General features: G+C 42.6%; 1 protein-coding gene and 1 non-coding gene across 2 annotated transcripts; one reads left to right on the top strand and one right to left on the bottom strand.

Moving 5' to 3' along the window:
* Positions 1-21,331: 21,331 nt before the first annotated feature.
* Positions 21,332-85,232, bottom strand: LOC124774197 (protein yellow-like). Its single transcript, XM_047249461.1, has 5 exons — positions 84,927-85,232; positions 76,468-76,710; positions 68,449-68,707; positions 27,507-27,715; positions 21,332-22,839 (listed from the first exon to the last, which is right to left on the bottom strand). The coding sequence occupies exons 1-5, from the start codon at positions 85,230-85,232 to the stop codon at positions 22,516-22,518; spliced, it is 1,341 nt and encodes a 446-aa protein (XP_047105417.1). The 3' UTR covers positions 21,332-22,515.
* Positions 45,016-45,090, top strand: Trnas-cga. Its single transcript has one exon. It is a non-coding gene; the product is annotated as a tRNA-Ser (tRNA).
* Positions 85,233-144,179: the final 58,947 nt, after the last annotated feature.

Genomic DNA, 144,179 nt, shown 5'->3' on the forward strand with positions numbered 1-144,179 from the left:
AACTGTCCGATACATGCCAATCCTGCACACACATAATCGTCACGCGGTAGACACAGTTCCACTTTCACACACTCATCTTTAAAATAATGCGTGTTCGAGACGGTGGAAATACCAGTGTCTCTAGAATTTACCCTGAAATTATTGAGGCACTACGTATCCCTCCTCTTAGCTCGAACAAGCGATATTTTATACATGTTTATTATGTACATCAGTATCGTATTCATATAACATTAATTTACTATGAATGCTCTCCCTCCTCCCGTTTTGGTAAGTACGCCCCTTTAAACAAATTCCTAATATATTGTGGTACAGGTCAATCCCCTTCTTGGTGCCCCTGCCTGCACAGTATAGGTCAGCCCTTCTTAGGTCTGCCTACCTGCCCTTTTCCATCCAATCAATGCTGGGTGCACCCTCATTTTCCTTCCTGAGTAGGCTTCATAGTCCATTGGCCTAGTATACATCTTTATGTACACTATAATTCAAAACTACATCCTTGAAAAACTAAAACTCTACTCTACCCCTCCCACTCGCTCCTCAATACTTCCTTTAACCCCATAGAGTCCTCCCTTACTCTTACAGTCCTAAGTTTCCAATAGACACCACACACACGTATATATACACTCTTACTTGTACTCTACTTGTCCCAATATCCTACAATTTGTCAGAATAGTTGTTAGACTGACATCAAATCCAAATATATTTCTGTACACTTAGGTATATGATGTAGCATAATGAACCACAATGTGTACCATCATAACAACCATGAATACTCTTAGTTCTTACATATATGAATATATCCCAGTACATACCTGTATGTGATGTGGAACCATCACCTCACATAACCTGTTGTGCATACCAATCATTATGTGCACAATTTTCCCCCTCCAACACATGACTGTTCTCGCATTGTCTTTTCTGTTTGTGTCTTTGTGTTTCATTGTGTGTATGCATATGGGTACGTATGTAGCCTGATTCTTCAGCCTGCTTATGTAAAATAAGTTGAAGGTTATAGAAAACCACGGAAATTGAGGAGGACTTCAGCGATAGAAGTGTATGCACATGGAAAGAAGGAAAGATAGACTGGTTCTCAGATGAGAAGTAAGAAAGGAAAGGATAGAAATGGTTGCTAAGATCGAAGAAGTGAAAGAAGATAGCCCCAAAGACAGGAAACCCTTCCCACCCCCCTTCCCCAAGATCCCTACTTCGCCGGTACTTGAGTGAGAAGCCTGAGGAGATATGATGTTAAACATCACCTGCAGAACGGACATTCTCACCATCACCTTTGAGGTCCCCAAAGAAAAATCTTAGCAACTCCTATGGAATGGCAAATGATGAAGAATCGTCACACTTGTCTGCGAGAGTTGTATAAGAGGTGTGGTGTGTGTAGTGTTAAGTTATGTTTGTACCTACACTACCCACCCCTTTCAAAATTTATATAAACCCTCCCCATTCACACCACATCTCCAAAAAGGTAGAAATTATTCAGTAGTAAGTAGAAAACTGTGTATCATATTATCACAAATATGTAATTATTCATATTACATCGTATCCTCCAATAGTTTAGGCCCAAATCAGACCTAACTATACGTGGGTTGGCTAGGCAAAAATGTGACCTAACTATATGCAGATGGTGGGAGAGACTAGCTGGTTAGGCAAAAATATGACCGAACAATCCGTGGAGACTGTGTCGGCTGTTGTCGACAGTACAATCGAGTCCCCAGGACAAGTTACGAAGACCAGCAATGGCGCTTCTGGAATAACCGAGGAGGACATCATAAAATGTTCCAGTGGGTATAATTTTTTTTTTTCCATTTCCATCCATGAATACCTCTGCACACAGGTTCATATGGAAAACTGGTGAAGAGGTTACGTTCAAAGACTACTTTTGGCAAAAATAAAACCTAACTATGATCGGATTTGAGGTCCTTGATTATTAGAGCGGAGCATGCTTTCAATTCACTTTTACATCAAGATTAGAGCAGAGCACGCGTTTGACTTACATAATACGTGTCATTACCAAATGCTTCAGTCTTGGCTCGATATAACAACAAAGCCATCAAGGTGATTATACAACTGGGGATCCTAGCCCCCGTAAAACAAGTAAGACTGCGTATAATGACAAGATCACGTACTGCTACCTCCACAAGAATCAGTATGACCTTGATATCAGTGATTTGCTGCAACTCTTGCTTGTCCGCCACATCAAGACGAGTATGCTGAAGTACTAAACTACATGACAGTATAAGAGGATGAGAACAGAATACAGGGTAGTATAAGACTTGAAGAGAATTTGTTGTGGGAAAATGAATATGGAAGTAACACCGAACCCAACTTGGGATCCGACAGTCATCACTCCACTTGTTAACTCAGAATGTTAACGTCCCTGGGGAACAGATGTGACTCCGCCCGGATCCCATGGGTCTGTCATTAACCTCACTCGATTACTTGCGGACGAATATTTCTCGTTAAATTTTATGTGAAAGTCTCCCCACAACAAAACAATTATCATTTTACTATGTAACCCAACAGCTTGTCATGGACAAGTTTGAATTCTTTCCACGAGTTGTCTGTAACCTTGTTAGTATCATTAGGTTTGGAGAAAGCAACAGTTGCATCATTTCTAGATATTATACTCTCGGAAATTGGAAATTTCTCGTTCTATAATTAGCTCCAAAGATTCCGCCAGCCTAGTTACATTTATAATGTCAGAGTTGACTCTTTTCTCTTTGGCGTTTTGTTCTACATTGTTTACTCGACACTGACAGTTCGTACAGTAGCAACTCGTGGCTTAACCTCTGGCATTTGCAATTGAGTAATTGACCATGTACCAACACCTGGAATTTTCGATTGAATAATAGGGATCAGTTATCCTGTCTTTCGATGCTATCTTTTAAGGTGTGTAGTCTTTGTTTCACTGCATCGAACATATCGTTACATATATTTTGAAATGATCATAATTTTTCATTAAATTCAGAATCTATATTGGCACACTTGTCTTCAATATCAAAGTCTAATTTCTGGTTCAACTGCTGAAATTGATCTTCCTTCTTTTGGTGAAAGTCCATAAACATTTGATTTATTTGTACAGTTAAAGAATTACGTAATTCATTCTTTAAATCTGCTTGTAAATTTTCCACATTATCATTTAACACCTCAAATTAGAATTTAAAGCTTCACCCTGTGCTTCTAGTTTTTCACTTAAAGTTTCACTTATTTCATTTCTCAAGGAGTCAATTTGAGCAGTTGCAGCAGCACTTTGTCCCTCTATTTTTGTTCCCCCCTTAATGAAGTCTTTTGAGCATTTAGTTCTTGTCTTAAAGAAGCTGAAGAACTTAAAGATGAAATTTGAGCAGTTATTAAATTTAATAATAATTAAATAATAATGACCACACTACTTCACATTCCAATAGTTATTGTCTTTAGCTCACACGGCATAGAGTTCTAAGCTGCGTCAGTGAAGTGTAGGATGGGCGCCGGTGAATAGCATGGGCGCTGGTAGCGTCAAACGTTGATCGTGGCATCAGTGGGCGCCAAGTCAGCAACTCAACAACTCAAACGGCAATCAGCAACATCAACTGGTTACTGTGTTGGCTGCGGCTGGTTATTGCATGTGTGAGGAGTGCTTCCTTCCCACACCCAAATCTTCTTAATCGAATCCTACGAACCAATTTCTCCGTCTTGTTATTAAGGGCTGCTATGGCAACTCTCAACTTCTTCTTGTCTCAATTTACTCCAAAAAAGTTCCTTCTTTTCTAATCTTGATCACTTTGCTTGCCACGTTCTGGTGGGGTTCCGTCAACTGCAGGGAGCAGTGTGGTGCTGGTGTGCCAGACTCCCACTCCCACTTTATTACTGAGCTTACGTGGAGTTGTTTCGCCGATCTTCTTTTCAGGATAGCCAGATTTGATTGTCTGCCCAACTTCTTCTCCGAAGATAAGATGCTGTTTTGGAGGAACTTTTTATACTCTTAAAATAACTCCGTATACTCAGGATACTTTAAAACCAATCTCACTATATTTTCACTTACACAAACAAGACACCATATAAATGATTCATTTTTTTGTAAGCCCAGCAATTACTGGTCCGGCAGATACTCTTACATACTTTATAACAAATACGTCCGCCCCGGTAGCTGAGTGGTCAGCGTGACAAGACTGTCAATCCTAAGGGCCCGGGTTCGATTCCCGGCTGGGTCGGAGATTTTCTCCGCTCAGGGACTGGGTGTTGTGTTGTCCTAATCATCATCATTTCATCCCCATTGACGCGCAGGTCGCCGAAGTGGCGTCAAATCGAAAGACCTGCACCAGGCGAACGGTCTACCCGACGGGAGGCCCTAGCCACACGACATTTCCATTTCCATAACAAATACGATCTAGAAAGCTCTAGCAAGTCCACCAACTTGACCTCACGAAGGTAGGTGAATAAGTAAGTGTCTTTTCTTTCCTTTAACAATATTTAATTGTTCTCAATAGTGACTGATGTAGCACCGTCCCAGAGTATGGCTTGTTTACTCCTTGTGCTGGGCATGTAACTTCTGAGGCGAGTGCTGCGACTACCTGCCCGCACCAATCAACCGTCCTATACACGCCAGTCCTGCACACACATAATCGCTGAGCAGTAGACACAGTTCCACTTTCACACACACTCATCTTTAAAATAACGCATGTTCGTGACGGCGGAAATACGAGTGTCTTTAGAATTTATCCTGAAATTCTCGAGGCACTACAATCTCTAATACTTATAGGAAAAGGAAATTCCGTTATAGATTTCACCTTTTCTGGGTCTGGCCGCTTACCTTCATTTGACACAAGGTGTCCAAGTATTTGGATTTCTTTTGCTCCAAAGGGACACTGTCTTGGAGTAATTTTCAGTCCGCCTTGTTGGAAACACTTAAGAACAGCCCTCAATCTTTTTACATGTTCATCAAATGTATCTGAAAACACTATAATGTCATCTAAATAACAAAGACACATCGTCCACTTCACGTGAGGTAGAAGATTATCCATCATCCGTTCAAAAGTTGCTGGTGCATTACACAAACCAAACGGCATTACCTTAAACTCATACAAGCCCTCAGGGGTGATAAATGCAGTTTTCTCATGATCAGCTCATCTTCTTCGATGTGCCGGTATCCCGAGTACATGTCCATGGTTGAGAAAAACATACCATCCTTTTTAGTTATCTTACTAAGCTTCCTATAATCAACACAGAAGCGCCAACTGCCATCCTTCTTACTGACGAGAACCCCTGGTGTCGGCCATGGGTTGTGCAAAGGCTGAATGATGTCATTCTTCATCATTTTCTCTACCTCATCACGAATTATTCGATGTTCCATTGCTGACACACAGTATGCTCTCTGGCTTATTGGTTGATGGTGTCCAGTGCTAATCTGGTGCTTCACCGTCAATCTGTCTAATTTGTTCTTCACCTGTGGATTGAAGCTCTTGAAGGATGGCAAGTAACTTCTTCTGTTGTTCCTTAGTGAGATCTGGTGATAGTTGAGCTAGATCATTTTGTCTCGTAGTGCTAGCGCCAATTTTGCCCACAGACTCGGCATGGGAGGTTTCTATGATGCTCAGCTATTCAGTAATTGAAGGCTCAGCATTTTCTATGCACATGCGTCTTGGAAGGATCTGCGATTCTCGGCGACAGTTAACTATCCACAATTCACCGAATCTGTTCTTAAACGAGACGACTGAGGCTGGGATGACCAAGTTATTCTTCAGTGGTATGCTTCTCTTACATTCCACTACAAGATCCATGTGTTGATGCATGGCATGACACATGGCAGTTGCCTTTCTAGTGCTGACTGCTGGAATGATCACTTCATCCAATACACACAGTCTCCACACACTCGGATGTGCATCTTCCTGTCCACAGTATCTCATCTCGTCTAGCATAATCTTCATATGACCACAATCTAGAATTGCCTGAGAAGCTTTCAAAAAGTCCCATCTGAGAATGACGTCATGACTACACTTTTGTAAGACGATGAATTCTAAGGGCTGTGTATGGCCACTTATACCCACAGGAATGACACATCTTCCTGTCGGTTTTACTTATTTTCCATTAGCCGCCTTCAGCAGAGATGTTTTGTTGTTGACGTATATGGTTTTTTGCAACTGGCAATGGTACTTCTCCAAAATGACTGAATATGTTGCTCCAGAGTCCACAATAGCTTGGACTGGTCAGCCATCCATGAGGATATCGACGTAGTTTCCTATCATTTTTGTAGTGATCGACAGCAAAGGATTTTTCTCTTCGGCAGCCTCACCTCCAAGGAAGGTCGCGCCCTTTAGTTTTCCAGGTTGCAGCGGCTAGGTGGTCGGCTGGAGCTTCTAAGTGGCGATGGAAACCTTGATGGATGTGTTGGGGAGTGTCCTCTCCAGCGGCTACCTTGCAGCGATGGTGACCTACATCGTCCTGCACCCACATGTTATTGTTCATCTTCGCCGTCCCGGAGCTGGCATGGGCCAAGATTGGTCTGCTGTCTTCTGGCGTGGGTGTCATCAAATATCTGCCGCCTTTCTCAACAACAGCGCACTCACGTCCCGGTCTTCTGCAGTTGAAACATACTGGTCGGTTACCCTGGGTCCTCCAGACGTCAGTCTTTCTTGGTGTCCAAACAGGTTCCTCATGCCGCATTGTAGGAATGTAACTTCACGTGGGTCTCGACTTTTTAACCATTTTAAAGAGAGATGAAGGATGAGAGATTGGGTTCAATGTCTGTTCCACTTCATCCCTTATGACGTCTTGAAGCGTCTCTGTTCTTTGCTCGCCGTGCAATCCAAGTGCCTTCTGAACTTCCTCTCTCACTATCTGACGAGGTACACTTGTGAAATCAGTTCCTTCCTCCATCACAGACATCAATAAGACGTTTGGAAGCCGTTCAAACTTCTTGCATATAATTCTTTTTTGATGCATTGTCTTGATATACTGGCACCATTTTATGAAGTCGTCTGCTGTCAAAACCTCCATCAGGAGTAGGGCTTGATACATGTCCTCAGCAACACCCTTCATGAGATGTGCAACCTGATCTTCGTCCTTCACTCTAGGATCCAATATTTTACACAGCTCTGAGACGTCTTGAATGTAGGATGTTGTGCCCTGCACTTTAATTTATCTTCAGCCTTGCACTTCTGTCGTTGTGTGTCGCCGAAATGCTTGCACAGTTCTGCCTGGAATACTTCCCAGCTTGTGAACTTCACCTCATTGTTCTCATACCATTGCTTGGCAGTGCCCTCCAAGTAGAAAAATATGTTAGCCAAACACACTGTGTCATCCCATTTGTTAAATTTGGCTATATGCTCATATACCTTCAGCCACTTATTTGGATCTTGGCCATCGTCACCAGAGAACCCGAAAGGATGTCTCATGTGGTGGCACAGAGGTGCTGTCATTGTAACGTCTTCTTCTTCTGTCTCCAATATATTGTGATCTGTTTAATATGGCTCAAACTCGGGTTTCTCACCACATAAACGGCTGCTGTGTTGTGGCCTGATGGGAGCCACTGTGTCGTCGATAATGTGCACTATCACAAGTTCCAATACCCAGTGTTTCCACCAGAATAATGTCATGTAGAAGAAGGTGTAATTAGATGAAAGATGAACACTAACTTCACTTAATGAAGGTTTATTCAGCACTTGCACATACAAGAGTGTGGAGCGAACTGCCTCCGGCCAGAACACATGCGGTATATATATAGTTACAGAACATTCCAGTACAATGATTCTTGACATTTGTGGATACTTCCAGAATGTACTTGAACCGAATATAGAAATTGAAATTTTACGGTTCAGCTGAGTTTTGAACTCGTGACCCTCCACGCAACAGTGTAGCATCATAACCACTACACCATGGTGGCTGTGCTACTCAGCTTCTTCTGCGACATTATATTGAGTAGCATTGTATTGTTAGCTGTAAACTGAGCTGTGCTTTATCAGAAACTTTGGTCACAGTATCCTCGTTCATGGTTCAAAAATTTTTTATGTGAAAAAAAAATGTATTTTTGAGAAGTTTTGGTTACTTGCAAAGATTTTTGTAAGTTATCAGTGTTTTGCGTAACCTGTTTTGTAATAAATCAGTGTTTGTGTAGTTACTGTAAATAAGTTACACATGTCACATTATGTTAAGAAGTGTATTTTGTTTGTATTTATCATAAATTAATGATAATATCGAATTTCCTTTGTGGCCATAACCTGAAATATGCTCCAGAGAAACAGTAAAACTTATACCAAGTTTTCTGTTATCATAATAGTTTGCTCGTTTTTGGTTGTAAGTCACTTTAGTTTCAAAAGGCTGCCGCAGATAGGCACAACAAAAAGATTGTCACAAAATAAGCTTTCAACCAACAAGGGCTTTGTCAAAAATGATCACACACACACACACACACACACACACACACACACACATGCAGTCTTGGCAGCTGAAGCCAGACTATGATCAGCAGCAGCAGTCCATAGTGGGAGAGGCAACTGATTTGGGTAAGGAGGCGGTTGGGGTGGGGAGCGGGAGGGATAGGAGGGTAGGGGTGAGGGACCATGAAGTGCTGCAGGGGAGCATGCAGGGATGAGGTGGAGGAAGGTGCAGTCGGGAGGTTAGACGGAGTGTGGAGAAGGGGGTGTAGTGGTAAAGGAGAGAAGTAAAAAGACTGGGTGCATTTGTGGAATGGGAACAGGGAAGGGGCTAGATGAGCGAGGAAAATTACTAATGGAGGTTGAGGCCAGGAGGGCTATGGAAACTTAGGCTATACTGCATGGAGAGTTCGCACCTGCACAATTCAGAAAAGCTGGTGTTGGTGGGAAGGGTCCATATGGCACAGGCTGTGAAGCAGCCATTGCAATGAAGAATGTCTTATTGGCCAGTGTACTCAGCAACAGAGCTCTCCAGTTGTTTCTTGGCCATAGTTCATCAGGGGCATATTCATGATGACAGACAGCTTGTTGGTTGTCATGCCCACATAGAATGCAGCGTAGTGGTTGCAACTTAACTTTTAAAACACATGACTGATTTTACATGTAGCCATGCCTTTGATGGCATATGTGATGTTTGTGACTGGACTGGAGTAGATGGTGTTGGGAGGATGTATGAGACAGGTCATGCATCTAGGTCTATTACAAGGATATGAGTCATGAGGTAAGAGTTTGGATCACAGGTTGTGTAGGGATGGACGAGTATATTGTGTAGGTGCAGTGGATGATGTAATACCACTGAGAGAGGAGTGGGAAGGATAGCGGGCAGGACATTTCTCATTTCAGGACATGACCAGAAGTTGAATCCCTGGTGAAGTATGTAATTCAGTTGCTCCAGTCCTGGGAGGTATTGAGTTGTTATGAGGGGAATGCTCTTCTGTGGCTGTATGGTGACACTTTATGAGGTGGTGGGTGACTGGAAAGATAAGGCACAGAAGATTTGGTTATTTATGAGATTGGGAGGATAATTACAGTCTGTGCAAGCCTCAGAGAGACCCTCAGTATATTTCCAGAGGGACCACTCACTGTAGATGTGATGACCACAGGTGGCTAGGCTGTATGGAAGGGACTTCAGGGTATGGAACGAGTGGCAGCTGTCAAAGTGGAGGTATTGTTGGTGGTTAGTAGGTTTGATGTGGACAGAGGTACTGATGTAGCCATCTTTGAGATGGTGGTTAACATGTAGGAAGGTGGCTTGTTGGGTTGAGTTGGAGCAAGGGAAGCAAATGGGTGAGAAGGCGTTGAGATTCTGGAGGAATGTAGATAGGGTATCCTCACCCTCGATCCAGATTGCAAAGATGCCATCAGTGAATCTGAACCAGGTGAGGGGTTTAGAATTCTGGGTGTTTAGGAAAGATTCTTCCAGATGACCCATGAATAAGTCGGTGTAGGATGGCACTGTAGAGGAGCCCACAGCCATACCCCTGATTTATTTGTAGGTAATGCCTTCAAAGGAGAAGTAATTGTGAGTGAGGATATAGTGGGTTATGGCGACTAGGAAGGTGGTTGTTGGTTTGGAATCCGTTGTGCCTTGGGAAAGATAGTGTTAAATAGCAGTAAGGCCATGGGCATTAGGGATGTTAATGTAAAGGGAGGTGGCATCAGTAGTGACGAGCAGGGCAAGAGGGTTAAGGAACAGGAATTGTGGTGAGTTGGCAGAGGAAATCATTGGTATCTTTTATGTAGGAGGTTAGGTTCAGGGTAATAGGCTGAAGGTATTGCTATAAGAGACAGAGATTTTCTCAGTGGGGGCACAGTAACGGTCCACAATGGGTTGTCCTGGGTGGTTGGGTTTATGGACTTTAGGAAGCTTGTAAAAGGTAGGAGTTTGGGGAGTGTTTAGGCCCTCTTTTAACTATAATCAATCACAGATTCCTTGAACAAAAAGCAGTGCCCATTAACTAGAAGAAACTGCCGTCCACACTTGTCTACAAGATGGGGTTGCGGAAGTGTTTGCAAAACTGATGTCCAATAACTGTGACAACCATTTCATGTAGAATCTTAGAACATATTCTGAGCTCACACAATGAGGTATCTCAAACAGAGTGACATCTGCCTTGACAAGCAACATGTATTTTGAAAACATAGATTATGTGAAACCCAACTTGTACTTTTCTCACATGACATCCTGAAAGCCACAGATCAAGGCAGTGAGATAGATGCAGTATTTCTCATTTCTAAAAAGCATTTGACTCATTATTACACCTACACCTATTATCAAAAGTATGATTGTATGGGATATCAGATGAGATTTATGCCTGGATTGATAATTTCTTGATAGAGGTATGCAGCATGTTATCGTGGATGGAGAGTCATCTAAAGAGGTAGAAAAAAATTTGGGATTACCCCAATGGAGTGTGTTGGGTCCCTTACTATTTATTATGTGTGTTAATGATCTTGCAGAAAATGTTATTAGTAACCTCAGCCCTTTCGCAGATGATGCAGTTATCTACAATGAAGGACAGTCTGAACAAAGCTGTACAAATATTTAGCCAGACCTTAGTATAAGATTTCAATGTGGTGCAAGGATTGGGAACTAGCTTTAACTGTTCATGAAGGTAAAATTTTGCACTTCTTAAAAGAAAAAAAAAAAAAAAAAACATTGTATCCTGTGAATATAATATCAGTGAATCACAGTCCGTATTGGTAAGCTCCTACGAATACCTGGGCATAACAATAGGGACATGAAATGTGATGATCACCTAGGGTCAGTCATGGGTAAGGCAGGTAGCAGATTTTGGTTGATTGTTGGAATACAACAGACCACAAATTGTCAGGTTTGTTTGACCCATGGGAGAGTGTCACAGAGATGATAAAAGAACTAAACTGGCAGACCGTTGAAGATAGACCGAATCTATCCGGAGAAAAGCTACTTGCAAAGTTTAAAGAATTGGTTTTAAATGTTGACCCAAGGAATATACTATGACCCTCTACGTATCACTCCTGTAGGAATTGTGAGGACAAGATTATATTAACTACATCATGGACAGGAATATTTAAACACTTAATCCTTTCCATGAAATGGATTAGGAAAAAGACCTAATAACTGGTACTGTGGGACACACACCCTGCCATGCCATGTCCTTCATAGTGGTTCAAAGAATATAGATGTAGATAGTCTTGAGTACATAGTCTATCAAAAGGCGTAAAATTTAACCTAGCAGTTTTTCAACTGGTTATGTGAAAGTAAGCATTCAAAAGCTAATGTCTTTGTAAGAGTCCTGAGTGCACTAGCGATAATGCATCATGTATGTGTAACCCATCTGTGAAAATTCGTACCTAGCCATGGTATTTGCTAATACCTCTTTATAATGAATGTGTGTGAAAGTTGCTTATCAGTTGAGTCACAGTATGTTTTAAGCTTTTATAATAGTTTTTGCTGGTGGCAATCATTTACATGAATGACGCCATGTTTCAAGTCAGTTAAGAAGGGACTGTGGCTGCCTATCAAAGGTATAACATCTCACGTCAAAATTTTAGACAGAGACAGACAGTTGCTTTTTACAACCTGAATCGATACTGTGAAGCACTTATTTAGTGTTGTTCCAGTAACCTGAGATATGAACAGTTTTCCCAAGTGCGCTGCTGTTTGTGTTTTCGTGCTGTTGCTCACTACTAGGACTTAGATTAAGTATTATTCTTTCCGTCAACAAAACTGAACTGTTCGAAGAATGAAGTGGGGAGAAATTGGAATTTTTGCTACCTGTGTAATCAATGTTGTACAACTGAACTAGTCATTGCAACATTTAAAGTGATAATAAAAGTGGAAGAGATCACTTAAAAGCATAGACTCTGTAGTGTCCATCAATTGAACAACATTTGAGAATTGTTTGCAGCTGTATTATCTACTCTGAAGAACTTCGCAGGAGTCAGCTGGACACACCAGGTAGGCAAATGTTCAAAACTGATTCTCTGTTTGTGTTGGTCTGTATTTTCCTAATGTCATCTGAGACCAAAACAGATTACGTTTTTTATAACAAAGCTGTTGCAGTGCGCTGGATTGATCATCAGTGACACCCAGTCAGCTAATAGAGCTTGACAGGTTACTCCTGCATCAAAAGAAATATGTAAATGGTAGTAGGATACATCTGCACCAAAATCTATTCATGTCCTTAAAAGGGATGAGGGAACTTTCAGAAGGTATGGAGAAAGTGTTAGAATTTATCATTGCAAATTTGAAATGTGTGGAACATGATCAGAATGCAATGTGTTTTGCATCTTAGCCAAATTTGCAGAAGATTTACTGAAATGTCAAGAATTGCATTAACATTCAGTTGTTGAATGATACAACACACTTAACATTGATAAAGGGGTTGTTAGATATGGAAGAATGAACACTGACCCACAGAAATGAATGACCTGAAGGGGCTACAGAATGAAATTCAACTTCAAGTGAGTAATTGAAGAGCCCAGTGAGAAATGCCAGTTTTTTTAGAGAAAAGATACTGGACTACATTCAGGAGGATGACAGTTTAAATCCTGTCTGCCCACTCAGATTTAGGATTTCTGTTTTTACTCTGATCTATAAAGTGTGACCATGTGCTCCCTGTACAACCCCTAAAAGAGCTCTAGACAACAATACCTTCAACACCTTCATTGTACATCTCACCTTTTGTTGTTGTTGTTGTTGTTGTTGTTGGCAGTGGTGGTGGCCTTCAGTCTGAAAACTGGTTTAATGCAGCTCGTCATGGAAGTAAGCTTTGTAAGGTTCTTCAACTATGGCATCCTGCATCCATTTGAATCTGCTTATTTTAGTGAGCCCTAGGTCTCCTGCTACAGGTTTTACCCCTCACACTCCTTACATTACCAAATTGACAATCCCTTGAAGCCTCAGGATGTGTCCTATCAACCAATCCCTTCATTTAGTCCAATTTAGTCACAAATTCCTTTTCACCCAAATTTGATTCAGTATTTCCTCATTAATTATCAGACCTACACGTTGAAGCACAACACCTACATTCGCTCAGAGACGCAGAAAGTAGGAAGTAGATTAAAGTAGAGCCAGCTACAGGCAAGCACATTTGTTATGCGTTACAATACACAACACAGCCATCACACTTTGTGAAACGAGCTGTCCAGGTTAATTGTGAAAATAACTGATCGTGCAACACCTAAGCAGAAGGCGGTAGCTTTTCCACACCAGCAACTGCAGAAGTGTTTAGTATACATGCTGCAATGCATAGCAAAGCCCAAGCAAGTACAGCCAGCAAGTGTACAAATACCTAGCCACTTTTAACTTATATAATGTTCTGTTAGTATCAAGGCACTATCACCACAGGACTGTGACTCTTAGGACGCCATCCAGAATGCTATATGGTGCTATAAGGGGTCTGCAGTTCAACCCCGCGTCAGGTCAGCCTGCCCTGTGACATGAGATACGGAGCCACCCAGAGCCAACTGAACTTTGGGACATAATGCACCGACAACTGTGCTTATGCAGTGAGTCATGGTTGCTGCATCACCGATTACTGCCAGCTGGGCAGCAATGGAGACATAAATTGAGCTTCATCCGCTGCCACCTTAGTTGACAAGTACAGGACATCGCTGACAAGCAGTGCCATTATGTCACCCCTTGACCATGCTGCACTCTGTCAGCATTGCTGGACATCACATGCACACACGCAGGAGGCAGTTGGATGCCTCAACTGGTCTGCCCCAGCTTGTAATGAATCATGGTGGGTAGCCATAATACAGGAATTTGAAAAGCACAAAATAATGTCTCTGGGTCAATGCTTCTTCACTATATAATTTTCAACATTTGTCTGTAGTCTACATTTCCTGTCTGAACTGCTTAATGTCCACGTTTGACTTCTTTACAATGCTATGATCCTCAGAGAAGATTTCCTAACATTTAGATTTATGTTTGATGTTAACAAATTTTTCTACTTTGGAAAACACTTTCCTCACTATAACAAATATCTCCTATACTTCTGCACTGCGATTTATTTTGCTTCTCGGATAGTAATACCTCTTTACTACTTTTAAAGTCTCATTTCTTAATTTAATTCCATCGTCACCTGATATAATTTGACTACATTCCATTACTGTTGTACTTTTGATGAAATTCATGTTTCCAGAATGAGAATTTCACTCTCCAGCGGAGTGTGCGCTGATAAGAAACTTCCTGGCAGATTAAAACTGTGTGCCCGAGTTCGAGTCTCGGTCGGGCACACAGTTTTAATCTGCCAGGAAGTTTCGAAATTCATGTTGTTTTCAAGACACTTGTCTGGTCCATACAGCTGCTCTCTGCCTCCTTTGCCATCTCTGGCAGAATCAAATCATCAGCAAACATTGCACTTGACAATTTTTCATTTGTGGTGATTTTAACACAAATGACGAACAAGAGATAGAGTCAAGGGGCTATTGCAATCATCAGTCCTTCAATATTCTTCCAAACTCTCACTGACAGTTCTCTGTGGGAAGTCAGTTGGACAATAAATGACAAGAATGTGCCAAAATTGCGTTACAGATATGATCCATCAAGCTGGCCATGCATTGGTCCAGAGTCATCAACCCATCTTAAACAATCATGTGCTCCCAGGTAGAGTGAGGAATGCCACCTGTAACTGGGCATATGGCTCTCTGACATTTAAAAGTCTGACCAACTTCAGAAAACTCAGAGCCCTTGAGACAATGAGGGCTAAATGCTGCAAAATTATAAAGGATAGGAGAAAGGACTTATGTTGGGAATTCTTGAAATCGTTAAATAATCACAAAAAATCATCGGAGTGTGGAATGTTAGATCCTTAATCGGGCAGGTGGGTTAGAAAATTTAAAACTGGATATGAGATAGGTTGGAGTTATAGTGGGAATTAGTGAAGTTCGGTGTCAGGAGGAATTGGACTTCTGGTCTGGCCAGTACAGGACTACAAATACAAAATCAAATAGGGATTACTCAGGATTGGGTTTAATAATGAATAAGAAGTTACTGTGAACTGCATAGTGAAAGCATTATCATAGCCAAGACAGACATGAATCCCACAAGCCTATATGCCAACCAGCTCCACAGATGATGATGAGACTGAAGTAATGTACGATGAGATAAAAGAAGTTATTCAGACAGTTAAGGGAGATGAAAATTTAATTATGATGGGGAACTAGAATTTTGCACAGAGCACACTTTAATTACCACTAACACTTGGTTTAAGGCTCGTGAACTGAAAATCACAGCAACAACAATATTGGGAGACCATCAGGAGGGTTTCTGGTTATGTGTACCCGGGAGTGAGGGTGTCACTTCCTAGAGAAATGAGGGATAGTGGTCTCTGGACAAAACCTGATATGGGTACATAATACAGAGATGCAGTAGTGATTGCCATCAGCTGGGGTCACTAGAGTGTCATCACTGAGAGTGGTATTTGGAACTTTGGTTTTATTACTGAAGTATATACAATTACACCTTTTCCATGGGGGAACTGTATTGTTTATAACTGATCATGACAAAATTCATCAAGTTGCCTTACAGTAAGCTAAAGAAATCCTCACTGAACACTCCATCTGCTTGGTGAACCCACATGAGTGGTATTTGTTCCACATAACTAGCTTTGCATGTGTGTAGAAGCATGCTGTCAATAGTTGCCTCACTTGTCATAAAGCGAGTGAGATCCCACCAAGTGTGGGCCAACTGGCAAGTGACTCTGACATCTCTGTAGGGAAAGAAAACATAGAGGCTGTACGGCTTTGTCACAACGCACTGGCACTGATGGGCCTGTCAGACTCTGGAAAGCATTTAAAATGAGAATTTCTTTTAAGCTGTTGATTTTTCATTATTTAAATAATGAAAACTGCACCAGTTACTTATTTTTTGCTGCTTAGCACAACGAGTTCTGAGAATTTATTCTCATTTTCAAGTGCGTTTGTTTACATGAATATATTTGGTGATGTCTGCATGTGTGCTCTTCTGCCTCTCTTGTGTCTTTTCGAAGTTGAATTGCAATTGGAAAATCAGACAAATGTTAGAAACAGTATTTTTGTTTGTCTACTTACAGATATTTTGCCGCCTTCATTATGCAGAATATCACACACATGCAAATCACAACTTACCCTGTTTGTTTACAGAATATGCTACAAAGATATTCTGACACTATACCTTCACAAAGGGTTTGTGCACAGTCAAGAGTTGTTGCAGTGTTTTGCATTGCATTATGTGTGTGTATACATAAGTTGTAAAAAATAAATTTAAGCAGCAAAAAATAAGTAACTGATGCAGTTTTCATTATTTAAATTATGAGTGACACAGTTGCAGGCTTTCCCAAAACATATAATACAATGAAAGAATTTATGTTGCTTTTCCGTTTTCTAGGAAGAAAGTGTATGCTGTACATCTGAGATTCATGAAGTATTACCACAGTGACAGATTATGATTACGTATAATGAAAATCAAAAACGATAATCGAATATTGAATGTTAATGAAGATCATTGATTTAGCTGCGGAACTGTAAATTTGAGTGAATGAATAGCTGATCAAATAATATTTGCACCCAGTGTGCAGCTGCAGTGGACTGACAATGAGACATATTTTGAGTAGAACAAATGAATGAGATTTATATTGATGAATGTTACTACTAATTATTAATTGTCAGCTTTGTTTATAATTACAAAAGAATTTGACTCCAGCTACTCAGTAGGTCCTTGTGTCTAAGTCAAGCAAATGAACTAAAAGGACTCATTATAGTCTATAAAGCTAACTTCACGAACCAGAAAGAGGAAGTAAGTGCAAGGTGTAGTGGTAAAGGAAGTGCACTGCACATGGAGATGCTTCAATTCCACAGTCTCTTTCCAAGTGAGTGCTAGCACATGACATCTACGTGGTCATGGACAGTGCTCACTCGCCTGAGTCATAAAGAAAGGCAGTATTATTCACCTTCAGCATCTACTGTGAACCTGTGCAAAATTTATTCATGCTCTCACACACACTGCAGCAGTGTGCAGACCTCTCGGATGGGCCATACACTTGTGTACCTGTACTACACACCCTGTCGAATGTCATTGGGCAGAGGACATTTTCCTGACACACGGATGGATGCTGTCCTAACACCACTACAGACACCAGCAAAGGATTATACTCAAGTAGATATCATATTATTGCCCTGCCAGTATTATATAGAGTATAGTATTGTAGCACTGCCAGACAAACCTTGGAACAAATGGTGAACTGTCATATTGTATCTAGACAGTTCCTTAGTTACTACCAGTGTGAGAGCCTATAATGTCTCCAGATTGTTTGTTGGTCCCTCCTGTCACATGACTACTTCAGACATCAAATCAGGGAAGTCCAATCAGGCAGGGATGGGTAGGGGACTGCGGTTTCTTGGAAGGGGAGGAGGGGGAGATCCTGAACATTACTGCTCTTTTTATCAACAGTAACAGCACTTGTATGTACAGGCATACCTATTTGTGGATGCTAAGATACTATTTTGCTCCTCTCCTAACACTGCAACATCAAGTCATAATTATATTTTTTGAATAAAATCATTGCCACTATTTGGCAGTAAATTTTATTATTAATTTATTTCACTATCATGATTTCAGCTGTAGAGCCATTTTAAAGTGTGATGTTGAAGAAAGTCGGGTAAATGATGTATTATCATCAAAAAAGATCATAAAATGTAAGTGAACATATATACCAGTCATCTCATGATAAAGATGTGAGTGCGAATTAAAAATGGGGATTACAGCTAACATTACCCATGGCAGACATAGTTTAATGTTCTGTACTGTACAATGTCCAAATACATGGATGTACAATTTCTGGGATCTGAAATGGTACCAACAGCATGCTCAATTGTAGCTACAGCAGGAGGTAGACTTTGGTTAATTGGTAGTCATAGATGTTCGTGCAATTGGGGAGGATGAAGGTGCACAGTGCATCATAGTGGTCCCTCCTGAGATCTAGAGTATCAACTTTCTAATTGTTATAAGATTCAGACTTATGTATATCAATGATTATTTGGATTAATTGTTATTCTAGTAAACTGCATACTCCGGATTGCCAACTGTGATGAGAAATATTGAGGCAGTAGAAATTTCTACGTAACTGAATTTCTTTGCTTGTAAAGTTGATCATGAGAAATTATACTGTTTCCTTTGTGGGGAAGCAGTTTCATCACTGTCCTGTGACCAAGCAGATGCTAACATTTTTGGAAAATTGATGAAATGGAACAACCAGTCTTTTCTCTAACACTTAATTGTGCAGCTGTTAATTAGCTGCAGAAAGTGTTCATTCCATCACTACAAGAAAAGGACACCAGTACCAGTTTTGCCTAAAATAAACATGGCTAAGCATCCAACCCTAATCCAGGATGTCCCCTCTCCTACTGCACAACTACAGCATGGCAAAGAGTAAAAAGTATCAAGGTCAAAAAGTTGTTTTCTCCAGGTCTTGAGGCCTTCTCAAACCCAATGGGATGGACTACAGCACACATTGCAGTTTCAGAGTTATGAATTTTGCAGTCTAGTTGCAATGACTGCACAAAAAGTCTCAAACTGGTGAAGCAGTTTCATCACTGTCCTGTGACCAAGCAGATGCTAACATTTTTGGAAAATTGATGAAATGGAACAACCAGTCTTTTCTCTAACACTTAATTGTGCAGCTGTTAATTAGCTGCAGAAAGTGTTCATTCCATCACTACAAGAAAAGGACACCAGTACCAGTTTTGTCTAAAATAAACATGGCTAAGCATCCAACCCTAATCCAGGATGTCCCCTCTCCTACTGCACAACTAAAGCATGGCAAAGAGTAAAAAGTTTCAAGGTCAAAAAGTTGTTTTCTCCAGGTCTTGAGGCCTTCTCAAACCCAATGGGATGGACTACAGCACACATTGCAGTTTCAGAGTTATGAATTTTGCAGTCTAGTTGCAATGACTGCACAAAAAGTCTCAAACTGGTGAGACAATGACAATGACACTTGACCCAAAAGTGTAGCTTTCAAAACAGACATTGTTTACCTTGAATGACGCTAGTCCACATTAAAAAAAAAGTGTGTTTAAGTAATTCCATTAACATTGTCAGACATGCAGTTTAGTTAACAAGTAGTGTAATAGGTGGCATCAGATTTGAACAAATGTGTTTTAAAGTTAGCTTTGTTTTATTCTACTTTCAGGAGTATTGATAATGGCTTTTTTTGTTTGTTTATTTTGTTTTGAATAAGTCTCATTCCTTTTCTTTTGTAGAATTTTGTGTTCAGTGTCAATATAACATTATTGGTATGTGAATAAAAGTATTTGCGGCAAATATTTTTAGACCTCCACTTCCCAAGTCTTTGGATAAAATGGATTTAATCATATGAAGAAATCACTTCAGAGTGTTAAGTCAGATAGGTAGCATCTGTATTTACATTTAAAAATCTGCTTTGTATAATGTACTAATGAAATGTGCTTATCTTTTTGTCAGAGGAATCCACCTTAAAAAAGTTACTGGATAACTTCCAGTCCTTTGAGATAAAGTTGCATTATTTGTGTATATCCTCAAAAATTTACATAAAGCGGTAGTGAATTCAGAAGAATGTCCCTGTCCTCCCATCCTTCCACCTTGGATACATTTAAGTGGATATAGCAACAGGTGCAATTTGAACCAATGATTGCGAACATGTCCCATAAATGAGATTGTATCTCAGATACCAACTACTCATTGCAAGGGAGTCAAATATAATTTTGAATACAAGTGTGTGTGTGTGTGTGTGTGTGTGTGTGTGTGTGTGTGTGTGTGTGTGTGTGAGTGTGAGTAGGGATCTCAAAAATTCTAAACATTGCCAGACTGTGAATTTGAGAAGAAGTTTGAGAATTTCCAAGTTTTCTTAAAATGCAGCCGTATAAAAGGCCAAAGTACATCCAGAATCACAAAAATTGTGCACAGATATAAAGACCACAAAATTTCCAAGAGTACATTATTGCAAATGCCAGTTTAGGTCCAAAGTTAAGGTGTAGCACAGGTATTAATTTAGACAACACAGGCACACTCAGACGAATCAGGCAGAGAGAGAGAGAGAGAGAGAGAGAGAGAGAGAGAGAGAGAGAGAGAGAGAGATTTCAGATAACTCGGGAATGTGTATGGGAGGTCTGTCAAATATCAACCATTTAAAATGTTTGCATACATCCAATTATACTAAGTACAATGAGTATGAACTCTTGATATTTATAAATGCTGGTGAGTCCATGCAAAATGGTGTCTGAAATGCCTTCTGTATTGTAGGGTGAATGCTTGGAAGCAAAAGGGAGTATGTGGAGTGTCAGTGACAATCACCAATGACTTTTCTTTTCAGATATGCACAAATATGTGTTCTTTAAAATTTCTGACAGTTATTTTGACAAAATTTCTTTATTATTTACACAATTTTAAATAGTACTAAAACTGTACAAGTTGATATTTTACAAAGAAGAAATGACATGAAGTATGAGGCACAATCCCATGCACATATTTGCTATCAACTGTTTGGTTTTGATGCATTTTAATTCCTTAGTTCTACATAGATAATTTACAACAATGTATTTAAGTGACCAGTGAATTGAGAGGGTTTCTGACTGCTGCCGATGTTCAGAAGTATATAAATTCAAAATGAAACAGGCACTTAGTTAATAATGTATACATGAAACAGTCATTGTATTTTTGAATTGTTACAGTTACAAGCTCAGTACACTAAACAACTACAGTGTTCATGCTAGTAAAGACGATGTTAAATTGTTGAAATGGTTCCTGTACTATGATGGATCATTGTTTACTCTATTTTAAATTAATTCTGAAAGTCACTGCTTGCTTTTAATGTACCTTGAGGATTATAATATAGAGTAAATTATTCATATGCTCTAACCACTTATTTCTTAACTTCAGTTTCATGATAGAATTGTAGTATCATTTACCAGGCTCCAGAGTTACTTTAAATGTAATGTAGGACTGTCATTCTTCATATTAGATATGTAATATACTAAGCACTTATAGTACAAACACATCAAACTATCATTGTGTCTTAACAATCTGCATCTTCCTTGTTGAGAGTCTAAATGCAAAGTTATCACCCTATTTATAACAAAAGTGTATGAATATTCTTAACTTTGATGAGAGGCAATTACACTGATGAGTTACCTTATGATATACACAGAGTTGAGTGTATATTGTAGTACTACAGATAATTAGGAAGCAATATTTGTCTACACAAGATAGAAAAAACAAATGTCATGTAGAAAGAGAGCCTATGGGTGCTTACAAGATACTACTGGCCGTAGAGTTTGCAGATATGTAAGAAATGACATAGCATTAATATTGAACATCTTAATTTCTGTAATGGTGATACTCATCTGAAGGTACTGTTTCATTCTTCATGTACAAATGGAAATGATAAGTCGATTCTAAAACAGCATATGAGGCAATTAAAATACTTCAAGGAAAAGAAATGAGAAAAGGAAATGCCCACTGCCACTGGCTTTCATTTAATGGTTGTGAGAACTCGATAAAACAATAAGTGTGAGGACATGAAGGATAGATTAATTTGTGTTCAGTCTTGAGGGAATTCACATTAATATTGGATTTTGGACTACAAATAATGTTTCAGCCAAGGATGAAAATACAAGTATAATAAGGTTCAAGGAAGATGATAAATCCAGGAACAGTATCATCAGTTTGTTTAAGATATGCCCTCATTGTCACTGTCAAATATCCATGGTTTGTTATTTACAATATAAGAAGGAAAGTTCTGTTAAACAAAATTAGTATAATGAGTCATTCTTTTGCCTTCTGTAACAATTGTTTAATCTTTGCCTTCACAGACAAGGAAACACTCAAAAATTTGTGGGGTATTGAAAGAAGTAACTTTATGATTTTGCCTTTCCAGAGAGAGCACAGTTCTCCTTTCTATGGCAGTATTACATTTCAGTGATGTTAATTCCACCCAGTTTCTTGAAGAGATGAACAATGAGTGATTACCAGCAATTGATGAGAAGTGTGTTTTACACTAGTGACTTATGACAAACTTTAAGCTCCAGACTCATATACAAGAGGCATCTTGAACAAAAGAGCAGCTTGACGTGGGTGTCCAGGCTTGGCAGCAGTTGATCATCGCACCTCATTGGCAGGGCAGAACTGGTTCCTGGGGGAGAGTGCCCCTTGTCCAGGAATGAGTGTGATGTCGGGGTCGCACACGGTTCCACGCACCAGCTCGTCTGTAGACCCCGTCATGATGCGGAAATTAATGTCGTTGGGGTCCAACTCACGGTAGAGGAAGAGTGGCAGACGGTTACTGAGGACCCACAGGTTCTGGCGCAGCTCATGATCCACCTTGAGGTCATTAGGGAAAATGAGCGTCACATTATCTTGTGCCACAATGCCCTGCAGCGACATACGGTAACCATGTGGCTGTGCAGAGTTCCAGCATCCCACCTATGACATCAGAAATTTTATGATTAAAAAAAGTTAATAACACAAAAATGTGGAATGATCATCTAGAATATTTTTTGTTTATGCAGGACCCTTGGTAAGTTGTATTAATTAATGAGGTAGAGAAGGTTCAAACAAGGAGTACACAATTCATCACTGTTTTGTTAATGTAGCATGAGAGTGCCAAAGACACGATATGTAGACTTCAGTGGGAGACTATAAAAGGTGTTGACATTATGAAAAGCCCTACTCTAAAAATTCTAGGATATGAGTTGAAAAACATGTCTGATGTTCACAGCTGTAAAGTTGGGGAGAGTTTGCACACATGGATGGGTACCGACAATCTTTCTTTCTGCTTACCACCTACGAGTGGAACACAAAGGGGGGGAATTTGATTATGGTGCACAGCGCATTTAGCTTGCGCAGGACAAATGTAAACCAAGTGTGCATTGGGAGGGGGGCAGAGGCAGAACATTGGGAATATTATTCGTGCTGAAATCTGACATTTAGTTAGGGGAACCTGTGGCAGAATGGGGTGCCTAATTTTCAACGGTGATTCTGAAGTACAGGAAAATTATAATAAGACTTTAATTTGGTTAAAACCTCTTTGTTATAATATTAACTTCATAAAAATTACACCATGTCAGTATTTAATTACCAGACTTCTTTTTTTATTGCAAAATTTCAGAAATGGCAATTTGCCTCATGAGAGGGGCAAAATGGGGAATAATAGTTCACACACTAGAATTATTTGTAAATGAAAAAAAGTTTTCACATGCAAAAATTAGTTGTAAATCACATAGAAACTATAATATTTTGTGTCTTGTCTAAAGTACATACATGGATAATGTCATTCTCATCCTCATAAGAATTGAGAGTCCATTTGAGGCACACACTGCGACTCATCTTCAAAGCAGTTGAAGCATTTGTCAGCTTCTTCTAATCTACCATTATCATTGGATAAAGTTGGCTGCTTAGGTTTTAAGGAATTTTGGAGCTTGGACTACTCATCTTAGTTATTTGAGACCTGGTTGTAGCTTTATATTTTCCACTTATTACAGACTTCCTGTAGTAGCTCAAGATGCCATTTTGTAGACTTAGACTCTAAGGCTTGTTTTTTGCTTTGCTTTTTCTTCATCAGCATTAATTAGCTCTGTCTTATGAGGAGAGTGGTTAAAATAACTGTTTTGCCTCTATATTTTGACTCCCTCTTGTTGATGTGTGATACTGTGGGTAACAGTATCTGGACTGGAAACCTGGAAGTTGCATCCTGGGGAGAATGCTACTCCACAAAGAGGCATACCCAATGAGTGTGGGGTAAGAGTTGCAGCTTTTATGAAGTTCCAGTCGTGCTGTGATAGACAAGTGTGTCAGCCCTGCAGAAGTTTTCGTCAGAGTTTGCACCTGAATCCCAGAAGTTCCTGATGTTAGGAATTCTAGATTTTCAAAAGCCTTTAACAGCATGTAACATAATTGAGGACTACAAAGGTGCACTTCCAAACAAGGTAGTGGCCACTGATCAAAGGAGGCAAGGATGACTGGGCCTCCTCAGTTTTTCTGCAGTAGTAGTAGTAGTAGTAGTAGTAGTAGTAGCAGCAGCAGCAGCAGCAGCAGCAGCAGTGAGTGCAAAAGATGTTAGCTTACGTTTGTCTAAACTGCCAGCACAAGAGAGCAAGTCAAATTGCGAAAGCTTAACCATAACCTAAGGCAGAGAGGTACAAAGCTTATGGTGAAGAGGCCAGTGATATGCCAGGCCTCCTGCAAATGTTCAGTTGCTGTGGAACCATAATGCCACTACTAGGAATTGGAGAAGTGATTACAGGTTGTTGAAGCCATACTTCCGTGACAAGGGAGGCCAGTGGCTGTGTGCCACCTCTCTAGGTTTCTCTTACAATAGCTGTCCCATGTGCAGTGAATATGGTTGAACACAGCCTTGTACCAGTGGATGTAACACTTTTTATTGGTAACATCATTATTTCTGTGCAGGAACTTCCTCATTTCTGAAGAGGTGTGAAACCAAACAACATTAAATTTTGAAGAAAGGATTTCCAACATTGGAGCTACACCTTCTTCAGAAATATAAGCGCATAACACGTGTATTCCAAAGTTTGTGGTATGAGCAGCATAAGTGGTTATGTGCTAGCTCTACAAAAGGGGACTCATTCTGCTCGCTGTGTTTGTTTTTAAGCACAAGAAAAACAACATAGCTGCTGAGGGTTCCCACGATATGAAGAATCTGTTTACGGGTTTAGCATGGTATACTTCTTCTAAAGATCATATAAGTTGCTTTATTTCATATAAAGAACTATCCAAACAAGGGTATACTATTTCAGAACTGCGTAATGAACATCACTGTTGAAAATTAGACACGGCAGAGAAGTGAAAGCTAACAGAGACATCGTGAAAATTCTGTCACCATAAATCTTTTGTGTAAGTAGGAGGTAGCTTTCACAGGTCATGATGAGAGAGAAGATTCCCTGAATCCTGCAAATTTCAGAGCCACTTTTAAACTTGTGCTAAACAGAAAAGAAGATTTGAAAGCAGACTGGAAGAAAATGGGCTACTTCTGGGGATTTGAAAAGCTATACAGGACACACTAATTGAATGCATAAATGAGGAGATTTCTGAATACATACATTCAGATTTAGGTAGACCCTCATTTGATGCCTTTTTGTGATGTTTGCCAATCTAGAACTAGTGCTGCATTATTCACTGTGCTGAGGGCCACGCTTCAAAGTTATGGTATGAAGAACAAACTCTTGCCCCAAACCCGTGTTGGTGCTTTTTTCTGGCAGCTTTTTTTACACACTGTTTTGCACATTGTTTGAATTTAGTTTTGCAGCAGAGCTGTTCTTGTATAAAACGATTAAGGATTTGTTTCTCCACACTTCAGGATATTCCTGCTTTCTTCCACTGGTCTTTCAAATGCACGGCAGTTCTGGACAGTATTGTTGGTAAACACATTCCTTTGAGCAGTGAAAAGAGATGAAACTGTAATGCGAGAATAATATCTGACATTCATGAAAACTGTCTAGGGCTAACTGAGGTCTGTAATTATCGTATGGTAGGGAAACTTGGTAAATATGGTAATGCAGTAATGTAGAACTAATTTACATTGGAAAGAAATTAGTTCCAATTTCGACCATCAGGTGCAAATCTGGCGGTGAACACCGTCTGTATGGCAGCATGACATCCGTGCTGTCATTTGATAAGACATAACGTGAGTGAACAGTATGGCTGTCGAGCAGTCAGACTGTGCACTGTTACTGAAAACAGTTTATGTAAACGTCAGCAGTGTATCGAGAGAGTATCGCTGACAGAAAGCCTGAGAAGCCCGATGTCATTCAATGGTTTAAAGAAGGTAGTAATTAACTTCGAAAACAGGGGCGACCTTGGCGTAGCACCTGGAAGAGAAAGTTTCTGTGCTGTAATTAACAATGCAGCATGGGCCTTGGGTTGTCACAGTGCCCGTGCAGCATCATGAGAGTTCTCCATCCCATGGTCAATGGTGTGGAAAGTTCTGAAGGTTATTTTACACTGGCACCCATATAAGATCCAAACGGTGCAATAACTGAAACCTCGTAATCTGAAGCAACATCCTGAACTTGCTGTCCCATTCCTGGCAAAGTTGATCGCATGTGGTCAGGCAATATTCTTTGGAGCGATGAGACACATTATACTCCACAGGGCACAGTGAATACATAGAACAGCCAAATTTGGTGTACCGTTAAATCGCAGGTCGTGCACGAACAGCCAATGCTCTCGCTGTATGTGACTGTGTGATGTGGATTCACAAGCACCTTTATTCTCGGACTGTTCTTCCGTGAAGAGAATACACCCAGAGCGCCTGTCAGTTGTACAACGATGTCTGTTCGTTATCGAGACCTCCTTGTACACCATGTGATTCCCTCTTTGGAAGAGCTCAGTTGTGTGGAAGCCAATGTTTTCAGCCACAGTGGGCAACACCTCACATCGCTCGCCCATTGAAATACCTGCTTAACGCAGCCTTCCACGAACGTGTTACCTCTAGAGGTTTTCCAGATGTATGGCCTGCTAGATCATGACTTTGGGATCAGGGGATATCCAAAGGAAGGCGTTTACTAGGGACACGTTTAGTCTCAACCTGATCTGAAGACCAGTATACAGGAACTCTTTGCTCAGATTCCACGAGCAACTGTTGAACACGCCATGTTATGGATCCAGCGTCTTGTGGATGTCTCTGATGCTGGTACTGGGCAAATTGTGTAAGAGGTGCTTAGTAATAAAATCGGCATTATGCCCTTCTCACTTGTTTGATCTCTTATGCCCTCGCCCCATTCCTAATCCATTGCATTTGGAAACATTCCCGTATGTCTTTCTGGTTGTCACAACGCCAGATCTGCACATGGTGTCCAAAATTGGAACTAATTTTTTCCAGAATAAACTGGTTCCACTTTAACGTATTAGAATATCTACGAAATTTCGCTGCCGTATGATACCTGCATCCCACAACGGACCTCTGTGAGTAGCTGCACTTGAATTGTAACCACCATGTATGTAGAGAAGGCAAACACCATCAGCAAGTTTCATGGTCGGAGCTTGATTTTTTCCATGTGGTAATTAAAGCCTGATGACTGCTCCACGTAACTTCCAGTGTAACACTAGAGGTGTTAGGTGTGCTGGTGACTTACGGCGTCCCTGGTGACCAGGTTGTAGAACATGACACCGCGGCGGTCCATGGCCGAGGCGGAGGCGTGCGCGTCTTTGAGTCCGCGCGGCTCCTCCAGCAGGTGGAACTCGTCGTCGCTGGTCTTGGCCGCCGTCTCGTTGCGCAGGATGGACGACAGCACCGCGAACTCGCGGAAGCTCGACATCGGGTGGAAGAACAGTGTGCGGTCTCCTGCGCACGGACAAGGTGGACGACGTGACACAGCGGTTCACACGTGACCTAGTTTTGCTTGCATATGGATATGATGAAGTAACACCTCACAAGTATAAAAATATACATAGAGAGAAATCCTTGTTCTACTGGTGTTGTGCATGTTGCCATGATAAATTGTGTGAAGTTGGAATGGTATTTTTGATTTGCATTTGAAATTTAATGAGAGGCTCGTCCACAAAATAAGTTCCGTTTGGTTCTATAAAACAAACGTGTACAGACACAGATAAAAAAAAAATTATTGTACAAAAATCTACAACTGAAACTTCCTGGCAGATTAAAACTGTGTGCCGGACTGAGACTCGAACTCGGGACCTTTGCCTTTCGCGGGCAAGTGCTCTACCAACTGAGCTACCCAAGCACGACTCAAGCCCTGTCCTCACAGCTGTACTTCCGCCAGGCTGTGAGGACGTGGCGTGAGTCGTGCTTGGGTAGCTCAGTTGCCGGCGTGGTAGCTCGGCGTGTTCGGTCAGAGGGTTAGCTGCCTTCTGTAATAACTAAAAAAAAAAAAACTGAGTTAATCGATCAACAACGAACTTACACGGATGTCTTGCGACGTCCGCCCCAAGCAGATACAACGAACCAAAGCGAACAATATGAGATTTTTTTGTTAGAAAAAAAAAAAGGTTGGTAGTGCACTTGCCCGCGAAAGGCCAAGGGTCTGAGTTCGAGTCTCGGTCCAGCACACAGTTTTAATCTGCCAGGAAGTTTCATATCAGCGCACAGTCCGCTGCAGAGTGAAAATCGCATTCTGGAATCTTCAACTGTTAAACTACTTTTCTACATAGCTTCCGAAATTTTGTAGGCACTTGTCATGACGTGACACAAGTTTTTGTATGCCTTCTTCATAGAAGTTTGCCGCCTGTGTATTCAACCATGTGGTTTTTCAGTAACAATTTCATGAATTAGTGATCGTGGGATTTGCGGAACTTCCATAGCAAGGGCACTAAGTGTAAACTCACCGTTGCTCTTCAATTGTGTTCCAGGGGACTGATGACTTCAGAATTTAGTCCCATAGTGCTCAGAGCCATTTTTCAATTGTGTGAACCATTTCATCAGTAACCAAAGACGGGCGTCCACTTCGTTCTTCATCATGCACTTGATCACATCCTTCATTGAACAGTCTGACCCATGTTCTAACCACTGAATCACTCATAGCATTTTGTCCGTAAACCTCGCAGATTTGCTGATGAATTTCCTTTGGTTTAACTTTCTTTGCATTTATAAAACGAATCACAGATCTGATTTCACACGCGGCTGCATTTACAACTACGACTGACATTATAAAGAAGCACTACAAATGTCGGCAGCAGTGATCTGGAAATGGCGTACATGTCTTCTCCTTGAGTCAGAATAACTGCCGCGTATGCTCGGAACTGCTATCGTAGCTCTGCCGCGGATAGAAATACGAGGGCTATCCACAAAGTACATTACGTTTACGTTTGTGTCCGTTAGGGGTGGGGCTAGCGCGGCCATCTTGGTTCATGGCATTGCGCCGCTCAGTTGGCATCCTGCCATGCTAGTGAGAGGTTCGTGCTGCACTCAGTTGAGTTACTGTCACAGTTTGAAATGTCAGCGTTAATTGAAAATGCCACGAAGTGTGAAGTGCAAGCTGTAATAAGGTTTCTGACTGCAAAAAACTGTACACCGATAGAAATCTATCGGCAGCTTTGTGAAGTGTATGGGGACAACATAATCAGCGAAGGTGGAGTGCGTCAATGGGTCATAAAATTTAAAAATGGCCGAACTAACGTTCACGACGAAGAGCGAAGTGTAAGACCTAGCATAGTGACTGCCGAATTTGTCGAAAAAGTCAATGCCGCGGTCCATGAAAACCGTAATTTCACAATAACGGAACTCTCTATGAGTTTTCTACAAATTTCACGAAGTTTGTTGCACGAAATCACTACCGAAAAGCTTGGTTACCACAAGTTTTGTGTGAGATGGATACCAAAACTCGTGACAAAGATTCACAAAAATCAGCGAATGGCTGCAGCGTTAACGTTTTTGGACGCTTATGAGAAAGATGGCGACTCATTACTCGATCGCATCGTTACTGGTGGCGAAACATGGGTTAAGCATGTGAACTGCGAGACAAAATTGCAGTCAATGCAGTGGGGGCACACAAATTCACCCCGAAAACCCAAGAAATGCATGCAGACAATGTCGGCAAGGAAGGTGATGGCGACTGTCTTTTGGGACAGAAAAGGTGTGATTTTTGTGGATTTCCTGGAAAGAGGCACTACAATAAACTCTCGAAGGTATTGCCAAACTATGCACAACCTCAGAAGAGCAATACAAAACAAGCGCAGGGGAAAGTTGGGCTCAAAGATCTTGCTGATTCACGACAACGCCCGGGCCCACACGACAAATGCCACTCGTGAAGTTCTCGAATCTTTTAAGTGGGAGTTGTTTCCTCATCCGCCGTACAGTCCCGACCTGGCACCGAGCGGCTTCCACTTATTCCCAGCAATGAAGAAGTGGTTGGCTACGCAGCGTTTTGATGACGACGCACAGCTTCAAGAAGAGGTAACCACGTGGTTGAAGGTGCAGGCGGCCGAATTTTACGACGAGGGAATTTCCAAGCTCCTCCATCGCTATGATAAGCGCCTTAATTTAAATGGCAACTATGTAGAAAAGTAGTATTTAAGTGTGGCTTTCATCTATATATAATTAAAAAAATTCCAATACTTTATTGATTTTTAATTTCAAAACGTAATGTACTTTGTGGATAGCCCTCATAGAAACGGAACTTACTTTGTGGATGACACTCGTATTATGCCCAGACAGCCATACGAGCTACCAAATGATTAGCTATGCGTATTTCTTTTCAAGGATTAACATCATAAAATAAGGTAAGGATAATGCAGGATTAGATTTAAAATGAAGAAGAAAATAAGAATACAGGTAAGCTACTATGACAATACAGTGAATGCCTTATCGTAGCCATCATAGACGCAAAGTCAACACCCATTACCTGAGTTAGTATGCTTCCACACATGATAAAGTGTTTGAAAGAATTTGTGGTAAGATGAAAGAAATTATTCAGATCGTTCAGGTCGATGAAAATTTAATTATGATGAGGGACTGGTTTTCGGTCGTAGAAAGGGAAAGTGAATGATAAACGGGAGATCAACGACTGGAGGAAAATTTTAAACTGCGAAACATTTCCAGGAGCAGACTTGTCTCTGACCGTAATTTATTGATTGCTAATTTGCTCGGAATAGTTCCGTTCTTCGAAACGAATATTAAAGAAGGGCTTTTGCATACCATCACTTTTTAGGGTTCCACTTCTCAGTCGGAAAAAGTGAACCCTTGTATTTTAAACGTACAAGCCCATTTGCATAAGATTTCGAATCTAATTTGGATCACTCATTTTTCATAACAATTCGGGGCCAATTTGCATCACTTAATTAATTGTTCTCTCCCCACAAACCATGGACCTTGCCGTTGGTGGGGAGGCTTCCGTGCCTCAATGATACAGATAGCCGTACCGTAGGTGCAACCACAACGGAGGGGTATCTGTTGAGAGGCCAGACAAATGTGTGGTTCCTGAAGAGGGGCAGCAGCCTTTTCAGTAGTCGCAGGGGCAACAGTCTGGATGATTGACTGATCTGGCATTGTAACACTAACCAAAATGGCCTTGCTGTTCTGGTACTGCGAACGGCTGAAAGCAAGGGGAAACTACAGCCGTAATGTGTCCCGAGGGCATGCAGCTTTACTGTATGATTAAATAATGATGGCGTCCTCTTGGGTAAAATATTCCGGAGGTAAAATAGTCCCCCATTCGGATCTCCGGGTGGGGACTACTCAAGAGGACGTCGTTATCAGGAGAAAGAAAACTGGCGTTCTACGGATCGGAGCACGGAATGTCAGATCCCTTAATCGGGCAGGTAGGTTAGAAAATTGAAAAAGGGAAATGGGTAGGTTAAAGTTAGATATAGTTGGAATTAGTGAAGTTCGGTGGCAGGACGAACAAGACTTCTGGTCAGGTGAATACAGGGTTATAAATACAAAAACAAATAGGGGTAATGCAGGAGTAGGTTTAATAATGAATAAAAAAGTAGATGTACGGGTAAGCAGCTACAAACAGTATAGTGAACCCATTATTGTGGCCAAGATAGACACGAAGCCCACGCCTACTACAGTAGTACAAGTTTATATGCCAACTAGCTCTGTAGATGACGAAGAAATTGATGAAATGTATGATGAGATAAAAGAAATTATTCAGGTAGTGAAGGGAGACGAAAATTTAATAGTCATGGGTGACTGGAATTCGTCAGTAGGAAAAGGAAGAGAAGAAAACGTAGTAGGTGAATATGGACTGGGGCTAAGAAATGAAAGAGGAAGCCGCCTGATAGAATTTTGCGTAGAGCATAACTTAATCAAAGCTAATACTTGGTTTAAGAATCATGAAAGAAGGTTGTATACATGGAAGAACCCTGGAGATTCTAAAAGGTATCAAATAGATTATATAATGGTAAGACAGAGATTTAGGAACCAGGTTTTAAATTGTAAGACATTTCCAGGGGCAGATGTGGACTCTGACCACAATCTATTGGTTATGAACTGTAGATTAAAACTGAAGAAACTGCAAAAAGGTGGGAATTTAATCAGATGGGACCTGGATTAACTGAAAGAACCAGAGATTGTACACAGTTTCAGGGAGAACATAAGGGAACAATTGACAGGAATGGGGGAAAGAAATGCAGTAGAAGAAGAATGGGTAGCTTTGAGGGATGAAATAGTGAAGGCAGCAGAGGATCAAATAGGTAAAAAGACGAGGGCTAGTAGAAACCCTTGGGTAACGGAAGAAATATTGAATTTAATGGATGAAAGGAGAAAATATAAAAACGCAGTAAATGAAGCAGGCAAAAGGGAATACAAACGTCTCAAAAATGATATAGACAGGAAGTGCAAAATGGCTAAGCAGGGATGGCTAGAGGGCAAATGTAAGGATGTAGAGGCCTATCTCACTAGGGGTAAGATTGATACTGCCTACAGGAAAATTAAAGAGACCTTTGGAGAAAGGAGAACCACTTTCATGAATATCAAGAGCTCCGATGGAAACCCAGTCCTAAGCAAAGAGGGGAAAGCAGAAAGGTGGAAGGAGTATATAGAGGACCTATACAAGGGCGATGTACTTGAGGACAGTGTTATGGAAATGGAAGAGGATGTAGATGAAGATGAAATGGGAGATATGATATTGCATGAAGAGTTTGACAGAGCACTGAAAGACCTGAGTCGAAACAAGGCCCCCGGAGTGGACAACATTTCTTTAGAACTAGTGACAACCTTGGGAGAGCCAGTTCTGACAAAACTCTACCATCTGGTGAGCAAGATGTATGAGACAGGCGAAATACCCTCAGACTTCAAGAAGAATATAATAATCCCAATCCCAAAGAAAGCAGGTGTTGACAGATGTGAAAATTACCGAACTATCAGTTTAATAAGTCACAGCTGCAAAATACTAACGCGAATTCTTCACAGACGAATGGAAAAACTGATAGAAGCCGACCTCGGGGAAGGTCAGTTTGGGTTCCGTAGAAATGTTGGAACACGTGAGGCAATACTGACCCTACGACTTATCTTAGAAGAAAGGTTAAGGAAGGGCAAACCTACGTTTCTAGCATTTGTAGACTTAGAGAAAGCTTTTGACAATGTTGATTGGAATACGCTCTTTCAAATTCTGAAGGTGGCAGGGGTAAAATACAGAGATCGAAAGGCTATTTTCAATTTGTACAGAAAGCAGATGGCAGTTGTAAGAGTAGAGGGACATGAAAGGGAAGCAGTGGGTGGGAAGGGAGTGAGACAGGGTTGTAGCCTATCCCCGATGTTATTTAATCTGTATATTGAGCAAGCAATAAAGGAACCAAAGAAAAGTTCGGTGTAGGTATTAAAACCCATGGAGAAGAAATAAAAACTTTGAGGTTCGCCGATGACATTGTGATTCTGTCAGAGACAGCAAAGGACTTGGAAGAGCAGTTGAATGGAATGGACAGTGTCTTGAAAGGAGGGTATAAGATGAACATCAACAAAAGCAAAACGAGGATAATGGAATGTAGTCGAATTAAGTCGGGTGACGCTGAGGGAATTAGACTAGGAAATGAGACACTTAAAGTAGTAAAGGAGTTTTGCTATTTGGGGAGCAAAATAACTGATGATGGTCGAAGTAGAGAGGATATAATATGTAGACTGGCAATGGCAAGGAAAGCGTTTCTGAAGAAGAGAAATTTGTTAACATCGAGTATAGATTTAAGCGTCAGGAAGTCGTTTTTCAAAATATTTGTATGGAGTGTAGCCATGTATGGAAGTGAAACGTGGACGATAAATAACTTAGACAAGAAGAGAACAGAAGCTTTCGAAATGTGGTGCTACAGAAGAATGCTGAAGATTAGATAGGTAGGTCACGTAACTAATGAGGAGGTATTGAATAGAATTGAGGAGAGGAGGAGCTTGTGGCACAACTTGACTAGAAGAAGGGATCGGTTGGTAGGACATGTTCTGAGGGATCAAGGGATCACCAACTTAGTATTGGAGGGCAGCGTGGCGGGTAAAAATCGTAGAGGGAGACCAAGAGATGAATACACTAAGCAGATTCAGAAGGATGTAGGCAGCAGTAGGTACTGGGAGATGAAGAAGCTTTGCACAGGATAGAGTAGCATGGAGAGCTGCATCAAACCAGTCTCAGGACTGAAGACCACAACAACAACAATTAATTGTTAAGCCATTAGGTGGAACCCACATATGTAATGTCGTCTTTGAGCTCTCCAGCGTGATTTTCAACAACTTCGCGGAAAAATGTTAGCTAAATTATGTCCATCCACTGGTAGGAACATGTATCGTCGATTCCTTTAATTGCATTTAGAACTTTTCCTTTAAAAACAATTGAATAACAAAAGATGCACATAAAATATACAGTATTTTATACTGCTAGAAACCTGTAAAACTCTGTAATACTGTCAACTTGCTGTACTATTGTTTACCGTAACGGCATGTAATTATTTCGTACCGTAATTATTGTAATACGCAATATAAAATTAACTGTCAATATAAACAAAGTGTTTAGCTACTAGATTATAGCTGTTTGAGACTTTTACTCTGATCTGTTTTTATTTGACAACTATTATCCCCAGCAAGGCGGATACACCACACAGTGTAATTTTGTCACTAAATTCGTTTTCCCCAGCCAAGAAGTCAAATACATATAAAACCTGTCGAAAGAAGCGGACCAATTCAGTTAACTTTTTAATACACAAAGCGAAATCAGTAAATTCGTATAGCCTAGCCAAGCAAATTCAATGTTTGTATTTTTAAAGTTAAGATTGTGGAGCTTAATTCTGTCACTGACGTAATGTTGCGAAAAAACTTCTGTCACTGAGGTTTTTTTTTTTAAAAAAAAAGAAAACGAACACTTCTGTCTGTTCGATCTTTGGTGTACTACGAAACTAACAGCGTCATCTATTGCTTCTTTGGTGTACTATGCCGTGTGGTCAAATTTCTTAGATAAACATCCGAACTACTGAGGTGAGCAGACTCCTAAAATTTAAAATTACGTTATCCTTTTTTTTCGTGGCCTATTTTGCTAAAACAATGCCTATATGTTGCCTCAAGTTACGCTCAAGATACCTATGAAAGCCCCTTGAAATTAGTGTAGTAGTTTTGGAGATGAGCATATTTATAGACAGACAGACAGGACGGTCTTACTGTGTTATTGTTAGTAGAGACCAACTCCAGAGATGCTTAGAAGAAATTTCAGAAGTGTAGGACGTTTCGTAGATCCCATCTGGATGCGTTAACAGATCCAGAGGGCGTCGGGAATTTCAAAAAAAGAATTGAGCAACCATTGATTGAAACAGGGGAAAAAATATGATAGAAGACGGATGGGCAACTTTCAGAGAAAAAATAGTGAAGGGTGCAAAGGATCAAATAGGCAAAAAGACAAGACCCAGTCGAAGTCCTAAGGTAAAACACGAGATGTATAATTTAACTGACGAAAGGAGGAGATATAAAAATGCAGGAACTGAATCGACCAAAACGAAATAAAAACTCCTGAAAATTGTGACTGACTTTTGCATTGTAAAACGGCGAAGTGGAAAGGGCTGGAGGAGAAATGTAACGCTGTAGGGGCATCTGTGACTATGGGAAAGATATATAAGACCTACGCGGGAACTGAATTGGCCTTTTGAGGAAACGGAAGAGTTGGTTGAATATCAAGATCTCTGATGGTAAGCCAGTAGTAAGTAAACAAAGTAAGGCTCAAAGCTGAAAGGAATAAAAAGAAAAGCTGTACATGGAAAACAAACTTGAAAGCATATTATATTATTTTATAAAGAAGGAGTTAGACAAGATGGAAGATATGCTAATACGAGAAGAGTTTGACATATGTCGAACCAAGGTCTCTGAAGTAGACGATTTTCCCTCAGAATTATTAGGATCCTTGGAAAACTTAACGTGATAGACAGGTAAAATAGCCTCAGACTTCAAGAGGAATGTAGTCTAATAATTCCAGTCCCAAAGAAGTCGTGTGATGATAGGTTTATCGTCCATGTTTCACTTACGTATGCTGCTACACTCCAGCCCTCCTAACGCTTCAATTTATATTTGACGATAATAATTTTTTCAGAAATTATTTTCTTGCTATTGCCAGTTTGCATACCCAATCCACCCAACCTCGTCCAGTGACAATTACTCGTAATTTGCTTCCCAAACGGCGAAAAGGATCTATTAATTTTAGGGTCTCAGTTCATAATCTAGTACCCTCGGCAGCGCCTAAGTTATCTTCCATGTTCTTTTACCCTCTCTGTCAGAAGTCATCGGCAAATCTCAAAGATTTCATTTCCTCTTCGTGAACTTTAATTCACTTTCCATATTTCTCCTTGGTTTCCTTCACATTTTTAATATTTCCACACGTGTTTTTACATTTATCCAGACCGACCTTCCCGAGGTTGGCTTCTACCAGTTTTTCTATTCTTATGTAAATAATTCGTTTCAGTATTTTGAAACTATGACGTATCAAACTAAGAGCACGGTGATATTTGCACTTCTCCGAACCTGTTTTCTGTTATATTGGGATTATTACACTCTTTGTAAGTCTGAGGGTCTCAGACGTCTTGTTCAGTAGGTGGAAACGTTTTGTCATGGTTTACTCTTCTAAGAGTCTCAATGATTCTGAGGCAATGTTGGTGCTCCAGCTGAACGAATTAGTAGTTTTCGTGAAAGGTCATTTATTTTTTTCTAGTGTTGAAGTATCTTCTTCTTCGTGTCACATATTAGGCATATTAGGTGCTACATCTCTTGTATGGTGTGGATAGATTTGTTCTTCCAGTGCATTTATAATTGAGATCCTTTACCGGGAATCTTCCAGCACCCATGCAGTCTACACTTTCCTTTAATTTTCTCCTGTTCTCCTTTATTTTTTGGTTTAGGTTACGTGTCCTAAAACTTTTTTATGTCCTTTTCTCTTTTCCGATCTTCCCTTGAACATCCTTCCACTCTTCTTAGAAATCTCGTTTTTTAAGCCTGTATTGTACTTTCTTGACGTCTTGTTGCTCATACTTCTTTTCCAGAAGTACTGCTTTTGTGTTATAAAACTTCAGGTGTGTTTTTTCCTGGCTTTATTCTGCAAACTTCTAACGATAATATCAAACTGCTGAAGTACTTCAGGGAAAAAATAACTTTTCGGGTTCTAAAATGTGATGAGAAATCATTTATGCAACAGGATCAAAAGGGGATCCAGTAGTTATATATATGGCACTCGCCGATCGAATTGGCGCGTTACTTAGTTTTTTGTGGTCTTTAGAATAATTTAAGGATAGTAACTAGATGGTCTCTTTAAAACAGACACGGCTGTTTATCCTAGAACATGCTCTGTCTCTAGTATCCACGTTGTCCACAGGAGGTTCAATTCATAACTTTCCTTGTATTTTTATGATGCACCAGAAATGAATCATTCTCTAATACTTTGTCGACAATAGAGTCCCACAGCATCACTAGAGAGCCTCTGTAAAGCTTGGAAGTGATACAGAGGAGTCAGTTACGGCGTGAAGCCCTAACTTTGTGCGACAATTGGAAGATCACTGCCTGAGAAGGACAAGAGTCCCACTTCGTGTTCTCGTGCTGTACAGTGTTTTAAATTGTTACAGCTGACTACATCAAGTCACATCGATAATTTTTAGTAAAGCTTGGTAACTGTACTGGGTATGACAATGTCGTAGTACAGGCTGTCCATAATCAAAGTACCAGTTCCTAAACGGCGTAGAAAGAGAACCACTGATTAGAATGACATCAAATTTGATCAGCATCTTATTGACACAGCGGGAAACATCACGGAATAAAAAAAAATTAGGGAAAATTTGATCAATAACTGGCGCTGTAAGCGTCAGAAGCACAACAAGAGATGGGCAGTCCACAACTTACAACGCCGGAAATGCATATCCTCATATTTCCATCTATTGTACTATGAATTTTTTCCTTATTTTGTTACCTGAAGATATGACATTTCTGTGTCTTTATATATTGTAATTGTTTTACTATTTATATATATATATATATATATATATATATATATATATATATATATATATATGCATTTATGTCGATGTATAATTGGTTTGTTTGGTAAATATTATTTGTATTTTATGCTGGGTCTGGCCTAGGGAAAACTATGCTATCGAACGATTACATCGATAGATCGTGTGGTGAACCAAGTGTTTAGGATCTTTGGTAGTGTGAACTCTGCCGCCTGGAGCGCGGGCAGAGCAGAGTCTGGCTGGAGTATGGCGGTGGAGCAGGTGTGTTGTGTGAAGTTCCCGCGAGTTGCCGCACTTTCGGGGTTTGGCAGCATGGAATTGCGCTCGACTTGCTATGATATTTTCTGACACGGTGTCGCGCACGGGAAGCATTAGCTGGCGCACATCAAGAGCCCGTTTCGCCTCGTGACAGTGTCGAGAAGAAGGCGCGCCAACATCCAGCTTCTGCAACAGCGACGCCCGACAATGAGTGACTGTCGCCACCTCCTCGATCGACGACTGCAAACCTTCAATCAGCCAACAAGGAAGACTGGAAGCACGTAATGTCTTAAAACTGTATGGCAGACCTCAGCTTTTCAAACTGATCAATTTGTGTCACCAAATTACAGCAACTTAGCATGAACCGTTGTTGCTCATTGCCCCAATTGCATTACCGAGCAGGGTCCCTTCCTTTTCCGGAATGAACCCGAGTGTCGTTGAAATTCAAACGCCAGCATTAAAGTAATATCATTCCATTTCACTGCTTTAATTTCATAGTTCAGTTAAAGTATTCATAGCTGGCTACAATATTTAGATTACACAAGCACAAATTAAGGGTGTTAGTTTTGTTACAATTTTTTAGCTAACCTGTGACTACAGCTCAGCTTGGTACGTACTAATTTTTACTATTGTTAATTGTTCAGAATCATTTATTTCAGGTTCAAAGTTAAATCTCTTATTTCTAAATTGCGTAGATTCAAGTAGCTTTTTAAATGATTGTTGAGGTAGCCGAAGACTAACCTTATTTTATTGAATTTCGTAGTGCTTCAGAAACGAAGTTCACTATTAATTTCAGTCACTAAATTAACTTTCAATTTTCCGGTTTTATTAATTCTTTTGCTAAATTAAGTGAGAGTGTAGCGAAATTTATTACTTCTGACAAACATTCAGTTTTCACACAACACGTGTCAACCTTCAGTTGCCACGCTTTTAGTGATAATTATATGTGCATTAATCTTTCATTTTCAGTTATTATAATAGTTGTCCATAGGACTGGCGACCGTAATTTTCGCCAAATCTCAAATATCCAATTAACGGCAATTAATTGTTAACGTAACGACCGCACATTTACTTTCTTTATTAATTTTACCCTTTTCTCAAAATTAATTTCCACCGATTTCATTTGCATTTTTCCTTTCATTTAGGACAAATTAGCTTCGGTGACGATTGCTTTTCCCAAATTTCCATTAGGTGCACGCGGTTTAATTTTTCACTGTCATTAAGGTCGATAAGTGAAGGGGAGGTTACACGTTGCCACCTGGTGACAGGACAATCTTCGGATTTGAGGGTGTCTGGACACGAATTTTGCATTGTGAAAATCTCGTAACAAAGTACTGGTTACGAACAGGTCGTTACGTCAGCAAGAATAAGTAGTGGGAGGAATCCTAATTAGATTTGAAATTTGTCATTTATATTGAAAATTTGTAAAATGAGTGAAGGCAACAATTACTAGAATTTGGTAGACTTGGGTACGGAACAATCGGTCGAACAGTGGGAAACGCGCACCGCGGAACCCATTGTTCAGGGGCAGGCGGCTAGCATGAAAGACGTGACCGCCGAAACGCAACAAAGAGCAGAAATGGAATTCCAAACTTTAGAAAATGTTTCGGAATCGGAAGTGAAAATCAAATCTGAACCCCTTGATGACGAATAAGGGGGGACAATTAAAGAGGAAGCCGCTACGGAAGTAAAACCGGTAGTTTCCGGGAATTTAGCTGATTTATTGAATGTTTTGATTAACGAAATCAAGAGTCAATTGGCAGAAATTAAAGCTCAGTCTACCAAGCAAGAAGCTCAGTCTGAAAAAATTGACAGGAAGCTAGACAATCAGAACAAAGCTATTAATGTTGTTAACAACAATGTTGGAGTTGTTAACACAAAAGTTGATAAAATCAAAGAAGATATTGTTGCAATTAATACCGAAATCGGTAATCTTAAACATGAAATGAAAGGCGTTCGGGCGGAAATTGCGAGCATAAATACTCGTTTTGGTTCCGAAATTAGCAGAATCGAGAAAAGTGTAGGAGAAGCTGTTGCTCCGATCATCGAGAATAAGGTGACGGATCAAATTCAATTAGTGAAAAAAGAGGATGAACAGAAGGTGGAAACTTTAAAGGCTTTAGTGTCTGAAGTAGATACTAAAGTGAGGAAGCAGGCTAATACCTACGAAGAGAAAAAGAGGAAAGTGGAAACGCTTGCGACAACCACTTGCCAAGTAATAACGAAAGTGTCGGAATTAGAAAAGAAACTTGATGAAAAACAGAGCTATGTGCCAATCTGTTCGGAATTGTTGACGAAAGAGGAGCGGTTCGACCCCTTGAAAAAAGGCGGTATACACGCGACGGATTTCATTAAAAATTGTGAAAGAGCTTTACCCAGATCATGGACTAATGAGACAAAAATTAATGCGGTTATTGACGTGTTGGCTGGTGATACCAAGCGTTGGGGCTTAAACCTCAACATTACGAACCTGACTTTCGACGAGTTTAAAAATTTGTTTCTGGCTGAATACTGGTCAGAGCAAAAACAACAAAGTGTCTGGCGCGAATTTGTCGTATCGAAGCCTTTCGATGCGAATTCGCTTGGCTCGATGAAGGAGTTTTGTGAGGGCTGGATCCGCAAGTTGGAATGTTTGCGTGATCGCCGCACCGAATCCGAAATAGTCTGGGAACTCTACAAGAAGCTTCCAGATGATACAAAACGCTACGTAGGAAGCAATTACAAGACAATCAATGATTTCCTGGAAAGAGTTGAGGACGAGGACAATTGGCGCAATAATCGCGACAGTGGTAGAGGCCGTGGTAACAACAATGGGTACTACAACAACCACAACAACGATAACCATGGGAATAATGCATACCGCAACCATGGCAGCAATAACAATTATGGTTTGGACCGTAATAACAATCGGTACAATGCAAATAATAACAGTAATGACGGAAACCAGTATCATACAAACGTGATACGGGCTTCACAGATTAGTATTAACGCCAGAGGGTGTGATAAGCCGCCTCAGCAATCTGGGGAGCAGATCTGCTGGGACGAGACAGAGAAACCATTACTGAGCCGGTGAGGGGCCGACAGGGCGTGGAGAAATTTTGGCGGCCCAATAACAGGAGAAAACCCAAGTGTCGTCGTTATGAAAATTCCGTATGGAATAATCAATGGCGGGAGAGTGTGCCAGTGTTAAGAGAAAGGAGTGCGCCCACAAGTAGTAGATCAGCTGTAGACACGGCAATAGAAAATGCATCACTGTCAATGAGAACAATTTAGGTAGTGTTCTGGAAATCGATTATATAGTGGCAGCTGTAACACCCACAGCGGAACTGGAGATTGAGTTTAAGAATGATTCGCAAGTGTTGAGAGAAGATCAGATGTCGGATAACACGTCCGTCATCGGGCGAGGGGATGCAGAGAGGGATGAGGTCTGGTTAAGGCAGTTCGGTCGCTTATACGACGAACTAAGAGATTATAGGGGCCTGTACGGGGGAAGTGTTTACGGGGAGCGCGGGCAGGATTTTCCGAGTCTTGTCCCGCAGGAAGATAGTTTTTGTGAAGTGACAGAAAGTTCTGGCCCTAACCGGCAGACTTTACCAGAAACAGTTGATGTTAATGGGGAGCACGAGCAAGATTCGTCGTGTTTCGTCCCGCAGGAGTTGGATGTTGAAGTAGTAACGGAAAGTTCTGGCCCTAACCGGCAGACCTTACCGAAAGTTATAGTGGTACAAGTAGCCGACCCATCCAAAGCAAAACTCCAGTTTAAACATTGAGAGAGCATTAAGGAGAAAGATTATGAGAATTTTAGTGATAGCCAGACACGATTGGTAGAAAAGCATGTAGATTACGGCGTGTATGAGGTTAGAGCTGACGTTATACGGTAGGACGATAGCAGTGTGAGTTCTGCAGGTCCAGAGGAAGTAATTGCAGACACTACTGGGCACATTCCTCCAGGTAGAATAGCAGATGAGATCAATCTGACCAAAGAGGAATCAACGAAGGTGACAATTAGTGAATTGATAGCAAAGCAACACTCACTAGTTGACGAGTTACAGGGAAAGGTTTCGGTATTGGAGGCGAAGCTACAGACTAAGCCTCAGGACAAACGTGTTGAAAAAAAAAAACTGTATGCGAACAGAGGCTGAAAACGCTGCCAGATAAGCCGGATTTAGGATCAAAGCCGGATGGTTTTTTCTGGGATGACCTGGATATAGAGGAGGATTTATTGCGGGAAAATAAAGAAACAGTCGAGGATAAGTGTAGACAGATAGTAGTGTCTGTTAATATGCACGGCCTACAACTAAACGTGTTGATTGACACCGGTGCAGAATTGAGTGCTGTATCTGGGAAAATATTTCAGTTACTGAAAGACAGACCTGGTATCGTAGTTATGCCAGTAACAGGAGTGAAAATTATCGGTGCTACTGGGAAGGCCAGTAAACCGGTCACAAAACAGATTTTTGTCAACTTCGAGATATGTGGGCACGATTTGAACAAGAGTTGTCGTCGTGCCAGACAGAACTACGGAAGTAATTATCGAGTTAGATTGGCTATTAAAGTACCGTGCAGTGATTAATTGCGAAAGCAAAACTTTGACATGTACGTCACAAGATAAAAGAATAGTATGAGATTTTCACTCTGCAGCGGAGTGTGCGCTGATATGAAACTTCCTGGCAGATTAAAACTGTGTGCCCGACCGAGACTCGAACTCGGGACCTTTGCCTTTCGCGGGCAAGTGCTCTACCAACTGAGCTACCGAAGCACGACTCACGCCCGGTACTCACAGCTTTACTTCTGGCAGTACCTCGTCTCCTACCTTCCAAACTTTACAGAAGCTCTCCTGCGAATCTTGCAGAACTAGCACTCCTGAAAGAAAGGATATTGCGGAGTCATGGCTTAGCCACAGCCTGGGGGATGTTTCCAGAATGAGATTTTCACTCTGCAGCGGTGTGTGCGCTGATATGAAACTTCCTGGCAGATTAAAACTGTGTGCCCGACCGAGACTCGAACTCGGGACCTTTGCCTTTCGCGGGCAAGTGCTCTACCAACTGAGCTACCGAAGCACGACTCACGCCCGGTACTCACAGCTTTACTTCTGCCAGTACCTCGTCTCCTACCTTCCAAACTTTACAGAAGCTCTCCTGCGAATCTTGCAGAACTAGCACTCCTGAAAGAAAGGATATTGCGGAGACATGGCTTAGCCACAGCCTGGGGGATGTTTCCAGAATGAGATTTTCACTCTGCAGCGGAGTGTGCGCTGATATGAAACTTCCTGGCAGATTAAATCTGTGTGCCCGACCGAGACTCGACCTCGGGACCTTTGCCTTTCGTGGGCAAGTGCTCTACCAACTGAGCTACCGAAGCACGACTCACGCCCGGTACTCACAGCTTTACTTCTGCCAGTACCTCGTCTCCTACCTTCCAAACTTTACAGAAGCTCTCCTGCGAATCTTGCAGAACTAGCACTCCTGAAAGAAAGGATATTGCGGAGACATGGCTTAGCCACAGCCTGGGGGATGTTTCCAGAATGAGATTTTCACTCTGCAGCGGAGTGTGCGCTGATATGAAACTTCCTGGCAGATTAAAACTGTGTGCCCGACCGAGACTTGAACTCGGGACCTTTGCCTTTCGCGAGCAAGTGCTCTACCAACTGAGCTACCGAAGCACGACTCACGCCCGGTAGTCACAGCTTTACTTCTGCCAGTACCTCGTCTCCTACCTTCCAAACTTTACAGAAGCTCTCCTGCGAATCTTGCAGAACTAGCACTCCTGAAAGAAAGGATATTGCGGAGACATGGCTTAGCCACAGCCTGGGGGATGTTTCCAGAATGAGATTTTCACTCTGCAGCGGAGTGTGCGCTGATATGAAACTTCCTGGCAGATTAAAACTGTGTGCCCAACCGAGACTCGAACTCGGGACCTTTGCCTTTCGCGGGCAAGTGTTCTTTCAACTGAGCTACCGAAGCACGACTCATATCAGCGCACACTCCGCTGCAGAGTGAAAATCTCATTCTGGAAACATCCCCCAGGCTGTGGCTAAGCCATGTCTCCGCAATATCCTTTCTTTCAGGAGTGCTAGTTCTGCAAGATTCGCAGGAGAGCTTCTGTAAAGTTTGGAAGGTAGGAGACGAGGTACTGGCAGAAGTAAAGCTGTGAGTACCGGGCGTGAGTCGTGCTTCGGTAGCTCAGTTGGTAGAGCACTTGCCTGTGAAAGGCAAAGGTCCCGAGTTCGAGTCTCGGTCGGGCACACAGTTTTAATCTGCCAGGAAGTTTCATATCAGCGCACACTCCGCTGCAGAGTGAAAATCTCATTCTGGAAACATCCCCCAGGCTGTGGCTAAGCCATGTCTCCGCAATATCCTTTCTTTCAGGAGTGCTAGTTCTGCAAGATTCGCAGGAGAGCTTCTGTAAAGTTTGGAAGGTAGGAGACGAGGTACTGGCAGAAGTTAAGCTGTGAGTACCGGGCGTGAGTCGTGCTTCGGTAGCTCAGTTGGTAGAGCACTTGCCCGCGAAAGGCAAAGGTCCCGAGTTCGAGTCTCGGTCGGGTATACAGTTTTAATCTGCCAGGAAGTTTCAAAAGAATAGTAGTTAGTTTTGACGAGGCAGGAGACGGTGTGCATAGGCAATACCAGCCTATACTCATTGTTAACTGGCCGGATGCCATTGATGAAGGTATGAATTTGAACTACTGTAACGTGAGGAATCTCAGCACTGACAATAGTGTAGAAAGTGAATTGTAAAGTATTGTAGACGGTAGGTCAAACGTAACACACGAACAAAGACGAGGCCTGTATGAAGTAATAATGAGGAATAGGAGTGTGTTTTCAGACAAACCGGGACTTGTGGAAGAGATAATCAAATTCCCTCCACGGATTGACATTAGTATTGGTGTGAAATAAGATCGTTTGCGAGAAATAATGAAGCTCAAAGCCGATGCTCGCATACGTCGTCATGACGCTAAAGTGCGTTTTGCTAAGTTTGCAATCGGAGACTTAGTACTTGTAAAAACTCATGAGAAATCGAGCGAGATACACAATGAAATCTCTAAATTTAAGTTTGTTTATAATAATAAGTCATTGGTATACCTCAGACAAATGCTTATTGCCTAGAGTATCCAAGCTCGGGGAAACTATTAGGTATACGGAACATTGTAGACTTGAAATTGTACCAACCTAGGATTGATTAATACCACAGGATGGGTAATTTGTACAGTATGTAAATATAGAGTGTACGATTTAAGGATTTGCTAGATTGCCATGCTTTTGCCTGACCAAGAAGTAATTAAAGAAGTTGCAATTAATAAGTAAATAATTTTGATTAAATGATTTAAGAGTAACTGATTATTAATCAATCGAGAAGTCCAAGCTGCTAGTTTAAGTTTTCAGCTGAGTCACAGTAGATTAAGGAATGTAAATATGATTTTGTAACTAGCTGTAAGATTTCATGAATTTGTGATTTACTAGTCATTGCCGATGTACTTAGACGCTGTTTTAAGTTTCAGGCTAGTACATGCGTGTGGTGATGGACAGTGTTGAGTTATCCACTGTGATAGTGTTTATGGACTCCTTGAGATTACTCAGGAGTGAGTTTTTCCGAAAGAATTCAGTGAAACGGACGTTCTGGAAATGCCGTTACACAGGCGAGTGAGATCAAGCGTGCCGCACAGGCGGGCGCAACAATACTGGCGAGGCGGAGCCGCTGTCGGCTCTTGTACCTGTCGGCACTCTTTGTACTTGCGGGTACGGAAGGCGGAGTTGTTTTTCTTCCCGGACAGCTGAGGTGAAAGAGTTCTGCTGTCAATATTTATGTTTTTTTTCGATCTGCTGTGTATTATTTTCTTGTTTAGCGTTAAGTGGACTCACCTGACAAGGTTATGTAAAAATGTATATTCTATGTAATTAATTATTAATTTGTGTATGTTGATCTACCCGTTTTTATAACCATGTACTCTGATTAATTTTGTAAATAGTATTCCATTTCTTGATACTGTTAGGAATTTTGCTGATTTTAGAATAGCTAAACCATTTTCTGTGTTTTCTATGAATTTCAATATGTTGTCAACCTGTTTTCTTTTGTGCAAGATGACAGAGTGGAATAAGATTAGGAGTGCCTCCACTCAATTATTATGGTCTAAAAATTGGTTTATGGTTAATTAGCCTGATGCTAAATTTACTTGATGTTTTGAGCATATGCATTTCCACAGCCTTTTTTTTCCTTTTTGGGACATTTCCTGAGTCTGTTTAGGTTACACGAACATTTTCAGACAATGTGGGGCACGTGTAACGCTGGAAATGCATATCCTCCTATTTCCATCTATTGTACTATAAATTTTTTCCTTATTTTGTTACCTGAAGATATGACATTTCGTAATTGTTTTACAATTTATGTATGTATATATTTATGCATTTATGTCAATGTGTAATTGGTTTATTTTGTAAATATTATTTGTATTTTTACGCTGAGTCTTGCCTAGGGAAAACTATGCTATTGAACGATTACATCGATAGGACGCGTGGAGAACTAAAGTGTTTAGGATCTTTGGTAGTGTTAACTCTGCCGCGTGGAGCGCAGGGAGGGCGGGGTCTGGCTGGAGTAGGGCGGTGGAGCAGGTGTGTTGTGTGACACTCCCGCGAGTTGCCGCGCTTTCGGGGTTCGGCAGCATGTAATTGCGCTCGACTTGCTATGATAGTTTCTGACCCTGTGTTGTGGACAGGAAGCGTTAGCTGGCGCACATCAAGAGACCGTTTCGCCTGGTGACCGTGTCAAGAAGAAGGCATGCCAACATCCAGTTTCTGCAACAGCGACGGCCGACAATGAGTGACTGTCGCCGCCTCCCCGATCGACGACTGCAAACCCTCAATCAACCAACAAGGAAGACTAAAAGCATGTAATGTTTTAGAACTGTATGGCAGACCTCAGCTTTTCAAACTGTTGCAGCACAAAAATACAGCAACTTAGCATGAACCTTTGTTGCTCATTGTCCCAATTGCATTACCAAGCAGGGTCCCTTCCTTTTCTGGAATGAACCCGAGTGTCGTTGAAATTCATACGCCAGCATTAAAGTAATATCATTTCATTTCACTGCTTTAATTTCAAAGTTCAGTTAAAGTATTCATAGCTGGCTACAATATTTACATTACACAAGCAGAAATTAAGAGTGCTAGTTTTGTTACCATATTTTAGCTTACCTGTGACTGCAGCTCAGCTTGGTACGTACTAAATTTTACTATTGTTAATTGTTCAGAATCATTTAATTCAAGTTCAAAGTTAAATCTCTTATTTCTAAATTGCGTAGATTCAAGTAGCTTTTGAAATGACTGTTGAGGTAGTTCAAGACTATCCTTATTTTACTGAATTTCGTAGTGCTTCAGAAACAAAGTTCACTATTAATTTCAGTCGCTAAATTAACTTTCAATTTTCCGCTTTTATTAATTCTTTTGCTAAATTAAGTGAGCGTGTAGCGAAATTTATTACTTCTGACAAACATTCAGTTTTAACACAACACGTGTCAACCTTCAGTTGCCACGCTTTTAGTGCTAATTATATGTGCATTAATCTTTCATTTTCAGTTATTATAGTAGTTGTCCATAATAGGACTGGCGACCGTAATTTTCCCCAAATCTCAAATATCTAATTAACGCCAATTAATTGTTAATGTAACGACCTCACATTTACTTTCTTTATTAATTTTACCCTTTTCTCAAAATTAATTTCCACCAATTTCATTTTCATTTTTCCTTTCATTTAGATGTAACCCTTTCCTCCCTCTTTACCGACAAATTAACTTCGGTGACGATTACTTTTCCCAAATTTCCATTAGGTGCACACGGTTTAATTTTTCACTGTCATTAACGTCGATAAGTGAGGGGAGAGGTTACAGGTGCCATTGGTTGGTTACATGTCTTGGTCACCTCTTGTTTGCATTGATGACACTTAGAACAGTGGACGTTACATTTCAGATGTGTTACGACCCATGGCTCTACCCTTTCTTTCGATCCCTGCGATACTCTACATTTCAGCAGGATAATGCACGACTGCATGTTGCAGGTCCTGTACTGGCCTTTCTGGATACAGAAAATGTTCGACTGCTGCCCTGGCCAGCACATTCTCCATACCTCTCACCAATTGAAAAGTCTGGTCAATGTTGGCCGAGCGACTGGCTCGTCACAATAGGCCAGTCATACTCTTGATGAACTGTGGTAACGTGTTGAAGCTGCATGGGCAGCTGTACCTGTACACGCCATCCAAGCTCTGACTCAGTGCCCAGGTGTACCAAGGCCGTTATTACGGCCAGAAGTGGTTGTTCTGGGTACTGATTTCTCAGGATGTATGCACCCAAACTGCGTGAAAATGTAGTCACATGTCAGTTGTAGTATAATATATTTGTCCAATGAATACCCGTTTGTCATCTGTATTTCTTCTTGGTGTAGCAGTTTTAATGGCCAATAGTGTAGATGGTGCTATTCTACAGTGTGCGGCATGTGGAGTTTAGCGTTTGGCAGGGGACATGCTCGGATAGTCGACGCGGTTAAAGCGGCCACTGTCGTAAAGTGGGAAATCTGGATTTCTTCTCCGTTCCGGTATGGATTTTCATCTGTCGCTGTTGAGTTGGTTCAACGCTCCACTGCAGCTAAATGTCGGATATTTCTTTCATCATTTACTGAATACAGCTGCTAGTAACGAAATAGAAAAGCTCATTGACTAATTTTAATGTCCTATTTCCTAAATTAACTGCCTCAGCATCGCCTGATTAAATGATTACGGTTTTCTTTTCTCTGGTGGCCCGTACTTCACTTCCACACATTTCTGTGTTTCAGTTATACATTATCAGTAACTTCTTCTCGGAATTTAATGTCAGTATTTGATGGCAACTGAGCTCTTTTCTTAACTGCATGTTGTCAAATGTACACCAACAGTAGTTCCCCGTCCTCTGTGTCTAAAGGTTTCTTAATTCATTACGAAAAAACGTAGTAGAGAATGACAGCAGTTTCGAGAATTTTCGCTTATGGCAGCGTCGTAAGAAAGAGTTATCCATTTATATTGTTTAGATATCAGGTGCCATATCGGTGGAAGTTGCTGCTTGTTTGATATCGTACCATATTACATTGACGGAAAAAAATTGCAACATCAAAAAATAATTAATGTAGAATGTTGTATCCACGGACCCAACCAACCAACACACGCACGCGCGCCCTGACCGTGACATCGCTGGCCACAGTTCCTGTCGTGGCCGTCGGCGTCTCCGGGCGACACCGCCGACGGAAGAGGTCGCGCCATGGCTGAGCTCGGGTCCACGGCGCCCTCTGCCTTTTGCGTATAAGGAGGAGCGCTGGCCCCGAGACGGACAGTCTATTGGCGATTGTCTATTGCTAGCCTTTCGTGGAGTTTATAGCGGAGCCATTGCAGTGTGATATTTGCTGTTGTATTCGACTAGGCTCAGTACACGGATTACTCTGGGATATTACTTGGACTTGTATTGCTGGTGCACGTTTCGTCAGAAATAAAAATAAGTTATCTCTTCATTCTAGCTGGCGCAATTCTTGTCATTAATTATTTTTCGGCCAACAGACATAGCTACATCCTGGTCACTACCCACGCATTATACAATTCATGGTGGCTGCCCCAAAAGTACCGCCGACGACCTTGGGTTTGGGAGGCGTCACAAAATAGAGTAATGAAATTTCGGGGATAGATTTATCTAGGTAACTTATGTAAGTGATTAACGTTGCAAGATCACAGGTTAATGTAAGCACGAGATAAGACATTGCAGGTGTGAAATTGTGGTACGTCAGTAACTGTTGTAACCGCCAGAATGTTGAAAGCAAGCGTGCAAACGTGCATCCATTGTGTTGCACAGATACGTAATGTCAATGCGTGGGATGGAGTTCCACGCCTTTTGCACTCGGTCGGTCAATACAGGGATGGTTTAATGGCGCTTGTGTAGGAGACTGGAGTTGTCGTCCAATTATGTCCCATATGTGCTCGATAGGAGGCAGATCTGGTGATCGATCAGGCCAAGACAATGTATTGACACCGTGTAGAGCATGTTGGGTTACAACAGCAGTATGTAGACGAGCGCTGTCCTCTTGGAAAACAACTCCTGGAATGCTGTTCGTGAATGGCAGCACAGCGGGTCGAACCACCAGACTGACGTACAGATTTGTTGTCAAGGTGCGCGGGATAACTATGAGAGTGTTCCTGCTGTCATACGAAATCGCAGCCCAGATCGTAACTTCAGATGTAGGGCCAGTGAGTCTAGCACGCAGATAGGACGGTTGCAGGCCATGGCCTAGCCTCCTCCTAACCAGCACAAGGCTATCACTGGCCCAGAGGCAGAACCAACTTTCATCAGAAAATACAACAACCTCTACCCTGTCCTCCGGTGAGGTCTCGCCTAACACCATTGTAGTCGTAAATGGCGGTTATTTGGCTCGGAGCTGGACTTGAAGTAACCAGTTCGCAACAGTTCGTTGTGTCACCGCGGTGCCAACTGCTGCTCAGATTGCTGCTGCACATGCAGTACGATGCGCCAGAGCCATACAAAAATGGCTCTGAGCACTATGGGACTTAACATCTATGGTCATCAGTCCCATAGACTTAGGACTACTTAAACCTAACTAACCTAAGCACAGCACACAACACCCAGTCACCACGAGGCAGAGAAAATCCCTGACCCCGCCGGGAATCGAACCCGGCAACCCGGGCGTGGCCAGAACTATACGCCGAACACAATCGTCTTCCCTCCCTCAGGCTCCCAGCTAGATGCCATTTTCCTCGACTTCCGGAAGGCGTTCGATACGGTTCCGCACTGTCGCCTGATAAACAAAATAAGAGCCTACCGTATATCAGACCAGCTGTGTGGCTGGATTGAAGAGTTTTTAGCAAACAGAACACAGCATGTTGTTCTCAATGGAGAGACGTCTACAGACGTTAAAGTAACCTCTGGTGTGCCACAGGGGAGTGTTATGGGACCATTGCTTTTCACAATATATATAAATGACCTAGTAGATAGTGTCGGAAGTTCCATGCGGCTTTTCGCGGATGATGCTGTAGTATACAGAGAAGTTGCAGCATTAGAAAACTGCAGCGAAATGCAGGAAGATCTGCAGCGGATAGGCACTTGGTGCAGGGAGTAGCAACTGACCCATAACATAGAAAAATGTAATGTATTGCGAATACATAGAAAGAAGGATCCTTTATTGTATGATTATATGATAGTGGAACTAACACTGGCAGCAGTTACTTCTGTAAAATATCTGGGAGTATGCGTACGGAACGATTTGAAGTGGAATTATCATATAAAATTAATTGTTGGTAAGGCTGGTGCCAGGTTGAAATTCATTGGGAGAGTCCTTAGAAACTGAAGTCCATCAACAAAGGAGGTGTCTTACAAAACACTCGTTCGACCTATACTTGAGTATTGCTCATCAGTGTGGGATTCGTACCAGTTCGGGTTGACGGAGGAGATAGAGAAGACCCAAAGAAGAGCGGCGCCTTTAGTCATAGGGTTATTTGGTAAGCGTGATAGCGTTATGGAGATGTTTAGCAAACTCATGTGGCAGACTCTGCAAGAGAGGCGCTCTGCATCGCGGTGTAGCTTGCTGTCCAGGTTTCGAGAGGGTGCGTTTCTGGATGAGGTATCGAATATACACTCCTGGAAATGGAAAAAAGAACACATTGACACCGGTGTGTCAGACCCACCATACTTGCTCCAGACACTGCGAGAGGGCTGTACAAGCAATGATCACACGCACGGCACAGCGGACACACCAGGAACCGCGTTGTTGGCCGTCGAATGGGGCTAGCTGCGCAGCATTTGTGCACCGCCGCCGTCAGTGTCCGCCAGTTTGCCGTGGCATACGGAGCTCCATCGCAGTCTTTAGCACTGGTAGCATGCCGCGACAGTGTGGACGTGAACCGTATGTGCAGTTGACGGACTTTCAGCGAGGGCGTATAGTGGGCATGCGGGAGGCCGGGTGGACGTACCGCCGAATTGCTCAACACGTGGGGCGTGAGGTCTCCACAGTACATCGATGTTGTCGCCAGTGGTCGGCGCAAGGTGCACGTGCCCGTCGACCTGGGACCGGACCGCAGCGACGCACGGATGCACGCCAAGACCGTAGGATCCTACGCAGTGCCGTAGGGGACCGCACCGCCACTTCCCAGCAAATTAGGGACACTGTTGCTCCTGGGGTATCGGCGAGGACCATTCGCAACCGTCTCCATGAAGCTGGGCTACGGTCTCGCACACCGTTAGGCCGTCTTCCGCTCACGCCCCAACATCGTGCAGCCCTCCTCCAGTGGTGTCGCGACAGGCGTGAATGGAGGGACGAATGGAGACGTGACGTCTTCAGCGATGAGAGTCGCTTCTGCCTTGGTGCCAATGTTGGTCGTATGCGTGTTTGGCGCCGTGCAGGTGAGCGCCACAATCAGGACTGCATACGACCGAGGCACACAGGGCCAACACCCGGCATCATGGTGTGGGGAGCGATTTCCTACACTGGCCGTACACCACTGGTGATCGTCGAGGGGACACTGAATAGTGCACGGTACATCCAAACCGTCATCGAACCCATCGTTCTACCATTCCTAGACCGGCAAGGGAACTTGCTGTTCCAACAGGACAATGCACGTCCGCATGTATCCCGTGCCACCCAACGTGCTCTAGAAGGTGTAAGTCAACTACCCTGGCCAGCAAGATCTCCGGATCTGTCCCCCATTGAGCATGTTTGGGACTGGATGAAGCGTCGTCTCACGCGGTCTGCACGTCCAGCACGAACGCTGGTCCAACTGAGGCGCCAGGTGGAAATGGCATGGCAAGCCGTTCCACAGGACTACATCCAGCATCTCTACGATCGTCTCCATGGGAGAATAGCAGCTTGCCTTGCTGCGAAAGGTGGATATACACTGTACTAGTGCCGACATTGTGCATGCTCTGTTGCCTGTGTCTACGTGCCTGTGGTTCTGTCAGTGTGATCATGTGATGTATCTGACCCCAGGAATGTGTCAATAAAGTTTCCCCTTCCTGGGACAATGAATTCACGGTGTTCTTATTTCAATTTCCAGGAGTGTATATTGCTTCCCCCTACTTATACCTCACGAGGAGATGATGAATATAAACTTAGAGAGATTCGAGCGCGCACGGAGGCTTTCCGGCAGTCGTTCTTCCCGCGAACCATACGCGACTGGAACAGGAAAGGGAGGTAATGACAGTGGCACGTAAAGTGCCCTCCGCCACACACCATTGGGTGGCTTGCGGAGTATAAATGTAGATGTAGATGTAGATGTAGTGCCACGTGGCCGTACGGAGCCAGGACTTCTTGCAACCGTACATTCTCGTGACAACTGCTGCCAGCAATCATATACAGTGGCTAAAGTTGTGCCAAATGTTTCTACAGTATCACAGAAGGAAGATTGAGCGTCTCGTAGCCCTATTACACGACCTCTTTCAAATTCAGTGAGGTGTTGATAATGCCGTCTTTGTCGCCTGAAAGGCATTCTCCACTAACATCAACTCACCACAGCCAATCTCAAAGATAACTAACGCTCACAACCGTTAGAATGTGCATTTAAAGCAAACCTGATTTGCGTCGTCATAGCGGGGGTTATAGCGCCTCTCTTCATGCCACTGTCGCGAAATTTAAATGGTTCAAATGGCTCTGAGCACTATGGGACCTAACATCTAAGGTCATCCGTCCCCTAACTTAGAACTAATTAAACCTAACTAACCTAAGGACATCACACATCCATGCCCGAGGCAGGATTAGAACCTGCGACCGTAGAGGCCGCGCGGTTACAGACTGTAGCGCCTAGAACCGCTCGGCCAACACGGCCGGCATTATTTCACTTGTGTTCGCCGCAGCGATGGGGGGCGTGGTCGCCGAGCGCTGTTGGCGCTGCTGCACGAAGCGACAGTTTTGGGAGGACGACTCGGTCGGTAGATGGCGACAGGACGGAAGCGGCGGGGAGTCAACTGGTGCCTGCCGATCAAGGAAGGACTGCGGTGAGTGTGGCTGTTTGCGAGCATGTGGGGAGGACGGAATGCTCGCTTGCTTAGCGTGGTTCTCCATGACCAGCTGTTGTTTTTTGGGCCTAGCACTCAAGAGTAAGAGGAAACTGCATTGGTGTGGTTCTCGTCACCTGGCTAAGGCCAAACTTTTCATATACTTTTATCATATTTCATGATCATTACTTTATTATGGGGTTGGTACTTGTAGCCAACTTTTTGTGAATTGAAATACTTCAGACAATATCATCATGTGCCAGGTGTCTACTGTGAATAATTCATAATTTGTTTCATAGTGTATGGGACGGTATCCATTATCATCGATCATTTTATGAAAGTTCTGTCCAAATTATTATTACATTAGACTTTATTAAAATTGGTGCGTTTAAATTGCAAATTTCCTAAGTCTACTAGTATTGCTTGGGATAAACCCATCTGTTTCTTGATATTGCCGTATTTGTGTGTTAAGTTGTGTTTCTTCTCGAGACTGACTGAATTGATTTTGGAAAACGCTGGGGGGACGGGGGGGGGGGAATATTTAAATGAAAATTTGCTAGATAACACAACCGTCGTGAAATTGAAAACTTGACAGAGTTTACTTATGTCACCAGTCGTCAATGTTATTTCTGTCTTGTAGCTTACGTAACTGATATAAAATAATTTAGAAATTTTGTGTATTTGTCACGAAAGGTGAACTGATGTCACATGACACTGACATTTGTGTAGAGTTCATGTAAGCTTAAGTGAAATCAGAAGGTAAAAAAAAAAAAGACTGATTATCATTGCCACTTTTTTTTTTTTTTTTTTTTTTTTTTTTTTTTGTGCCAATTTGGATTTTTTTAAGGTTTGATTTACAGGTAGTACAAATCACAAGTTCAATATTTTTCTGGTGTAATTGTTAACTTTTGTACATGTTGCACTATTGTATGATATAATATACCTTTTACTAACAGTATCTTTATGTAATGTTTCAGAGCTGCATGTTATTCTAGAGAAAGTTTTAAAAAACTTTTATTGCTAAAATTTCCTTTTAAACTGTTAATTCTATTAACTTGGATGTATAACCAATTATTGTTAAATAATAAATTCGTGTCAACAAGGCTTGGACCAAATAAATGTGCCTACACCTTCCCCATCCTGACTCTGCTACCGTCTGTACATCACAGACATCATCTTTCACATATAGAAACACTCCTACCAACTTTCGTTTACGTAGCCCAACTCCTTCGTGCCGTTACGATTTTTTCCCGGCTGTGTATTTGAGAGGACGTTCATACAGCGTAATTCTAGAAGATGAAGTTCGTTCTTAATGCATTGTCTCTGCCTGTGAGAGCGTTGATCATTTAGCATTTTCTTTAACGTGCCATGAAACATTCATCTCATATACAACGTTACGTGGTGATCATCTAAAGTACTTTCACTACTTTATGAATTTCGTCATACGTCTATCGTTATTAAAACACGGAGAAATTTTCGCGATGGAATTGCGAAGAGATGTACCTCGCTTGTGGGATTTTCTATTACTATGTCTGCGGTTCGGAAGATTTATACCCAACATTTCCTGAGAAGACGACTCTCTTATCTAAAGGTTTGCCGTATCTCTGACAAACGACTTGGGAAGACTCGTTCGTTGAAGGCCAGTTGTGGGAGGCTGCGCAACATCCAATAAAGTACTGGTTTGGTCTATTGGAGGAGGTAAGATGCAAATTTGAGCACAGATCTGTTAAACTAGAATGCTCGTATAGTTGGCACTTAGTGTACCTGAAAGTTCTGCAGATATTTTGCGGGCAAGCTGACTGCATGTAGCCGGCCGGAGTGGCCGAGCGCTTCTCGGCGCTACAGTCTGGAACCGCGCGACCGCTACGGTCGCAGGTTCGAATCCTGCCTCGGGCATGGATGTGTGTGATGTCTTTAGGTTGGTTAGGTTTAAGTAGTTCTAAGTTCTAGGGGACTGATGACCTCAGAAGTTAAGTCCCAGAGTGTTCAGAGCCATTTTTTTTTTTGACTGCACGTAACCTAGCATGATTATTATTTTTTTTCAGGTGACTGTCAACAGCATTGATACACTTGGAGGAATGCATCATAGACGCTGTGTTATCTTACAGTATATTTATTCACTACCGGTTTCGATCATGGACCGTCTTCACAGTATAAAAATATCTATTGTGACAACTTTAAACGTGATACGTACTATGGCCTTAAGTATCATTTGAACGTTTTCAAGTGAGCAATGGCGTATAATTTTCTGGTTAAATAGCATGTACGACAAGTGAAGTCGTTTACAACAGATATTTTTCCATTGTGAAGATGGTCCCTAATCGAAAACGGTAGTGAATAAATACAATGTAAGACAGCACAATTTGTATCATGCATTTCTCCACCTAGCATGATTACTTACTGTCCGTAAAAACAGAAACAAAAGTCAGAACAGGTATAGAGATCTGTGAGCGCTGCAGATGACACCATTTCGGTCGCCATTCGGTTACTCCCCTATCCTTCTCCTACGCACTAACATGTGATTGTCTCCTCTTGGAATACTGTTCGTACACACTTCAGATATGCCGCGGTGGCAGTTCTGAGGAGACCTCGCAGATGGCGTGTTGAATATCAGCATCGATTTGCATTTTTTAAAATGTATTGCAGGCCTGTTCGACATGATTCGTGTGTAGTAAGCAAACTGGCTTTCCCGAGAAGTTGACAGACACTCTAAGGAGGAAGTCATTAACAACTGGTGTGAACGGCCGCACACCCGTTACCTCCCATTAACCTGACTTCTTCTAGGAAATGCTAGCCTAGCGACATACTGCCAGTACAATAGGGGTATGTTGTTCCTTGCCGTTGAGGTGTGAATATTTTCTGTGTGACTCAGACGGGCGCTTTCTATCAGAATACTCAGCATTAGTTAAAAAGAGTTTCTCATTTGTCATCAGACAGCAGGAAATGCATGTTAAACAATGGCCCTAAAATTATTATTAATGTTTCCGATGTTAGTTTAGTTGCAGAATTTCGTGAGTCCATCTTCCCGCATGATTTATTTGATTGTAGTAGGTTATGTATGGTATAACGAATTCTACGAGATTTTATCATTGTTCATCTGCATAAAACGTAAATAAATAGGGAGATAAGGTAAGGAAATCGATTAGTATTTGTGTGGGATAGGATTCACATCATCACTGCCTAGGTGGTGGTCAAATCCGTTGCAGCCAGGACTTCCACATATTATTTCCGCGCATAGCCTCTCTCGTCCCTCAGTCTTTTCCCTCTGAGCAAGTGCTCAGTCACTAATCACCCTAATCTAACATAATCTAACCTTCTCTTCCTCTCAGGAAGGTGATGTTCACCCTCGAGAACTGGGGATTGGTGCTTGTATTTAATTGCCTGACCGTAATGGAAAATCTTACCTGTCATTTCCTTTTTTGTAAGTAACAGGAATATGAGTCTTCCTTTTTCTGGAAACGATGCTGTGTAACAACGAATGAAAATCGCACTGAGCCTGTTCCATAAACTGTAAATACTCATACATGATTTTTAATAATGTATTCGAACTGGGCCATGAAGAAACACAGAGAACTCAGGAGAACGACGTTAGATCTAAATTAAATCTGCATCTGAACAAAAGTATGCCAGCTGAAATAAATTTAGCAGTGTGCAGTGCGTTTCCGTATTCAGTCGTTCACAATCAGATGTTGGCGAAGAGGCAACCAAATTAAGGTTCAAGTGCTGTCCGATTAACGGGAATGTGAGTAACTTCTAAGACTACTCCTGTCTTTGCTCTTAGGTTTTCAATCGTGCCACGATGGAGCTTGCTTTCTGAGATCTCCCCTTACAATACTCCTTTCAGCATAAGTGAGATTGGGCATCCTTTCGAAAAGTTATAAATTTGGGTCTGGTAACCTACTCACATTTTTGTCTTCTTCATGCTGCTACCGCTTAATCAATTTTAAGCCATCTGTGGGTAGCTGATACTCTTGTGCATAGATGTATACGTGATTCTATACCTTTACGTGAATTGTTCTAAGTTACCTGTACACACTGATCACTTGAAAATCGTCATTTAGGCGGAAAACAGTTAATTGTTTGGAACATTTAGAGTTTTGTGTAATAATTACAGCCAAAAAAGGGAAAAATGACGTCACTCAACACTCATGCATAGTACAGTAGCCCCGCTTTGGGTCATTGTCGACCACCAGGACATGAGTTGTGACCTTATTTGGCTGTAGATTGTGCGAGGTCTGCTGTTATAACACAGTTGTGAATGAGCTAACCCGTGAAGGTGAGTCCGCAGCTTTTGTCTCTTTTCAAGATAAGTATAAGCTCGCTAAATGCAAACACTGTGACTAACGGTTAGTTCAGGGAGAAGATAGAGTAAACTCGCTTCTTAGATGTAAAACATCTTTCACTTCTTTTACCAAATCTTGGCAAATTTTGACATTTTTCGTGCCTTTATTTTACTTTATACTATACTGACGGAGAGAAATCGCAACACCAAGAAGGACCTGTGCCACATAAACGGAAATTGGCAGGCATATTTCTACATCTGCCATTCGCGTAAGAGGTAAGTTAAGGGTTGGACGTGGTCAGTTGATGTTAGTGAAAAATGTCTTTAAGATGACAAAGACACCATGAATTGAAGTTGATTTTGAAGATATACTTCGTTAGATTGGCAACAAGTAGATAAACACACAAAAAAAGGAGCAAACACCTAATGACGTTGTAATATTTACGTTGTTAATAGCACAGCGTACGAAGAAATAGTTATACCGGGTTCAAATGAAGAATAGTACACCACAGAAAAGAATGAGAAACAAGGTCGGAACTCAAAACTGTGCTTATATGTCGGTAATAAAGTGGTAGTGCGACCTCCAGACCAGATGAGAGGAAACGCAGGTCACAGCAAATCGTAAGTAATTACTTTTTTTACATAAAATATCATGACGTGCACTGTTTGATAGTCTAAAAATAACAAAACTGTATCATTATAGATCCTATTGATGATGCCTTGGAACAAGAAAAAGCCGAAACGCATCTGGGAAAAATAAATTAAGTGGCAGCAGGAAAGGTCAGTTTTATTTACAAAACAAACTAACGGCCTTGCCGCAGTGGCAACACTGGCTTCCGTCAGATCAACGACGTTAAGCGCTGTTGGGCTGGGCTAGCACTTGGATGGGTGACCATCCTGTCTGCCGAGCACTGTGGGCAAGCGGGGTGCACTCAGCCCTTGTGAGGCGAACTGGGGAGCTACTTGATTGAGAACCAGCGGCTCCGGTCTCGTGGAGTGACATACGGCCGGGAGAGCGGTGTGCTGACCACATGCCCCTCCATATCCGCATCCAGTGGCGCCTGTGGAATTAGGATGACACGGCGTCCGGTCGGTACAGTTGGGCCTTCCAAGGCCTGTTCGGGTGGAGTAGATTTACAAAACAAGTACATCTAGGTCAGCTCCGAGCCGGACGCTCTGTGGCGTGCATTTTGCTGACCCCAAACCAGCGCCATATGGCATCAAGGGGGACCTGATTGAAGGTCAGCGTTGAGATCTGTTGCGTTTTCTGATGAAACCTGGATCTGTCTGTGTGCCAGTGATGGTCTTGTGTTGGTTAGGAGAAGTCCAGATATGCGCCTGCAACCATAGTGTCTGCATCCATATGCACTAGACCTACACGAGAAGTTATGGTCCGAGGAGCGATTTCGTATGGCAACAGGAGTTTTCTCGTAGCTATTCTACGCACCCTGACTGGAAATTTGTACGTCAGTCTGATGGTTCGACCCGTTGTACTGCCATTCATGAACAGCATTCCAGGGGATGTTTACCAACAGGATAACTCTAGTCCGCATACCGCTATTCCAACCAAACATCCTCGACAGAGTGTCGACATGCTGCTCTGGCCTGCTCGATCGCCAGATCTGTCCCCAGTCGACTACATATGAGACATCAGCGGACGACTACTCGAGTGTCATCCACAGACAGCATCAAACGTCCCTGTATTGACCAAGTGCAACAAGCATGGAGTTCCTTCCTAAAAACTGACATCTGGCACCTGTACAACACAATGAACGCACTTTTGCCTGCAGTATTAATCACTTAAATGTCTTATATAGACAAACGTGTTCCCGAAATTTCATTACTCTACATTAATTATACTATTGGCCATTAAAATTGATACACTACGAAGATGACTTGCTACAGACGCGAAATTTAACCGACAGGAAGAAGATGCTGTGATATGCAAACGATTAGCTTTTCTGAGCATTTACACAAGACTGGCGCCGGTGGCGACACCCACAACGTGCTGACATGAGGAAAGTTTCCAACCAATTTCTCATACACAAAAAGCAGTGGACCGGCGTTGCCTGGTGAAACGTTGTTGTGATGCTTCGTGTAAAGAGGACAAATGGGTTCCATCACGTTTCCGACTTTGATAAAGGTCGGATTGCAGCCTATCGGGATTGCGGTTTATCGTATCGCGACATTGCTGCTCGCGTTGGTCGAGATCCAATGACTGTTAGCAGAATATGGAATCGGTGGGTTCAGTAGGGTAATACGGAACGCCGTGCTGGATCCCAACGGCCTCGTATCACTAGCAGTCGAGGTGACAGGCATCTTATCCGCATGGCTGTAACGGATCGTGCAGCCACGTCTCGATCCCTGAGTCGGCAGATGGGGACGTTTGCAAGACAACAACCATCTGCACCAACAGTTCGACGACGTTTGCAGCAGCATGGACTATCAGCTCGGAGACCATGGCTGCGGTTACCCTTGACGCTGCATCACAGACAGGAGCGCCTGCGATGGTGTACTCAACGACGAACCTGGGTGCACGAATGGCAAAACATCATTTTTTCGGATGAATCCAGATTTTGTTTACAGCATCATGATGGTCGCATCCGTGTTTGGCGACATCGCGGTGAACGCACATTGGAAGCGTGTATCGGTCATCGCCATACTGGCGTATCACCCGGCCTGATGGTATGGGGTGCCATTGGTTACACGTCTCGGTCACCTCTTGTTCGCATTGACGACTCTTTGAACAGTGGACGTTTCATTTCAGATGTATTACGACCCGTGGCTCTACTCTTCATTCGATCCCTGCAAAACCCTACATTTCAGCAGGATAATGCACGACCGCATGTTGCAGGTCCTGTACGGGCCTTTCTGCATACAGAAAATGTTCGACTGCTGCACTGGCCAGCACATTCTCCAGATCTCTCACCAACTGGCCAATGGTGGCCGAGCAACTGGCTCGTCGCAATACGCCAGTCACTACTCTTGATGAACTGTGGTATCGTGTTGAAGCTACATGGGCAGCTGTACCTGTACACGCCATCCATGCTCTGTTTGACTCAATGCCCGGGCGTATCAAGGCCATTATTACTGGCAGAGGTGGTTGTTATGGGTACTGATTTCTCAGGATCTATCCACCCAAATTGCGTGAAAATGTAATCACATGTCAGTTCTAGTGTAATATATTTGTCCAATGAATACCCGTTTATCATCTGCATTTCTTCTTGGTGTAGAAATTGCAATGGTTAGTAGTGTATTTCTTGGTGTTGTATTCTGTGTATTACTAGTTAATTTTTTGCACTAAATAGGCTAAATGTTCCATCAACTCCATCTCTTGCGTTTCTGGAAAAGTAATATTACACGCTCATTCAATAAAGAACCGCAAAACTAATTGGAAGCGTAAAACAAATGTGAGTACACGTGGTGGATGTCAAAGGGCGCACAGGAGCATGTAGCAGTATGAGAGCAGAATAGAATAGCTGGTCTCTGTGATATGAAATGTTTCACTGCAACTTCGGTATAAAAGCATCACAGAGAAAACGCAGTGACACAGCAGAATTTCATTTCCTCATTATTAGGCGTGACGTGTTTCTTTACTTGGCTGCGATATCTCTTAACTTCCGAATAAGACATTAACCACTGTACAAAACGGAGAAACGTTAAGTTCCTATTATGTATTTAGGCTAAGAAGAAACGACATTAGCAGCACAATTAGCCATTTCTTCGTTTGGCGAAGAAAAAGCGATGTAGATACCGAGTGAAGTGGTTTGAAAGCTACTTGAAAAATAAACAGCAGTGTTTTGTCTCCGGCAAAGAAAAAAACGTCTTGGAAGCGTGTTCTCACAGGAGTGCCACAGTAGCCAGCCCTGAGCGCACTATTGTTTTCCTTGCAGTGAATGACATCACTTCGGTTCCGCCCTCCTGTCCACAGACCTTCTTTGCGGACGACCGTCAGCTTGACTCAGTGCCACACCTCAAGATGGCACCATCGTCCAGATGAATGACGATCTGTCTTCAGTGTTCAGATGGACGCAAAACCTCGAACTTGAACTAAATGAGAAAAAGCCCTAAGTAATTTTAGAATGTCATCGAAAATTATTTAGTTATGCATTCGACGAAAGATTACCTCCTATTCTCCGCTACGGCACCGCAATAGCGTATCAGATAACAGTGAAGAACTTGGATGTAATTTTGAATGAGAACCTAAAATGGGCAGAAAATATTGTCATATGCAAGAAGACGTCTGATTGCATGTGTGTCATGGAGAAGTTTCGGAACATATTTTCACAGGTCGTGAAACGTAAACTTTTGCCGTCACTCACTGTACTGAACCTCCACTGTTGCGATAACGCGATGTAATCCAGCACGGTGCGAGTAATGAAAACTCTAGATCTTTGGAACTAGCCACGAAAACTTGGTGCATTTCACCTGCGACATCAGTGTATTTCACCATATCAGTGCCTCATACGTCCAGTTAGGATAAACAATTTGATCAGGCGAAAATCCGCAACTGAGGAACATATTTATACAACAAAAAATCCGATTCAGTTGCCAGTAATTCCTTATTTAACGCACGACCGGTTTCGAAGTCTAAAGTCTCATCTTCAGGTGCCAACAAGTAATTATGGAAACATAAATGTGTGGCGGTCGGGCCAGTCAGTCGTTGGGGGATTACACCTATGTGAAACAAACATATGGGAGCGTAGGACTGCAACCACAGTGGCCGTTTGGGCATCAGGACACGGACTTCATCGGTTTGTCGTGTGTGTGATCCCACATGACTGACTGGCCCGACCGCCACCCGTTAACGGTTTCATAATTAATAGGTGGCACCTGAGGACGGAGCTTTAGGCTTCGCAACCAGTCGCGCAATAACTAAAATATTACTGGCAACTGAAGCGAATTTTTTACTATATAAAACACAATAGCTGCGACCAAGCAGATTATGTGCCTACTACAAGCTATGTCTGCTTCACAGATTTCTCAGTCTGCAGGCACCAGGCTACCTCACATCAGAGATCAAGTATTTGTCATGTCATTACAATGGAAACACATAGTCTCACACTTATCTAGTATCCTGACTGCGCCGATCCATAAATGGAAAACATTCCATAATCACTCCTCTGCAGCTGCTGCTCTGCATTCCGCGCACAATGCAGTGTCCTGTTTTTTTTTTTTTTTTTTTTTTTTTTTTTTTTTTTTTTTTTTTTTTTTTTAAATAATAATTTGAAGCGCTGCTTTGCCTTAGCCTCATGACTTTACCTCAAAAAGTAACGTATACAACGTGTCCGAAAAAAAACACAACAAAATTTACGGACAGGTACCTTGCACCAAAACAAGAAAAAAATGTCTAGTAAACAAGGGTCTAAAATGCATACCTTAACAGCTGTGATTGCATGTTCAGTAGCAGAGATATGTGTTTCACACTAGCGAAGATGAACAAGTCCTCGTATCTCTTAAATCATGCATTTTAGGAACCCCTGTTTACAGAGTTTTTTTGTGGTTTAGTCCATACCAACTCTTCCCCAAATATGGTCAGCAAAGTCTTTGCAGTAGAAGAGATCAGTTTCGTAGTATGGAAGATGAAAAAGTGCTCATAGTTCCTAAGGTATGCATTTTAGACCCCATGTTTATCATTTTTTTTCTTGCTTTGGTGTAAAGGACGTGTCCCTAAAGCTCTTCGGTGTTTCTGTGGGACACGCTGTAAGCCAGTTTCCCCTCTGCCAAACTGTAGAGGAAATGCTTGTTTCTCTTTTCAAATGTCAGTCACGGCATTATCTTCATTACATGTTATTTTTGTCACGTTCCTTATACTCTCCGTCTCTCACGCGTCCTCTGTCCTCGATTGCTGCTAACTCTCGCTGTTTAAACCTTCGCCCCTGTAATTTGTCTTTATCAGTGGAAGTGTCACAATCGAAAATACACTGCATTTTATTTCTCTGCACTAATTATGCCACAGTAATTTCCAAATGTTGGATTTGATACAAAGTCAACTTATCATAATGAATGTAAAGTAAAACATACGTAGTAAGTTGTTACAGGGTTCCTTATGGCCCTAATCTTGCCACGTTACACTGTCGCGTCCGTGTTACTTGCGGCAAGACTTGAGCAACAATGACCTGTGAGCTAGCTCCACCGTGAAATCTTGGGAAGTGAGAGGGACTAAGCCTTCTTCAGTTACTTAGGGCAGGTGAGTGGAACGGAGACGGCTGTTATCATACTAGAAAAGTTCTGGATTTCGAACAGGTATTGTTGAAACAGTTCAACAATATCATATACATGTACCTTATTGGGAGAGGTGTCTCACAGTGGCTTTACATGTGCGGATTTCGTTCAAGAGACAGTTGCATTAAGGCAAACTGTTCCAGTTATTCCAACAATGTTGATTACTAGCCACCAGAAATGAGTACTGTTCCTTGACTCACTCTGTTTACTCACAGAGCATACACAGTTATATTCCGCTCTGTCGCCTTAATTGGAAATTTGTGGTAACGCCTTATGGGACCAAACTGCTCAGGTCATCGGTCTCTAAGCTTACACACTTCTTAATCTAACTTTCTAACTTAAACTAACTTACGCTAAGGACAACACACACACCCAATCCCGAGGGAGGACGACTCGAACCTCCGACGGCGAGGGGGGGGGGGGGAGGGGAGAGAGAGCCGGGAGCCACGCGAACCAATACAAGGCGCCTAAGACCGCTCGGCTACACCGCGCGGCTCGTCTCCTGCTCTTGTTCTTTTAACTACAAGTATTATGTGACACAGAGGCAAATGCATCAAATATTTTTGTCGCTCTGCGTTTATCTTATTGTAAGTCAGTTGCTCTCCAAAATAGAATACGGCCTTCCTCGCAGATTGCTTACTGATGCATAGCATTCAGCAACGCGACGTCCAGATTTCGCTGGTGAACTGCAAGGCGTCCATGTATGCCTTCCGACTTCGACTGCTCCTGCACTGCGACGTTTAGCACACTGCTGCTACCACACTACTGCTCATACATCCCGTTATTTATGGTATCAGCTCAATGTTTACAGGGTGTCTTGTCAAACAGCTTCTAATTCCCCTTACTGCTTTCCTAATTTCTGTAAAATTCGAACCACTGCTGGAGTGATTTTCCAAATAAGTGTAATCTTGCTAGTGTTTCTTCGTCTTTCATCTTCTGAACCATCCACTGTTATCTAGAGACGTTCACTGAAGAGAAAAGAAATTAGTACGCCTGCCTAATCTTGTGTACGGCCCCGCGAGCACGCAGAAGAGCCGCAACACGACGTGGCATGGACTCGACTAATGTCTGAAGTAATGCTGGAGGAAACTGACACTATAAATCCTGAATGAGATTTTCACTCTGCAGCGGAGTGTGCGCTGATATGAAACTTCCTGGCAGATTAAAACTGTGTGCGCCCGACCGAGACTCGAATTCGGGACCTTTGCCTTTCGCGGGCAAGTTTGGAAGGTAAGAGACGAGATACTGGCAGAAGTAAAGCTGTGAGACCGGGCGTGAGTCGTGCTTCGGTAGCTCAGATGGTAGAGCACTTGCCCGCGAAAGGCAAAGGTCCTGAGTTCGAGTCTCGGTCGGGCACACAGTTTTAATCTGCCAGGAAGTTTCACTATAAATCCTGCACGGCTGTCCATAAATCTGTAAGAGTACGAGGGGGTGGGTATCTCTTCTTAACAGCGCGTTTCAAGGCATCCCAGATATGTTCAATAATGTTAGTGTCTGGGGAGTTTGGTGGCCAGCGGAAGTGTTTAAACGCAGAAGAGTGTTTCTGGAGCCACTCTGTAGCAATTATGGATGCGTGGGGTGTCACACTGTCCTGCTGGAATTGCCTAAGTCCGTCGGAATGCACAATGAACGTGAATGAATGCAGGTGATCAGACAGGATGCTTACGTACGTGTCACCTGTCAGAGTCGTATTTAGACGTATCAGGCGTCCCATATCACTCCAACTGCACAGGCCTCACACCATTACGAAGCGTCCACCAGCTTGAACAGTCCCCTAGTGACATGCAGGGTCCGTGGATTCATGAGGATGTGTCCATACCCGTACTTGTCTATCCGCTAGATACAATTTGAAACGTGACTGTTGCGACCAGGAAACATGTTTCCAATCATCAACGGTCCAATGCCGGTTTTGACGGGCCTAGACGAGGCGTAAAGCTTTGTGTCATGCAGTCATCAAGAGTACACGAGTGGAACTTCGGCTCCGAATGGTTCGTACCCTGACACTTATTGATGGGCCAGTGTTGAAATATGCAGCAATTGGTGGATGCGTTGCACTTCTGTCACATTCAACTATTCTCTTCAGTTGTCATTGGTCCCGTTCTTGCAGGATCTTTCTCCGGTCGCAACGATGTCGGTGATTTGATGTTTCACCGGATTCCTGATATTCACGGTAGACTTGTGAAATGGTGGTGCAGGAAAATTCCCACTTCATCGCTGCCTCGGAGATGCTGTGACCAATCGCTTACGCGGCGACTATAACACCACGTTCAAACTCACTTAAATCTTGATAACCTGCCATTGTAGCAGCAGTAACCGCGCCAAACACTTGTTGCCGACCGCAGCGCCGTATTCTGTCTGTTTACATATCTTTGTATGCGAATACGCATGCGTATACCAGTTTCTTTCGTGGTTCAGTGTATTGACGGAGCGTAGTGACCTTGCTGCAGCAGTTTCCCTTTTGCATGCTGACACCACTACGTTTGTTCACCTTATCTATTTGCTACTAATCCTTTTTAATATCCATCCATGGGGGATCTTCGTAACATTAGCAATGTCTCTTATATTTAATTTTATTGCAATCTTACAGAGATAAACTACACTAAACTCCGTTGAACAGGCCTTGGAAGGCCCAACTGTACCGACCGGACGCCGTGTCATCCTAAGTCCACAGGCGCCACTGGATGCGGACATGGAGGGGCATATGGTCAGCACACCGCTCTCCAGGGCGTATGTCAGTTTCCGAGACCGGAGCCGCTACTTCTCAATCAAGTAGCTCCTCAGTTTGCCTCACATGTGCTGAGTGCACCCCGGTTGCCAACAGCGCTCGGCAGATCGGATGGACACCCATCCAAGTGCTAGCCAAGCCCGACAGCGCTTAACTTCGGCGATCTGAAGGGGACCGGTGATACCACTACTGCAAAGTCGTTGGCAATCTTACAGTCATGATAACATGAATAAATAAATCTATGAACTAGTAGTTACTGACGAGAGACTGTATAGGGTACAGGTGATACTTTTTTACAGTTCATCAGATTTGAAACAAAGTCTCGTTACCACATAAGTTCAAATGGTTCAAATGGCTCTGAGCACTATGCGACTTAACTTCTGAGGTCATCAGTCGCCTAGAACTTAGAGCTAATTAAACCTAACTAACCTAAGGACATAACACACATCCATGCCCGAGGCAGGATTCGAACCTGCGACCGTAGCGCCTAGAACCGCACGGCCACTCCGGCCGGCACCACATAAGACTTCTGGAATTATTTAAGGTTGACAGCTTAAAGACTCACTCTGAAAACAAGTGAACAATAACAGCGATAAGCTGCAGTGCAGGCATATCGTCTGCAACCCGCCTTTAGGTTACTTGTTTTTATAGTTAGTTATTCTGGAGCCTTACCTGTTCCCGAGTGCGGGGGCGAGAGCGACAGGCCGAAGACGCCGTCGGTCCATCGGAAGGAGACTCCGTGCAGCTGGTAGCGGGCGGCCAGCGGGTCCGGGTAGAAGTAGGGGTGCGACACCGACCAGGAGCGGCGCTCGCGCAGGCTGAACACGATCACCGAGAAGCCCCACACGTCCGTGGCGTACGCGAACGCATCCTCGCACTGCCCGTCTCGCACGTCCGACACGATGTTGGACAGCAGCGAGCCCTCCTTGTACTGCACACAGCACCGGCGGGCATTCCTTAGTTCATGTACTGTTCTTCATTATACAGAGTGGTCAGTGACTGTCTGAAAGGTTTGCCGGGGCGTCGCAGGGTGGGTCGTGCTGAGGAAAATTTCGATACGTTGCGCTGTTTCCGAGTAATTAGGATTGAAGCTAGCTAACCGGGCCGTTCCTCGCCCAAATGCAAGGGGCCCGTCAGATACAGTTCGTGTCAGATGTTCTAATAGCGTAGGTTCTGTGGTTCCCAACAGGGTCCGAGAGCTATGCCAGAGGGGTCCGCAAGATGCTATTAGAATAAAAAAATATATCGTACGGCTCTCTCTGAAGATGGCTGAAAGATATACAGCCGAAATATTAGAAGAAGAAGCATTCCCGAAATTTAATGGAGCATATCAAATATATTTCGTATGATAACAGATTTTTTTGTTTTGGCCGCTTCTGACGAAGTACTCTGTTGTAACAGTATTTTTTTAAAATAAATAATACCTTGAATTAGTGTTTTCTTATTTTTCACACATGTCTACTCAATGCAATCTCAAGTGTAGTACACTTGAAAGACCAATACACACAGTTTTAATTTTTTCCTTTCATTTTCAATTCATACTCAATTTTTATTTTTTAAACGAGTTTGTTATACTAAACACCCAGATTTGAAGACAAAAATTTTGAGAAATAATCAAAAATTCAACAACAACAATGGTGGCTAAATTGAAAAAGTTTTAAGCTCAATATTTTTTCAATAAGGAATATGTCAATGTTTTTTCTAAGTACCAAAAATAGAACACGTATAAAAAGACTCTTAATTTGGTTTTTTTTCGGTACTTGATACTGTGATATGACAAGGTACCAATCATGCTCGATGAGATGGGTCCTCGAGAAAATTTTGCTGGGAACCCCTGGTGTAGGTGATAGCGCACGAGACTGCTCAGCCTTTGGCTCGGGTTCGATCCTTAATGACGTCCCATGTACAATTTTTGTGTCGCCCTCTTGGTCGGTTGTAGGAAAACAAACGAAGAACTCGTTTGGCGACACTGTTTCTGGCGGACCGCTTGAATTCGCGCGCGCAACGGCCTGGTTGGCTAACTTCAATGCTAAACAAGTCGGAAACGGTGCAACATACCTAATTTTTGTTTTGACAATTATTTCTCAGCACACTTTACCCTGTAATACTCTGACAAGCTTCTCGGACTGTTTCTGACCACACTGTACGAGGTGTGACAATAAAGGAATGAGACTGATTTCCTTTGCAAGATGTGGCAACCCTGCAGGCTTGTGTAGGCACAATATCATTGAACTTGGTCTATAATCTGCTTCTAGTCCAAGCGGCACATCGATGCGACTGCTCAGTCGTGAGTTCTGCTGTAATAAGTTAAGCTTGTATCCCTTGTCACAGAAATGGAACCGCGTAATATTGCGCAACGGTATGTCATTTCTTTTTGCGTTAAATTGGGTGAAAACGCGATGACAACTTACGGTAAGCTTCAGAAGGTTTTTTGAGAGGAAGTTATGTCGAGAGCTCAAGTTTTTCGTTGGCATAAAATGTTTAGTGAAGGCAGAACGAATGTTGAAGAAGAAGATCGTAGTGGACGACCATCAACCTCACGGACAGATGTCAACTTGGCCAGGGTGCTTGAACTCGAACGATCTGATCGAAGATTATCCGTGAAAATGATTGCAGAAGAACTGAACATCAATCGAGAAACGGTTCTCCAACTAATAACTGAAGATCTGCATCACGATAATGCGCCATCCCATACTGCTCTGTCAGTACAGAAATTTTTAACCTCAAAACAAATTTCAGTACTACCACAGCCACCTTATTCACCAGATATCGCTCCATGCGACTTTTTTCTATTTCCAAGAGTCAAAATGGTGGTCAAGAGACACCATTTTCAAACAACACAAGATGTCCAAAAAGCTGCGACGAGGGTCTTGTAGGATATTACAGAAGATGAGTTCCAGAAATGTTTCCATCAATGGCAGAAACACTGGAAAAAGTGTGTGCAATCAGAAGGGAACTACTTTGAAGGAGACAACGCTAAACATGACTAAAACGGTAAGCAACATTTTTTTTTCACATCAGTCTCATTACTTTATTGTCGAACCTCGTAGATTGTTGCTGCTGTGACTAGAATTAACCGTATCTTCACACACATCATGTTAAAGCTTTATATACACTCCTGGAAATTGAAATAAGAACACCGTGAATTCATTGTCCCAGGAAGGGGAAACTTTATTGACACATTCCTAGGGTCAGATACATCACATGATCACACTGACAGAACCACAGGCACATAGACACAGGCAACAGAGCATGCACAATGTCGGCACTAGTACAGTGTATATCCACCTTTCGCAGCAATGCAGGCTGCTATTCTCCCATGGAGACGATCGTAGAGATGCTGGATGTAGTCCTGTGGAACGGCTTGCCATGCCATTTCCACCTGGCGCCTCAGTTGGACCAGCGTTCGTGCTGGACGTGCAGACCGCGTGAGACGACGCTTCATCCAGTCACAAACATGCTCAATGGGGGACAGATCCGGAGATCTTGCTGGCCAGGGTAGTTGACGTACACCTTCTAGAGCACGTTGGGTGGCACGGGATACATGCGGACGTGCATTGTCCTGTTGGAACAGCAAGTTCCCTTGCCGGTCTAGGAATGGTAGAACGATGGGTTCGATGACGGTTTGGATGTACCGTGCACTATTCAGTGTCCCCTCGACGATCACCAGTGGTGTACGGCCAGTGTAGGAGATCGCTCCCCACACCATGATGCCGGGTGTTGGCCCTGTGTGCCTCGGTCGTATGCAGTCCTGATTGTGGCGCTCACCTGCACGGCGCCAAACACGCATACGACCATCATTGGCACCAAGGCAGAAGCGACTCTCATCGCTGAAGACGACACGTCTCCATTCGTCCCTCCATTCACGCCTGTCGCGACACCACTGGAGGCGGGCTGCACGATGTTGGGGCGTGAGCGGAAGACGGCCTAATGGTGTGCGGGACCGTAGCCCAGCTTCATGGAGACGGTTGCGAATGGTCCTCGCCGATACCCCAGGAGCAACAGTGTCCCTAATTTGCTGGGAAGTGGCGGTGCGGTCCCCTACGGCACTGCGTAGGATCCTACGGTCTTGGCGTGCATCCGTGCGTCGCTGCGGTCCGGTCCCAGGTCGACGGGCACGTGCACCTTCCGCCGACCACTGGCGACAACATCGATGTGCTGTGGAGACCTCACGCCCCACGTGTTGAGCAATTCGGCGGTACGTCCACCCGGCCTCCCGCATGCCCACTATACGCCCTCGCTCAAAGTCCGTCAACTGCACATACGGTTCACGTCCACGCTGTCGCGGCATGCTACCAGTGTTAAAGACTGCGATGGAGCTCCGTATGCCACGGCAAACTGGCTGACACTGACGGCGGCGGTGCACAAATGCTGCGCAGCTAGCGCCATTCGACGGCCAACACCGCGGTTCCTGGTGTGTCCGCTGTGCCGTGCGTGTGATCGTTGCTTGTACAGCCCTCTCGCAGTGTCCGGAGCAAGTATGGTGGGTCTGACACACCGGTGTCAATGTGTTCTTTTTTCCATTTCCAGGAGTGTACATGTGAATACTGTTATTTCCTCTATTTTGAACTTACGACCTCCACAACTCCATAAATTTTGAGGTCAAGGAAACATTAACCGATATGACAATCGAATGCTGCCCTTTAAATGTAAACAATAACGTATTTCCGTCATAATTCCTGTTCAGTCAATGGATTTCGCCCAACGGTTCTCTGTTGTGCGGACTCCATTCCTTTGCAATTTACGAAAAAAAAACCACCTATGCACTACTGCTTTAAGTTCTTCATTGAACTACAAACATTTTCCAACCATCGATTAATTTACTACGAAAGATGGAATTCGGAGGATGCCAAATCTAATAAAGACAGACTACAGATGTACCAAAAATTTGTGCTTCAGGCTCCTCAGTGTTCCTAGGCAACTGCATTTTCCTCATGAAAGATAATTTTCCGTTTCAGATCCAGGAATTGATTCATGACTTAAGTCTAGAAGGTCCAGAATACTTACGTATTATACCTCAGTTACTGATTTTTCCTTTTATTTTTTTTTACTTTTTGCAAGCTAATAGACAAAGAAATCTTTTTGATACCCCAGGAAACTCTGGTCGTAAGCTTTTCGGAAGATGAAAGAATAGAAGAAAGTATCCAAATCGGCGTTGAATGACTCGAGAGATTTTTGTTTCTAGAAATCAGTAAAAGTCGTGTGTCGAACGAGATTCTGGATTCTTTGAATTTCGTCACTAAGCCATCTGAAAACGTCTCAAGCCTCAGCCTTCCCATATCTGGTCCCCCGTTTATCAAATTCCGTAGAAGTTCTCCTGCAAATGATGCCTGTTGAGTGGGCCTTTGCACCTCTACAGAGTTTGGAGGATTAGGAATGAATTACTGGAAAGTTAAAACCGTATGGCGGACCGCCATTCATACTCAGATGATTAGTTGGTGAGAGCAGTCTCATCCAAAGTCGACTTCAAATGCGATTCACATTGTCAGCTTACCAGAAATTTCACTGAATAGTATACTCCGCTTGTGATACAATTGGCCTCATGCACTCATTAATTACACACAAATAACAAGTTATATCTGTGTTCTTGCACCTGTCTACCGTCAGAAAGTAAGCATGTAAGAGAGTTTATGTACTGTCGTCCTGGCAACATATATTTTGATGGATGTTACTATAAAATTATATTCAATATTTAACTAGTAGAAACTTTGAAATACGAAAACTTGTTGTCAATATAATTAGCTTCCAAACCATTTATTACAACTACATAATTTGTTTTTGTAAGTACGTTATTTAACTGACTGAAAATTATATACTTTATATTTACCCACGAGAAATTTCGGACAATGTTGCTAGCATGTATTGAGAAAGTAGATGTAAGCTAAAAGGTTTTGAGCTAAAAGGTTTGTGAGGAACAACTAGGTTAACAAATTATTTGTAGAAGTGAAAACTTGGCGTTGTTATAAGAGCATAAACCTTTATTATAGTATGAATTTTTAATAGAGTATGTAAGGCACCATATTTGGGAAAATTTTTATTTATTTATGTAGTTAGGAATAACTACTAAAATTTAGTGTGATTTGTAACACGTAAATGTCTACTACCAAGTTTATTAAAATTCATCAATTTAACTTGACACATATTCATTAGGAACTTTCTATCACTATGCAATGTCCATATACTCACATCGAGAGCGACCATGTTCTCTTAGGTAGGAAATACTGCTAAACAAATTACATTATCCATTACATTTGTTGTGGACGGTGTCGTTAGTTAAAATGGAAGAAAGTTTGGCGTCATTATGTTTTTAATTCCATTTCTATGCATGGCTATGGGTAACCATAATCAGGTGAATTCTTCCTTTACATTGCTGTTCTTAGTGGCAAGCGTAGGCGATTTGTTACTGTTCCATGTGCGGTGGTCGAGATGTTAGGTTGCAACTTGCACTGTTAATAACGAAATGAATTAGTTACACCAGTTATAGATGATAATTAAATGGACACCCTAGCTGCAATCAGGCGTTGATAGCGTTGATATACTTCAGTGGGGACATGTTGAAAATGTGTGCCCCGACTGGGACTCGAACCCGGGATCTCCTGCTTACATGGCACACGCTCTATCCATCTGAGCCACCGAAGGCACAGAGAATAGTACGCCTGCAGGAACTTATCCCTTGCACGCTTCCCGTGGGACGCACATTCCGTCATATCTAGTTAAAATATGGCTTCCCGGCCATTGACCTTCTTGTGCGAACGCTCACGCTATGCCCGAACTCGTACGGGACTTGGTAGATTAATCTGCCACGAGTAATGAGTATGATGGGCAAACATCTATTAGGCGCACTACGAACGTAGTGGTGTGGACATGTTGGGAATGTGGGTCTCACGGGAAGCGTGCAAGGGATAAGTCCCTGCAGGCGCACTATTCTCTGTGCCCTCGGTGGCTCAAATGGATAGAACGTCTGCAATGTAAGCAGGAGATCCCGGGTTCGAGTGCCGGTCAGGCCACACATTTGCAACATGTCCGCAGTGAAGTATATCAACGCGTGGTTGCACCTAGGTGGTCCATTTAATTATCATTTCATTCTAGCAAAGCTGCGTGGTCATCTACGGTAACTGTTCTTTCGGGAACAGGTACTACTGTCATATATAGTTATAGATGAGACGTGGGAAATAGTTTTAAGGTACAAAAGTGCTTACGATGCATGAGGAACAATATGTGTGCTGTATTATGATGCCGAAAGTCGCACGTGCTCCTCGCCGTGTGCGTCACACAATGTGTCTTTTGTAGCAGAGAAAGTATATTTTTTCGCCAAAATTGTTGTTCCAAGTCATGGAATGTTTACACAGTTGGCTTTAAAATTGTTAACGAAAATTATAGCTCCTTAGCTCACAAGCACGCACAATGCTGCATCAGTGACGTATAATTAAAAGCATGCACATATATTGTTCTCCTTGCACTGTAATTGTCTTTTATATCCTTAAAGAGCAACTCATTTGTAAGTGGCGTAGCTTATTCATTTTATTACTGGTAGTTCAAGTCGCAGCCTAACGTCTTGGTCGCCTCACATGTTCAAATGTGGGTGAAATCTTATGGGACTTAACTGCTAAAGTCATCTGTCCCTAAGCTTACACACTACTTAACCTAATCCTGAGGACAAACACACACACACCCATGCCCGAGGGAGGACTCGAACCTCCGCCGGGATCAGCCGCACAGTCCATGACTGCAGCGCCCTAGACCGCTCGGCTAACACCTCACATGCTACTGAAAGAAATCACCTACGTTTGCCAATAAAAACGACTGCATAAAGTATGCCTCCCACCTGATGATGTGGTTAATTATGGAAACATGAGGTGGTTGAAGTAATATTTTTGTTACTGAGCCGGCCGGTGTGGCCAAGCGGTTCTAGGCGCTTCAGTCTGGAGCCGTGCGATCGCTACGGTCGCAGGTTCGAATCCTGCCTCAGCATGGATGTGTGTGATGTCCTCAGGTTAGTTAGGTTTAAGTAGTTCTAAGTTCTAGGGGACTGATGACCTCAGATGTTAAGTCCCAAAGTGCTCAGAGCCATTTGTACCATTTTGTTACTGACGCAGAGCTATACATTTTTTCATTCAAAATGGTTCAAATGGCTCTAAACACTATGGGACTTAACATCTGAGGTCATCAGTCCCCTAGACTTAGAACTACTTAAAGCTAACTAACCTAAGAATATCACACACATCCATGCCCGAGGCAGGATTCGAACCTGCGACCGTAGCAGCAGCGCGGTTCCGGACTGAAGCGCCTAGAACCGCTCGGCCACAGCGGTCGACTTTCTTCATTCAAATTACAATAATTTTGAAGACAAAATCTTCTCGGGTTGACAGCTGAGTCAATGTGTTGTTCTCCAGCAACTTTTCAGCAAGTTTCTTACTTGCTACCTTCAGGCGAAGATGCGAAATAAGAAACTTGCTGAAAAGTTGCTGGAGAACAACACATTGACTCGTCTGTCAACCCGAGAAGTTTTTACCATCGTGATTCGCCGAGAAAGCCTGCATTCTCATACATTAATTTTATGTGTACATCGAGAGGTGAAACGTTACAAGCTCCAGAGAGAAATATTAATTCTGGTAGTAGTGCTCGACGTGTTTGGAAGAGAGACATTCAGAGCATCGGTTTCAGACTGGTGTTGCTGCTGTGTGCACTCACCTGGTCGGAGGGGATGACGTGTCGCATAATGAGCTGGTCGGTGCGCAGGTCGAAGAGGAAGATCTGCGCGGCGCACTGCTGGCGGATTTTGTCGATGGCGTTGGTGACGCCCGAGTCGAGCACCCAGAGCCGGCCGCAGGGGTCGACGTGCATGCGGTACACCGACGTCAGACCCACGCAGTCTTCACGGCCGTGCCAGTCCCAGCTGGGGTACGGCCGAAGCGCCGGCGACTGCGAGCCAGCCTGCAAAGCGCCCACACTCCTCAGCTCGATGACCCCAGTGCACTGGCCGCTCCATTCAAGTTATTCTGACCACCTGCGTGTACCGAGGAGGCGTTGGTGGTCTATCAGGGAGAGCACTAGACTCTACCGCTGGAGGTCGAGGATTCAATCCAGGATTCCAGTCCCTCCAAGGTGGACCCACGTCCTCTCAGCCTGCTAGCAAATTCGGGACTGAGGTGCTTTCCTGGGGATACAAGGTGTTCGAGTGCTATGACAAACCAAAGTCTCAACTCCACCAGCAGTCAGGCCAGAAGCCCATTCATGGTTTGAGCTCCACAGTCTTTGCCCTTGACTTAATTTTAGGGAAAATACCGGCTGTCTCAGGTATCAACTAGAAATAACTCAGACAAGTGCTAGTAGGTTTCTACGAGCGTGTGCAGCCATGTTTACACAGCTGTTGAAGAGAGGGTTGCAGACAATCAGTGCTAACAGACAATCGATTTGGCTCCATAGATGCTTAAGTGGCTTAAGATGTGGTACTTTGGGGGCCAAGGAGGTACTCTGAAAGCTTTGTAACGTCGGAAACGCATATCCTCCTATTTCCATCTATTGCACTAGAATTTTTTTCCTTATATATATATATATATATATATATGCATTTATGTCGATGTGTAATTGGTTTGTTTTATAAATGTTATTTGTATTTTTATGCTGGGTCTGGCCTAGGGAAAACTATGCTATCGAACGACTACATCGATAGGTCGTGTGGAGAACCGAAGTGTTTAGGATCTTTGGTAGTGTTAACTCGCGCTTTCGGGGTTTGGCAGCGTGTAATTGCGCTCGACTTGCTATGATAGTTTCTGACCCTGTGTTGCGGACGGGAAGCTTTAGCTGGCGCACATCAAGAGCCCGTTTCGCCTGGTGACCGAGTCGAGAAGAAGGCGCGCCAACATCCAGCTTCTGCAACAGCGATGGCCGACAATGAGTGACTGTCGCCACCTCCCCGATCGACGACTGGAAACCTTCAATCAACCAACAAGGAAGACTAAAAGCACGTAAAGTTTTAGAACTGTATGGCAGACCTCAGCTTTTCAAACTGTTGGATCACAAAGTTACAGCAACTTAGCATGAACTTTTGTTGCTCATTGTCCCAATTGCATTACCAAGCGGGGTCCCTTCCTTTTCTGGAATGAACCCGAGTGTCGTTGAAATTCATACGCCAGGATTAAAGTAATATTCCATTTCGCTGCTTTAATTTCAAAGTTCATTTGACGTATTGATACCTGGCTACAATATTTAGATTACATATGCAGAAATTAAGAGTGCGAGTCTTGTTACCATATTTTAGCTTACCTGTGACTGCAGCTCAGCTTGGTACGAACTAAATTTTACTATTGTTAATTGTTCAGAATCATTTAATTCAAGTTCAAAGTTAAATCTCTTATTTCTAAATTGCGTAGATTCGAGTAGCTTTTGAAATGATTGTTGAGGTAGCTCTGAGCACTATGGGACTTAACTGCTGTGGTCATCAGTCCCCTAGAACTTAGAACTACTTAAACCTAACTAACCTAAGGACATCACACACATCCATGCCCGAGGTAGGATTCGAACCTGCGGCCGTAGCGGTCACGCGGCTCCAGACTGTAGCGCCTAGAACCGCACGGCCACAACGGCCGGCAGAGGTAGCCCAAGACTAACCTTATTTTATTGATTTTCGTAGTGCTTCAGAATGAAAGCTCACTATTAACTTCAGTCACTAAATTAACTTTCAGTTTTCCGGTTTTATTAATTCTTTTGTTAAATTAAGTCAGAGTGTAGCGAAAGTTGTTACTTCTGACAAACATTCAATTTTCACACAACACATGTCAACCTTCAGTTGCCACACTTTTAGTGCTAATTATATGTGCATTAATCTTTCATTTTCAGTTATTATAGTAGTTGTCCATAGGACTGGCGACCGTAGTTTTCCCCAAATCTCAAGTATCTCACTGACGCCAATTAATTGTTAACGTAACCGACCGCACATTTGCTTTCTTTATTAATTTTACCCTTTTCTCAAAATTAATTTCCACCAATTTCATTTGCATTTTTCATTTAGATGTAACCCTTTCCTCCCTCTTTACCGACAAATTAACTTCGGTGACGATTGCTTTTCCCAAATTTCCATTAGATGCACGCGGTTTAATTTTTCACTGTCATTGAGGTCGATAAGTGAGGTGGAGGTTACAGCTTGATTCCGAACTTCTAGGCGTGTGGGGATTGTGTATTATGTATTGAACCGGGGACCTAGAAACGACGGAGAGACTTCGTCCCGCCGTACCCTTCAGCGGTTCACAACCCCACAACAGGCTACAGCAGTCCACCCACCCCACCGCCACCCCACACCGAACCCAGGGTCATTGCGCTGTTCGGCCCCCAGTGGACTACCCGGGAACGTCTCATACCAGATGAGTGTAGCCTCAAATGTTTGTGTGGTAGAATGATTATTGTGTACGCGTACGTGTGGACAGTGTTTGCGCAGAAATCGCGGACATAGTGTAATTGTGGCTGAATAAGGAGAACCAGCCCGCATTCGCCGAGGCAGATGGAAATCCGCCTTAAAAACCATCCAGAGGCTGGGTGGCACACCGGACCTCGACATTAATCCGCCGGGCGGATTCGTGCTGGGGACCGGCACGCCTTTCTCGCTCGGGAAGCAGCGCCTTAGACCGCGCGGCTAACCGGGCGGGATCGTGTGATGATACTTTCAACCATGTGGAAATGCACATTATCATGTTGGAAGAGCCATTGCTTCACAGAGAAAACTGTCTTGAGCACACGCGAATGAAATTATCTCTGAGTAAGCATTCGCAACCTAATAGCCCGAGAGTTCCTTTCAGATTGAATAACAATCAAATAAAATGTTTCCAAAACTTAACCCTGACCAGAGTGCTAACATCTCTCTCTTTCTTTTGTATGAGTCACGTAAGCTGTAACACTCCTTTTGTTTCGTGAATGGTTAGACATATCGGAAAGCGGTTACAGATAATGTTAGAGCGTCGAGGGGCACGTATTTTTTTTAATGGAACCGTATACTTTTTATAACTACATTCGATAGCTCTTGAGAAGACAATTATAGTGATACGGCGTTTGTTAATGTTGACGATGCGACCTGTCGCATAAACAGCATCGGCATTAGCTGTGCAAACACCGCCAAATAGAGCTCTCGTACTAAGCTGTGTTAATTACCAGCACATCTACATCTACGTGATTACTCTGCTATGCACAATAAAGTGTCTGGCAGAGGGTTCAATGAACCACCTTCATGCTCTCTCTCTACCGTTCTACTCTCGAACGGCACGCGGAAAAACGAGCACTTAAATTTTTCCGTGCGTGCCCTGGTTCTCTTATTTTATCGTGATGATCATTTCTCCCTATGTAGATGGATGGCAACAGAATGTTTTCGCAATCGGAGGAGAGAACTGGTGATTGAAATACCATGAGAAGATCCCATCGCAACTAAAAACGCCTCTGTTTTAATGATTGCCACTCCAATTCACGTATCATGTCTGTGACACTATCTCCCCTATTTCGCGATAATACAAAACGAGCTGCCCTTCTTTGTACTTTTTCGATGTCATCCGTCAGTCCCACCTGATGCAGATTCCACACCGCACAGCAGTACTCCACAATAGGGCGGACAAGCGTGGTGTAAGCAGTCTCTCTGGTAGACCTGTTGTACCTTCTAAGAGTTCTGCCAATGAATCGCAGTCTTTGGTTTGCTCTACCCACAATATTATCTATGTGATTGTTCCAATTTAGGTTATTTGTACTTGTAATCCCTAAGTATTTAGTTGAATTTACAGCCCTCAGATTTGAGTGACTTATCGCGTAATCGAAATTTAGCTGATTTCTTTTAGTACTCATGTGAGTAACTTCGCACTTTTCTTTATTCAGGGTCAATTGCCACTTTTCGCACCATACAGATATCTTATCTAGCTTATTTTGCAAGTCGTTTTGGTCATCTGATGACTTTACAAGACGGTAAATGACAGCATCATCTGCAAACAATCCAAGACGGCTACTCAGATTGTCTCCTATGTCGTTAATATAGATCAGGAACAGTAGAGGGCCTATAACACTTCCTTGGGGAACGCCGGATATTACTTCTGTTTCACTCGATGACTTTCCATCTATTACTACGAACTGTGACCTTTCTGACAGGAAATCACGAATCCCGTCGCACAACTGAGGTGATACTCCGTAGGCACGCAGTTTGGTTCTAAGACGCTTGCGATGAACGGCGTCGAAAGCCTTCTGGAAATCTAAAAATATGGAATCAATTTGACATCCCCTGTCTATAGCACATTTGCTTGCGTGTCTGCACTGCAGGCCGCTCATTTCTGCTTTAACATTCGTTAGGTGCAGACATATACTTCAATGAGGAGAAGTTGGATATACCACTTTACGGTAATGTAAAAGAAATGTAGTAAAAACAGTACAGCGATATAGGGCTATCTATCCCGATCGCCAGTGTCCGACACTCCAGGCAGTCGCACGAATTATTTAGGCGCTAGCGCGGACAGGCTGCTTGAACGCCAAAAAAGAGGAAAAGGAAGAAGACTGCGACTGACCGACAACACGAAGAAGCTGTTCTAGCTATGACGCTAATGAATCCGCTCAGTGGTACGAGACGTATAGCCAAGGAATGTGGAATCGGGCAGACGTATAGTGTCATTCGGATCCTGCATCGACAGGATTTCCATCCCTATTACCTGCCACTACGTCACGCACTCGACCACCGTGATTTCGAACGTCGTACAGAATTTTGTCGCACTGCACTTCAGCAACTGAGAGAGGACACTACGTTTTTCCAGCTTGTGCTCTTAACCGATTAAGCAGCGTTATTAACCACGCCATTGTAAATATGCTTAACATTCACTACTGGGCAGCCGAAAATCCACAACGGCTTCGTCAGGTGCAACATCAACGACCGTGGAGCGTAAATGTATGGTGCGGCATCATATGAAATTACATTATGGGACCTTACCTCGTCTCAGGCATTCTAAATGGACATTCGCACGAACAATTTCTGACGAACATTCTGCTGGTTCTTCTAGAAGAAGTACCACTGGGTATTCGACAGTGTGTGTGGCTGCAGTACCACGGTTGTCCAGCTGACTCGTCCCGTGTTGCAACGTAAATACGGAATGAGAACTTTCTTGGACGTTGGATAGAACGAAATTGTATTCTCAAATGGCCTGCGAGGCCCCCTGATTTGACTCCTCTTGATTTCCTTCTTTGGGGAGCACTCGAAGGTGCAGTCTACGACGAAGCCCAACTACGCCAGACGATATGTATCGTCGAATCGCCAGTGCATGCTCTATCATGCTATCTTCTGTAATTTCATGTATTCATAGTTGTTTCTAACGGCGGTTGCGAATTTGCCTTTCAGTCCATGGCCTACAGTTTGAACAAATGCTTAACTAAAGAGAAAAGTTTTTTTTTGTAAGACAAAATTTATGTTACGTGATTTGGGTGGTTACCAAATCATTGTTAGTAAATTGTTTCATTTACTTGTGTACGAAATTTCATTGCAATGTCAATAAGTCGGCAACGTGTATTGCACGCAACTGGTAACACTGTCATTAGACACCTACGTTCAGCATAAAATGACGTTTCCTTAAGAAGAAGAATTTTCTTTCGATATACAGGTGATCACCAAAGTATGTTCGATAAAATATTTAGATCAACGAATGTATCCCATGTGATATAATTTAGAGCAGTGCAGGTAGAGACAGTTGTTCGACAGCTTGTATTTTACCTCTGAGAAGGACACAGCCACGTACAGGCAAACATAGGTCAAATCTTCCTTCTGACATTTAGATTTTTAATACAGTAGTTGCTTTCTGCAGCGTATAAGGCTTCTTTATTTGTGAAGAATAAGCAGTTGATTTCTCCGTTTCAACTCCCATAAATCTGGGGGAATACACAAATGTGAAATAGTTTTTCTAAGCCCTTTGTGATACGCTAGATTCTAGCCTATGCCGTATTTCCATTTACAACATTCGTAGGTGAACCTGCATATAGGTCATAAGTTGGTCCAGGGGGAAATTAAGCTTTATTCGTGTAGCACAGTCCCACCTTACGTATACAACTACGCAGCCCTCAAGAGCTATCGAATGCAGTTATAAAAAGTATACGATTTTATTTAAGAAAAATACACTTGTATCAATATTTTCGTTGAAACTTTTCGTTAATACCAGCGCTAAAAACATCAACCAAAAAAAAAAAAAAAAAAAAAAAAAAATACGTGCTCCTCGACGCTCTAACCTTTGCCGAAAATCGCGTTTCGATTTGTGTAACCGTCTGACGATAATAGTGATCAATGTAAAATCTTTTACATCAGCCCATATGTCTGCTATAGGTACATATACTTGTACGACTGTGGTAGATCTTGGCTTTGTGTCTAAGTTGGCTACAATAATGCGTTCAGTATGTTGTTCGTAGTAGTTCATTTGCATCCATATTTTATTATTCATTCTTAGGCCTACTCCTGCATTAACCCTATTTGATTTTGCGTTGACAACCCTGTAGTCACCTTGAAACTTCCCCTTTTGAACAATTACAAATGACTGTGCTTAACCTGACACACAATATTTTTTAGCGCAACGCAATCTGACTTTCAAAATTCCCTACAAAAGAATGGCCCTGACTAACATTAAACTATACCTTTCACAAATCACTTACCTCACAAAAATCTTCGCTGCTCAAGCTACTGCAATACAGCGAGCGCCACTACTGCCAGCTAAATAAAAGATTCAAACTATGGAAGGCACTAACTACTGATAGGGATAGTTAGCAAATGAAAGATATTAATAGAGATCAAACAATGTATTTACCTTGATATCATCATATATAAATATAGCAGTTCATGACAAATTTCAAAACTCCGCCATCTCTCTCCCCACATCCACCACTGCTGGCGGCTCACCTCCAACTGCGCAACGCTACGCGCTGTTCACAGCCAGCTGCCTAACACTACAATGGCGAGTATTACAACAATGCAAAGCAGCCACAGACTGCACACAGCACAGCCAGTGATTTTCATACAGAGGTGGCGTTACCAATAAAAAAACCTAAACAGCCTACTTACAACCTAATCAGAAATTCTTTTCTTCCTACAGCCATACTCCTCTAATTTCCTATACATCAATTTCTCTTATCAAGTTCTTTCCGATCTCTAACATTCCCATTTTAGACCAGTAGGATGCTGGCTTGTTTTTCTAGGTGACAACATCTTTCTGAGCGGAGGAATATTTTAGTTCCAGATTTAGATAGAAGATGCTATCATCATTAAGCCATGTAGTAGAGGTGCATGCCCTTCCCCATGTTTTCAGCCATATGCATTGCCAGAGTAGCAGGGCCATTTTGTTAAATGTTATAAGACCAGATTAGCCAGTCACCCATACTCTTGCCCCTGCAACCACTGAAACTAGGGGTTTGTCTGGCCCCTGCACGGGTACCTGTCAAATGATGTTGGTCCTACAGCAGTACTATCTAAATCATTGATGTATGCAAGTCACCAAAATACAGCATTGTTGATGATTCGTGTGTGGCTGTATGTCTTAGTACATATAAATGTGGTGATAAACTAGTTTCTTCACTTTTAAATCAATACTTGCTATACTTATGTGCACTGGAAACGGAGCTGAAATGAGGTACTTTATTAATTGTGGGGTGTTGAGTTTCCAGTTATGCTGGTGATCAAATTGAAGTTGAAAAAATGGAGCCATATCTACTTGTCGCATTTCGTTGTTTGAATACATTATTCCTACAAGTTCAGTTGTTCTTCGTAAAATATGAAAGTAAATTTAGTGAATCTTGTCCAAAATTTAATCATAACCCATTTGTCTCGTATGAGCTATGATTATTTTATTGGCCAATCTTCCATTTTGAGCACTGCTGCTGTTTTCTTTTCATATGTTTTTATCGTTCGGAAAAGGCCATTCTTTGCATCTTCCGTCAGTTCAAGACGAAAATAAATAATGTTTCGTGAATATAGCAAAGGACGCACAATGGAACAATGAAGCACAGCGAGTCTGACTGTATTAAATTTGAATTGTTCAAAAAACTGACGCTACTGTTTCGTGTATAACAGATGACACTGTAACTGTGGTTGGAATGGAACGGTAGTAGCAGAGCCGCCATTTACGTACAGTAAACTTAACAAAGTCGTGCCGAGTGCCGATACGCACCTTGGCCGGGTCCCTGGGGATGGTGGCCAGCGTGGCCGGGATGCCGTCCTTCCAGCGGGGCACGCTCACGAAGATCCGGTCGCCGTACACGTCGAGCCCCAGCGGGAGCGCGTTGCGGCGCACGTAGCGCCCGGAGGCCGCCATCTGCTGGCGCGCCAGCTCCGACGGGAACTCGAAGTCGATCTGGCGCCACTGGTAGAGGGTGCGCAGCGGCGGCGGCGGCGGCGTCGCCACCCGCGACTGCGTCCAGGGGTCGTCCTGGGCCAGCGGCTGGGGGCGCTGGTGGGGCAGCAACCGCAGGCCCATCGCCGTCAGCGCCGTGATCAGCGGTAGCAGCCGGGACGCACCGGAACCATCTGTACAGGGAAGCAGTCTGTTGCAGAACTGCTAGTACCTGCTACTCGTGATGTTTCTGAAGGGTCGTCATCTTCTAACCAGTGCCAGTCTCTTCTGCACCTACATCGGACGAAAATATGGAAACGCCGTGAGAAATGCATGTTGTTGTTGTGGTCTCCAGTCCAGAGACTGGTTTGATGCAGCTCTCCATGCTACTCTATCCTGTGCAAGCTCCTTCATCTCCCAGTACCTACTGCAACCTACATCCTTCTGAACCTGTTTAGTGTATTCATCTCTTGGTCTCCCTCTACGATTTTTACCCTCCACGCTGCCCTCCAATACTAAATTGGTGATCCCTTGATGCCTCAGAATATGTCCTACCAACAGATCCCTTCTTCCTGTCAAGTTGTGCCACAAATTTCTCTTCTCCCCAATTTTATTCAATACCTCCTCACTGGTTATGTGATCTACCCATCTAATGTTCAGCATTCTTCTGTAGCACCACATTTCCAAAGCTTCTATTCTCTTCTTGTCCAAAGTATTTATCGTCCGCATTTCACTTCCAATATACCATATTACTCCCCACTCTTTTCGCTACAAAACCCTATTTTTCGACATAATCTCCGTTCAGTACGACCACCTCCCACCTCACAGGGAGGGCCAGCATTCCCGCATGGTACCACTGTACTGGTAGACGTCGGAGATGATGTCTTGCTACATCAGTAACCTCCAAAACATCCACGCACTGCTTACCGCGGAATGCGTCCTTCATTGGGCCAAACAGATGGAAGTCGGAAGGTGCGAGATCCGGGCTGTACGGTCAATGAGGAAGAGCAGCCTAATGAGCTCCTGTCGTGTGCAGAGACTCAGAGGGCCATAGACACGGGTTCCCAGGTAGATGCCGTGTTTCTTGACTTCCGCAACGCGTTCGATACAGTTCCCCACAGTCGTTTAACGAACAAAGTAAGAGCATATGGACTATCAGACCAATTGTGTGATTGGATTGAAGAGTTCCTAGATAACAGAACGCAGCATGTCGTTCTCAATGGAGAGAAGTCTTCCGAAGTAAGACTTATTTCAGGTGTGCTGCAGGGGAGTGTCGTAGGACCGTTGCTATTCACAATATACATAAATGACCTTGTGGATAACATCGGAAATTCACTGAGGCTTTTGTGGATGATGCTGTAGGATGTCGAGAGGTTGTAACAATGGAAAATTGTACTGAAATGGAGGAGGACCTGCAGCGAATTGACGCATGGTGCAGGGAATGGCAATTGAATCTCCATGTAGACAAGTGTAATGTGCTGCGAATACATAGAAAAATAGATCCCTTATCATTTAGCTACAAAATAGCACGTCAGCAACTGGAAGCAGTTAATTCCATAAATTATCTGGGAGTACGCATTAGGAGTTATTTGAAATGGAATCATCATATAAAGTTGATCGTCGGTAAAGCAGATGCCAGACTGAGATTCATTGGAAGAATCCTAAGGAAATGCAATCCGAAAACAAAGGAAGTAGGTTATAGTACGCTTGTTCGCCCACTGCTTCAATACTGCTCAGCGGTGTGGGATCCGTACCAGATAGTGTTGATAGAAGACATAGAGAAGATCCAACGGAGAGCAGCGCGCTTTGTTACAGGATCATTTAGTAATCGCGAAAGCGTTACGGAGATGATAGATGAACTCCAGTGGAAGACTCTGCAGGAGAGACGCTCAGTAGCTCGGTACGGGCTTTTGTTGAAGTTTCGAGAACATACCTTCACCGAAGAGTCAAGCAGTATATTGCTCCCTCCTACGTATATCTCGCGAAGAGACCATGAGGATAAAATCAGAGAGATTAGAGCCCACACAGAGGCATACCGACAATCCTTCTTTCCACGAACAATACGAGACTGGAATAGAGGGGAGAACCGATAGAGGTACTCAAGGTACCCTCCGCCACACACCGTCAGGTGGGTTGCGGTGTATGGATGTAGATGTAGATGTTCTGACGCCTTATGTTGCCAGTCAGAATTAAAAGTTCGTTTGTGTTCTTATATCGGCGAACGCACTGAAATCGTTTCTTCAGTTTCCTGAAGGTAGCACATTACACTTCCGAATTGATCGTTGCGCCATGAGAGAGCTCATCAAACACAATAACCCCCTCAGAGCCACAGGAGACCGTCGCCACAACTTTACCGGCGGAGGGTGGGGCTTTTGATTTTTTCTTAGGACCTTTCTGGCAAATTAGAACTGTGTGGCGGACCGAGACCCGCACTCGGGACGTTTGCTTTCGCGGTAAGTGCTCTGTCATCTGTGCTACCCAAGCACGACTTACAACCCGTCCTCACAGCCTTACTTGCGCCAGGCTGTGGCTAAGCAATGTCTCCGCAATATCCTTTCCTCCAGGAGTGCTAGTTCTGTAAGTTTCCCAGGTGTAATGCTACTTTGACTTCCGCACCTCCGCCAATACAAAGATATAATTTACGATCGCGCACGCAGAAGAGCGCTGCGCCAGCGACCGATTTTATAAATAATTTTGTGCGTCTTTTTACTTTTGCGTAGGTTTTTGTTTTTAAGAACTAATTGAAGACTCTCTCTCTTGTCTTGATACGAAAGACGTGTATTTTTCCGCGCTGTGTTGAATGTGCCTTTTGGGTTAAAATTAAAATTACATTACAAAGCGAGGTTGTTTCAATAGCTAATGGCCGGCCGAAGTGGCCGTGCGGTTAAAGGCGCTGCAGCCTGGAACCGCAAGACCGCTACGGTCGCAGGTTCGAATCCTGCCTCGGGCATGGATGTTTGTGATGTCCTTAGGTTAGTTAGGTTTCACTAGTTCTAAGTTCTAGGGGACTAATGACCTCAGCAGTTGAGTCCCATAGTGCTCAGAGCCATTTGAACCATTTGAATAGCTAATGAGGAGAAGATAATAAAAGGTAACACCACTATTGGCGTCCTGGTGACAGGACTTGCAATCTTCGGATTTGATACAAGTGCAGTTTGGATTTGATACAAGTGCAGTTTGGATTTGATACAAGTCCAGTTATTATAAATTTTGGACATTTTATCTAATTTTAACCACTTAATAGCATCAGAAAATGAATTTGGACTAAGTCTCATTCATTTCAATTGTAATGTTACGTGCATGAAATTTACAACAATATTGTTTTCCCTGTTATTAATTCGTGTTAATTTTCATTTTCATGTTGAGGAAATTAATTTGGTAAAAAAAAGGGAAAAGGATAACGTCCATAAAATAATTTGCACGGACACGAAAGAAAAATTTTGGATTGAAAACTGTATATTTGACGCTACATTTGCAACATAAGACTGAAAAAAAAATGGTGAGTACAGAAATTTACATTTTTTCCTGTTTCAAGCTAAAAAAAAAATTTACCATTGGAAAATTTTATTTGCAATTAATTACGAAAATCGCAAGATGGACGCTAGACGCGTAGAAATTGTTTCCGTGGACGAGCTTAGTGAAAGTGACACATTGCAAAACATGTCCGACAGTCAAATGAACATTGAACTTAATTGTGAGGATGTTCAAGACATAATTTTACCGGATCGATTAAGACAACAACCCCTATATTTAAACAGATATACAGGCGAATGGAGAGTGAGTACTGCGCGACAAAACGTGACATTGACAACGTCAACTTCAGAACCAGACATCAATCAGACACGAAAAAATGACGAAACTAAGACACAGGACTCTGAAATGCTCAACCAGATTCTGAAGTTACTTGGTGACCAAAAAAGAAAATTTGACTCTTTAGACAAAAGATTTGACGCTTTACACGACAATTTAAAACGTGACATTGGGAAATTTGACACTAAATTCGATGAACTGACACGTGACATAAAACAAAATTTTAAAAAACAATCGAGACAATTTGCCGACTTGACAGAAACCACCAGTAGTCTTGGAAGGAAATTTGCTGACTTATCAGACAAGGTTACGAGACAAGAAAAGGTATTTGTGGAATTCAGTGACGAGACAAAAACTGACTTACAACGATGTAATGAGAAATTGTTAACAGTAGTTTTTGAACAACAGAAAACCAGTACCCAAGTTGACGAATTACGACAGTCACACAATTCCGTAAAAACAAACCAAGAACACTTAGACCTGACGATTACAGACCTTTCAGACAGATTAAATGATGTAACATTGGAGCAGAAATCCTTACAGGAAAAGTTAGAAAAGCTTGAAGACAGAGCAGATGTAGCATCTTTAAAGAATGACACAACTCTAGCGGAAAAACTTGTACATGAATGCAAATTATGTGATGATTATTTAGATGAGAAGTTTGAGACAATGACACAGATCATTTTAGATAAGACAAAGGAACAAGTAAAGGGAGAAACAGATAATATTCAGAAAGAGGTACGTAAACTTAAAGAAAATGTAATACCAAGTTCGTCAGTGATACCAAAACCCATAACAGGCAACCAAAACATAAATGAGAATCATAATAATGCTAGACCCAGCACACAGCCGAAAATAGAATTACCAATGAGTGATACAAATCCCAATGAACCATTTTCAATGCTACCACAAGATCAAAATTACTATCAGACATCACCACATACTATGCACAGTTTGACACAAAATGCAGGACACATAATACCATCGGGAGTAGCTGATGAAACTTTAGTACGACATGGATACTTTCAGACATTTTCATGTGATGAGAAAGACAAAGTGCATCCGATTGTTTTCATCCGCTCTTTTGATGGTATTTTCCCGAGACATTGGTTAGAAGCTGATAAAATTCGATATGTTACAAATTTGTTACGTGGAAGAGCAGCTAGGTGGGGAGCAGCAATGAAAAGACGATGTTTAACATTTGAACAGTTTGAACAAGCATTTCTTGAGGAATTCTGGTCGATCACAGAACAGCAAAGTTTAAAACGAGAAGTATACAATTCAGAAATTTACAACCCGAAGAAAGAGACTTTACGACAATACTTTGAACGCTACCTAGACAAAACATTATATTGGACAAAACCAGCAGATTTACCAGACGTAATTAGAACACTTAAAAGCCACTTACCATTTCCTTACCGTGATAAATTAATAGGAGTGTCCGAGGACAACATAAAGAATTTTTTTAGTTATGTTGATGAGATAGATGTTGTTTACAGAGATGAGATCAGGAATTTCAATCAATTGTATCCGATCCATCCAAGCAATTCGCGTACGCACAACAGAAATGACAGAGGCTATTGGAATCCGCCTCCGACACCACAACAAAACACTCAAAGAAACAATTCGCACTACACTGGGACAAATCCATTCAATATTAGGAGAAACAACTCGCAGCATTGGCAAGGAAACAGTAATTATTACTATAATGGTTATCCGAACAGTAATTACAATCAGAACAATAACAGTTATATTCAAAATAACAACAACAGAAGGAGGAACCGAAATCACAGAGATCAAAGAAGGTACCATCCAGGATATTTTCAGAGAAACAACATCCAACAACATCCAAACATGTATTGCAGGAATAACAGTAATGACAATACCAGTTACAGTCATGGGCGAAATAATGTATGGGGAAATCACAATGGACCACCGCCACGACACATGCAATACAGCAACCCTCAATTCCTATCTAACGGAACTCCCAATGCGACGCGAGGTAATGTCAACAACCAAACAGCTGATACTTGGGTGACGCACGACAGAAATGTAAATATTATTGAGTTGGGCAATGAACCCAACCCGCAGCAACAACCGAATTTGCCGGAAAACCAACGATGACCGAGCTAAGCACTCGAGTTACGGTCAATAGGGAGCAGAGCGCAACGGAACCGACGATTTGTTTTCTCCGATATGATGACAGTAAGAAAACAGAAAAAGAATTATATCAGGATGTAGATTTTAATAGTACCAGTAAAACAAAGAAGATTATACAGGCTATAACACGAGTTATGATTGGTAGTTATGAAGTGGCAGTAATGTTAGATACAGAAAGCAGAAATATGACAGAGGTGTCAGGAAAGCACAAACATTTTAAGTTGATGAGTTAGTTTTACTAAGAACACATCCTAAACCCACAAAACTGAAACATTTAAACAGGAAATGGCAGATCTTATACTCTGGACCATACCGAATTGCAAATATTCCACACCCTGGCTGTTATTCATTAGAATATCCATTAACACACAAACCCAGAGGTCTGCATCCACACAGACATTTGAAAAAATACATACAGTAAAATGTTAGCTAATGAGGAGAAGATAATTAATATGATATACAGTTATGATGAGCCTACATTTAAGTTATACAGATACTTACAATCTAATGAATGCAGGTAAGTCTAGAAAGCAATGTGAACCATCCAATAGCTAATAAGATATTTGGATATAAGAGGAGTTGCTATTGAGGCATATACACATTAGAGGAGGCAGAGAACTGAACAGAATTATTTTCTTTAGGAGGCATGTGATAATAGTAATGTTGATATGAGTGATGTGAGTGACTGAATGAGATGAGTGAATGTAATTTTAGTTTAATAAAAGGACAAATAGTAGTATGGAGAGAGGTAAATGGAATATAAGACGAAAAAAGGGTATTGTTATTATTGTTGTTGTTGAAGTAAAAAGTAAGTGGTGATGAATAAGAGAAAAATATATATATAATGCTGAGGAATAAGTATATGTTATTTTGTGAAGAATGAATAATGGATAGGTGAGAATGTTATGAGTAATTGAGAATATGTTGAGAGGAGAGAAACTAGATTTGAACGCTATATCACATGTACTCATGGAATACAGAATGAAAGTAGTGGAAAGAATATTATTTATTGAAAGATTGGTATGCCTGAGATAATAACTTATGTGGTGTCTTATATATTCTTATAACTAAAGGTGAAAGTATAGATTTATGTGGAAAGAATTATTTACAGCAGCCACTGTTGGAAATATACCAGAAGATTTAAATCTATAACACTTTAACACTAATCTAATGGGAACTTGTAATGAAATTTTTGTGGTTATGTAGGCTTGACACTTTAGATTGGAAGAATGATTTAAGAGAACATATTTAGTAGTCATCTAATGACATAATTAAAGCTCGTCTACTGAACTGAACTAATGCAGCATTAAATAGAAAGGAGAATAAGGAGAAAACAAAACGTCAGTCCTCTGTTGCGGCTCATACTCTCATCCCTCCCTTAGAAAAATTTATACATGTTAATGAAATATTTGACATTATATAATTCGTGATTATCTGACAGTATGGAGAGACATACACAAATATTTATTTATGAATAGAATTTTACAGGTACCACAAGGTAAATACAGAATGGATATACAGCATGGAACGCAGCAGCAATTATCTAAGAAGATTGATTGATTTATTTATTTATTAAGTAAAACATTTATTTATATTGCTTGATACTCATGAAAGGAAGGAGATGAACTACACAAACTTTATAGGAACATGATTGACTTGAACTAACTCTATATATATATATATATATATATATATATATATATATATATATATACTTACCACACTGATGTACATACTTGTAGGATCCTAAGATATTTAGAGGGGCACCGCTCTTAGAAATGGTAATAGAGGGGTACCACTCTTAGAAACAGCAATAGTGGGGACACCACACTTAGAAACGGTATTAGGTATAGGAACTTTTACATTATATTAAGTTAACATGTATTTTATTTATCATATTTCATTTCATATAGTCCACTGTAGGGGATGACTTTACTAGTATTTATGAAGTAGTTAGCAACCATCCCATGAAGCTATCCTCCTACAGAGGGCTGTCTTGAAGCTTGAAATATGTGTAAATTTTATTCCAGGAGGCAAGATGAATTTTAAGTTGAATATTCTAGCGAGTTGCCACAATTATCTTCAAATGTTGCAAGTGTAACGAAAAGGAAAGGAACAAAAAAAAGAGCTAACAAATAAAATAAATAAAATGTATATTTCAATCTGAATGTAAATGTAACATAATTCACATGTCAGCACAATGATATTGAATGTAACGTAAAAATTTACTATATTTTTCATTTAATTCTGTATATGTGCTATATGACAACAACGTAACTATCTCATGTAATGATTAATTGTAAATATTTGTATATTTATGTACTTACTATATCAAGAAATGTATTTTAAGTAGATGTTAATGAGCTGCAAAAGGACTTGTGCATGTAGCACATGATTCATATAAATGGAACTGAAAATGCAAAGAAGAAACCAATGTGATGAAACACTGGTCAAGCAATATTTACGTAGTGTCAATATGCTTTGAAGTGTATGGTGTAGTGGAAGCCGGCAGGTCTTCAGGTTGGTGTAAAAGACAAGCTCATCACCTGTTGTAGGCAGTGAGGTGTTTCCTGTGCCCTCATTGACCATTTATACCCCGGTAGACGCCACCAAAATTCGACTGCTGGAGATCACAATTTCGTGTTGACACATTGAACAAACTATGGATTTTCTTCAAGTCACACGCAAGAGATCCAGGCAGTACACACACACTCAGAATCCGATACTACGTTTAAAGACATTGGAGCAATATAATAGAAACATTTATTGTTCGAATTAATTCCATTGTAAACACGAATCATGTGAACTGAATTCAAACGCTGTGCTAAGCAACGATAATACGCTGCAATTCAAAGACATTAATGTTACGACTCCTAAGGAAGATACACACCAAAAAGAGTGTATACAAAGACTGATATGCAAAGAGCATTGTGCTCAGAAATATTTTTTGTAATATGTAAATTTCTTATTTTCTCATATATATGTATCTATGTAAATTTTCTATACTGCCACGCTCGCTTGCGGAGCGTGTCAGTAGAGAAGGCATTGTAATGCTACTTTGGCTTCCGCGCCTCCGCCAATACAAAGATATAATTTACAATCGCGCACGCAGAAGAGCGCTGCGCCAGCGACCGATTTTATAAATAATTTTGCGCGCCTTTTTACTTTTGCGTAGGTTTTTGTTTTTAAGAACTAATTGAAGACTCTCTCTCTTGTTTGATACGAAAGTCGTGTATTTTTCTGCGTTGTGTTGAATGTGCCTTTTGGATTAAAATTAAAATTACATTACAAAGCGAGGTTGTTTCAATAGCTAATGAGGAGAAGGTAATAAAGGAAACACTACACAGGAGAGCTTCTGTGAAGTAGGAAGGTAGGAGAAGAGGTATTCTCGAAAGTAAAGCTCTGAGGGCAAGTCATGAATCGTGCTTGGGTAGCTCAGATTGTAGCGCACTTGTCCGCGAAAGGCAGACGTCCCGAGTTCGAATCTCGGTTCGGCACACAGTTTTAATCTGCCAGTCATTTTCTTTGCCGTTTTGTTTCCGGTTTGAAGTGATGAGCCCAGATGAGCCGATGTTTCATCGCTTGTGACGATGTTAGACAAAAAATGGTCACGATCGGCCTCGTTTCGCGCAAGCAAGCATAGATCCTGAGAAATCAGTACCCAGAACAACCACCTCTAGCCATAATAACGGCCTTGATACGCCTGGGCATTGAGTCAAACAGATCTTGGATGGTGTGTACAGGTACAGCTGCCCATTCAGCTTCAACACGATACCACCGCTCACCAAGAGTAGTGACTGGCGTATTGTAACGAGCTAGTTGCTCGGCCACCATTGACCAGACGTTTTCAATTGGTTAGAGGTCTGGAGGTCTGGAGAATGTGCTGGCCAGGGCAGCAGCCAAACATTTTCTGGATACAGAAAGGCCCGTACAGGACCTGCAACTTGCGTTCGTGCATTATCATGCTGAAATGTGGTGTTTCGCAGGGATGGAATGAAGGGTAGAGCCACGGGTCGTAACACATCTGAAATGTAACGCCCACTGTTCAAAGTGCCGTCAATGCGAACAAGAGGTGACCGAGGCATGTAACCAATGGCAGCCCATACCAACACGCCTGGTGATACGCCAGGATAGCGATGACGAATACACGCTTCCAATGTGCGTTCACCCCGATGTCGCCAAACGCGGATACGACCATCATGATGGTGTAAACAAAACCTGGATTCATCCGAAAAAATGACGTTTTGCTCTTCGCGCACCCAGGTTCGTCGTTGAGTTCACCATCGCAGGCGCTCCTGTCTGTTATGCGGCGTCAAGGGTAACCGCAGTAATGGTCTCCGAGTTGATAGTCCATGCTGCAGCAAAAGTCGTCGAACTGTTCATGCAGATGGTGGTTGTGTTGCAAACGTCCCCATCTGTTGACTCTGGGATCGAGACGTGGCAGCCCGAACCGTTAGAGCCATGCGGATAAGATGCCTGTCATCTCGACTGTTAGTGATACGAGGCCGTTGGGATCCAATACGGCGTTCCGTATTACCCTCCTGAACCCACCGATTCCATATTCTGCTAACAGTTATTGGATCTCGACCAACGATAAACCGCAATCGCGATAGGTTACAATCCGACCTTTATCAAAGTCGGAAACGTGGTGGTACGCATTTCTCCTCCTTACACGAGGCATCACAACAACGTTTCACCAGCCAACGCCGGTCAACTCCTGTTTGTGTATGAGAAATCGGTTGGAATCTTTCCTCATGTCAGCACGTTGTAGGTGTCACCACCGGCGCCAACCTTGTGTGAATTCTTTGAAAAGCTAATCATTTGCATGTCACAGCATCTTATTCCTGTCGGTTAAATTTCGCGTCTGTAGCATGTCATCTTCGTGGTGTAGCAATTTTAATGGCCAGTAGTACATTAACTGCCCCTGACGTCTTGCAGACTCGTATAAAATTTTCCTCAACATATATTTCAACAACTTCACGGGTTTGCAGCTACGATTATGTCGACGTTTATCTACATACGAGTACTTATGCGAGTAACTTTTTTCCGCTGTGAAGAGAGCAAAATCTGTTCGCAAAAGCTGTCTGCAACTTATAAGCTTATCTTCGAATTTGTTGCTCTTATAGAGTGGTTCCAGACATTGATACTTTTGTCAAGTAGGATTTATTGACATCCACCGGCTTTATGTTCAACGTGTCAATAAAATAGTTACGAAATACAAGTTGATGTCAATTTAAACTTTGTCCGAAAACGACATTCATCAAATGGGTGCATCAGTCATATGAAATGATGTATTTCTTGCGTAAACGCCCTATGCTCTCTGGATCATCTGTAAAAGTAAGTGTAAATTTCATTTTTATTGTCATTTTTTTTTGAACGAAAGTCTTAGGAAATAAATTTGCCGCAAAAGACATTGATCGGCCACCGCAAAGGGATACATTTCCCTAGAACTAAGGCTCTTTCGGTAGGATAGACTCATTGAGAGTAGTTTCTCGCGCAGAGCTGCGTTCTTACGATTCCTTCTCTCCTCCCCTTCCCACACCATTACTCCCCATGAGTCGGCCAGATGCTCAACGCTGAGGCGTGAGCGCAGGCCAGCTCGCACGAGCAGTTTGGGGAACGCGCCCACTCTATAACACACTGTGTTGTCTGTGGTATCACACTCTGTTGCGTGATTTAGTGTAAATTATGCAGTACTGTTCAAACAATGTTCAAATATGTGTGAAATCTTATGGGACTTAACTGCTAAGGTTATCAGTCCCTAAGCTTACACACTACTTAACCTAAATTATCCTAAGGACAAACACACACACCCATGCTCGAGGGAGGATTCGAACCTCCGCCGGGACCAATTATGCAGTACTACCTCAGTCAGTTGCGACGTGTCATACGTTATGGATAAGTTTAATAAATAAGTCCCCTAGCAAGCCTGTTATGTCCCTATGAACCTTAACGAGCTGGAGAAAATCAGTCTGATGTTAGGGCCAGGCCAGAGTAGGGTAGTTCATCAAGAGTACTGACTGGCGTATTGTGACGAGCCAGTTGCTCGGCCACCATTGACCAGACGTGTTACGCCATAAAGTCAAGCGCTGCACGCCAGTCGGAAACGAGAGAGCAGAGAGGGCTGTGAAGACGACGTCAGCCAACTGCACGCTGACCGACCCTTCCAGGACGACAACGCGACGGCAGCGGCCTCCATGCGAACGGGGTATAAGCGCCCCGCCGACTTGTCGCGGTCCCCCCTTCTACAGCAGCATCAAGATTAGGCACTCCAAGACCAGCGACTTAGCAGTTGTATATACTGAAGAACATAGTTTATTTTCTCTGTAGCCCTTTGCTTGCGACACATCTTTTTAACACAAAGTTGTTGTTGTTGTTGTTGTTGTGGTCTTCAGTCCTGAGACTAGTTTGGTGCAGCTCTCCATGCTACTCTGTCCTGTGCAAGCATCTTCATTTCCCAGTACGTATTGCAGCCTACATCTTCTGAATCTGCTTAGTGTATTCATCTCTTGGTCTCCCTCTACGATTTGTACCCTCTACGCTGCCCTCCAATACTAAATTGGTGATCCCTTGATGCCTCAGAACATGTTCTACCAACTGGTCCCTTCTTCTAGTCAAGTTGTGCCACAAACTCCTCTTCTTCCCAATTCTGTCCAATACCTCGTCATTAGTTATGTGATCTACCCATCTAATCTCCAGCATTCTTCTGTAGCACCACATTTCGAAAGCTTCTATTCTCTTCTTGTCTAAACTATTTATCGTCCATGTTTCACTTCCATACATGGCTACACTCCATACAAATAATTTCAGAAACGACTTCCTGACACTTAAATCTATACTCGATGTTAACAAATTCCTCTTCTTCAGAAACGCTTTCCTTGCCATTGTCAGTCTACATTTTATATCCTCTCTACTTCGACCATCATTAGTTATTTTGCTCCCCAAATAGCAAAACTCCTTTACTACTTTAAGTGTCTCATTTCCTAATCTAATTCCCTCAGCATCGCCCGAGTTAAGTAGACTACATTCCATTATTCTCGTTTTTCTTTTGTTGATCTTCATCTTATACCCTCCTTTCAAGACACTGTCCATTCCGTTCAACTGCTCTTCCAAGTGCTTTGCTGTCTCTGACAGAATTACAATGTCATCGGCGAACCTCGAAGCTTTTATTTCTTCTCCATGGATTTTAATACCTACTCCGAACTTTTCTTTTGTTTCCTTTACTGCTTGCTAAGTATACAGATTGAATAACATCGGGGAGAGCCTACAACCCTGTCTCACTCCCTTCCCAAGCACTGCTTCCCTTTCGTGCCCTCGACTGTTAAAACTGCCATCTGGTTTCTGTACAAATTGTAAATAGCCTTTCGCTCCCTGTATTTGTCAAAACCTTTCTCTAAGTCTACAAATGCTAGAAAAGTAGGTTTGCCTTTCCTTAATCTAGCTTCTAAGGTAGGTCGTAGGGACAGTATTGCCTCACGTGTTCCAACATTTCTACAGAATCCAAACTGATCTTCCCCGAGGTCGGCTTCTACCAGTTTTTCCATTCGTCTGTAAAGAATTAACGTTAGTATTTTGCATCCGTGACTTATTAAACTGATAGTTCGGTAATTTTCACATCTGTCAACACCTGCTTTCTTTGGGATTGGAGACACGAAGTTAAGTATTGTAATCATTTCCTTTTGAAACAAAATTCATTAACCCGATTTGCTTGAATTGTTGTCTAGCGATCCCAGGAAACAGGTTTCCTAGACACCCCATATTTGACAAGTAGGCAGGATTCAACATAGGGAACGTCAAACCGAACAAATTTTTCCAAATAATTGTGGGTCACAAACGCCACGGCCATGAAACGACAGCCAATGAGTGACGAGTGCGCCTGTGTATACATTTAAGGTAACTCGCTCCAGTTAATATTTGCTCTGCTAACGAGCGCAGTTACCAATTAAATTAGCTGGAGATAGTGGTTTCAGTTGTGGAGCCAAACATGATAAACTTGAAATTCCTATCCGTGGTTGGTTACATTAGACGGGAATTTTCTGTATTATTTACTGGGTAAGTAATCTAAAAGTACTGCAGTTCCATTAATATGCGTTACAACACTGCAGTAAGAGAGGCAAGAAGTAGAACTGTAAGAACAATGTTATAAGAATGGAATCCAAAAATCTACATGCTTTAATTTTAATTTAAGTACAGTGGATCAGTAAACGTGACTTACGGTGCGACATGAAGTCGCGTAGAAGGCTTGCGATCATCTTGTAAACTTGAATCTTAATCCACTGCTGAATAAGTCGACATAATACTTCCGCTGCTCATGGGTGATAGACATGACTCGATACTCTGTGTGAACACGTTGTTTTCTTTTTATATTTCTGAACATGAGCAGAGCCCGAAACGCTTTTTAACAGAAAATTGAAGAATTATTTTAGCAAGCTTTTCACCAGTGAACAGAGATTCAGTAAATGTGAAGTTAAGACAGTGGTGCGAAATAAAACAGAAATTAAATTTTACGCTTGTTTGCTCAAATTACGCTTTTTTAAAATCAAATGCTGGAAATACGTGGCTCTAACATCGTTCCATATGCTACACCCTTACTCCTAGATTTACTCGGACTGATTAAAAAAAACCACGAGGAACATAAACCGTATTCATTTGACTAACATTTAAATGTTTCTTCTGAGATGGCTCTGAGCACTATGGGACTTAACTGCTGTGGTCATCAGTCCCCTAGAACTTAGAACTACTTAAACCTAACTAACCTAAGGACATCACACACATCCATGTCCGAGGCAGGATTCGAACCTGCGACCGGAGCGGTCTCACGGTTCCAGACTGTAGCGCCTAGAACCTCTCGGCCATCACGGCCGGCGTTTCTTCTGAAATGAGGATTTACATCAAGTGGTACAAGTTGATTAATTTCTAAACTAATTAAGCTATAGGGATCAGAATATCCCAGTATGATATAAAAATCTTGAATGCTTGATTCTCCGTGGTTTTAAGATACTTATTATAGCACATCAAAATACCATGAGGTGCATTTGAAATGTTTATTTGCCCAACCGATATTCGGGTGCCTAGCCCATTGTCAGTGGCACCTGATATAGAGGAACAAACACCTGTATGCAAATCGATTTCTACAACATAACAACTTTACATAAAGGACGAACATTAATATAACCGACAAACTGCAGGGATGGATTCCTGGCTGGAAATGAAGGTGGTGGTGGTGGTGGTGGTTAGTGTTTAACGTCCCGTCGACAACGAGGTCATTAGAGACGGAGCGCAAGCTCGGGTTAGGGAAGGATTGGGAAGGAAATCGGCCGTGCCCTTTCAAAGGAACCATCCCGACATTTGCCTGAAACGATTTAGGGAAATCACGGAAAACCTAAATCAGGATGGCCGGAGACGGGATTGAACCGTCGTCCTCCCGAATGCGAGTCCAGTGTGCTAACCACTGCGCCACCTCGCTCGGTGGAAATGAAGGAGAAAAGGTCCTACGAACACGTGTCCGGAAATGCATCATTGCCACGGTAGATGGTGCTGACGTCTGACAGTTCCTCTGAACACGTACCGTGTGTTCCTTGAAAATGGTTCAAATGGCTCTGAGGACTATGGGACTTAACATCTATGGTCATCAGTCCCCTAGAACTTAGAACTACTTAAACCTAACTAACCTAAGGACATCACACAACACCCAGTCATCACGAGGCAGAGAAAATCCCTGACCCCGCCGGGAATCGAACCCGGGAACCCGGGCGTGGGAAGCGAGAACGCTACCGCGCGACCACGAGCTGCGGACGTGTGTTCCTTGAGCGTTGCAGGCTGTACGACTGACGTACCGTACTGTAAGCGGCAGAATGGCCCGGTATTCAAGTTGGAACGAGCCTAGATGGTGTTTGTGTGCGGCCAAGCAGATGGAAACGGTCGAGAGGCAGCACGCCTTCACCCAAACAAGTAAACTCACAGACACCAACCACAACCACATCACACAACATTTCAAGCCCTTTTTGAGCGTTTGTGTGATATTGAGTCCTTTCAGACAGACGAACGTACAGGGTGCGGCAAACTGTGCGTACACCAGATCTGGAGGACCGGATTCTACAGGATATTTGGACGAAGCCCAATACAAGCTCCAGATTAGTGGCCCGCCAACATGATGTAAGCCAAAGTGCGATTGTGTGTATCCTGCATAACAACAGCTAGTATGCCTATCGCCTGCAACGAGTGCAAGAATTATCAGCAGAGGATTTCCCTCTATGGGAAGGATTTAGCACCAGACCACCACAATTATGGGTTTTTCTGTCTCTTTACCGCCGAAGCAACGCTTACCAGAGCCGGCGCCATCAATCTGCATAATCGTCATATGTGGGCTACAGGCAGTCCTCGGAGAATTGTTGAGGAGCATCATCAGCATTGGTTCACCATTAATGTGTGGGTGGGGGTTGTTCACGATGACATACTCGGACTGGTTAATATTCCACAATGCCTCGACGGAGGAACGTATCTGGTTTTCCTGTGGAATACTCTGTCAGGGATGTGCCTTTTACAATACAACAGGTTATGTGGTGTGCATGACGAAGCACCACCCCATTTCCGCATTACAACAACATATTACCCGGACGTTGGATAGGACGTGGAGGCCCTGTAGCATGGCCTGCTAGATACCCGGACTTAAACCGCCTGCATTTATACTTCCGGGTTCACCTGAAAAGCATTGCGTATGCTGAACTGGTCAACAGTGTGTTCACGACGCCTGTGACGCTATTTAGAGAGAGGCCGGAACGTGCGGAAGTGTGTGATTATCCGTGATGCGACGTATTAACACGTGCATTGCATCCTGTGGAGGCCACTTTTAAACATCTGTTTTGACATGGACGTGATGCAGCTCAATGCTGTGTTCCTGGATGATTTGTTGTCTTTGCACACACACCGTCCATTTCCAGACACATGTTTGTAGGACCATTTTTCCTCCACTTCGAGTCAGGATCCGTTACTACGATTTTTCAGTGGTATTAATATTCACCCTGCGTAATAGTATAAACATAAATCTTCTTACATCATGTATCTCTAGAGCACCGACGCGCACTCGCGCAAGTAAGCAGAGTCAGTCTTCATCTGACTGGGAACTAATTACATGTGGTGTTCCTCAAGGTTCCATTTTGGGTCCATTGCTTTTCCTTGTATATGTTAATGACCTCTCATCTGTTATATTGCCAAATGCTAAGTTTATTTTGTTTGCTGATGATACAAACATTGCAATAAGTAGCAAGTCAAGTACAGATTTAGAAAAATCTGCTAATAATAAAATTTTTACTGGCATTAATAAGTGGTGTAAAGCTAATTCTTTGTCATTAAACTTTGTGGAGACCCACTATATGGAGTTCAGAATCTGTAAGAGATTTCCTCCCAGCATGAGTATAACGTATGAAGACATGCAGATTGAAGAGGTTGACAGTGCTAAATTTCTGGGATTACAACTCGATAATAAATTCAGTTGGGAAGGGCATACCACAGAATTGCTTAAGAATAAAAAAACCTTGCATATTTTGCTTACTTTCATTCTATTATGTCGTATGGGATCATATTCTGGGGCAACTCATCAGACTGAGCAAAAGCTTTTAGGGTGCAAAAGCGTGTGGCAAGGATCATTTGTGGTGTAGATTCAAGAACATCTTGTAGAAACCTGTTCAAGGAACTATGTATTCTAACCACTACTTCTCAGTATATTTATTCCTTAATGAAATTTGTTGCAAGTAATACATCTCTATTTCCAACCAATAGCTCAGTCCACAGTATCAATACTAGGTAAAAGAAGAATCTGAAAATGGTTCAAATGGCTCTGAGCACTATGGGACTTAACATCTGACGTCATCAGTCCCCTAGAACTTAGAACTACTTAAACCTAACTAACCTAAGGACATCACACACATCCATGCCCGAGGCAGGAGTCGAACCTGCGACCGGAGCGGTCGCGCGGTTCCCGACTAAAGAGCCTAGAACCGCTCGACCACACCGGCCGGCAAGAAGAATCTACATAAAGGCCTAAAAACACTTACCTTGGTCCAAAAAGGGGTCCAATATTCAGGAACACACATTTTTAATAAATTGCCAACAACCATTAAAAACTTGGTTTCACATAAAACACGGTTTAAACAGAGTTCGAAAGACTTTTTGATAGGCAACTCCTTCTACTCCATAGATGAATATCTTAACAGAGACTGTAAAATTATCTGTTAGATTTCAGTTTTGAGAACACTTCGTCACAATAGTCAAGATTAGGTATTTGGGTATGATAAATATATTAATAGTGGATAACAGGGGTTCATTCTGACAGTGTGTTAATTCTGGGCCGGCTGGAGTGGCCGAGCGGTTCTAGGCGCTACAGTCTGGAACCACGCGACCGCTACGGTCGTATGTTCGAATCCTGCCTCGGGCATGGGTGTGTGTGTGTCCTTAGGTTAGTTATGTTTAAGTAGTTCTAAGTTCTAGGGGACTGATGACCTCAGAAGTTAAGTCCCATAGTGCTCAGAGCCATTTGAACCATTTTGTTCATTCTGTAAATATTAGCTGTCCCACTTTACTGCATTGCATTAGCTTATTTTCGACTATCGCCTGACAAATGATCAGGGTAGTAAGTATTATATTCAAATGTTTTATGTTTTTATGTCATACTTTCTGGCATGTTCCACACCCACGAGAATCATCTCATTTTTTGGGTCTATGGAACGAAAACTGAATCTAATCTTATCTATCGGTTCGGCGTATCGTGATACAAGAACGGAACACGATTCTGACTGGTGTAGCCAGTTTATTAAGCTGGTTGGGTGTTGCGGGGGGAGGGGGAGGGGTCTGTTGCGGACCGTGTTATGCGAGGACAGATCGCTACTAAACGATTTTGAGGGGAAGAGTGGTACACCTTGAAACCGGTGTAGCAGGCCCGCTCGCACCGTCGGGAGACACGTTGCCTCAAGCATCGGCCTTGTTACACACACTCAGAAGAGTTGGTGAGTTCACAATGGGACCGCATCCATATACAAGCTGTATTGTAGACATATTATGGTGTTACGAAGTGTTGGGACGCAGTAGTTCACATAGTTTTCTCGTATGCGGGAAGAGTCACAATCAAACCTAGGTCTTGATGATTTGGTTTACATTTTCATTGATTTCGCTAGCTGCCGGAGTGACTTTATCGACATAAAGAAATAAAAAATAAAAAAATGTTTCCCCTCTGCATCATTCTTCAATAGAAGCGAACGTCCTTCTGCAATAGCCCTCCTTATTAATAATGCCGAAACTGCTATCGCGCTGGTAGTTCGACAATTTATGCTTTCATTCAAAGTCTCCAAGCCCGCAGTAATGTGTGGCAGTGCGTACCTGGCACTAGTGTCATTTGCTTCCTTTTTTATTTTATTCATTACTGCCGGTGGAGAGAAATTTACAGTCTCATCTTCTCGTGGGTGGTCCAGCTTTAACATTTTCGTCGTTCCACGATATCTAACTACAAAACAATAACAGTTTCTTATAATCACAGCCAATAAAGATTGTGTAAAACTGTTCTGTCGTTAATTATACACCAGTTGCAAACTGTGCATCTATCCTGAATATTTTTAGCTTCCTTAATCAATCAGACTGCATAAAGAGATCAGACAAACGCGAATACTACAGTAAATAATGGATGAGCATGAGGTACGTTACTTGTTTCCTCGCTGAGGAGCATACACTCATAATGACTAATGTGAACACGAATACGTGTCTTACATTTCTACGATTACGCATAGCCTTCCTGAGGCCCTGTGCAGTGCGCGGCGGAGGGCACTTCCTACAGATAACAATCTGTCCCTTTGCTTTTCTTTTCCCTAGTGCGACTGAAGCGCGGGCCGGTATTGTTGTTGTGGTCTTCAGTCCTGAGACTGGTTTGATGCAGCTCCCCATGCTACTCTATCCTGTGCAAGCCTTTTCATCTCCGAATAACTACTGCAACCTACATCCTTCTGAATCTGCTTAGTGTATTCATCTCTTGGTCTCCCTCTACGATTTTTACCCTACACGCTGCCCTCCTATACTAAATTGGTGATCCCTTGATGCCTCAGAACGTGTTCTACCAACCGATCCCTTCTTCTGGTCAAGTTGTGCCACAAACTTCTCTTCTCCCCAATTCTATTCAATACCTCCTCATTAGTTATGTGATCTACACATCTAATCTTCAGCATTCTTCTGTAGCACCACATTTCGAAAGCTTCTATTCTATTCTTGTCCAAACTATTTATCGTCCATGTTTCACTTCCATTCATGGCTACACTCCATACAAATACTTTCAGAAATGACTTCCTGGGCCGATATTAACAACATCAAGTTTCCTGTAATAGTTACCCTAAACACTGGAGTGAGAGAAAGGGCCACAAAAAGGTGGGTTTGCGTGCAAAGGTTTAGGAAACGCCCTACATGTGAACGCCACGCACAAGGTCTTTCCAGCGTCTGCCCAAACTATGGCGAAAAAAGCGCGTTCATCATAGACGGAGCACACTCTCAGATGACGAAAGGATGTGGAAGGAAATCCGCCAAGTCGTTTTCAAAATAAAGGAAAACCTAAATCCGGGTGGCCACACGGAGATTTGAATCGTCGCCCTCCTGAATGCGAGTTCGGTGTGCTAACCATTGCACCATCTCGACCGGTCCAGACATGACGTCCTCCTTTCTGCCCTACGGTGGTAAGCGTCTTGCTCCTAACTGTGGGGAGCTACTCTGGTCAAAATATTTATCTTCTTAAATACTAATAGGATTAGCAGTATTCGGCATACGTTGCTACAGTTATCGTAGAATTTCATTCAGAAGAGGATAGGAGATTTATGGCTATACGTTTAATTTACTGCATTTATGAGTTTCAACTTCCGGCTTCCTGCAATTTCTGACGTGCAAGGGCAGAGGCGACGACCAATGGCGCAACTATCGACCTATGCGTCACGTTCTGTTACCTCCGCCCTGACAAGCTATTTAGGGGAACTACGTCAATCTAAATCAGGAATATGTAGAGAAGGCTTTCAAATCGCTGCTCCTCAATATCAGACAAGCGTCATCACTATCGAACCAACTCGTTCAAACAACGAGAGGCATAAGATCCGGGAGGCGCTACAGAAAAACCAAGCGCTTCTAACCCCGAGAAATGACGTAAATGTAAAAGACTTATTTTATCCCAGTGAGCTTAATTGAAAACGTAACATCATACATGTATACTTTCACTGAATTTCTCTTCCTACCGTTTCGGTTGCAGTGCATAAATGTTCTGAGTTGTGTTAATTGCTACCGAATAAGTATCGGCTTCATTGCTCGGAGCCACCTCAGAGGGAAAACAATTAAGTAAAAAAGAGAAGCTGTTGTCGAGGGCGGTATAAATGTCGTTTCTTTGCCCGTGTATATGAAGGCAGTTTAGCGGTATTGAAAAGCTTACCTTCTTTTACTCTGCCGCAGACTTAGCTGTGACTATACATTTTCTTCGTCTATGTGCCCTCCTGTATTTCGTTCTGGTGCCGACGACTATCGGAGAAAGAGTCTGCGGCTCGTGGTCCAGTGACTAGCGTTGCTGCCTCCGGATCACGGGGCCCCGGGTTCGATTCCCGGCCGCGTTGGGGATTTTCTCTGCCCGGAGACTGGGTGTTAGTTTTGTACTCATCATTTCATCATCGTCATATGTGACTGTGACTAGATTGGAATGTGTAAAAAAATTGGACTGTGTAAAAATTGGTACTTTGTACGGGCGCTGATGACCACGCAGTTAAGCGCCCCTCAAACCAAACATCATCGTCATCATCATTTATCGGAGAAAGAGAGTGTCTTCGGCTATTTTTTAATATAAGATTGTGACACAAGCACACTTGTATGGAAGAAGAAACTGTTAAGTAAACATATTCATGGATTCAACAAGCACACTTGTATGGAAGAAGAAACTGTTAAGTAAACATATTCATGGATTCAACCTGCTCGTAGGCCGAACACTTGACGCGCACCATCATCGGATAGATCTTCACGACATAAAGGAATTACCAGGTGTAGCTGCCAGTGGACATCCATTTACATCAGTCAGGAAAGTTGAACATTTTTGCCGGACAGTAGATAATCGGTTGCAATTGTGACACACTGACGTGACTGGTTGGTATCCTTAAGCAGTTTTTCACACTTGGTGAAGTAAACACAGTGCTGGTACAGATTTACTAAATAAGATATGCAGTATACTAACATTTACAGCAAACATTACAGAGAAACACCTTTAAAAAAAGAGGCCCAAGTAGATTTTTACGTTCCATATTGTGTTATTAGCTTGTAGTGACGGAATGGTATCCGACGACAAAAAGTGTGCTAGCTGGAGCATTGCTCAGAAAAGTTTTAATAACAACCACAGTAAGAACAAGAAAGTTTCACCAAATCGACCGAACGAGTAGCTTATTGATTAGTATGATGCGCTCCTATTCTGGAGGAGATACAGTCAAATCTCTGCCAGAACATTCCGATTAAACAACAATTCTTCCTTCTATATTAATGGTGAGTTGCGTTAGTTCTTCATTTCTAGTTACGCCGATCTTGACAAGACGCTGGACATTTATTTTCCTGTGTTCTTCGCCTATTCGACCATTCGTGTGTGCACGATATTACAGTACCTGTGATGTTCAGAAATAAGACGCAATGTTCTTTCAGATATGCATGCGTGTCCCGGTTCGGCACAAATTCTCATTTCCGTGGTTCCATTACACAGCTGATCGTTGTCCGTATTCGTAACTGCGAATACATTTCCTGTATTAGTGTGTGAGTTTCGTCATCCTACCCTATCCCCATAGCCGAGATTGTTAAAGCTACAGTGTCCTTCTACCATGAGGACATCGTTCGAAATACTGAGTATATTTCCTAACCCAGAGAAGTCTGGGATACAGGAGTAGAAAAGGTGGCGTAGGTTTCCTGATCACCATGTTGTGCACATTTGTTCTATTGTAAATCACGGACTTTTCTATGGTCGCTCGTGAAGTGGAAACACGTAGAACTATAGGCAGTGGTATATCCGTGTGATGTTAATATCGCCACCCCGTTGGAGCTATCAGAGAGGAATAGTATAAGTGGAAGCACTCGTTTTTGTCATCCATCTTTCTCTCATTTTATTAATCATCCATAACAACATTACAGTGTGCAAGAACTCATCAAATCAACAAGACGACACAAAAAAAAAAAAAAAATGGTTCAAATGGCTCTGAGCACTATGGGACTCAACTGCTGAGGTCATTAGTCCCCTAGAACTTAGAACTAGTTAAACCTAAGTAACCTAAGGACATCACAAACATCCATGCCCGAGGCAGGATTCGAACCTGCGACCGTAGCGGTCTTGCGGTTCCAGACTGCAGCGCCTTTAACCGCACGGCCACTTCGGCCGGCTACGACACAAATACAGAACTGTCAAACATATCCGTAGCGACCTTTATCTCATCACTACAGTACGCCGTACACGAACGGCCTTCAAAAGCAGTCACAGTATCAGATTCTCTCTGACAGGGAAAGGTGTGGATTTTTCGTTCGAAAATCTCTTACATGCCCTGCATTAGATGTTACCCACAAAATCTGTGCGCCAAAGGCTGCCATGTCTTCATTCATCAAACGGGGTCACTTCGCGCACCAATAGAAAGTAGTGAACAAGTTGCACCTCGAAACTTGGGCAAGGCTAATGGTTTGTCGGACCAATGAGAAGTCCACAGTCGCACCACGGAGCAGGAAAAACGGCCGTGCTACAGTTTTCCTCGTACGCCAGCTCTCGCAACGCAACTTGTTTCTTAATACGCAGCCACGTAAGAACGAGTTTTCCCAAACGACTTTCTCTGGAAACAGCTCCCGTTAGCTCAGAAATATTACTTCTAGTTGGACCAGTTTAATGTCAGATGACACATTGACCGATGGAGCAACAAATCGTCTGAAGACACAAACAATGACTTTTTTTAAAACTTTGTTTGTAATCTTCGGACATGATCCATTCAGCCAAATCAAATATTAAGTGACTTCGAGAAACCACAAAAAATCTGTTTCAGAATGGGCAGACAGGTAGCCCATTCATGCTTCAAATGTCACTTAGTTTGACAGAATTTAATTCAATTAAATGAGTCATGAATAGAAGTTAAAACCATAAGAATAACAGCAGAAACAACGTTAGCTTGTGGTGAACTCGAAATGGAAGCCCCTCTGTTAAAGCTGTTATTGTACTGTATAATGTTAGTAGTTGGGTGAAAGCTGATAGTTCGAACCGTTTTTCCAACTGTTTTGCACAGCAGAGGAAGTACATGAACCGCAGTATTATCTACACCTATATCCACACTCTGCTAACCCCGTGAAGTGCACGGCAGAGGGTATGTCCCACTGTACCATCTTTTAGGGCTTTTTCTCGTTCAATTCACGTATGGAAGGAAATCAGACTGGGACACTCAGATGTTAAGGACGGGTGGTAGGGACAGAGCATCGAGTGACATTATACTGAGTGCACTACCCGAAAATTACCTCGAGCAATTAAACAGAGAAGCGACTCGTGGAGATAACATCTTGGACCTACTGATAACAAACAGACCCGAACTTTTCGACTCTGTAAGTGCAGAACAGGGAATCAGCGATCATAAGGCCGTTGCAGCATCCCTGAATATGGAAGCAATTAGGAATATTAAAAAGGGAAGGTTTCTTTGTTTAGCAAGAGTAATAGAATAATAGAAGGCAGATTTCAGACTACCTAACAGATCAAAACGAATATTTCTGTTCCGACTCTGAAAATGTTGAGTGTTTATGGAAAAAGCTCAAGGCAATCGTAAAATGCGTTTTAGACAGGTACGTACCGAGTAAAACTGTGAGGGACGGGAAAAACCCACCGTGGTTCAACAACAAAGTTAGGAAACTACTGCGAAAGCAAAGAGAGCTTCACTCCAAGTTTAAACGCAGCCAAAATCTCTCAGACAAACAGAAGCTAAACGATGTCAAAGTTAGCGTAAGGAGGGCTATGCGTGAAGCATTCAGTGAATTCGAAAGTAAAATTCTATGTACAGACTTGACAGAAAATCCTAGGAAGTTCTGGTCTTACATTAAATCAGCAAGTGACTCTAAACAGCATATCCAGACACTCCGGGATGATGATGGCATTGAAACAGAGGATGACACGCGTAAAGCTGAAATACTAAACACCTTTTTCCAAAGCTGTTTCACAGAGGAAGACCGCACTGCAGTTCCTTCTCTAAATCCTCGCACAAACGAAAAAATGGCTGACATCGAAATAAATGTCCAAGGAATAGAAAAGCAACTGGAATCACTCAATAGAGGAAAGTCCACTGGACCTTACGGGATACCAATTCGATTCTACACAGAGTACGCGAAAGAACTTGCCCCCCTTCTCACAGCCGTGTACCGCAAGTCTCTAGAGGAACGGAGGGTTCCAAATGATTGGAAAAGAGCACAGGTAGTCCCAGTCTTCAAGAAGGGTCGTCGAGCAGATGCGCAAAACTATAGACCTATATCTCTAACGTCGATCTGTTGTAGAATTTTAGAACATGTTTTTTGCTCGAGTATCATGTGGTTTTTGGAAACCCAGAATCTACTCTGTAGGAATCAACATGGATTCCGGAAACAGCGATCGTGTGAGACACAACTCGCTTTATTTGTTCATGAGACCCAGAAAATATTAGATACAGGCTCCCAGGTAGATGCTATTTTCCTTGACTTCCGGAAGGCATTCGATACAGTTCCGCACTGTCGCCTCATAAAGTAAGAGCCTACGGAATATCAGACCAGCTGTGTGGCTGGATTGAAGAGTTTTTAGCAAACAGAACACAGCATGTTGTTATCAATGGAGAGACGTCTACAGACGTTAAAGTAACCTCTGGCGTGCCACAGGGAAGTGTTATGGGACCATTGCTTTTCACAATATATATAAATGACCTAGTAGATAGTGTCGGAAGTTCCATGCGGCTTTTCGCGAATGATGCTGTAGTATACAAAGAAGTTGCAGCATTAGAAAATTGTAGCGAAATGCAGGAACATCTGCAGCGGATAGGCACTTGGTGCAGGGAGTGGCAACTGGCCCTTAACATAGACAAATGTAATGTATTGCGAATACATAGAAAGAAGGATCCTTTATTGTATGATTATATGATAGCGGAACAAACACTGGTAGCAGTTACTTCTGTAAAATATCTGGGAGTATGCGTGCGGAACGATTTGAAGTGGAATGATCATATAAAATTAATTTTGGTAAGGCGGGTGCCAGGTTGAGATTCATTCGGAGAGTCCTTCGAAAACGTAGTCCATCAAGAAAGGAGGTGGCTTACAAAACACTCGTTCGACCTATACTTGAGTATTGCTCATCAGTGTGGGATCCGTACCAGATCGGGTTGACGGAGGAGATAGAGAAGATCCAAAGAAGAGCGGCGCGTTTCGTCACAGGGTTATTTGGTAATCGTGATAGCGTTACGGAGATGTTTAGCAAACTCAAGTGGCAGACTCTGCAAGGGAGGCGCTCTGCATCGCGGTGTAGCTTGCCCGCCAGGTTTCGAGAGGGTGCGTTTCTGGATGAGGTATCGAATATATTGCTTCCCCCTACTTATACCTCCCGAGGAGATCACGAATGTAAAATTAGAGAGATTCGAGCGCGCACGGAGGCTTTCCGACAGTCGTTCTTCCCGCGAACCATACACGACTGGAACAGGAAAGGGAGGTAACGACAGTGGCACGTAAAATGCCCTCCGCCACACACCGTTGGGTGCCTTGCGGAGTATAAATATAGATGTAGATGGAGTGCGAAAAGAATGATTGTTTAAATGCCTCTGTGCTTTCTATAATTAACCCAATCCTGTCTTCATGATCGCTATCTGAACGATACGTACGGGGTTGTATTACATTCCTAGAGTCATCTATTAAAGCCAGTTCTTGAAACTTTGTAAGTAGGCTTCTCCAGTATTGTTACCCTCTATCTTCAAGAGTCTGCCAGTTCAGTTCTTTCAACGTCACTGTTCGACCTCCTACAGGTCAGACAAACCTGTTATGATTCGTCTTTCCTTTGTCAAAATACGTTCAATCCGCCACTAGTCCTGTATGGTATGGTCCCACACACTAGAGTAATATTCTAGGATGGGTCGCACTAATGATTTGTAACCGATCTTCATTCTAGAGAGATTGGATTTCCATAGTATTCTACCAATACATCAAAGTCTACCACCTGCTTTACGAAAGAGTGAGCCTATGTGATCGTCCCATTTAATATCCCTGCCAAGTGTTACACCCTGGTATTTGTATGAGTTTACTGATTTCAATAGTGATTCATTGATATTATTTTCATAGGATACTACGATTTTCCGTTTTGCGCCACTTTGATATGTTATCAAGGTCTGAATGAATATTTGTGCAGCTTTGTTCAGACTGTACTTCAGTATGGATAACTGCATCATCTGCAAGAAATTTGAGCGTACCATTAATATTGACCGCAAGGTCATTAATATAAAACACGAACTGTATGGAACCCAGCTCACTTCCCTGAGGTACAACCGAAATTACTTCTTTATCTGTCGGCCATTCTGCACCCAAGATAACATACTGCATCCTCCCTACCAAAAAATCCTCAGTCCAGTCACACATTTCGTCCGATATCACATGCGATGGTACTTTTTATAAGCGTAGGTGTGGTACAGAGTCAAATGCTTTTCTGAAATCGAGAAATACTCCACGTTTCTGACAGCCATGATGCACGAGTTTCGGGCTGTCATGTGAGAAAAGTGAGAGTTGGGTTTCACATGATCTATGTTATCGAAATCCATGGTGACTGATATGGAGGTGGTCGTTCTATTCGAAGTACCTCAAAATGTTTGAGCTCAGAATGTGTTCTAAGATTCTGCGACAAATGGGTGTCAAGGATGTTGGACGGTAGTTTTGTGGATGACTTCTGCTACTCTTCCTGTAGACAGGTGTGACCTGTGCTTTCTTCCTGCTACGGAGTACGGCTTTTTGTTCGAGGGATGTACGATAGATTGTAGTTAATAGAGGGGCTAAGTGATTCGCGGGTATAGAATCTGATAGGGATTCCATCGGGCCCTGGGGCTTCGTTCAGTATAACGATTTCAGCTGTTTCTCAACGTCACTGACACTTATACCTTTTTCAGTCTTTTCGGCGGCAAGAGTACTAAATTGGAGCAATACTCGTGGGTTTTCATTGATGGACTATTTAAAAACAGAGTTATGAATTTCTGCTTTTACTTTGCTAATCTCAGTTTCATTTCCGGCTTGTTCATGAGTGGACGCTAACTTTGGTATCTTTACACATGACCAGAATTTCTTTGAGTTTTGTAAAAGATCTTTCGACGGTAGTCATTGAAGGCTTCATGCACTGCTCTCCTGTCCGCTAAACATGTTTCATTCAGCATGTTTCTATATGTAGACTTACGCTTTGCTTTATACCTACAATGCGGCAAAAGTTTGACGATACGTGGGTCCACAACATTCGTGAAGTCTTTAAATGAAATCATTCCGCTTTTAGCTGTTAAAACATTATTTACTGCGACTGTAATTTCTGCACGTGGTTATTTTCCTGTATTCTAAAAACATAACATCTTTGCACTTCGTAGCTCATACTCTTTGTATGTTTATATCTTTGCTGCTTTTCTGATGCATTTACCACTCCTGCGACATGCAATTTAAACTTGATTGTTTACATCATTGTTTCACCGGCTATCTAAGGTGTATGGTTTTTTTTTTGGTCATCAGTCTACTGACTGGTTTGATGCGGCCCACCACAAATTCCTTTCCTGTGCTAACCTCTTCATCTCAGAGTAGCACTTGCAACCTACGTCCTCAATTATTTGCTTGACGTATTCCAACCTCTGTCTTCCTCTACAGTTTTTGCCCTCTACAGCGTAGTACCATGGAAGTCATTCCCTCATGTCTTAGCAGATGTCCTATCATCCTGTCCCTTCTCCTTATCAGTGTTTTCCACATATTCCTTTCCTCTCCGATTCTGCGTAGAACCTCCTCATTCCTTACCTCATCAGTCCACCTAATTTTCAACATTCGTCTATAGCACCACATCTCAAATTCTTCGATTCTCTTCTGTTCCGGTTTTCCCACAGTCCATGTTTCACTACCATTCAATGCTGTGTTCCAAACATATTCTCAGAAATTTTTTCCTCAAATTAAGTCTTATATTTGATATCAGTAGACTTCTCTTGGCCAGGAAAAACCTTTTCGTCAGTGCTAGTCGGCCTTTGATGTCCTCCTTGCTCCGTCCGTCATCGGTTATTTTACTGCCTAGGTAGCAGAATTCCTCAAGTTCATCGACTTCGTTACCATCAATCCTTATGTTAAGTTTCTCGCTGTTCTCATTTCTACTACTTCTCATTACCTTTGTCTTTCTTCTATTTACTCTCAAACCATATTCTGTACTCATTAGACGGTTCATTCCACTCAGCAGATTATGTAATTCTTCTTCACTTTCACTCAGGATAGCAATGTCATTAGCGAATCGTATCATTGATATCCTTTCACCTTGTATTTTAATTCCACTCCTGAACCTTTCTTTTATTTCCATCATTGCTTCCTCGATGTACAGATTGAAGAGTAGGGGCGAAAGGCTACAGCCTTGTCTTACACCCTTCTTAATATGAGCACTTCGCTCTTGATCGTCCACTCTTATTATTCCCTCTTGGTTGTTGTACATATTGTATATGACCCGTCTCTCCCTATAGCTTACCCCTACTTTTTTCAGAATCTCGAACAGCTTGCACCATTTTATGTTGTCGAACGCTTTTTCCAGGTCGACAAATCCTATGAAAGTGTCCTGATTTTTCTTTAGCCTTGCTTCCATTATTAGCCGTAACGTCAGAATTGCCTCTCTCATCCCTTTACTTTTCCTAAAGCCAAACTGATCGTCACCTAGCGCATTCTCAATTTTCTTTTCCATTCTTCTGTATATTATTCTTGTAAGCAGCTTCGATGCCTGAGCTGTTAAGCTGATTGTGCGATAATTCTCGCACTTGTCAGCTCTTGCCGTCTTCGGAATTGTGTGAATGATGCTTTTCCGAAAGTCAGATGGTATGTCGCCAGACTCATATATTCCACACACCAACGTGAATAGTCGTTTTGTTGCCACTTCCCCCAATGATTTTAGAAATTCTGATGGAATGTTATCTATCTCTTCTGCCTTATTTGACCGTAAGTCCTCCAAAGCTCTTTTAAATTCCGATTCTAATACTGGATCCCCTATCTCTTCTAAATCGACTCCTGTTTCTTCTTCTATCACATCAGACAAATCTTCACCCTCATAGAGGCTTTCAATGTATTCTTTCCACCTATCTGCTCTCTCCTCTGCATTTAACAGTGGAATTCCCGTTGCACTCTTAATGTTACCACCGTTGCTTTTAATGTCATCAAAGGTTGTTTTGATTTTCCTGTATGCTGAGTCTGTCCTTCCGACAATCATATCTTTTTCGATGTCTTCACATTTTTCCTGCAGCCATTTCGTCTTAGCTTTCCTGCACTTCCTATTTATTTCATTCCTCAGCGACTTGTATTTCTGTATTCCTGATTTTCCCGGAACATGTTTGTACTTCCTCCTTTCATCAATCAACTGAAGTATTTCTTCTGTTACCCATGGCTTCTTCGCCGCTACCTTCTTTATACCTATGTTTTCCTTCCCAACTTCTGTGATGGCCCTTTTTAGAGATGTCCATTCCTCTTCAACTGTACTGCCTACTGCGCTATTCCTTATTGCTGTATCTATAGCGTTAGAGAACTTCAAACGTATCTCGTCATTCCTTAGTACTTCCGTATCCAACTTCTTTGCGTATTGATTCTTCCTGACTAATGTCTTGAACTTCAGCCTACTCTTCATCACTACTGTATTGTGATCTGAGTCTATATCTGCTCCTGGGTACGCCTTACAATCCAGTATCTGATTTCGGAATCTCTGTCTGACCATGATGTAATCTAATTGAAATCTTCCCGTATCTCCAGGCCTTTTCCAAGTATACCTCCTCCTCTTGTGATTCTTGAACAGGATATTCGCTACTACTAGCTGAAACTTGTTACAGAACTCAATTAGTCTTTCTCCTCTTTCATTCCTTGTCCCAAGGCCATATTCTCCTGTAACCTTTTCTTCTACTCCTTCCCCTACAACTGCATTCCAGTCGCCCATGACTATTAGATTTTCGTCCCCCTTTACATACTGCATTACCCTTTCGATATTCTCATACACTTTCTCTATCTGTTCATATTCAGCTTGCGACGTCAGCATGTATACCTGAACTATCGTTGTCGGTGTTGGTCTGCTGTCGATTCTGATTAGAACAACCCGGTCACTGAACTGTACACAGTAACACACCCTCTGCCCTACCTTCCTATTCATAACGAATCCTACGCCTGTTATACAATTTTCTGCTGCTGTTGATATTACCCGATACTCATCTGACCAGAAATCCTTGTCTTCCTTCCACTTCACTTCACTGACCCCTACTATATCTAGATTCAGCCTTTGCATTTCCCTTTTCAGATTTTCTAGTTTCCCTACCACGTTCAAGCTTCTGACATTCCACGCCCCGACTCGTAGAACGTTATCCTTTCGTTGATTATTCAATCTTTTTCTCATGGTAACCTCCCCGTTGGCAGTCCCCTCCCGGAGATCCGAATGGGGGACTATTCCGGAATCTTTTGCCAATGGAGAGATCATCATGACACTTCTTCAATTACAGGCCACATGTCCTGTGGATACACGTTACGTGTCTTTAATGCAGTGGTTTCCATTGCCTTCTGCATCCTCATGTCGTTGATCATTGCTGATTCTTCCGCCTTTAGGGGCAATTTCCCACCCCTAGGACAAGAGAGTGCCCTGAACCTCTATCCGCTCCTCCGCCCTCTTTGACAAGGCCGTTGGCAGAATGAGGCTGACTTCTTATGCCGGAAGTCTTCGGCCGCCAATGCTGATTATTTATCAAAATGTAGGCAGTGGCGGTGATCGAACCCGGGACCGATGACGTTTTGATTATAAATCAAAGACGCTACCCTTTTTCTTTTTTTTTAATTCTCATTTTGTTCGCTTTTGTCCGTTGCTTCTGCTCGTGGCGGACGTCGTAAGACATCCGTTGAAGTTCGTTTGTTGATCGATTAACTCAGATTTTTTATTACAGAGGGCAGTTAACCCTCTGACCGAACACGCTGAGCTACTGTGCCGGCAATGAGAGCGTATTTTGTCAGTGAACCATCGCTAGCAAAGTCGGTTGTACAACTGGGCTTTTTTTTTAATCTCATTTTGTTCGCTTTTGTTTGTTGCATCTGCTCGGGGCGGACGTCGTAAGACATCCGTTTAAGTTCGTTGTTGATCGATTAGCTCAGTTTTTTTATTACAGAGGGCGGCTAACCCTCTGACCGAACACTCTGAGCTACCGTGCCGGCGCCCCTATACCACGGGCAGTATGGTATACGGAGCAGCAAATAAAAACACAACACCACATTCAGCTGCTCTCACAAAGCATGTCACAGCAACTTATTATCGAGTGGATTACAACATCCCACGTAAGTAACTGTGAAATTTTCACTTTCAACGTTTGTCAATTTCATAATTACGTGTATTATAATTAATGTTTTAACAGCAAAAAGTGGAATAATTTCATTTAAAAATATTAAACAGTTGTCTCTGTTTCGTTAGAAGTTTCTTATCAGTAACTGTGTACCATGGAGGATCTCTCCTATCATGAATTGTTCAACTGGGTTCACATCTATCGAGTGCACGGTCGAATTTTCTTTTAAACTTGAGCCATAGCTCCTCTGCATGCTCCTGTCCTGAGATACATTCATATTTACTCATCGCATGTAAGCAAATATGAAACGGACGGAAATGAGTCTAAAAATAAATTAATGTTGTTGAAGGCAAAGCCAGACGATAAGATGGATTCTCGTTATTTCTACGTTTCTCTCTGTTAACAAAACGGTTCAAATGGGTCTGAGCACTATGGCACTTAACTTCTGAGGTCATCAGTCCCCTAGAACCTACAACTACGTAAACCTAACACACGTCCATGCCCGAGGCAGGAATCGAACCTGCGACCGTGGCGGTCGCGCGGTTCCAGACTGTAGCGCCTAGAACCCCTCGGCCACTCCGGCCAGCCTCTGTTAACAGAGACATTCTAGAGTAAACAATACATGAATTCAGTGTTCAATTTAAACTGGGAAATATAATACACGAAGGACTTACATACTCTACGCCAACATTCAAATTCATCACCAAAGTGCTTAAGCCCTTTAAAGGAACTGTGGATGTAAGACAAGATAGTGCTTATATTCAGTCTGACGGTTTTGTCTTTAATGGCCTTCATGTCAACGAGTCATTAAGCTGTGATCTAATTTCTTCTAAATTCGCTTGTGGTCAGTAGATACCCTTAACTAACAGGAAAAACAGTTTGTAGAACAGTTTTCATTTGTAGTTTTTTTTGTGTACCTATCATTCTCTGGGTAGATCGGGTTGTTCGGGTAGTGACCTATTGCAGAGTGAGGGAATTTTCACTCAAATTCTAGCCGAAACGACAGTGGGGCAGAGCGATTCCCGTTTCTTGTAAACTGCGATACCATGCGCACATGGTGTGCGACAGCAGAAGAGCTTCTGTTAAGTTTGGAAGATAGGAGACGAGGTACTGACAGAACTGAAGCTGTGAGGACGGTTCGTGATTCGTGCTTGGATGGCTTAGATGGTAGAGCACTTGCCAGCGAAGGGCAAAGGCCCTGAATTCGAGTCTCGGTCCGGCACACAGTTTTAATCTGCCAGGAAATTCCAAGTCTAAATGGTTCAACTGGCTCTGAGCATTATGGGACTTAGCATCTGAGGTCATCAGTCCCCTAGAACTTAGAACTACTTAAACCTAAGGACATCACACACATCCATGCCCAAGGCAGGATTCGAACCTGCGACCGTAGCGGTCGCGCGGTTCCAGCCTGAAGCGCCTAGAACCGCTCGGCGATAGCAGCCGGCTAAGTTCCAATCTCTCTCTCTCTCTCTCTCCCCAAAATACTGTAGTTGGGCTCTATGTTGCTCAACTGTGTAAAACTGTGATGAATATTCACGTTTACGTGATCTACAGAGCATTCACAAAAATATGGAAACACCAAAAACATGGCACATTACCGTACCTAGTACGGCGTAGGAAAACCTTTGGCATTCAAAACAGGTTCCAGATGAATACAGGTCCTGTACGGTACTGAAGGAAATCTTATATAACTGTTGTTGTTGTGGGCTTCAGTCCAGAGACTGGTTTGATGCAGCTCTCCATGCTACTCTATCCTGTGCAAGCTTCTTCATCTCCCAGTAACTTCTGCAACCTACATCCTTCTGAATCTACTTAGTGTATTCATCTCTTGGTCTCCCTCTACGATTTTTATCTTCCACGCTGCCCTCCAATACTATATTGGTGATCCCTTGATGCCTCAGGACATGTCCTACCAACCGGTCACTTCTTCTAGTCAAGTTGTGCCAGAAACTTCTCTTCTCCTCAATTCTATTCAATACCTCCTCATTAGTTATGTGATCTACCCATATAATCTTCAGCATTCATCTGTAGCACGACATTTCAAAAGTTTCTATTCTCTTCTTATCCAAACTATTCATCGACCATGTTTCACTTCCATACATGGCTACACTCCATGCAAATACTTTCAGAAACGACTTCCTGACACTTAAATCTATACCCGATGTTGACAAATTCCTCTTATTCAGAAACGCTTTCCTTGCCATTGCCAGTCTACATCTCATATCCTCTCTACTTCGACCATCATCAGCTATTTTGCTCCCCAAACAGCAAAACTCCTTTACTACTTTAAGTGTCTCATTTCCTAATCTAATTCCCTCAGCATCACCCGACTTAATTCGACTACATTCCATTATCCTCGTTTTGCTTTTGTTGATGTCCATCTTATACCCTCCTTTCAAGACACTATCCATTGCGTTCAATTCCTCTTCCAGGTCCTTTGCTGTCTCTGACAGAATTACAATGTCGTCGGCGAACCTCAAAGTTTTTATTTCTTCTCTATGGATTTTAATACCTAATCCGAACTTTTCTTTTGCTTCCTTTACTGCTTGCTCAATATACAGACTGAATAACATCGGGGAGAGCCTATAACGCTGTCTCACTCCCTTCCCAACCACTGCTTCCCTTTCGTGTCCCTCGACTCTTATAACTGCCATCTGGTTTCTGTACAAATTGTAAATAGCCTTCCGCTCCCTGTATTTTACACCTGCCACCTTCAGAATTTGAAAGAGATTTATGTAACTATTGCTGCAAAATACTGACAAATACAGGAAACGATGGAGGAGCTGGATAGTGATCACGCACACCACGTTCCAAAGCAGATCACAAAGGCCCAACAATACCGAGATCTGGTGACTACGGTGGCCAGGGAGATGCATCAGTTCATCGTCGGGCTGACAAAACCAGTCCTGGACAATGCGAGCTGAGTGAACAAGGATGCTGTCGTCTTGAAACACAGCATTACCACTGGGGAACAAAGATTGTACCGTGGGATGGAACTGATCACCCAAAATGGTCACGTAGTCCTTGAGAGTAAAGGGATCTTGCAGAACAATCATGCGGCCCATGGAATACGACGATATGGACTCCCAAATCATTACCGAGCGCCTGTCATGCTTCTCTTTTGGGACGTAAACTCGGCCAAAAGTTGGAAACAGTGTACGACAAGACTCATCCGACCAAATGACATTTTTCCATTGCTCAGTAGTCTAGGTTTTACGGTTTTGGCACCACGTTTTCCTATCACTGGTATCTTCACCACTGTTGAGTGATTATGGAATTCCATCTCGCCCTGTTATTTCCTTGCTCTTGCATCTCTCTTCCTGTTGTTTTGATGCTGGCAGGATTTGTGAATGTGACGTTCAGTTCTGCAGCTGTCGTTCTCTTATTTGTCGACACAATCTTCTTCAATGACCGACTGTCACGATCAGGCAACGTACTATTTCGTCCGCGTTTTGAATGATTGAAAGATGTTTTTCCGCTCTCCGTATATGCGGAACAGATCTCCGATACGGTGGCTGTTAAAACAGCAAACACTTCCGCTACTTTCTTCTGAAGCACCTACCTACCATACGAACACCAATACTTTTCCCACGTTCGAATCGATTGTTCCGGCAAAAATGCACTCACAGCTTCAGAGAACACTGCACTGACCATGATCGACCTTTGCAAAGTGTTGAGTACATTGCACACGTGCCGTTCGTCGTCAAGTATAACAGCGCAACCTCTAGCCTTGCTGGCATCTGCATTTCTTTCCAAACATGCATTTCTCACGATGTTCCCATACTTTTGTCTAACCCCTGTACGTTTGGCTGGAATGAGAGTTCCATTGATGGCTGTTTCAGTAAGGTGAAGAGTGACCATCGCGAATGAATCTAGCATATTACAGAACCAACAATAATTACGACAAGGAGTGACTTAGTAAGAAACGGTCGCTAGTTATATCTTTTTTTAGACATTTTTACCGCAACGGTAGAGGGTAGATGTGTGTTTTAGGATTCTATACCTCAGTTGGTACAAACGGAACCCTTACAGGATCACTTCGTTTTCTGTCTGTCAGTCTGTTTGTCCGACTGTTGAAAACCATTTTTCTCAGGAACGAGTAGACATATAAAATTGAAATTTATTTCTCACATGTTGACGATTCCCTGGCGGTGTAAAAAAATCGTAGGTTGTACATCAATGAAATCAAAAGATACTGCCATTTATGTTATGTATTTTGATACTCGCAAACTCACTCATTAAAAACTCTAAGGTACTGATACTTCCCGTTATCCTACAATCATGAAATTTTATTCGTATGGTGATTTAATACAATATACAGTTGATATAAGACAAGTGATTTTATACAATATACATATGTTATAAGACAAGATTAAAGTCTGTGTTTTTCAACCAATTAATTAAGCTGGGTGTGAGAGTGAACAAGTTGTCGGGAATTCCAGGGTATGAATGAAGTGGACAGCGTTGGACTAGATGTTCAATTGTCTGCTCTTCTTGATTGCATTCACACATTGGTGAACTGATCCAACCCCCATTCGTACCTGACGTAGCTACAACAACCATGTCCAGCCCTTAACCTGATGAGGCGGCACCAGAGGTTCCTCGGTAGGTCAAAACCTTGTGGCTTCTTTGTGGGATCAAGGTGATGGGCTCTTGTTCCCGATGTTTATGTTGACCATTCATGCTTCCAGCTTTCATTTAGATCAAAACGATCCGCGATGAGTTGTCCTGCACTAACGCTTGCTGGTCTTCATGGTCGCAATCGTTGCTGTGGCGGATGACAGAATTCCTGGTGCAGAGGTGCTGCAGAGATTTTCTTGGCCTTCCTCAGTAGAGTTTGTTTCCGCCTTAAGTGAGGTGGAGGGCTGTGGCTCAGTACAGGTAACCAGTGGCACGGGGTTGATCTGATGGAACCAGTAATGCAGCGCAATGTGTCGTTCAGTTTTGTGTCTACCTTCTTCACATATACTCTTTCCAACCAGACAGGTGCACAGTACTCGGCAGCAGAGTACACAAGACTGATGCCAGTTAAATGCAGACAGTCAGCAGAGGTTCCCCAGGTGGTACCACTGAACTTATGTAGTATGTTGCTCCTTAAAGCGCCTTTATGAGAAAGCTTGGTGATGTGCTCTTTGTAGCTCATGGTTCTATCTAGAGCGATTCCGAGGTATTTTGGGAAAGGCTTCACAGTACAAGCAAAGGAAAAAAATGAGAAAAACTGTTACTTTGAAATTATTTGTATATCACACGAAAAAATATTTCTTTTTGTCATTTGTTATCCGACTTCAAATTTAAAATCAAAAGTTTCCGTTCTAGAAAGTCTTGAAATGTAAATAAGAGGCAAAAATCGTCGAGGTTCTTGATGCCAAGGATGGATGATCTCTCTGTATACATAATTAAGTTTGTACGGAACCCTCAGATCGTGAGATCTACTCGCATCTGGCCAATTTTTTCTACAATTTTTATTTTTCGCAACACTCTCCTTCTCTTTCTGTTTAAAAATGAGGTTCTTAGCAGCACTATGCAGACAGCTGAAATGTACAATGAAATAACCACTATAATTATTTCTTTAATTATTTACAAGAAATAGATAAATTTGTAACCTTGTTTGAAGTAAAACATAACTGTTGTAAAATATTTATTGTGGACTAGCAAAGAGCTGGAGTGCCTGCCAGAACAGAAAGACGACCATTAGGGTCGAAGCAGAGTGAATGGAAAGTACACGCCGCACGGCTAGGGCGTGACTTGGAAACAGGAGCGTGTGGTCTGATTAATGGCTTGGCATAGCGTGAAATCGACTCTGACAAGACGGAATAGAGGTACTTTAGACTCCAGCGACGACGGGGAACGCCAGGAGAGGAAAAACCATGACTATAGTACTGGAAACGGACTGTACAGCCGTAAACAACAAAATTGGAAGGTGTTGCGAAAAAATAAGTATTCTACTCCTTCAAAGATATGACCTGGTTCATTGATCAATGGTTGTGTTGAATACTGCTTGTGGTTATTTCAATTAAACCACCTCCCTAAGTACATTTCTTTGTGCCTCACCGCGCTCATTCCATACCCCGAAAGTAGTCTTCCAAACTTTATTGTACTGATAGTTATTATGTGAATACAACAATGACAGAAACCAATGCAACCAGCCACAATTCTGTTGCTGAACGATTTGTTTTTCCATAATTAGTTTCTGGCCCAAGCACTTGTTCCTCGTGAAAATGATTTTTTGTTGTTGTCTAAAACAGCACGTGGTACAAATTGCTTCGTCGGTATTCTGGATGGTGGTAGTGGCTTTACGCATTTTTATATTTCTACAGATACGCAGAGTTCTGTGGTTGTCAGGGGTAAAATATTTTAGTGAATATTTGCCGGTCTGAAGGCTTCAGAAAAATAATAAATTTGAAATGGATTCACACGAAATATTTTGACTTCTTTGGTAGCAGTGTTTTCCGCCTGGTCGGAGTCTAATAGCACTTCCCGTAGACTAGAAACTTGTCCAACTCAATCAAGATATACGAGTACAAAGTACTTGTTGCTAAAGCGTAAGTACGTACATTACAACCATACTCAATGCGTTTTGTCCGAATACAGGGTGTTACAAAAAGGTACGGCCAAACGTTGAGGAGACATTCCTCACACACAAATAAAGAAAAGATGTTATGTGGAGATGTGTCCGGAAACGCTTAATTTTCTTGTTACAACTCATTTTAGTTTCATCAGTATGTTCTTCCACCTACGCTCAATGCAGCACGTTATCATGATTTCATACGGGATACTCTACCTGTGCTGCTAGAACATGTGCCTCTACAAGTACGACACAACATGTGGTTCATGCACGATGGAGCTCCTGCATATTTCAGTCGAAGTGTTCGTACGCTTCTCAACAACAGATTCGGTGACCGATGGATTGGTAGAGGCGGGCCAATTCCATGGCCTCCACGCTCTCCTGACCTCAACCCTCTTGACTTTCATTTATGGGGGCATTTGAAAGCTCTTGTCTACGCAACCCCGGTACCAAATGTAGAGACTCTTCGTGCTCGTATTGTGGACGGCTGTGATACAATACGCCATTCTCCAGGGCTGCATCAGCGCATCAGGGATTCCATGCGACGGAGGGTGGATGCGTGTATCCTTTCTAACGGAGGATATTTTGAACATTTCCTGTAACAAAGTGTTTGAAGTCACGCTGGTACGTTCTGTTGCTGTGTGTTTCCATTCCAAGATTAATGTGATTTGAAGAGAAGTAATAAAATGAGCTCTAACATGGAAAGTAAGCGTTTCCGGACACATGTCCACATAACATATTTTCTTTCTTTGTGTGTGAGGAATGTTTCCTGAAAGTTTGGCCGTACCTGTTTGTAACACCCTGTATAACTGAAACGTGAAACACGTTGCAGCAAATTGGAAGCGACTGTCAAAAGAATGTGGAAACAGCCGCGGATTAAATTCATTTTAAGTTATAAGAGTAAATTAGGGACGCGTAAGTATAAAAGATATAGTATTAGACATGGTTAAAAAATTATATTGAATAATTTTTTTGTGATAACCAGGAGAAATAACAAAAAATGTCAAGACGGAAAGGAACTACAGATATTGGCTACGAGCGGGACAGGATATTTAGTAATTTTGAGAGGAAAAGCGCACCTCTATGTTTGCACCGCTTGTGCTATGTATATACATCTCTATTTCATCTACGATAGGTATACGTAAGCAGCTGTTCCTCTGTTAAGAACAGCTTCCTCTGTGGCCACAATTCTCTGATAGGTGTAGGCTGTGAAATTTAACGATTGTAATCACTTTGATACCCCTCTTTCAATATGGTTATAAATTTCACGTAGCAATATTACTCTCCATTGTTTACTTTCGTTTTTGACAGTTCCGAGTTATCCTGACCTCGAGATAGACTACTGCAAAGATTTCCTTCGTAAGTGGGCTCGGATAGTGCTGATGGGACAGCCCATAGCGAGAAATCACTCCACGCTGTAGTCCATATTTAAATATATGACGAGCTCATTGTCAAAGATGAACAATTCCAGTGTTCACTTTTTACGGGAGAGTCCGAAAACTAATGCGTATGTCGACACCTATATGGTGTAAAGTACTGAATACTCTGCAAGTGGTTCCTACGATGTCTTAAAATTAAATTTCGTTTCATTCAATGTGAACAGGCAAGACGAAGGTGAAGATCTGCGTTCTGGCGCTGACGGGATAACGGGCCCAGAAGACTGCGTCATCGGATGTGGTTTGGAGAGGCATGTAGTCAGCAAACCACTGAGTCAGTCGTTCTCGAGTTTCTGACCTTCGAACCTCTACTAATCGGTCAAGTAATTCTCTTGGCATAACGAGGCTGAGTGCACCCCGTACCAGTCCTCACACCAAGGAAAAGTCCCTCGTGGTAACAGGAGTCGAACCCGGGTGCTCCGCATACAGTTAGTCGCGCTGATCACTTAGCTTCAGAGGCGGACACGGTGTGAATGGCAAAGCTGAAATTTATGAATAAATTTAGGAACGCTCCGGTTTTGCTACATATGCAAGAATTTATCCGATTTCAGAACTGAAGTCAGACTTTTTAACAGGTGTGTGCAACTTTTAAACTAGTGTGCTTGACGTTGTTGTTGTTGTGGTCTTCAGTCCTGAGAGTGGTTTGATGCAGCTCTCCTTGCTAATCTATCCTGTGCAAGCTCCTTCATCTCGCAGTACCTACTGCAACCTATGTCCTTCTGAATCTGCTTAGTGTCTCCCTCTACGATTTTTACCCTCCACACTGCCCTCCAATTCTAAATTTGTGATCCCTTGATGCCTCAGAACATGTCCCACCAACCGATCCCTTCTTCTAGTCAAGTTGTGCCACATACTTCTCTTCTCCCCAATTCTATTCAATACCTCCTCATTAGTTACGTGATCTACCCACCTAATCTTCAACATTCTTCTGTGGCACCACATTTAGAAAGCTTCTATTCTCTTCTTGTCCAAACTATTTATTGTCCACGTTTCACTTCCATACATGGCTACACTCCATACAAATACTTTTAGAAGCTATTCCTGACACTTAAATCTATACTCGATATTAACAAATTTCTCTTCATCAGAAACGCTTTCCTTGCCATTGCCAGTCTACATTTTATATCCTCTCTACTTCGACCATCATCAGTTATTTTGCTCCCCAAATAGCAAAACTCCTTTACTACTTTAAGTGTCTCACTTCCTAATCTAATTCCCTCAGCATCACCCGAGTTAACTCGACTACATTCCATTATCCTCGTTTTGCTTTTGTTGATGTTCATCTTATATCCTCCTTTCAAGACACTGTCCATTCCGTTCAACTGCTCTTCCAAGTCCTTTGCTGTCTCTAACAGAATTACAATGTCATCGGCAAACCTCAAGGTTTTTATTTCTTCTCCGTGGATTTTAATACCTACTCCAAATTTTTCTTTTGTTTCGTTTACTGCTTGCTGAATATACAGATTGAATAACATCGGGGACAGGCTACAACCCTGTCTCACTCCCTTCCCAACCACTGCTTCCCTTTGATGTCCCTCGACTCTTATAACTGCCATCTGGTTTTTGTACAAATTGTAAATAGCCTTTCGCTCCCTGTATTTTACCCCTGCCACCTTTAGAATTTGAAAGAGAGTATTCCAGTCAACATTGTCAAAAGCTTTCTCTAAGACTACAAATGCTAGAAACGTAGGTTTGCCGTTCCTTAATCTTCCTTCTAAGATAAGTCGTAAGGTCAGTATTGCCTCACGTGTTCCAACATTTTCCATTCGTCTGTAAATAATTCGTGTTAGTATTTTGCAGCTGTGGCTTATTAAACTGATCGTTCGGTAATTTTCACATCTGTCAACACCTGCTTTCTTTGGGATTGTAATTACTATATTCTTCTTGAAGTCTGAGGGTATTTCGGCTGTCTCGTACATCTTGCTCACCAGATGGTAGAGTTTTGTCAGGACTGGCTCTCCCACGGCCGTCAGTAGTTCTAATGGAATGTTGTCTACTCCCGGGGCCTTGTTTCGACTCAAGTCTTTCAGTGCTCTGTCAAACTCTTCACGCAGTATCGTATCTCCCATTTCATCTTCATCTGCATCCTCTTCCATTTCCATAATATTGTCCTCAAGTACATCGCCCTTGTATAGGCCGTCTATATACTCCTTCCACCTTTCTGCTTTCCCCTCTTTGCTTAGAACTGGTTTTCCATCTGAGCTCTTGATATTCATACAAGTGGCTCTCTTTTCTCCAAAGGTCTCTTTAATTTTCCTGTAGGCAGTATCTATCTTACCCTTAGTGAGACAAGCCTCTACATCCTTACATTTGTCCACTAGCCATGCCTGCTTAGCCATTTTGCACTTACTGTCGATATCATTTTTGAGACGTTTGTATTCTTTTTTGCCTGCTTCATTTACTGCATTTTTATATTTTCTCCTTTCATCAATTAAATTCAATATTTCTTCTGTTACCCAAGTATTTCTACTAGCCCTCCTCTTTTTACCTACTTGATCATCTGCTGCCTACACTACTTCATCCCTCAGAGCTACCCATTCTTCTTCTACTGTATTTCTTTCCCCCATTCCTGTCAATTGTTCCCTTATGCTCTCCCTGAAACTCTATACAACCTCTGGTTTAGTCAGTTTATGCAGGTACCATCTCCTTATATCCTCACCTTTTTGCAATTTCTTCAGTTTTAATCTACAGTTCATAACCAATAGATTGTGGTCAGAGTCCACATCTGCCCCTGGAAATGTCCTACAATTTAAAACCTGGTTCCTAAGACTCTGTCTTACCATTATATAATTTGTCTGATACCTTTTAGTATATCCTGGATTCTTCCATGTATACAACCTTCTTTTATGATTCTTGAACCAAGTGTTAGCTATGATTAAGTTATGCTCTGTGTAAAATTCTACCAGACGGCTTCCTCTTTCATTTCTTAGCCCCAATCCATATTCACCTACTATGTTTCCTTCTCTCCCTTTTCCTACTGTCGAATTCCAGTCACTCATGACTATTAAATTTTCGTCTTCCTTCACTACCTGAATAATTTATTTTATCTCATCATACATTTCTTCAATTTCTTCGTCATCTGCAGAGCTAGTTGGCATATAAACTTGTACAACTGTAGTAGGCATGCGCTTCGTGTTTATCTTGGCCACTATAATACGTTCACTATGCTGTTTGTAGTAGCTTACCCGCACTCCTATTTTTTTATTCATTATTAAACCTTCTCCTGCATTACCCCTATTTGATTTTGTATTTATAACCCTGTATTCACCTGACCAGAAGTCTTGTTCCTCCTGCCACCGAACTTCACTAATTCCCACTATATCTAACTTTAGCCTATCCATTTCCCTTTTTAAATTTTCTAGCCTACCTGCCCGATTAAGGGATCTGACATTCCACGCTCCGATCCGTAGAACACCAGTTTTCTTTCTCCTGATAACGACGTCCTCTTGAGTAGTCCCCGCCCGGAGATCCGAATGGGGGACTATTTTACCTCCGGAATATTTTACCCAAGAGAACTCCATCATCATTTAACCATACAGTAAAGCTGCATGCGCTCGGGAAAAATTACGGCCGTAGTTTCCCCTTGCTTTCAGCCGTTCGCAGTACCACAACAGCAAGGCCGTTTTGGTTAGTGTTACAAGGCCAGATCAGTCAGTCATCCAAACTGTTGCCCCTGCAACTACTGAAAAGGCTGCTGCCCCTCTTCAGGAACCACATGTTTGTCTGGTCTCTCAACAGATACCCCACCGTTGTGGTTGCACCTATGGTAGGGCTATCTGTATCGTTGAGGCACGCAAGCCTCCCCACCAACGGCAAGGTCCATGGTTCATGGAGAGGGGGGGGGGGGGGGGGTGCTTGACATGGTGTTATAAAAATTAGCTTCTATAGTTCTATAGTTCCTTTATACAGCAATAAAACTGAGTCGGTGTAAATAAAGAACCTGCAGTACGAAACCTTTAGCTATGAAAAGCAAAACCACAGATATTATGCTTTTACTCTTTTTTATTTTGTAGACTTTACTCATACATCACAAAAGTCTGCAAATTTCAATTCTTGTGATACTGTATTAAAATTCATGGAGAAGAAATAAGAACATGAAGGTTCGCCGATGACATTGTAATTCTGTCAGAGACAGCAAAGGACTTGGAAGAGCAGCTGAACGCAATGGACAGTGTCTTGAAAGGAGGATATACGATGAACATCAACAACAGCAAAAGGAGGGTAATGGAATGTAATCGAATTAAGTCGTGTGATGCTGAGGGAATTAGATTAGGAAATGAGACACTGAAAGTAGTAAAAGAGTTTTGCTATTTGGTGAGCAAAATAACTCATGATGGTCGAAGTAGAGAATATATAAAATGTAGACTGGCAATGGCAAGGAAATCGTTTCTGAAGAAGAGAAATTTGTTAACATCGAGTATTGATTTAAGTGTCAGGAAGTCGTTTCTGAAAGTATTTGTATGGAGTGTGGACAAGAAGAGAATAGAATCTTTCTAAATGTGGTGCTACAGAAGAATGCTGAAGATTAGATGGGTAGATCACATAACTAATGAGGAGGTATTGAATAGAATTTGGGAGAAGAGGAGCTTGTGGCACAACTTGATTAGAAGAAGGGATGGGTTGGTAGGACATGTTCTGAGGCATCAATGGATCACCAATTTAGTATTGGAGGGCAGCGTGGAGGGTAAAAATCGTAGAGGGAGACCAAGAGATGAATACACTAAGCAGATTCAGAAGGATGTAGGTTGCTGTAGGTACTGGGAGATGAAGAAGCTTGCACAGGATAGAGTAGCATGGAGAGCTGCGTCAAACCAGTCTCAGAACTGAAGACCACAACAACAACAACAACAACATGATAGTGTGATCTACTTAATAATGCCACTCAGAATTTCTTCATAATCAGAACCTTTCAAATGATCACATTCACAACTTTGTCTATGGAGAACACTTTCAAATTTCTCCTTTGTGCTGAATTTTAATGAAGTATGTTTTTATCCCACTGAAAGTCATGTTACTTTTCTCAGTAGTGTTTGGTCTTGCTCAATCACTTGCATGACTGGATTTTATTATGTTAAATTAATAACGTAAGATCTTTTTGAAAATGCTACGTCTTACAACAGAAGAGGTTCCGCCATACTGAAAGGGAACTGCAGTATGGGAAAGCCAGAGAGGCATTCCTGTCATCTTACAGGCCTCCGCAGAAATGTAATGGAGTTAGCCGAATTTCGTTCCGCTGATATGATTTACATTCGTTTTGAAGACGTTTCAGCTCCCTTCCTGAAGTCTGAGAAGATTATAATTAGAATGAATTTGAAAAACACTACTGGTATCTGTTAATATCCAAATTCCGCAAACAATGAAGCAATCCGATTTTGATAATGTGTTCCTCACAAAAATGTAGGGTTCAGTGTTCTGACTCTGGCCCAACCGACCGCCGTGTCATCTTCTGCCACTGGCGTCATCGGATGTGATGTGGTGGCGCACGTGGTTAGCACATCATTTACCCTGTAGTCGGGATTCTTGACCCAAGAACGGCTGCTAATTGTCGAGTAGCTCCTCAGTTGGCCTCGAGTCTGAGCGCACAGTACCCCACGCCTCGCACCAAGGAGAAGTCCCTGGAAACACCAGGAGTCTAGAGGGGGTCCACCGCATGCATGTCTGCGGAGACTGACACATCATATAATGGTTTCTTGGTAATAGTTAAACAGTGTAGCAAACTTTCCTACAGAGCGAGCGGCCCAGTTATAAGCTCTCGACATGCTTTGCTAATGTGTGGGAGCATCTATATTTACATCTACATGGATACTCTGCACATCACACTTAAGTGCCTGGCAGAGGTTTCATCTAACATCTTCACAATAATTCCCTATTATTACAATCTCGAACAGCGAGAGGAAAGACGACACATATATCTTACCGCGCGAGCTCTGATTTCCCTTACTTTATTATGATGATCGTTTCTCCCTACGTAGGTCGACGTCAACAAAATATTTTCGCTTTCGGAGGAGAAAGTTGGTGATTGAGATTTCGTGGGAAGATTCTGCTGCAACAAAAATCGCCTTTGTTTGAATGACGTCGACCCCAAATCCTGTACCATGTCAGTCACACTGTCTCCCCTATTTCTTGATAATACAGAGCGTGCTGCGCTTTTTTGAACTTTCTCGATGCTCTCCATTAATCCTCACTGCTAAGGATCCCACACCGCACAGCAGTACTTCCAAAGAGGACGGATATGCGTAGTGTAGGCAGTCTCTTTACTAGAGCAGTCGGTACGTGGGAAACGGTCCGTCATTAAGGACAAAGGCTCAATTAAGGCTGCAGTGATGCGTAATGAGATAAGAAGCACCGCTTAAGCGCGCGTCACTGGCACCTCACGTGGAACGCGCGCGTTCTGACTTTCTTGCACATCAAGCTAGCGGTGTTAGCGATCTTCCAGTGTGGATGGCGGTAATCGCTGAAACAATTGGTTTTCCGTTATATAGGTTTTTTCCGCGCCAGCATAACCTGACTGTTAAAACAGCTCAAAATAACAGGTTTCTTAAATAACCGATTTTCGATTTTTTTATTCCTATCATTTCTTGTAAAAAACGTAGAAATCGAACATAGATTGGAAAGTTCCCACTCTCTCAATTGCAAGATATATGAAAATATTAAACTGAATAGGGCCGACCGGTGTGGCCGAGCTGTTCTAGGCGCTTCAGTCCCGAACCGCGACACTGCTAGTTCGAGTCCTATTTCGGGCATGGATGTGTGTGATGTCCTTAGGTCAGTTAGGTTTAAGTAGTTTTAAGGTCTAGGGGACTGATGACGTCAGATGTTAAGTTTCATAGTGCTCAGAACCATTTGAACCATTTTTGAAATTGAATAGGCAAGTAAAACTTCATCCGTCCACTGTTAGTTGTTTTTCTTGAAAAGTGATAACTGGTTTCTTATTACAAAAAAATCACGAGTATTCTCCATTGATTACAATATTATAATTTTTTTGAAACTGACAAAAATCATGTTGTACTCGGTGATCACAGCACTATTTGGGTATTACGAATAATCAGTGTTAAAAGGTGAAAACTCTGATTGAAAGACTATTTTTGTTGTTAATTTGTCAGTTTTCAAGGGCTGCAAGCAAATAAAGGTGTGTTATGTAGGCACATGGAGCAGATCAACTACTTTCTGTTTTTATTGTATACTATGAATGAACTGTTGTTAAGTTTTAAATTTATTACTTTTGCCATAATTTCCTTTCTCTTTTGCTGTTTAATAGAAACGGCAGACAAATCTGTAACCTTTTAAACGAAGTGGTTGTACTTCATTCCTACGTCACTTCGTAAAAATATTTCGAGACTACGGTTGGTGGCATTCTGCAATACAGTGCAATGTCCGGAAACGACAGCGAGAAACTACCTTATAGACAAGGTGGAAGTAGGCCTTGAATACAGTGCATACTCGCATACCTTAAGCCAGACACACGCCAATACGGACATTATTGTCTCAGCGAGCTGTGCCAATCCTTATGCCAAGTGCTTGTTGCTCGTTTTTGTCGCCATTGTTAGTAAAATAGCCCTGACCGCTTTTCCGATTTTATATAACAATGCAACATTCCAAACCAATGCAAATTTTACGAGTAAAAATTACTCCTTTATTTAAAAAAAACACGTTTATTTAAAAACGAAAAATTTTAGGACTGCTGCTATGGATAATAGATATTTAGGTTTTTTACTCGGTTATCAGTAAAAAGAGGAAAACACTTGTTATTACTAACAAGAGAAACTCCCTATTGCACCCCCATCGAATTTAGTCGTGAAATGGCCCAGTGGACAGACTCGTCAAAGACTTAAATTTTTAGACAACATAGTTGTATAGAGATAAACAGCGATTAATCTAGTTATAATCAATTATTCAAAATGACAGTCACCGGTTTCAACCCGCGATGGGGTGAGCTTCAGGGCAATTTACACCATTCCGTCGCTCTCTGGAGTCGTCACGCTGCCTGTGCACCGTTGGTAAGTATATGATATACTTACGAACCGTGCAAAGGCAGCGTGACGACTCCAGAGAGCGACGGAATGGTGTAAATTGCCCTGAAGATACCCCACCGCGGGTTGAAACCGGTTGGCGCCAAAATAAATAATGCGATTGCGACTGTCATTTTGAATAATTGATCGTCAAAGACGGGTCGCAGATCAAGCATGAAAACCGGAAGAAGGTGTACTGAACTGTGAAAAGAGAAGCAAAATGGAAGCATTAAACGGTCCAAGCTCAAGATTGCGACATCGAGCGAATTACAAGAATGACGGCGTCGTTTTCCTCTGGTCAAGATGTTGAGCTGCAAAACAGGAAACGTTTTTTCGAATCCCCGTCGAGCCCCATTTTTTTGACGTGTCTGTTCCCCTTCAGCAGTGTTACCAATAATCATACCATACATTTGTTGTGGAATATGAGTCACGCCGTAAGACTATATTACAGTCGCAAGTAAATGCGATGAATAGTGAGAGCAGGTGAGATGCCGCATAAACCTCACACAGAAATGAAAACAACAAATAAACGCGTGTGAACTATGTTGCAACAAAGGAATTCAAGAATCAAAACTTCCAAAACGGAAAGCAAGGGTCACAACTTGTGGTAGTTGCGTAGAAGAAATAGGAGGCATCCCTGGAAGTTCACTAAGCGAGGTGGCGCAGTGGTTAGCACACCGGACTCGCATTCGGGAGGACGACGGTTCAGTCCCGCGTCCGGCAATCCTGATTTAGGTTTTCCGTGATTTCCCAGAATCACTCCAGCCAAATGCCGGAATGGTTCCTCTGAAAGGGACGGCCAACTTCCTTCCCCGACCTTCCCTAATCCAATGAGACCGACAGCCTCGCAGTTTGGTCTCTTCCCCCAAATAACCCAACCCAACCTGTAAGTTACGTCCTTACACCTCGCTATTGCAAACGGACGACGATACAGACACAAATTCGAATGCAGCCAACGGACACATCAGTGACTGGACGGACAATTCATAGTCGTATAGGGGAAAAAAAAGGCTGCACAAGGGCGATATGAACACGGATCTGCCTCTCCGCAGTCCAGCACGGTGACCACACAACCACGACGCAGTGATTCTTGCATTTCGCTCGATGTCGCACATCCTGATATTGGACGGTTCACTGTTTCTCTTTTGCTTCTTTTTTCACAGTTCAGTACACCTTATTCCTGTTTTCTTCCTCCCTCAGACTTCAAGAAGAATATAATAATTCCAGTCCCAAAGAGAGCAGGTGTTGACAGATGTGAAAATTATCGAACTATCAGTTTAATAAGTCACAGCTGCAAAATACTAAAGCGAATTCTTTACAGACGAATGGAAAAACTGGTAGAAGCCGACCTCGGGGAAGATCAGTTTGGATTGCGTAGAAATGTTGGAACACGTGAGGCAATACTAACCTTACGACTTATCTCAGAAGAAAGATTGAGAAAAGGCAAACCTACGTTTCTAGCATTTGTAGACTTAGAGAAAGCTTTTGACAATGTTGACTGGAATACTCTCTTTCAAATTCTGAAGGTGGCAGGGGTAAAACACAGGGAGTGAAAGGCTATTTAGAATTTGTACAGAAACCAAATTGCCGTTATAAGAGTCGAGGGGTATGAAAGGGAAGCAGTGGTTGGGAATGGAGTGAGACAGGGTTGTAGCCTCTCCCCGATGTTATTCAATCTGTATATTGAGCAAGCAGTGAAGGAAACAAATGAAAAATTCGGAGTAGGTATTAAAATCCATGGAGAAGAAATAAAAACTTTGAGGTTCGCCGATGACATTGTAATTCTGTCAGACAGCAAAGGACTTGGAAGAGCAGCTGAACGTAATGGACAATGTCTTGAAAGGAGGATATAAGATGAACATCAACAAAAGCAAAACGAGGATAATGGAATGCAGTCGAATTAAGTCGGGTGATGTTGAGGGTATTAGATTAGGAAATAAGACACTTAAAGTAGTAAAGGAGTTTTGCTATTTGGGGAGCAAAATAACTGATGATGGTCAAAATAGCGAGGATATAAAACGTAGACTGGCAATGGCAAGAAAGGCGTTTCTGAAGAAGAGAAATTTGTTAACATCAATTATAGATTTAAGTGTCAGGAAGTCGTTTCTGAAAGTATTTGTATGGAGTGTAGCCATGTATGGAAGTGAAACATGGACGATAAATAGTTTGGACAAGAAGAGAATAGAAGCTTTCGAAATGTGGTGATACAGAATAATGATGAAGATTAGGTGGGTAGATCACATAACTAATGAGGAGGTATTGAATAGAATTGGGGAGAAGAGGAGTTTGTGGCACAAGTTGGCAAGAAGAAGGGACCGGTTGGTAGGACATGTTCTGATGCATCAAGGGATCACAAATTTAGCATTGGAGGGCAGCGTGGAGTGTAAAAATCGTAGAGGGAGGCAAAGAGATGAATATACTAAACAGATTCAGACGGATGTAGGTTGCAGTAAGTACTGGGAGATGAAGAAGCTTGCACAGGATAGAGTAGCATGGAGAGCTGCATCAAACCAGTCTCAGGACTGAAGACCACAACAACAACATGTGCAGTTTTCGACGGGCTGTTCTCTGAGCCATCTTATTTCTAAATCTGTGGAGGGGAAAGGGGGGGGGGGTGCGATGGAGAGCGCTTCACTTGTGAGACCAAACAAATAACGAAATAACTGGTTATTCAGAACTACAGGTACCGGTTTTAACTGATCGATTTTTGCCATCGCTATCTGCCAGGCGAGGGCGGCGCCTCGCCGGGAAGCGGTTGGCGGCAGTGCCAACAATTAAGCAGTCGGAGCGGCGGCGTCGTCGTCGGCGGCGGCCGTGTGACGGCGCTGTCGTAACAGGTGGGGGCCGCGGAGCGTGCCGGCCGTCCTCGGCCAGGCGAGACGCCGGGCCGGCGCGCCGCCGCCGCCGCCAGCTTCCGGGAGCGGTGGGCCTCCACCTGCCGGGCCGCCAAACCTCCGACGCCGGGAACGGATATTTCCGCGGAGATGTTTCCATCTTCCCACTCAGACGCTGCCGCCCATTGTTCCCTCACTTTCTGTTGCCTTCAAAGAGTTACGCGGACTGGAATTTCTCCCGTGAAATTCCTGTCCGTCGGGGTGCAAAAGGAGAACGAGCTACTTTGCTCGGTTTGCAACCACTTGGCCTGGAACTACTACACCGAAAATGTACCCTGTAGACAAACACAGTTCATAATTCCAGGATGAGGAGCATGAAAGGGACGTCACAAATGATAAATGACGACATACAGGGTGTAGGAAATGTACGTGCAGATAATTCTACTGCTGACTGAGGACGGTGTGCCGAACAACTTGGCATTTCTGTCATTTGCAGGCTAGTAATTGTAGCTATTACAACTCGTACAGTTTTAGATTGACCTGTACTTCCAACTACATATGGCAAGAGCAAGTCATTAATTACAATTAATTACACTACTCGCCATTAAAATTGCTACACCAAGAAGAAATGCAGATGATAAACGGGTATTTATTGGACAAATATATTATACTAGAACTGACATGTGATTACATTTCACGCAATTTGGGTGCATACATCCTGAGATATCAGTACCCAGAACAACCACCTCTGGCCGTAATAACGGACTTGATACGCCTGGACATTGAGTCAAACAGAGCTTGGATGGGGTGTACGGGTACAGCTGCCCATGCAGCTTCAACACGATACCACAGTTCATCAACAGTAGTGACTGGCGTATTGTGACGAGCCAGTTGCTCGGCCACCATTGACCAGACGTTTTCAATTGGTGAGACATCTGGAAAATGTGCTGGCCAGGGTAGCAGTCGAACATTTTCTGTATCCAGAAAGGCCCGTACTGGACCTGAAACATGCGGTCGTGCATTATCCTGCTGAAATATAGGGTTTCGCAGGGATCGAATGAAGGGTAGAGCCACGGGTCGTAACACATCTGAAATGTAACGTCCACTGTTCAAAGTGCCGTCAATGCGAACAAGAGGTGACCAAGACGTGTAACCAATCGCAACCCCGTACCATCACGCCGGGTGATACACCAGTATGGCGATGACGAATACACGCTTCCAATGTGCATTCACCGCGATGTCGCCAAACACGGATGCGACCATCATGATGCTGTAAACAGAACCTGGATTCATCCGAAAAAATGACGTTTTGCCATTCGTGAACCCAGGTTACTCGTCGAGTACACCATCGCAGGCGCTCCTGTCTGTGATGCAGCGTCAAGGGCAACCGCAGCCACGGTCTCCGAGCTGATAGTCCATGCTGCTGCAAACGTCGTCGAACTGTTGGTGCAGATGCTTGTTGTCTTGCAAACGTCCCCATCTGTTGGCTCAGGGGTCGAGACGTAGCTCCAGGATCCGTTACAGCCATGCGGATATGATGCTTGTCATCTCGACTGCTAGAGATACGAGGCCGTTGGGATCGAGCACGGCGTTCCGTATTACCCTCCTCAACCCACCGATTCCATATTCTGCTAACAGTCATTGCATCTCGACCAACGCGAGCAGCAATGTCGCGATACGATAAACGCCGTGCGGTTCTAGGCGCGTCAGTTCGGAACTGCGTGACCGCTACGGTCGCAGGTTCGAATCGGATGTGTGTGATGTCCTTAGGTTACTTAGGTTTAAGTAGTTCTAAGTTCTAGGGGACTGATGACCTCAGATGTTAAGTCCCATAGTGTTCAGAGCCATTTGAACCATTTTTGATACGATAAACCGCAATGGCGATAGGCTACAATCCGACCTTTATCAAAGTCGGAAACGTGATGGTACGCAGTTCTTCTCCTTACACGAGGCATCACACCACCGTTTCACCAGGCAACGCCAGTCAACTGCCGTTTGTGAAGGTGAAATCGATTGGAAACTTTCCTAATGTCAGCACTTTGTAGGTGTCGCCGCCGGCGCCAACCTTGTGTGAATGCTCTGAAAAGCTAATCATTTGCATATCACAGCATCTTTTTTCTGTCGGTTAAATTTCGCGTATGTAGCACGACATATTTTTGGTGTAGCAATTTTAATTGCCAGTAGTGTATATGAATGCTTGGCGGCTGTCGTTTCGGTCATACCGGAAAGAACAGACACCAACCATTCATGCAACTGATTCGCCTCGATGGGCAATGAATATATAACGTTCAGTGCGGAAGCACAATATCGTTCGACCGCCGGCGAGAATCTAAAATTGGCGAGCACGAAGCGCATGGACGGCGACTGTAGGTGTTGGCACCAGGTGACAATACAGGTCGGCTGGGGTGGGTGCCTGGACAGTCCGTGCATTTGCGATAAACACTGCGTCCGGACAGCGCAGTGGTTCACGTAACTACCGAGTAAGCACGAGATCCTGGACTCGTGTCCCAGTCAGGAACTTTAGGAACACATATCCAAAATGTTCAAATGTGTGTGATTTCCTAAGGGACCAAACTGCTGTGGTCATTGTTCCCTAGACTTACACACTGCTTAAACTAACTGAACGCTAAAGACAGCACTCACACTCATGCCCGAGGGAGGACTCGAACCTCCGGCGGGAGGGGTCGCACGATTACTGGCATGGCGTCTCTAACCGCGCGGCGAACACACATCCAATACAAGTCGCCGCCAATTCCGCATTAAGTCCCGATGTAGCTGATATCATCACTTCCTACCCTTTCCTTTCCTTTCTCACCTCCCCCCCCCCCCCCACCCCACCCACAAGCCATCAATGCTTCTTTTCCCCTCGGCAGCAGGTCAGCTGTTGAGGTGCGGACGCGTCGACGCAAAATGTTCAGGTTATACGGACTGGTGACATCCACTTACTGGTGCTGTTACCACCGTGCAGAAAACGCCAGGTCTACATCTACATTTATACTCCGCAAACCACCCAACGGTGTGTGGCGGAGGGCACTTTACGTGCCACTGTCATTACCTCCCTTTCCTGTTCCAGTCGCGTATGGTTCGCGGGAAGAACGACTGTCTGTAAGCCTCCGTGCGCGCTCTAATCTCTCTAATTTTACGTTCGTGATCTCCTCGGGAGGTATAAGTAGGGGGAAGCAATATATTCGATACCTCATCCAGAAACGCACCCTCTCGAAACCTGGCGAGCAAGCTACACCGCGATGCAGAGAGCCTCTCTTGCAGAGTCTGCCACTTGAGTTTGCTAAACATCTCCGTAACGCTATCACGGTTATCAAATAACCCTGAGACGAAACGCGCCGCTCTTCTTTGGATCTTCTCTATCTCCTCCGTCAACCCGACCTGGTACGGATCCCACACTGATGAGCAATACTCAAGTATAGGTCGAACGAGTGTTTTGTAAGCCACCTCCTTTGTTGATGGACTACATTTTCTAAGCACTCTCCCAATGAATCTCAACCTGGTACCCGCCTTACCAACAAGTAATTTTATATGATCATTCCACTTCAAATCGTTCCGCACGCATACTCCCAGATATTTTACAGAAGTAACTGCTACCAGTGTTTGTTCCGCTATCATATAATCATACAATAAAGGATCCTTCTTTCTATGTATTCGCAATACATTACATTTGTCTATGTTAAGGGTCAGTTGCCACTCCCTGCACCAAGTGCCTATCCGCTGCAGATCTTCCTGCATTTCGCTACAATTTTCTAATGCTGCAACTTCTCTGTATACTACAGCATCATCCGCGAAAAGCCGCATGGAACTTCCGACACTATCTACTAGGTCATTTATATATACTGTGAAAAGCAATGGTCTCATAACACTCTCCTGTGGCACGCCAGAGGTTACTTTAACGTCTGTAGACGTCTCTCCATTGATAACAACATGCTGTGTTCTGTTTGCTAAAAACTCTTCAATCCAGCCACACAGCTGGTCTGATATTCCGTAGGTTCTTACTTTGTTTATCAGGCGACAGTGCGGAACTGTATCGAACGCCTTCCGGAAGTCAAAAAAAATAGAATCTACCTGGGAGCCTGTATCTAATATTTTCTGGGTCTCATGAACAAATAAAGCGAGTTGGGTCTCACACGATCGCTGTTTCCGGAATCCATGTTGATTCCTACAGAGTAGATTCTGGGTTTCCAAAAACGACATTATACGCGAGCAAAAAACATGTTCTAAAATTCTACAACAGATCGACGTCAGAGATATAGGTCTATAGTTTTGCGCATCTGCTCGACGACCCTTCTTGAAGACTGGGACTACCTGTGCTCTTTTCCAATCATTTGGAACCTTCCGTTCCTCTAGAGATCTTGCGGTACACGGCTGTTAGAAGGGGGCAAGTTCTTTCGCGTACTCTGTGTAGAATCGAATTGGTTTGTGACACGTTTGTGGCAAGACTGCTGGAAGCAAGGAAAAAAACAACCAACACGCTGATGTCTGCCTCACATATAAAAATACCTCCACTTAATACTTGTGACAACCTGTATGTATGCTGCTGTACACTCTTCGTTGCCGGCGATGTGACCGAGCGGTTCTAGGCGCTTCAGTCTGGAACCGCGCGACCGCTCCGGTCGCAGGTTCGAGTCCTGCCTCGGGCATGGATGTGTGTGATGTCCTTAGGTTAGTTAGGTTTAAGTAGTTCTACGTTCTAGGGGACTGACGACCTCAGGTGTCAGTTCCCATAGTGCTCAGAGCCGTTTGAACCATTTGAACACGCTTCGCAATTTAAGAATACCTCAGAATTGAGCACTTAAAAAGAAGTACTGGGGTGAGGCCAGGAAGGACAGACAGTACATATTCAGCCCATCTCACGAGAATTGTAGCTGCAGCAACTATCCGCGTTGGCTAAACACCTGCAAAGCAACAACACTCGTTGCTTCCTGTCCCTGGGATCATTTGTTGCGCGCCGAGATTTTGTTTCTTTTTTCATTTCTTACTGTTATGAGATTAGTATTTTACCTGCAAATCGCCGATTCTTTAAAGAATTTAACTCATGTATAAAACAGGCTGAAACGACTGATTACTCTACATCTTAGTTTATGTCTTAAATATTCGACTTTGAGCTTGTAAGCGAGAAAAAGTTTGACAAATATCCGAAATATGCTTAAAGTTTGCTGGAAGTCGTTAAGTGCTTTCATTATGAAACACTGAATGCGTCCCATTTTAGCAAAATCCAATTTTTCACTCATTTCAATGTTTCTGACATCATATCTCGTGAAGTATGAGTCTTCCAATGCTGTAATCTTCCAGGTACATTCAGTGATATACGCACATACTGCCTAGAAAGTGTGTGTTGCGAATAGAGTTAGTAGTGAAGAAGTAATAAATTAAAACGTTACGCCTGGTGTTGAACTAGTACAGCTCGCCATTTTAAGTAAAGTTTTTCACCCATCTAAATGTTTCTGACTTCATATCTCGTGAACCATGTCTCATACAATAATATTATTTTGCAGATACATTCAGTGGTGTATGTGGAGACTGTCTACAAACTGTCTTGCGAACGGAGTCGGTAGTAAAGAAGTAATAAACTAAAACGCCAGGCCTGATGATACACTTTCGCTTCAAGAACAGTGAAAATATACTAAGCGATAAATGTTTCTCCTTTCATTATTTTGTGGGAGTGTCACGACAAAAAGTGTCGTAAAGATTTGAAACTATGTGTAAAGTTCGTTGAAGTCGCGAAGTGCTCTCATTTTCAAATACCATATGAATACAGTCCGGGTATATGAGAACCGGACAATACGCTGTCCAAAGACAAGCACACAGTTTCTTCCTGTAATATTTGTCTTATTGTATTGAACGGTTAACATAAGACTGTATCTCTTATAAGTAGGTTACGACAGCATTTAAATTTTTTTAATGTCATTCAGTAACTACGCGAGATATTGGAAATCAAATCTTTGTTGCTCCTGGAAGTCGTTAGACAGGCAATCTCCAACTGTTACCGGACTCCGCTATAGCGTTTCAGTAATGTAGACGTTATTACTCGTACCATTGTTGTGTGATACTGAACAAGTCAGTCGTCGAATTTTATTCAGTGGAACAGTCCGACGTCGCATTCTTGGCCAAAGGACTGCTGTACGAGATTAGTAGAGAGAAATGCTACGCACTTTTTTTCCTGTCTACGCCGTCAATTAGTCTATTGTTCTTCATGATGGTCCGAACTGTTCTGTTACATCCGTACCATGTCAAACCGAAAGGTGGGATTGACTGATTGGCTTCAGCTCCCCAACGTAGAATTGAGTTAGAGCCTTAAAAAGATGCAGCTTACGGAACTAATACTCTACAACCACGCTTCCTCAGATACTAAATCGACGACCTGGCAAAAACACAGCCATAGAGCACTGGAGTGCGATCTTATCACCTCCATTTCTACCCAATGGAATTGAAATGTGCCCAAGTAGAGGATACGTTGCCGGAAACAATAAAAAAAATTATTCTGTCTGCAGTCCAAACATTCATCAATGAAGCTGTTAGTGATGTCGCCACCGAAAGGTGGAAGAAAGCCGCTATTCATACACAGGACATTACACAAAAATCACTGCAGAGTGGAGTTACTTCAGAAAATTCATTGGGGGGGGGGGGGGGGGGAGGGAGGGGAAGATTGATTCTGCTGTCACTTCAAGCGTACCTGATAACCGCGAGAGCAGCCTCACTAGACAAAGATGAACAAGCGGATTCAGCTGAATATTTGATGTGTGCAGTTTAAATACCAGCATAGCAAAATTATATTTTCGTATATTCTGACTGTTAATAAAAACGCTGTTTTCAATAATTGAGTGCAAATGCAGTTCGTGTAACGATTTCAGCGTTTATGACAAAAAATGTCTCTCTCACTACTTGGCGATGTAATTGTCACACTGTGGCAGTGTATTTTGTATCGTTTATCTTATATCTCGCAATCCGGGAATATAAATTTACTCACCTTGATTAACAGACATAATATTTTTTGTTATGTTAGAAATAAGTAGAAGATTTGATCAGTAAACATAAAAACAAGTTAATTATAGCCTAAGCAGGCGACTACTTAGCTTCTCATGCGCGAGTGAAGCATTGTGCGTCACATTTAGCTCAAATTATCTCGCGTTAAATATCTCTGACAGAGTTCTAGTTTAAAGCAGATGAAAGTGTAATAAATTCTTAAGATTTCGTTCGTGTAATTTGTCCTTTTAAATTTAATAATAAAAAAGTCCCCTTTCCACGAAAACCTCTTCTTTACGCCTCCACGTGTTCCTGTTATAGTGTCAGTCCTAAACTAATCCTGAACAGAGCATAATTTACTAACAGGACGAAGCAACTGGTTCCACAGATTAGCCGGACGCCAAGGCTGGCGCGTTGTTAAAGGACTTCATGCCTGTTGAAGCCCCAGCCAATTCTGTCAATGGTGGCCACGTCCTGCATGTTGCCGAATGCCTTCAATCGTCCTGGAGGCAGCGCTGGACAGGGGGTAGGGGGGGGGGGGAGGGGAAGTAATCGATCCAGTAACAGCAGACAGTTCCGACAGTCTGACAATATGCTGTGGTAGGCTGGTAAGAATATTCGCTTCCCGAGTATTTGCCTACTACCAGCACTCTCGAAGATTTCCACGGGTTTATACCACAGGCGCCGCCTCCTTCACCGTAAAGAAGTTGAGCGCCTGCTTCCTGAAGAGCAGTTTGGCTTCAGAAAAGCACG

Source organism: Schistocerca piceifrons, chromosome 2, assembly GCF_021461385.2.
Source record: "Schistocerca piceifrons isolate TAMUIC-IGC-003096 chromosome 2, iqSchPice1.1, whole genome shotgun sequence".
NCBI classification, from domain to species: Eukaryota; Metazoa; Arthropoda; class Insecta; order Orthoptera; family Acrididae; genus Schistocerca; species Schistocerca piceifrons.

What these genes read in the sequence shown, in the direction of transcription:
- LOC124774197 (XM_047249461.1), bottom strand. Translation starts at nt 85,232, where the DNA reads ATGGGCCTGCGGTTGCTGCCCCACCAGCGCCCCCAGCCGCTGGCCCAG. An exon ending in TCCCCAGGGACCCGGCCAAG is followed by an intron (nt 76,711 to 84,926) that starts GTGCGTATCGGC and finishes GGCGCTTTGCAG; the next exon opens with GCTGGCTCGCAGTCGCCGGC. An exon ending in GCCCCCGCACTCGGGAACAG is followed by an intron (nt 27,716 to 68,448) that starts GTAAGGCTCCAG and finishes GTCCGTGCGCAG; the next exon opens with GAGACCGCACACTGTTCTTC.